We start from the raw sequence: 143,823 nt of genomic DNA on the forward strand, positions 1-143,823 counted from the left end.
GAACCAATCATTTGATCGATTTAGCAGGGTTCTGTTTGTCGTAAAATCCTTCTGAATCGATCAATTGATTGATTTAACATACCGAATCAATCAATTGATCGATTCGGCAAGGTTCTATTTGTCGTAGAATCCTACTGAATTGATCAGTTGATCGATTCGGCAGGATTCTGCGATAAATCAGAATCCTTAAACTAATAAGGCATAGCATACCAAATAGAAATACCGAAATATTAATACTGAAATACATAATTTGATCCTAATAGATAAATGGAAATAGAAATATCGAAATAGTAAAAATATATAAACTAAAAGACCAAAGTACAAACTACAAATTGAAAGTTTAAAACTCACAAGACATACAAAATAGTAAAAGATTTTTACAAGTCACAAAATAACTCATAATCTCCTATATCTTAATTCTTCTTTTAGTTCATCTCCATATATATTTCTCCAACACTTTCTCTGTATCAGATTCAAACTCAAAATTTATAACATCTTCCTTTTCTTCATCTGATACAAATTCTTCTTCGTGAAATTCTCTGACATCTTCAATATTTGTTTCAACATCTTCATCTTCACCATCAATAATCCATCCTTGTGCCATAGTTATTTCACTAGCAAGTAGCACATCTACTCCTTTTTTTCTTCTTATCTTCTCTCTTTGTTTATGATCTTGGCATTGAATTGAACATACACTAAATTGTTCAACCTTCTAGTATCTAGTCTATTTCTTTTCATTGTATGAATCCATATTAAATAAATATATTAATTATTAAGTCAATAAGCAATTACAAATTAAGTACTTATCCCCTCAAAAGTATTCTAATTTCTCTCACAACCAGAAGAACTTATAGTTAAAGAAAAGATTCTTTAAATAAAGAAAGGATTCTTGTGATGTGAATAAATAAAGATTGTCAAGTTCTTTGCCTTCTCAATCACCCCTTTGAAATTTGGTTGGTTCTTGATTCTTTGAAGCATAAGATTCACGGTGTGATTTGCACATGAATTCCAAAATATATGTGGCCTCTTCTCCTCTAACAAATCTTTTGCCACCATATTATTCGAAGCATTGTCCGTTACCACTTGAACTACACTTTGGGGCTCAACTTCTTCAATGCACTTGTCCACATATTCAAATATATAATTCCCGGTGTGTGCTTCATCTAATGCTTCCCTAGAAGAAAGAAAAGTTGTGTCTTCTTTACAATTGACACACAAATTCATGATACTTCTTCTTTTCTGGTTAGTCCAAGCATCAGTCAAAATTGAGCAAACATTCAAAGCTCATTTTTCTTATTGCTTCTTTAATAGACTTTAAGTTCTATCTATCTCTTCCCTTAATAAGGGCTCCCTTAATAAGTATTGAGTTGGAGAATGATAACCCAAGGCCAACTGCTTCCACAAACCTCTTGAAGCTATCATTGTCAATGACATGAAAAGGAATACTAGACTCATACACCCATCGAGCTAAATATTGGTGTACACTATGTATCCTTTACTTCCAAAGTGCATCAATAATATTTTATTGTTGTTTTATCTTCTTACTTCTACTCAATGAAGATTCGAGATAAATAACAGATGCAAATATATCCATAGGGCCAAGAGTAAGCGGGTTCCTTCTTGTCCCTAGAGTCCCTTCGTTTTCCTCATATTTTTTAAGAACAACTTGTTCTCTCACCTCCATTTCATTGATATTCTTTTATTTTTTTTATTCTTGCTTCTTCAATTATATTCTTACACTTCAATTTATTCTCATTCAAGGACTTCTTACATGAGGTTACATTTCCCTTAATATTGGCAACATGTTATTTGAGCCTATAAATTCCATCACTAGTATTTTTTTTTTTTTTTGACAAAACTTACATTTCAACTTATCCAAATTTATAGAATTCATCATCCCTATAAATTCCCATCCAATATCATTTAAATTACACTTCAAAGAGGTACCAATCGACGACAATGAATTAGATGCTTGAGAATATATAGTACCTGACATTTTACTACACGTCAAGCATTTAAAAAATTATTGATAAAGAACATATAAGCAATGATTATCAAGCATAGATGACAATTCTCAATTCAAGGCAAGCAAAAACATACAAGATTTAAATAATAACATACAGTTGAATTTTATTAAATATTAACCAATGACTAGAAATGAAGAGCATACAAGCAATGGTTATCATTTATCAAACATACAATTTTCCTAACTTGGTAGAAGAAATAGTTGTCTATGATTACAGCTTGAAATGAAGGAACAAGGGTTGCTTTCCTTTTGTTGTTGGTACTTGGCAGCCTCAATGATAGTAAGCTCCTTGATGAAGACTAAAGGAGGAAGAAGCTAGGCAGCAAGCTCCTTGCCGCTCGTTGATGTTTTAGAAGGGGAGGGAGAAGAGGCAACAACTAGGGCAAGTTAGAGAAGAAAATGGGATGAAGAAGAAGAAGGGGAGGGAGAAGACAATGAGGTTTAGGGTTTAGGGTGGCTGAAAATCCTAATTGAAAGTTTAAAATAGAACCCTATAATTTATAAATTTGTGTTTTATGCTTTTTTTCTTCCCCTTCAATCGATCAGCTGATCGATTGATAATATTAAATCGATTCAAAGAGAAGAAGTTTATTGTAAAAAACTAGCCAAATTGATCAACTAATCGATCTGATAGGGTTTTTGTGACAAATAAAACCGTGTTGAATCAATCAGTTGATCGATTCAACACGCCGAATCGATCAACTGATCAATTTGGCAGGGTTTTGTTTATTGTGAAAATCATGTCAAATCAATTAGTTGATCGATTCGGCCAGTTTTTCATGACAATAAAAATTGGGCGTCGTTGAGAAGGTGGCATCCAACAGCATCCTAGGCAGCCCCCAGCTGCCTAGGCAACCAATTAATGCCTCACTACCTACTATTGCTACCTTGGCAAAAGGCGGGGCAGTGGGCTGCCACAAACGACCTAGGTTGTGCCTAGGCGATCCTAGGTGGGGATTTTTTAAACACTGATTTTATGTGGAGTTGAGTCGGTCACCTCCATAACTTAATTGATTGGAAGAATTGTATACCTAAATATTTTTTAAAGCATACAAGTTAATATGTTGACAAGATTGGTTATCGATCCTATATGGAAATGCCGACGAACGAACCACCGGTAACTTAGCGTGGATGTCAACTTGTCGCCAATAGCCTAGTGATAATGAAGATCAACGAGGAGATCTATTGGAGCTTGAATAGAAGAAAATTGAAGAAAAATGATTAGGATGACAATCAAAGGGTTCCCTAACATAGCTACTTCGATGCTCAAGTTAGTTTTCAACAATGGTTGTGGAAAAAGAATAGAGGAGAGTATTAGGGTTTTAATGCATATCTACGTGTACCTACAGTAGTTAGAGAGACTACCTTTTATAAGGCAAGGGGCAATTCCCATGTCCTCCACGTGTCATATCCTCCTATGAGATTATTATTTGCTTCCTTAAATATTCTGAAATTCACATGAGCATTATCTTCTTCTTGTAATAGTCCTAAATCTCAAAATCCACATGAGTATTATCTACTTTCTGAAATAGCCCTGAACCTTGAAATCTATGTGGTCATTATCTTCTTCCTGAAATAGTCCTGAATTCTGAGTCAAGTCACCAAGGAGACAAGATGCCAAGGAGATGAGGGCACCTTAGAGTCGGGGTGCCATGGAGATGGGGGCAACTTAAAGTCGAGGCGCCATGGAGACCGAGGCGTGAGTGTAAGACCGTTGGATTCGATAGAGGGGGGGTGAATATCGATTCGATAAAGATGAGTATAAACGCAGCGGAAAACTAAAATAGACACAGGTGTTTTTTACTTCGTTCGGAGCCTGTGACGACTCCTACTCGAAGGCCCGTACTCCGTGAGTACTTTCGTTGGGCAATCACTATCAATTCGAATGAAGATTACAAATACGTACAAGAATTGACAGAAATAAAATACCGACAAGAGAAGAAGAGTTAGACTTTAAGAAAGCGCTTTGTCGGAATAGCCTCGTGGCGTCGCAGGAGCGTAGAGCAGCAGAGCAAGCAGTAAGTTTTCAGTGCAGACTTGATCTTTTTGAAGCTCCTACCTGGGGCTTCTTTTATATGCTGTCCCGGGCGCCTGGATCCCTTCCGGGCGCCTGGAACGTGACGTAGCTGCACAAACCATGATGCTCCACGTGGCGACGACTCGGCTGGATGAAATTTGCCTTCCGGGCGCCCGGACCACCTTGTTTCAGAAAGCTCCTTTTTCCTGCAAAACAGGGTTAGTCCGAGGCAAATATGTATCCTGTAAAACAGATTGTTAGCACAGTTAAAGTTCAATAGATGGATAAGAAAGAGTATGACTTAGATTCCGTCTTTCCGAGACCGGAATCTAGTCACGATCTCGACTTAGATATCCGAAATGGATCTAAGCCGGATCGACGCCTAATGTTCCCTTCCCGGGAACGCGTCCTTTCAGTCACTCCCTTCCAGTGACTTACCTTACTTACCTGCCAGACGTCCGGTCAGCCCTTCGACCCAGCTATCAGGTCAGCCCGTCGACCCGCTGGACTTCGCCAGACTATCCGGTCAGCCCGTCGACCAGTCTGGACTTTTCCTGACACTTGATAAAAGTGTGACAACAAACCTAACTTAACCTAATTTGTCATTCATCAAAACTGAGTTAGACCGTTAGTGCTAACCGCACCAACAATCTCCCCTTTTGATGGAATGACAACCTGGTTAAGTTAGTAAAAAATATGCAAGAATCAAGCATGATAAGGTTTAAGTTAGTTTTCAAGTTTGCATTAAGTTGCTTTACTAACTTAACCACTAACCCTCCCCCTTTGGCATACATCAAAAAACGAGGGTAACCAAACATAGTGAGAATTACTGAAAACAATAAGACTTTGAAAAATAACTGAGTTTTTAAATCCAAGAAAAGATCAAATTGACTTGGGGGAGTCTAAAGTTTGAAAACTTGTTTAAAGCATTAGCTTTTAGTTTTTAGAAAAAATGCTAAGTGTAGATAGGTTAATTTTCAAACATAAGTGTATAAGGATTAAATTTCAAAAAAATTTTCAAAACAAGTTTCAACATAAGTTTGAAATGCTATATAAACATAAGTTTTCAACACCAAAATTCCAAAACTAAGTTTGAAAAAATCTATTTTTTTTTTCAAAATCAAGAAAAATAATTTTGAGAAGCTTAGTTTGTAAACTAAATTTTGTAAGATTTTTCCTTCAAATCAAATTGTCAAAATTGAGTAAAATCAAATTTTTAAGAACTAGACTCAGGACAATTTTCAAAGTGAAATTAAGTTTAAATCTTTACTTTTAGTTTTCAAAGGAGTTTGGTAAAAGTGAGAACATATTTTTAGAATGTGTTTATAAAATTTGTTCTCCAAAATCAAATTTTCAAAAAGGTATTAGATTCAAGAGCGGTTTAAAATACTTGAAGAAGTCAGTTTTTAAACAAGTTGTTTTTAAACTTTGATTTTCAAAATTAAGTTTAAAATTCAATTTGGCAAACTAAATAGTTATATTTCTCCCCCTGAATTTGATACCTATCTCTAACCAGCTGTCTAACCAATTAGGTACTAACTAACTATCAGAAGATAGTAGCGTTCACTAGGTTAGTCAGATTAAGTTAATTATAATCAGTCAGTGTTTGACTTGACTGATGAACTTTAATCTGATTAATATCTGATTTGTATTTAACGGCCAGACTTATGCTGATGCACTGAAATAAGCATCTTAGGTCTAGACAGTTGGCCTATGCATCTCACCCCTTTCTATGTTTGTCAAACACAAGCAAGGTAACCCTAGGGTGTTGGTGAGATGCTTAAAAACTAGTCCTATGGGTACATGCTTTCTAAGGAGGTAAACTTAGTCTAAGGCAAAAACTGTTTTTGAAAGTCTAAGAATGGAAATTTTGAAAATAAACAAGTTTAGCCTATAAGTTGATAAAATCATTTTTGAAAGGATTTTTGAAATTTTCTAGGCTATTGAGATAGAACATATTCAATGTAAGTTTGAAATGTCACTAGATAAATCCAAAATATTTTACAAATAGTGTAGCTACAGAAGTAGGTCATCACTAAAGCTACTGAGATGATGAAGGGGGTGGTCCAGATCCTAAGGATCGAAGAAGTGCCATCAGCTCAGTGTGGCGGGTGTCCCCGGCAGCTCGTAACTCGGTAACCTCTCGCCGTATGTCCCGATGAAAATCGGAGTTCTCCTGCTGGAGACTCGCCATGGCTCTCTCTAGTCCAGTCATACGGTCGGCTAGAGTGCGAGGAGCGTGTCGTGGTGCTCGAGCTGGGGGTGGTGGTGGAGCCGGTGCGGCTTCCTCCGGAAATAGTGCGAGCATGAACTCGTCCATCTGTGCGTCTGGATCGGGCTGGTGCTGTGCCCCCCTCCGCCAAGTCATAGTCCCGTCATCTCTATCTACCTGGATGCCGGCTAGGGAAAAGTTCCGAGAGGATATAACATCGAACTCGGTCATATGGGCAACGTCTCCTCTAGTGACATCAATGTGCAGTGAGGACATATAGGCTGTCAGAATGTGACCAAATGGCATATGGACTCGACTGTCAGTCACGTATCCGGCTGCGTAAATGATGGTGGAGAAGATATGTAGGCTAATGTCAATCTCCAACCTATGAATCAGGGCATAAAGTAGGAATGAATGGAATGGGCGCATCACAGCGATGTCCCGAGTGGTCAGTGGTAAAATGCAAAGAACTACAACCCTATAAAGAGCGTAGTCCTGGACTCTAAGTTCTACTGACCTAAACTGTGTCACAGTGGGATCTCTCTCTCCCCCAAAAAAATATGAATACATCGTATCGAGAGTAATATGTGAGTAGGGATCGTCGAATGGTAGATCCCTCGGAGGATAGCACAAAAAGGGGCAAGTAGAAGGACGCAACTCTAAAAACTCTCGGATAGTCGTAGGGGAAAATACGATATCAGTGCCTGCTGCCCTAGTGGTATAGGTGAAGTCATCTACTTTTACTAAGTTATTGCAAAATTCGGCACATAGACTTATGTTTATAGGACTGGTACATTCTACAAGGTTCCTTAAATTGTAGTGGCCTATAACCTCTAAGGCAGAGGGACATGACCTTAGGAAGAACGCTCTGTCTATGCAGGTAGTCCTAATGGCTTTATAGATGGTGGACTCAAATTTAATCCTAAGTTCGTCTGTGGGAAACCTAGGGTCTGTACTAGCATTGGAGGGTCCAGCACCAGCATTTGTTCGTTTCTTACTGTATATAAATAAAAAAAATTTTGAAGACAACAACAAAAAAATTATTTTAGAGAGGGGAAGAATATTTTACCGAGGAGCCATCGAAAAAATATAGATTTGACGACCTCGGTTGAATCGCAACAGCGTCTTCACCGCACGAAAATTTTAATTTAGAGTACTTTCGCACTGAGGTTCAAAGTGAACCTTGGCAAAAGTGAGAATGAGTGGGGCAGAGGTTGGGGGCGCCTGCTGCCCCTTATTTATAGGGCACTCCGGGCGCCCGGACCCTTTCCGGGCGCCCGGGGTTGCTGGGGCGGGGCGCCTGGAACCCCTTCCGGGCGCCCCCGACGAGAATACCAGGGGCGCCCGCCCCTGGTTTTTGACCTCCCCTTTTTTTTTTTTTTTTTTTTTAAATTGAGATTAAAGTTTTGAAAATAGTTTTTAAGTTTACAATTAAAATTTTGAAAAAAAATTTTAAGTTTAAAATTAAAATTTTGAAATTAATTTTTAAGTTTAAAATTTTGAAAATAATTTTTAAATTAAAGTTAGAGTTTTGAAATTAATTTTTTAAGTTTAAAATTAAATTTTGAAAAGTTTAAAATTAAAATTTTTGAAATTAGTTTTTAAGTTTAAAATTTTGAAAATAATTTTTAAGTTTAAAATTAAAGTTTTGAAATTAATTTTTAAGTTTAAAATTAAAGTTTTGAAATTAATTTTTAAGTTTAAAATTGAAATTTTGAAATTAATTTTTAAGTTTAAAATTAAAGTTTTGAAATTAATTTTTAAGTTTAAAATTAAAGTTTTGAAATTAATTTTTAAGTTTAAAATTGAAATTTTTAAGTTAAAAATTGAAATTTTTAAGTTAAAATTTTGAAAATGATTTTTAAGTTTAAAGTTTTGAAAATAATTTTTAAGTTTAAAATTAAAGTTTTGAAATTAATTTTTAAGTTTAAAATTAAAGTTTTGAAATTAATTTTTAAGTTTAAAATTTTGAAATTAATTTTTAAGTTTAAAATTTTGAAAATAATTTTTAAGTTTAAAATTAAAGTTTTGAAATTAATTTTTTAAGTTTAAAATTTTGAAAATAATTTTTAAGTTTAAAATTAAAGTTTTGAAATTAATTTTTAAGTTTAAGATTAAAATTTTGAAATTAATTTTTAAGTTTAAAATTGAAATTTTTAAGTTAAAATTTTGAAAATGATTTTTAAGTTTACAATTTTGAAAATAATTTTTAAGTTTAAAATTTTTGAAACTAATTTTAAAGCCTTATTCATCTCACCCGAACTATATTATCAATCAGGGAAACCTATGGTTTTGTGAGATGAAATTGGTTTGATTATAGAGTTTTGGTTTAACTAGTGTTATATTCAGACTTAGCTTTGGTTTCCACAAATAGGCATTCTTCGGATAAACTTCTAAGCTTGGTGAGTCTCATGGACATCATTAGAAGTAACCAACCTTTCGAAGTTTTCCGAATAGTCCTATCCACGGAACTTAGTACTAAATCTTGGTCTAACTGGTTAGGATTCGTTTAAGGGTAGCTTTGGTCAGTTCCACTTGGCCAAATGCACCAGATCGAAGCCATATCTTTCTAGACATGCGATGCCCAAGCTTCCCTAACGTATCATCCAAAAACTTCACCAGTACCATGAGTCAAGTTAAACTTGGTCTCTTTTTACTAATCCTAATTACCCTGTCGGGTTAGTTTGTTTTGGGTTACCCTGTCAGGTATGTTAGTTTTGGAGGTGCCAGCTATTCTGGAGCCTCCCCCTGAATTATTGGCCCTTAATTTAGATTTTGGGTTTGTGTCGATTCTTTTTATAGTTATAATCAACTTGGTGATAATCTAAATTTTGTTGAGTTTTGAATTTTGATTTTAAGTTAAATTTATATTTTAGTTTTTGATCTGATTTATTCAAGTTTATATAATGTATTTTATCTTTAGGTATATAGAATTGATTAAGTCCTACTTGCGTGGTTAAGCACGCTTTTGGGACCCAAGCTTGTTTAGTTGCTTTGTGTTGGGTTAATAATGATTTAAAGGTTTTGTTTGAGTTTGACTTATATCCAAGTCCGGTTTTATTATAGCATGCCTTTTGGTTATTTAGAATTAAATCTAAATTTTTAGATCTTGTTGTGAATTTTTCCAACAATTCTTTTAACTTATTAATTTCATTTTTTAATGATAAATTCTCCTCCTCAAGTGTTCGATCTTGAGTTGGATTCGAATTTTTTAATTGTTCCTTGAGGTTTTGATTTTCCTCAAGAAGCGATTTATTTTCATTTTCCAACTTAACTACTTTTTTATTTAAACATGAGATAATTCTAAAGAATTTACGATTTAAGTTTAGGTATACCTCTTCGGAACCTTCGGAAACGAGTGCGGACTCGTGGCTTGATTCGGGTTCTGACCCGTCTTCCGATTCGTCTTCCGTTTCAGCTTCGCGAGCCATCAGCGCGAGGTGACTTTGGTGCTTTTGCCTTTCTCCTTCCGATTCGTCCGAGGAGGAATCGTCCCATGTTGCTTTGAGGGCTTTCTTCTTTGTTGACTTTGGTTTGTCAAGTTTCAATCTTGGGCATTCATTCTTGTAGTGCCCTTTTGTTACATCCGAAACATGTGACATTTCTTGAGTCGGCTGGTGAACTGATCTTCTGAAGATCCTGTTTTGGTGAACATTTTCCTTACCAGTTCACCGGTGTTCTTCGTCTTGAGTCTTGATCGAATCTTCTTCGATTCGGGTTTGTTCTTCTTTTCTTTAGAGGAACCTGCAAATAAAGCTACATCTTTCTCGACCCGGCGTTAGTTTGCTCATGAAGTTCTAATTCACGAAGAGTTCATCCAATTTTAATTTAGATAAATTTTTGAAATTTTGTAGGCATCTACAATTGATGCCTACAAATTATTTCTCGGAAAAGCATTTAACGCGTACCTTATTAAGTCTCGGTTCTCCATTTGGTGGCCTATCGCGTGGAGACCGTTGAGGATATCTTTGACCCTCGCGTGGAGTGACTTGCCGTTTCTCCTTCTTGCATTTTATATTAAAAATTTTGTTTAACAGCAAATCTCTTTTTGTTACCTTGGCGTTGTTCCTTCGTTTGATCGGTTTATCCCAAAGCTCCTTAGCGTTTTCATGCGGTCCGACCAGTTCAGTTCTTCTCGTGTTAGTCCGCAGTAGAGTATTGATGGCTTTGTTTTCAATTGATGCCTTTTCTTTAAATCATTTGTCCATTCTTCAGGGTCTACTATTTTCCGGAGTTGTCTACTGGAATTTTGTAAGTCTTTGTAACGCTCATCCATTGGTCGTAGTCTGTCTCATGTAGACCTCCATTCTCCTCTTCCAGTACGAAAAATCATCCCGTTGAATAGGGAGGACGTACTGTCTGAAGCCTTCTTGTTGAGACATCTTATCCTGCATACACTAAATTAACTGGAAAGAAAATCCCAAGACTTCGTCTTGGATTAGCAGTGAGGGAAAATAGAAACTCTAAGTTGGTGTTGTACCAATTTAGATTTTAAGTGCAACGGAAAAAATCTTCCAAAAGATAATAATATTAGTTTGGAATTAAAAAAATTTTCCACCCCTCGATTGGTGGTTGCACCAAATCGAGGCGACCGCTCCGATACCACTTGTAAGACCGTTGGATTCGATAGAGGGGTGAATATCGATTCGATAAAGATGAGTATAAACGCAGGAAAACTAAAATAGACACAGTGTTTTTACTTCGTTCGAGCCTGTGACGACTCTACTCGAAGGCCCGTACTCGTGAGTACTTTTGTTGGCAATCACTATCAATTCGAATGAAGATTACAAATACGTACAAGAATTAGAAATAAAATACCGACAAGAGAAGAAGAGTTAGACTTTAAGAAAGCGCTTTGTCGGAATAGCCTCGTGGCGTCGCGAGCGTAGAGCAAGCGAAAGTTTCGAGACTTGATCTTTTGAAGCTCCTACAGGGCTTCTTTTATATCGTCGGCGCTGGATCCCTTCCGGCGCACGGAAAGTGACGAGCTGCACGAACCATGATGCTCCACGTGGCGACGACTCTGGATGAAATTTGCCTTCCGGCGCCGGATCCTCCGCCGGACCACCTGTTTGAGCTCCTTTTCCCGCAAAAGGGTTAGTCCGAGGCAAATATGTATCCTGTAAAACAGTTAGCACGGTTAAAGTTCAATAGATGGATAAGAAAGAGTATGACTTAGATTCCGTCTTTCGAGACCGAAATCTAGTCACGATCTCGACTTAGATATCCGAAATGGATCTAAGCCGGATCGACGCTAACCTTCCCGGAACGCGTCCTCACACTCCCTAAGTTCCCTTCCCGGGAACGCGTCCTCGCAGTCACTCCCCTCCAGTGACTTACCTGCCAGACGTCCGGTCAGCCCGTCGACCTAGCTGGACTTTTCGCCAAGCGTCCGGTCAGCCCGTCGACCCGCTTGGACTTCTCGCCAGCTATCCGGTCAGCCCGTCGACCTAGCTGGACTTTTCCTGCACACTTGATAAAAGTGTCAGACAACAACAAACCTAACTTAACCTGATTTGTCATTCATCAAAACCTGAGTTAGACCGTTAGTGCTAACCGCACCAACAGTGAGGACACTAGGCGTCAAAGAGTTGAGGGTGCCAAGGAGATGAGGGCACCTCAGAGTCAGGGCGCCATAGAACTGGGGTGCATGAGGATGCCCGGGGATCAAGGTTAACTTCGCTTTTTTCCTGGCCACTTCAGCTAGATTAATAATCTCCCTTATCCATGAGGCCCTCTTATATTACTGTTAGAGTGTATACTAAAAGCCTAGCTTTTGTAAATATTTATTTGTTGAAATAAAAGAATCACATTGGTCAATATCTGCATTTATTTGTTAAATGTAATTGTTCAATTAATTTATATAGTATATAACATGGAGTGTGCTGTCACACTCAGAAGATCATGTTGTCGGTTCTCTATAAATTATAAACAAGTTGCTCACGACTAAGATGGAAAGGAACAAACCATCAGAATAGTCGTAGTGTAATTAAGTATTAGTTTATCTTGACTAATAAATTACACTGATACACTTTAAGTGTATTGAGTAGGACCATTTAGGTAAGTTCTTTTTGTACTGACTTAGTAAAAGAACTAGACCTTAGTTATTATGGAAGTGTGTGCTCTTAATCCTAATATAATAACAAGCACATATATTTAATATTTATTTCTTTGACTTATCAAAGGGTGAGGTTTAGCTCGATAAATCAATATGCCCGATAAGTTGAGAAATAATATTACTTATAGTGTGTGTGGTTGATTATAAAAGGAATCTGTGTCTTAGTTATCTAGGTTGAGAATATCTCCAAGAGGAGTTCATAAGGATTGTCATGTTAAACCCTGCAAGTGGACTTAGTCCGACATGACAATAAAGTTGAGTGGTATTACTCTTAGAGCTAGATATTAATTAAGTGAGCTGTCAGTAACTTACTTAATTAATGGGCATTCATAATCTTAAACACAGGAAGACAAACACACTCATAATAAAAAGGAGCCCATAATGTAATTTGGGATTGGTGCGATAGTGCGGTAATAACACTCTAGTGGAATGAGTTATTATCGATGAACTTGAGCTGTGTGTTCGGGGCGAGCACGGGATACTCAAGCTCATCTGAAGGCCAAAATCGATTCCTGATCGGTCGCCAGACCGATCAGGTGTCCAAGGTTTCACTGGATCGGTCTGCCGACCGATCCAGCTTCTTGACTCAGTCTGGGTCGAGCCCTCTCTGACCTAGTCCGGAGAAACGAGCTCCCTAGCCCTCTCCGACTTCATCTGGTCCTAGAGAACGAGCTACCGAGCCCTCTTTGACTTCGCATGCCAAGTTTCCTTCTTGGACTTTTCAACACCAGATGTCCGATCACCCTTGATCCATCTGGATTTTCCCTTGCCTGGCTTCACTCACCAGGACTTGCACCTAGCTTCACTCACTAGGGTTTTCACCTGGCTTCACTCACCAAGATTTCCAATCTGCCTGGCTTCACTCACCAGGACTTTCCAACTGCCTAACATCCCAGTTAGGACTTTCTCAATCAGGTCAACCAAGTCAACCTAGATTAGTAATCAATCTGAGTTAAATATCTGATACAAACTTAAATCAGTGTCAACAGCAAAACAACATCCAAGTCAGACTGTATCAACAATCTCCCCCTTTTTGTTGTTTGACAACACGATTTAAGTTTAGATCAGAAATGCTCATATACCCATAATTTTTAGGGAAATCAGGATCCTCCCCCTAAGACGGATATACCTTAGTTATCTTCTCCCCCCTTTTTCATATCGACTCGATGAAGTCAATTCATCACTTAACTTAACTTAGTCGAATAGGTGCGAATTAGGTAAGAGGATTCAAAAAGACTCAAAGTCATCCTCTCCCCTAACATCAACCTTTCATTCATTTCTAAACTTAGTTATCTTCTCCCCCTTTGTCAAACACCGAAAAGGAGCGAACAAGGTAAGATAACTTAAAGAGCTCCCCCTTAATCCATACTGTCTTCTGCTTAATCCCCCTAGAATTCCTTCTAAGTGTATTTTAGGATAGTGAATGAATAAAGAAATAAAAGACATATGAAGAGTATAGTAACAACCAAGAAAAGAACAGCAAATATATAAGGAAGAATGAGTAGCATAACAGTAAGTAGCATACAACCAGGTCAGGCATAAGTATCTAGCAACCATCATCCAAAACATACAATCAATATGATCATCAAAAAGTATCAGTCATCTTCCTCAAGACGAGGAACATCTCCAGTGTCGGCTGGAGGAATATCTTCCGGAGGCGGGATGCTGCTGCTCGAAAGTGTATGGTCCGAGTGGTGCTGCGGAGGTGGGTATCTGGCCATCAACCCTCGAAGCAGTTGCTGAGTCACCAACTGCTGGCTGCGCAGATCGTCGTAGCGCTGGTCAATCCGTATGCGTAGTCCATCGAACTTAGCAGCCATCATCTCCTCGTGGCGATCAAAGCGACTCTCCAGCTCGGCGATCTGCCAGCGCAGATCAGAATCGGCCTCTCCATCATCAGCAGCAGGAGGAGCAGCAACAGGAGCAACCTGTCGTCGAGGTAACTCACCTAATGCCCTCCCATCCTTCCACCTAACTGCCCCAGCCTGTCCTAAGATTCCAGACTTGGAAAATGCACGTTTCCCAAGTCGACAATCCTGCCTAAACATCTTTACCATCCTCCCCCTAGAGACGTCAACACCCAGGGACTCAAGCCAATCAGTAATTACATGCCCATAAGGCATATAGATGGTGTAACCGCTTGGCTCGCTATGGGATATGATAGAAGTATAGACACTCAACATGATATCAAAGTCAAGACGCATACGCAACCCATAAAGCATCAGACAATGATACGGTCGAATCTCTGCCAATGGTTTAGAAGTAATAGGTAGTAGACAGTTTGTGACAATTTTGAAAAGAATGTAATCAGGAGCAGAAAGGCCAAGGGCTGCAAATGTAGGAAAGTCGACATCTAACTCATCTAATCCATCCGGTCTCGGATGTCCAAAGAAGTACTCATAAATCGAGTCAGATGAGACATCAAGAGGATGAGGCACGGGTTCAGGCAAAGCAAGATGAATGAGAACACCGTCCCCGAACACAAACGACAGCCTAAATAATCAAAGAAGGCAATTAAGCTGAAATCAACGGTTTGCTTAGCCACTCTTGATCTATAACTACCATCAATAGTCTGATGAAGGTTGTTATAAAATTCAGAAACTAGGTCAAGGTTGATATCCCTCTCTAAATATACCAAGGAATCAAGTTTATAGTAGGTTATGGTCTCCGTAATCGCTGGACAAAACTCATTCATGTATTTTTTATCGACTGATCTACATGGGAGCAACTTGAAGGTCCTTTCCTTAAAGGATTGTTCAAACTGTTGGTTGGGAAATCTTCCCGAACTGGATGGTTGAGGTCGGGAGGTTTCTTTGGATTTGGATTTATCTTTGGACTTGGAAGTACCCTCACCTACTGGTTTCTTCCTAAGGGGTTAGGAACATGACACAGATGAAGCAAAGGAGCACAACCCGAGCACCACCCCAAATCACTGAATCAGTGAGAAATGGAACAAATGAAGTACTAACGAGAAATAGAGCTGATGAAGTTACCTTGGAGCCATTTCTCTGGTTTTCGGAGAAAGAAAGAAATGCTGAGGCAGGAGGGAGTCGTCTAGGGTTCGGCGATCAAGGGGAAGAAGAAACGGGGGAAAAGAGAGTCGGCTAGGGCTTCGTAGGTAATGGGAAAGGAGGGAGTCGGGAGGAGTTAAAGCCAAGGATCGATCTATTCCCTGATCGGACGGCTGTTCGATCAGGAGAAATCCTGAATGATCAGGTTCACCCGAGTGAATCGGCGACACCTGATCGGTCAATGGACCGATCAGGGATCATCCTGATCGGTGCCCGGACCGATCAGGGGGCTTTCTTCGTGCGTTGATCGGTCACTGGACCAATCAGATACCAAACAGAGAGTTTGGCTTCGTTCTGGATCGGTCTGTCGACCGATCCAGACTTTCCTGATCGGTCTGTGGACCGATCAGTGTCTGATAACCCGATTTCAGTAATTTTAGTAATTGAAATACTGAGCCATGAAGTCTGAAGAATCCGGAACTCAAGAATTCATAACTTCCCTAAGACATACCCTAGAACTTAGGAATCACCAAACACTAATATATTCGAAATATGATTTCTTATGGCCTGAACTTGTTCATAATCCAAAAGTTTCAGACTCTTATCAAACAAAACCTCACACTAACTCCAACCATATGGAGTTCTGTCTTCTTGGTCCTTAGAAGTTCAAAACATATTTTTGCTAAACTCATCTCTATGATCAGGTTCAAATTTGTCAAAATATAAACAACTTGTCCTAATTTTTCAATCAAGGCATGAAAGCTGAAATTTTTTATCCTTGTTATGTTTAGTTTCAAGTTTGTCAAAATATACCCAAGTTGCTATTCTTTCCTTTAACAACCTATCGTTTTATCAATCAAAGTCATGAAATGAACCAAACAACAATACCAATCAACACATCAACCATCAACCATAATTAGATAATTTCTAGGCAAAAGTCCAACCAAGATTCCTTGGTTGGAATATATGAGTAAGATCTAGGAGCCAAATACACATGAATTATGTAATGACCTTCCCCATACTCAATTAATGTCTCTTCAACCTAATTATTCAAGGGATGCATGATATATTTTGAATAATTTGGTTGATCCTAGCATCTCACCCCATATTTAGCAAACAAAAACAATTTGTTAAACCTTATAGTTTGTGTGAGATGTCCCCAATTTGCCCAAATTAATTTCCCAATTTTTCTTGTCATTTTAATGGTCCTTATTGATCATGATGTGGTCAACATGACTTATTGAGCCAAACGCATTCCCAATTCCCTCCTTAAATGACTAAATTCATTTTCCGGAAGGGGTTTTGTGAAAATGTCGGCTAAGTTTGACTTTGACTCAACATATGTGAGTGCAATGTCTCCCCTAGCTACGTGATCTCTAATGAAGTGATGACGCACTTCAATGTGTTTGGTCCTTGAATGATGGACTGGATTTTTCGTTAGGTTTATTGTGCTAATGTTGTCACACAACACTTGCACTCCCTTATACGAAAGTCCATAATCTTCTAGAGTGTGAATCATCCACAACAATTGTGATACACTCTCTCCCATGGCAATGTATTCAGCCTCGGTCATGGAGAGAGCAACACAATGTTGCTTCCGACTTGACCAACTAACTAATGATGAACCTAAGAATTGGCAACCCCCACTAGTGCTTTTCCGATCCAATTTGCACCCAGCATAATCGGAATCGGTATAGCCTATCAAGTCAAAAGACTCTGTACGAGGGTACCATAGACCTACTCGAATTGTGCCCTTAAGGTATCTCAATATTCTCTTAACTGCAATTAAATGAGATTCCTTGGCACAGACTTGATATCTAGCGCACATGCCCACAGCAAAAAGTATGTCTGGTCGACTAGCTGTGAGATATAGAAGACTACCAATCATGCTTCTATATTGCGTTAGATCAATTGGTTTTCCACTCATCATTGTCAAGGCGAGTGTTTGTCGCCATTGGAGTGGACACTTCCTTAGAGTCACTCATATTGAATTTTCTAAGCATCTCTTGAGTGTATTTTGTCTGATGGACATAAATTTCATCTCGAGTTTGTTTGATTTCAAGTCCGAGGAAGAATGCCAACTCTCCTACTAGACTCATCTCAAACTCACTTTCCATGTGAGAAATGAATTCATTCAAATAGCCCTTGTTATTTGAGCCACAAATTATGTCATCGACATACACTTGGGCTACAAAAATGTTTTCACCATCTCTACGCAGAATAGTGTTGGGTCTATTTGGCCTCTTACAAAGCCCTTTTCTAATAGGTAAGTTGACAACCTTTCGTACCATGCTCGAGGTGCTTGTTTAAGCCCATAAAGAGCTTTCTTGAGCTTGTACACGTGGTTTGAAACTTCGGTATTCACAAACCCCGGTGGTTGTTCAACATAGACCTCTTCTTTGATGAATCCGTTTAAGAAGGCTGATTTAACGTCCATTTGATAGAGCTTGAAACCTCTATGTGCAGCAAAAGCTAGCATCAAACGAATGGACTCTAATCGGGCCACGGGAGCATAAGTCTCATCATAATCGAGACCTTCGACTTGACTATAGCCCTTGGCTACAAGTCTTGTCTTGTTTCTTACAACTTCTCCCTTTTGATTTAACTTATTTTTGAAGATCCATTTAGTTCCAATAATGGTGGTCTTCTTAGGTCTAGGAACTAAGTCCCACACTTGGCTCCTTTCAAATTGACCTAACTCATCTTGCATAGCTAAGATCCAATCAGGATCGTGCAATGCCTCATCAACTATTTTTGGTTCAATCTCTGAAATCAATGCGACTTCATTAGACTCATTTCTAAAGAATGACCTAGTCCTAACCCCTTGTTGGATGTCTCCCACAATTTGGTCTTGGGGATGACTAGTGGCTAACCTAGACTGCCTTGGTGTTGGCGGTGCCTCATGAGTGGTCTCACTCGGCACAGGCAAGGACTCAATATCAGGCAAAGGATCAGATTGAGTTCTTTGTTGCCTTTGCTCATCAACATCAGAGTCAACTTCGACTCGTTCTTCATTTTGATCATTCAAACTTAGATTTCTAAGTTCAAATTGAATTTCTCCTACATCCCTTGGTTGATCATTTAAGTTAGGGATTTCTTCAAAAGCTACATCAGATGACTCTTCAATCAATTTAGTCCTATTGTTGTAGACTCGATAGGCTTTGCTGGTAAGAGAGTACCCGACCAGTATCCCTTGATCAGCCTTAGCCGTGAACTTCCCAAGATGATCCTTGGTGTTCAAGATAAACACCTTACAACTAAACACCCTAAGATGTTTAATTGTAGGCGGTTTCCCAAACCAAAGTTCATGGGGAGTCTTTCCTAAAAACCTATGTATTAAAACTCGATTTTGCACATAGCAAGCTGTATTCACAGCTTCAGCCCATAAGTAGCTCGGTAGTGAGTACTCATTGAGCATGCTTCGTGCAGCCTCTTGTAGGACTCAGTTCTTTCTCTCCACAACCCCATTTTGCTGTGGGGTCCTTGGAGTAGAGAACTCATGCCTATATCCCTTTTCTTGACAAAACTCTAAAAACCTATGATTTTGAAATTCCCCACCATGATCACTTCTAATGGTTTTAATTGTTGTCGATTTTTCATTTTCAGTTCTTCTACAAAAGGAAATAAAAATATCTATAGTTTGGTCCTTATGTTTCAAAAAGAAAGTCCATGTGTATCTAGTAAAATCATCAACGATTATCAAGCAATATCTACTTCCATTCAATGATATTACACTACTGCAATCAAATAGGTCCATGTGCAATAAATCTAAAGCAGTAGATGTACTTACAGTGCTTTTACCTTTATGAACAACTTTTGTTTGCTTACCCTTTTGACATGCATCACATAGTTTGGTCTTGTGGTACTTGATGCTGGGTAAGTCTCGCACTAATCCTTGGTTGGCCAACTTCCGGATGTTCTTCATGTTTACATGTGCCAACGTTCTATGCCATAGCCAAGACTCTTCTTCTTTCGACATGAAACACTTAATCAAAGCATTAGTAGCACTTTTAAACGATACTTGATAAATATTATCAACCCTTGTGCCTACTAGTACTGTGTCAAGTGTGTCAATGTGTTTAACCAAACATTGACTTGAATGAAATTCAATTGTGTAACCCGTATCACACAATTGACTGACACTTAGGAGATTAAAAGTCATCCCCTTGACTAGAAGGACATTCTTGATATGGAAACATTCAGATATATGAATGTCTCCAACTCCTACAACCTTAAGGCTACCATTATTACCAAAAGACACATTACCTCTACTTTTGTTTTGAATGGTTGTAAACAGTGATTTGTCCCCGGTTATGTGCTTGGAGCATCCACTATCAACAAACCAAGTTGATAGATGCTCCCCCTCGACCAATGCCTACAAGACACGGAAGATAGAGGTTTTAGGTACCCAAATCTTGGGACCTAATGCTTCTACAACGAAAGACCTAGGAATTCATGCCTTGGTCATACCTTTCCTAGTTCCATGAGCCCTAGAAACATGTGATCTACTATTTTGAGTTCTAGACATTAGAGAAATGAAACTCGACTCCTTGGGTTGATACCCTAGCCCGGCCTTGTTGTAGACTGCCCTTTGGCCATTTAGAATCATGTCTAGAGTCTTAGAGCTAGTTGAGAACTTCTCAAGCATTTTCTTGAGTTTCTCAACCTCACCCTTTAAAGTCTTGTTCTCATCCTCAAGGACTTCTAGATGTAGGTCATCGACCTCATCTTCCCTAAGGGTCCTTAAGGTTTTTACTTCTTCTTTTAACAATTTATTTTCTGTTTTTGACTTTTTAAGCAATGTAGATAAGTGAGTGATAGTCTTATAACACTTTTCTATATGAGAAGAGGTTACCTCTTCATCATCCGACGATGATGAAGCCGCGGTTGAAGCGTCGCTCGAGTCTCCCTCACTTCCGGAGTCCGAAACCTCCCTTGCCATAAGTGCTAATTGTCGTGTGCTCTTTTCCATCTTCTCTTCTTCCTCCGATGAGCTTGATGAGGACTCATCCCAAGTGGCCTTGAGAGTCTTCTTCTTCTTGACTCTTTCCTCCTTCTTTTTGGCTCGTTCCTCCTTCCTCTTTAATTTCGGACACTCGCTCCGAATGTGTCCTTTCTTGCTACACTCATAACATATAACATTAGATTTATCAAAATTTTGATCATTAGTTTTACCTTTTCCTTTGTATCTTCGGCTTCTTCTCATAATCCTTCTTACGAAGTTCGCCATCTCACTTGATGATGATCCACTTTCATCATCGGATTCGGAGGAAGAGGTGGATGAGGAAATCTCCTTTTCCTTCTTCCTTCTTCCATCCTTGCTCTTTGGTCCTGCAAATAAAGCAATACCCTTCTCTTTTTGACCTTTGTTAGCAAGCTCATGAAGTTCCATCTCACAGAAAAATTCATCTAGTTTAACAATGGAAAGATCCTTGGATACCTTGTAGGCATCTACCATAGATGACCACAAGGCATTCCTCGGAAAAGATTTAAGAGCGTACCTTACTAGATCGCGATTCTCCACTCGTTCGTCCACAGAGTGTAGACCGTTGATGATCTCCTTGAATCTCCCATGAAGTTCACTTATCGTTTCATTGTCCTTCATGGTTAGATTTTGGAGCTGATTCAAGAATAGGTCCCTCTTGGCAATCCGAGAATCTCGAGTTCCTTCTTGGAGCTCGATGAGTTTGTTCCATAGGTCTCTTGCACTCGAGAACGGACCTACCTTGACGAGTTGGTCCTTGGCGATTCCACATTGCAAGGTGACCATAGCCTTAGCATCGGCTTGTGCTTTGCGGAGTTGTTCGGTAGACCACCTTGACGAATCGAGTTCCTTACCTTCTTCATCCTTTGGTGGTGTGAAACCTTCCTTGACTGAGAACCACATGGAAATGTCGGTCTTGAGGTAATACTCCATGCGACCCTTCCAATATTGAAAATCTGCTCCTTCGAAGTAGGGTGGTCGATTTGTGCTAAAGCCTTCCTTCATAGCCATCCTTGTTTGCTCTTTTGGGTGTTAATCCGAATCAAAGAGCCCCTTGCTCTGATACCACTTGTTGGGATCTTAGATGGCTAGAGGGGGGGTGAATAGCCTCTTTGAAAACTTAAACACAATCTTTCTTAAAGAAAAACTTGTTAGCACAGCGGAAGTAGAAAACTAAAACGGAGGAAGAAAGACACACACAGCAGACACACGGATATACAAGGTTCGGGGATAACTTGCCCCTACTCCTTGGCGTGTCCGTAAGGAGGACGACTCCTTGATTTTTCGGTAGATCACACCCTGGACAAAATCCGGCTAAAAATGTCTCCTTCTCGGTGGAGCAACCTCTCAATATAGTCTCAGTTGATTATAGAATTAAGCACAAGACTTACAGTGGCTGAGAAGAATAATCAGATGAGCTTACAGCCACGCGGAGAAGAAACAGAGCAGAGAGCACACGACAACCTTCTTAGCAAGGAGCTCACAGCTTCACCAACTTGCTTTCTCAAAGGATTGATCGATTGAAAAGAGAATCAGCTTCTTTTCTGAACCTCTCTTCTTCCTTCTTATGTCTCTCTGCTCGAATCATCGCCGCCTGCAGAATCGCTGCTGCCAACAAGGCGTAGCCAATCACCTCTCCTCCTCATCTGGTTCTCTGAACCCATGCCAATGGAAATCACTGGCGTCTCTGGATACGAACCAATAAGTAGAGGTCAAACTGAGCGCAGCCCAATCGCAATCAGATTCGTCAGTGAACGTTGATGCCTCAAATGCATCTGTTGCAGCAAATCACAGTGTAAAGAGCACTTGTCTTCTTCTCTTAATGAAGCTTAATTTGAATTCAACCATGAGAGTGTGACCTGCAACCTGCAAGCTAAAAAGACTCACAGCAGATGGTTAAAAACAGATGGGTGAAAACAAATACGGCAATCAGAAAAAGTACATGCAAAACAAACAATACCGTGGGTCGGTCTGTAGACCGATCCACGCTTTCTGGATCATCGCTGATCGGTCTATAGACCGATCAGGAACTAATCTGATCGGTCTCCAGACCGATCAGATGTCGCTGCGCACAGCTTCTGATCGGTCTGCGGACCGATCAGGCACTAATCTGATCGGTCCCGAGACCGATCAGATGTCGCTCTTCCCAAGCGCTGTAAGCCCTCCTGATCGGTCTCCAGACCGATCAGTAAAATCACAGTAGGCTACTGATCGATTTCTGATCGGTCTGCAGACCGATCAGTAATCGATCAGTAGCCACTGATCGATTCCTGATCGGTCGCCAGACCGATCAGGTGTCCAAGGTTTCACTGGATCGGTCTGCCGACCGATCCAGCTTCTTGACTCAGTCTGGGTCGAGCCCTCTCTGACCTAGTCCGAAGAAACGAGCTCCCTAGCCCTCTCCGACTTCATCTGGTCCTAGAGAACGAGCTACCGAGCCCTCTCTGACTTCGCATGCCAAGTTTCCTTCTTGGACTTTTCAACACCAGATGTCCGATCACCCTTGATCCATCTGGATTTTCCCTTGCCTGGCTTCACTCACCAGGACTTGCACCTAGCTTCACTCACTAGGGTTTTCACCTGGCTTCACTCACCAAGATTTCCAATCTGCCTGGTTTCACTCACCAGGACTTTCCAACTGCCTAACATCCCAGTTAGGACTTTCTCAATCAGGTCAACCAAGTCAACCTAGATTAGTAATCAATCTGAGTTAAATATCTGATACAAACTTAAATCAGTGTCAACAGCAAAACAACATCCAGGTCAGACTGTATCAACAAGTCTGACTGACTGGACTTAATTGTGTTTAAATGGACTAATCCCAACCATCTTAATCGTCCAAGTCATATGGTAGATCCTTTGCATATTTTTGAAAAGATTATGCATTAAATTCAGCATGCTTCAGATATTGAACCTTTAAATATAGTTATTCCTTTTAAATGCATCGCCTATATCATCTACCTCAATTCTCTAGCTCAGAATGTCATAATGTCTCAGAGGTTGCATCATACTAATGTGATGTGATCTGCAGAAAAAAAGACTATGTAAAATACTACAACCAAATAATAATTAAATAATAAGATTTATATAGAGTTAAATTTTTAAAAGCCTAAGTTATAAAAGCTGGATTTCCCTTGAGCCCTCGGCGCCAAACCCTTGCCTCGCCCTTGCCCTTACCCTTGCCCGTGCCCTAGATCCCCACACGGCGCCGGGCTTCTTCTTCCCCGAGCCTCTCCCTCTCGCGATTTTTCTCCTCAAAGCCATCGCCGACTCCAACCCTCATGCCCTCTCTCGAGTTCTCGGATGCCGCCGGCGTCTCCTCTTCACACTAGCACCCGAGACGCCACACCACCGTCGGTCACGACGAGCCGCAGAGTCGCCGCCTCTTCTCATCGCGGATGTCAAGCACTCGCCGGAAGTCGAAGCCACCCTCGCCGTCCCTCCTCTGCCTTTGGTCGTGCCCTAGTGTCGGGTGACGATGTTGTCGCCTATGAGGGAGCCTTCCCAAAGAATCCTCTTCACTGATCAAGATAGGGCTTTGGGCAAAAATCTTGGTGCTGGCTGGAATACTCGCAGCTACAGAACCTAAAGACCAAGTGAAGGTAAGATTTTAGTTTGGGGATAATCTTGAAGATGTTTTGCTCTCCCCTATTTTTCTTGGGAAGGTTTTGATCGGTTGGCTGGTGGTTGCTATATTTCTCTTTAGGTTTTGGTCCGATTGTTGGAGTTTTAATTTTGGATTGTAGGTACCTTGTTTTGCTTTGTCGATTGATTGTAGAGTTTGTGTGGATATTGTTCGATAGTGTTTTGTCTCTGCGGTTATCTGTGGGATTTTGAGCATGGATTTCGATAGAATTCTATAGTGATTTTCTGGTGGTTTTATATACAGCTGCTGTGTGATTGAATTTAGGGTAGAGTGGGTTGAACTAGAGGTCGTTTCCATGCGAATTTGATTTCCTTTAATGATAATTATGAACCTGTGAGATAGATTTATGCACCTTGTGATGTTTTCCAAATTTTTAATAGATTGGGTTTGGTTTGAATGGGATTGTATTGTGGTGAATGATTCTCTCGGATGACCTTAAGTTTCAGAATAGAATTGGGAAAACCGTACATTTTTCTAGAGGGTTAATGATTTCCTTATCGTGACCCGATACTTGTTTCTTCTTGTTGTAATGGAGGATAGGGTAACAGATTTGAGTGGATTGGGGATTTGTCTCCGTGGTTGCTTTATTTTCATGATGGTTCTGGGCTTCTAGTAGCGGATTCGATTATTGACAAATTGATTTCGAGGTTGTGATGGTTCCGCATAGGGGAATTTGGTGATGTGAACGCTTTCTTGTGTTAGCTAAATTTCGTGGATAGATTTAGTAGGTGGGTAGCAAGATTTCAATGTGGGTTTGGTTTATGTGATGGCTTCGGGCTATTTGAATGGATTGGAAGATGAAACAATCGGTTGATTCAGGATTGTTGGATTATCATTAATTAGGGTTAATTAATGATCACTTCGATTAGGATTTTTCCCTAATTAAGTTGGGTTTAGGTTTGATTAGTTGTTGCTTATGACATTAGCTAAATTGTACAGTATACAATTTGCAGGACGTTGTTTCGAGATGAGCACTTCAACGCAAGGGATTGTTTAGCTCGATCTACATTTAAGGCGGGTACTTTTTGCTTTGTTTTCTTTTAATACTTTGACCTTGGTGCATGAATTATTTTGATTAAGGACTGTTTACCTTGACTCCACTCTTATTTTTCCTGCGCTTGATACTTCCACGTGATCTTTGAGATATTCGTTTCCATATCTATACAGTCTCTTGTTGTTGTCCATGATTAGAAGCAGATACTAGATACTATGTTTGTATGCTTTGACTGTTGTTTATTACGTACTATAATGGGCAGGCTGGCTTCATGTAGCATACCTAATTTTTGTTTATATTTGTATGATGATTGTTGCGTTTGGCGCATCATGTCATGACATGCATGTCAACGACCAATTCTCCCTTACGGTCGAGAGAGTCGTTAAAAAGGGGCCGCATCCTCGACCACTCGAGAGAGTGGTAGCTGGAGTTGATGCCGCTTGTCATGTCGTGCTGCACTCGGCCACTCATGGAGAGTGGTAGCTGGAGTTACGAGCAGCAAGGACCCCGTCGCAGATGTAGCTAGTTAGCTACTATGCAACTGTCCCCTCGGCCATTCGTGTGAGTGGTAGCTGGAGTGGTGTACAGTCTGTCACTGACCCGACCTCTCGACCATACAGGGGTCATAGTGCAGAGAGGTGGGCGGGAGTGACCATCCGTGCATACGCTGTTGTTATTATATTTGTTTTGGCTGCTACTGTCTATGTATGCTGTTATTGCTTACTTACTGCTGTTGTTCACATATGCTGATATGCTTACTTGTGTTGAGACATATTCTCATTGTAGATGTTTAATCATTGGAATTTGTATATACCTTGCTTATTACCGCTGTAGTATAAGCAGTACTGTAGTAGATTAGTACCAGTTCTGACCTACTATACCTAGCCTAGGATATGGTTTCAGGTATGAGCATTTATTTGGTTCTATTATAGTATCTGTTATTTCCCTTATGAGACTGTATACTGTTGACACTATCTACTCATATGTTATTTTCATGCACTATTTCTTTCCTTACCCGCTGAGTTCCAATACTCACCACCCCATAAAATGGTTTTCTTTCGCCAGGTAACAGATATATGAGTCATGGATGCTTGGAGAGATGCCGGCTGCTAGTCCTGGGTCCTATGTCACACTCGAGGATAGTTTTCGTTTTGGTTTTGTTATCGTTTGGGGTGGTATATTGATTCTGTGTATTTTGTTCTTCAACAAGTCGATGTAAATTTTGGGTCAAGTCTGTGATGACAGGTATTTTTTGTTAGTGTCGTTGTTGGTTTTACGTTCGTATCGTTTTATGTCTTCTGCTGCTGTGTGTTTACGTTCAGCCGTGTAGGCTTATTAAACTGCGTGGTTGTATTTATTTTGTTCCAGCCGAGTGGGCTGATGATATAAACTGCGTGGTTGTATTTATTTCATTTTTGTCCAGCCGGGTAGGCTGAGTATATTAAACTGTGTGTTCTGTTGTTTATATTTTATATACATATATTCCAGCCGAGTGTGGCTGAGGTATATTTTGTATGTAGTAATGCTTCAGATTGTCACCCGTACAGAGGAGATGCTGTCGAAATTTCTTCGGACAAGGACTCCTTTCGGGCGTGACATTTTAGTGGTATCAAAGCATGGTTCGAGTCAAATGCTGTGTTTTGTGTTTTGAAATTTCAATCTTGTTTCGATTTATGATTTTCGGTGTTTCGATTGTTTTGTTTTTCCTTTGTAAGTTGATCCTTCGATGTTACTCTCGAGTTGTGGGACCAGGCAGTGACAGGAATTTCCAAGCTATAGGAGGTATGTTTGTCTAATGTCATCGTACATATTTATTATTACTTGACTAGTTGTTTATACCATGTATGATTTGTGCTGTGTCAGACATTGGTTAGATCAGATATGGTGATATATTGTCTTTTAATGATCTATTAGTGGATATTAGACTTGATGGTTTATTATTTAGCCTTTGATGTTGATAATAACTTAAAGAGTATAATGCCTTGATATTTATGGAGTTGGTGATTTTAGTTGAAGGTTAGATTACAGACTTTGTGCCAGTGTTATTATTTTTAGGTATGTTTGTTGTACGGACATGAGGAGTCCTTGATATTGCTATTTAGGTTTACAGTGCCCTAGATATTTTTATGGACCCGATGTATAGAGTATCGATTTACTCGCGTTGGTTTGGTTAGTAGAGGACTGATTTACTCTTATTAGCTTGATCAGTAGGAGACCGACTTACTCTTTCATAGGCCTAAGGCTCCCCGTATAGATAGCAATTATGGAAAGGGAAAATGCAGAGGATGATATTGTGAACTTTGAAGTCTGATTTTATGTGTGTCAACAAATGAAGGGAAAATATCAAAGTGGCGCAGTGGAAGCAAGATGAGTCCATAACCCACAGAAGAATCCTTTTCGGTTAAGGATTTGATCATGACACTATGATGGACTAGTATATGGATGTGTTATTTGGTTGCTATCTTTAGGTGAGGATTCCTGAGTTAGAAGTAAATTTGGGGATCAAATTTTTGTTAGTAGGGGAGAATGTAAAATACTGTAACCAAATAATAATTAAATAATAAGTTTTAATGGAAAAAAAATCTTTATGGAATTTTTTAGAAATTTTTAGAAATTTTCTGGAATTTAATCGAACCTCGGGTGACGTATTTAGAGGGGATGCATTTATGGGCGAGAAAAAATCGGTTTGGAATACCCGGAAGTGGGAATTGATTGAGAGATTTATCTAGGGTTAAATTTTTAAAAGCCTAAGTTATAAAAGCTGGATTTCCCTTGAGCCCTCGGCGCCAAACCCTTGCCTCGCCCTCGCCCTTACCCTTGCCCGTGCCCTAGCTCCCCACACGGCGCCGGGCTTCTTCTTCCCCGAGCCTCTCCCTCTCGTGATTTTTCTCCTCAAAGCCATCGCCAACTCCATCCCTCATGCCCTCTCTCGAGTTCTTGGACGCCGTCAGCGTCTCCTCCTCACACTAGCACCCGAGACGCCACACCACCGTCGGTCACGACGAGCCGCAGAGCCGCCGCCTCTTCTCATCGCGGATGTCAAGCACTCGCCGGAAGTCGAAGCCACCCTCGCCGTCCCTCCTCTGCCTTTGGTCGTGCCCTAGTGTTGGGCGACGATGTTGTCGCCTATGAGGGAGCCTTCCCAAAGAATCCTCTTCACTGATCTAGATAGGGCTTTGGGCAAAAATCTTGGTGATGGCTGGAATACTCGCAGGTACAGAACCTAAAGACCAAGTGAAGGTAAGATTTTAGTTTGGGGATAATCTTGAAGATGTTTTGCTCTCCCCTATTTTTCCTGGAAGGTTTTGATCGGTTGGCTGGTGGTTGCTATATTTCTCTTTAGGTTTTGGTCAGATTGTTGGAGTTTTAATTTTGGATTGTAGGTACCTTGTTTTGCTTTGTCGATTGATTGTAGAGTTTGTGTGGATACTGTTCGATAGTGTTTTGTCTCTGCGATTATCTGTGGGATTTTGAGCATGGATTTCGATAGAATTCTAACGTGATTTTCTGGTGGTTTTATATACAACTGCTGTGTGATTGAATTTAGGGTAGAGTGGGTTGAACTAGAGGTTGTTTCCATGCGAATTTGATTTCCTTTAATGATAATTATGAACCTGTGAGATAGATTTATGCACCTTGTGATGTTTTCCAAATTTTTAATAGATTGGGTTTGGTTTGAATGGGATTGTATTGTGGAGAATGATTCTCTCGGATGACCTTAAGTTTCAGAATAGAATTGGGAAAACCGTACATTTTTCTAGAGGGTTAATGATTTCCTTATCGTGACCCGATACTTGTTTCTTCTTGTTGTAATGGAGGATAGGGTAACAGATTTGAGTGGATTGGGGATTTGTCTCCGTGGTTGCTTTATTTTCATGATGGTTCTGGGCTTCTAGTAGCGGATTCGATTGTTGACAAATTGATTTCGAGGTTGTGATGGTTCCGCATGAATGCTTTCTTGTGTTAGCTAAATTTCGTGGACAGATTTAGTAGGTGGGTAGCAAGATTTCAATGTGGGTTTGGTTTATATGATGGCTTCGGGTTATTTGAATGGATTGGAAGATGAAACAATCGGTTGATTGATGATTGTTGGATTATCATTAATTAGAGTTAATTAATGATCACTTCGATTAGGATTTTCCCCTAATTAAGTTGGGTTTAGGTTTGATTAGTTGTTGCTTATGACATTAGCTAAATTGTACATTATACGATTTGCAGGACGTTGTTTCGAGACGAGCACTTCAACGCGGGGGATTGTTTAGCTCGATCTACATTTAAGACGGGTACTTTTTGCTTTGTTTTCTTTTAATACTTTGACCTTGGTGCATGAATTATTTTGATTAAGGACTGTTTACCTTGACTCCACTCTTATTTTTCCTGCGCTTGATACTTCCACGTGATCTTTGAGATATTCGTTTCCATATCTATACAGTCTCTTGTTGTTGTCCATGATTAGAAGCAGATACTAGATACTATGTTTGTATGCTTTGACTGTTGTTTATTACGTACTATAATGGGCAGGCTGTTTTCATGTAGCATACCTAATTTTTGTTTATATTTGTATGATGATTGTTGCGTTTGGCGCATCATGTCATGACATGCATGTCAACGACCAATTCTCCCTTACGGTCGAGTGAGTCGTTAAAAAGGGGTTGCATCCTCGACCACTCGAGAGAGTGGTAGCTGGAGTTGATGCCGCTTGTCCTGTCGTGCTGCACTCGGCCACTCATGGAGAGTGGTAGCTGGAGTTACGAGCAGCAAGAACCCCGTCGCAGATGTAGCTAGTTAGCTACTATGCAACTGTCCCCTCGGCCATTCGTGTGAGTGGTAGCTGGAGTGGTGTACAGTCTGTCACTGACCCGGCCTCTCGACCATACAGGGGTCATGGTGCAGAGAGGTAGGCGGGAGTGATCATCCGTGCATATGTTGTTGTTATTATATTTGTTTTGGCTGCTGCTGTCTATGTATGCTGTTATTGCTTACTTATTGTTGTTGTTCACATATGCTGATATGCTTACTTGTGTTGAGACATATTCTCATTGTAGATGTTTAGTCATTGGAATTTGTATATACCTTGCTTATTACCTCTGTAGTATAAGCAGTACTGTAGTAGATTAGTACCAGTTCTGACCTACTATACCTAGCCTAGGATATGGTTTCAGGTATGAGCATTTATTTTGGTTCTATTATAGTATCTGCTATTTCCCTTATGAGACTGTATACTGTTGACACTCTCTACTCATATGTTATGTTCATGCACTATTTCTTTCCTTACCTGCTGAGTTCCAATACTCACCATCCCACAAAATGATTTTCTTTCGCCAGGTAACAGATAGATGAGTCATGGATGTTTGGAGAGATGTCGGCTGCCAGTCCTGGGTCCTACGTCACACTCGAGGATAGTTTTCGTTTTGGTTTTGTTATCGTTTGGGGTGGTATATTGATTCTGTGTATTTTGTTCTTCAACAAGTCGATGTGAATTTTGGGTCAAGTCTGTGATGACAGGTTTTTTTTGTTAGTGTCGTTGTTGGTTTTACGTTCGTATCGTTTTATGCCTTCCGCTGTTGTGTGTTTACGTTCAGCCGTGTAGGCTTATTAAACTGCGTGGTTGTATTTATTTTGTTCCAGCCGAGTGGGCTGATGATATAAACTGCGTGGTTGTGTTTATTTCATTTTTGTCCAACCGGGTAGGTTGAGTATATTAAACTGTGTGTTCTGTTGTTTATATTTTGTATACATATATTCCAGCCGAGTGTGGCTGAGGTATATTTTGTATGTAGTAATGCTTCAGATTGTCACCCGTACAGGGAAGATGTTGTCGAAATTTCTTCGGACAGGGACTCCTTTGGGGCGTGACAGATTAAGCGTCCTTCGCCAAGAAATGATTATTTGGACTTGATTTGTCCCGTGCACTAGATTTAGTGATTGAAAGTTCATCTTGCTCATGTAACCGCAAAGATCTGACGACCTTAATTAACCAAGCCAGAATATATTAGGACAAATAAGGACGCCCTTTCCCTTACACAATCATTCATTTTGTGTCAGTCACTCTTCGTCTTCCTCATCTTCGAGCTTTCCATGTTTATTTGCTTAGTAAGTCATCCCATTCTTGTAACTTTTCATTTCAATCAGCTTTCAACCAGGTGTTCTCTGTAGCTGGGTGGTATCCTTAATGGCTGGGGAATCGTCTTCTACCCTTAGTATAGGTCAGTTTAATCTAGATTCACTGGCAAAGCCTTAGATCAATTAAAAACCACAAACGGGATCCTGACCGACTATCTGATAAGGCTCTGTAATGATAACGACCGGTCAGACCGTCTCCCTCTTGGATTTGTGACCTTCTTTAGAAGCCATTTTCTAAGTGGGTTACGTTTTCTCATTCTAGTATTTTTCATCGAAGTGTCCAACTATTTTTGGATTCCCCTATCACAGCTAGGTCCTAATTCATTTCAAATTTTGACCGGAGCGGCCATCCTATTCCGATTGTATCGAGTTCCCTTATCCCCCAAGTTCTTTCACTACTTTTACCCTTAGAGGATGGAAGACAGTGTCTTCTTTTTCTCCTCCAGGGCCCCCCTCCCAAGTCTAGTGTCCAGGCCAACCCAGTGGCAACACGAATTACCGATGCCTCCTTCCTTGAAAGATTGCCACATGGAGTGAGGTCATTTTAGTGCTTCATAGATGCTACGAGGTTTGAAGTTCAACAACGCTTCTTTACTCGAACATATGCATATGTTTGGACTAAATCCTCTTTTGACTCCTCTAAAGGCTTCTTTCGGTAAGATTTTCCATCTTCGCAAGTTTTGATTTCTAACTAAAGATGGTTCATCTCACGTAGCTACCAGCATGTTGAAGTCATCCATAAACAAAGAAGTGAAACTCACTTAAGCAGAATTTGAGGCACGCGGGGCAGCAATTGTTAATCTTACCTCGGACCAGGTAGGCTATTAAGGAAAGGACACCCCTAACTCCAACCACAACTCCAATGGAGGCTACCCCCTCAAGTAGTGATGAGAGAACCAACACCAAGGGAGTCAGGACTACCTCTAACTGACCTATTGGAGGTGGTGGAACCAGCTTTATACCCAGAGTCGGGCATAATCCTTAGGGTGCGTTTGGTTCAAGTCATCATGTATAACCTTGGTTATGTGATTACCTGGTAATCACATAACCAAGGTTATGGGGAATAAAACATAACCAATGTTGTTTGGTTCAACGTAGGTAATGCAACAAAAACTTGTTTGTTTGAAGATTTTAATGAATACCCTAGTTTAATATTTTACCGTATTACCCTCAGTTACAAAACCAACTATACATAATAATAATAATAATAATATTATTATTATTATTATTATTATTATTATTATTATTATTTATTTTTTAATATTTTTTTACTTTTCTTTTTTCTGTATATTTTTTTTACTTTTTTATGTGTTTTTTTATTTTTTAACGTTTTTATATTTTTTATATTATTTATATTTATATTTATTTTATTTTTTTACATTTTTAAATTTTAATATTTATTTATTTATTTTATTTTTAAACTTTTTTAAATTTTTTATTTTTTTAAAAAAATAAAATTTTTATTTATTTTTTAAATTTTTTATTTTTAAAATTTATATTTTTAAATTTTTTTATTTTTTTAATTATTTATTTAAAAAAAATAAATTTTTAAATTTTATTTTTTTAAACATTTTCTTTTATTTTTTTACATTTTTTAATATTTTTTTTTTACTTTTTTTTTCTCTTTTTTCATGTTTTTTCTTATTGGAGGGTATTTTTGGTAAAAAAATTCATTAACCCCGGAATCAAGAAAAATCTTAGTTTTCTGAGGTTTTCCGATTCCGGGCTGCATGACCCTTTTGCTGATGTGTCGGGCATGAAACATTACTTGAGAATCATCGAATACCTAAACCAAACAAGATTTTTGCTGATAACCTTGGATGGATAACCAAGGTTATCAAGAATAACCCCGAACCAAACGCACCCTTAGATTTACCAGGAAAAGGAGACACTCGTTGGGAACTTCCATTGGCTACTTGGAATCATCTCAAAATTAAGATCGACTCGACTTTTTCCATGACCGCTTCGGCTAGATTACTGATCTCTTTTATTCACATGGCTCTTTTATATTACCTCGCGATTAGTTATGAAAATTCAATTTAGTACACGTAGCAAATCAAGTTGATTGAAATATATGGCCATGTGGGTGCATGAGCTTAGATTATCGATCCTCACTACATCGTCCTTAAACATTAATAAAATGGGACAATCATCTCCGTCTTTCTTTCTCTTTAAATAAATATATATTGTCTTCGAACCTTTGTCCCACTTGGTTGGACACATTAATATATGGCCTTTAATTTTAATCCAAACCTCGTGGAACACATTTCTATTGCCTTTTTCATTTTAAATGTTTTACCTTGTCACCATCTCAATTTTCTCTTCCAACAACGGCATCTCACGATTTATGAAAGGTTTATAAAATTTAAAAAAAAAACTTTTATAATTATATAAAAAAGATTTGGAGTTTTTAATAAGTGCATATTTGAATTTTCAAACTTACTTTTTTTTTTCTTACAGGTGGAGCTTTCAAATAAATTATTTGATAAAATATTTAATTATAATATTTTATTTTATAAATAGTTAGTAATAATTAAAATGGTACTTTTTTTAAAAAAAATAAATATATTTGAGATAAGTTTTAAAAATATACAAATAACTATAATTAAATTAAATTTATAAGTATATTAAATATTAAATAAAAATTATAAATTAAATTAAATTAAAAATCATAAATTTATTAATTTATTAATTATAAATAAATTAAATTAAAGATCATAATTAATTAAAATATTAAATGAAAATTATATAGAGAAATTAAATGTAAAAATAATAAATAAAGATATGTGATTTATAATGTAAGATGTAAAAAGAAATTATATGAAGGTTTTTTAATTGTTGAGAGAATAGTAAATTTTTATATTTATGATGTGACATTGATGTGACATATTGAAAATTATAAAAAAAATTAGAAGTATAATTATTGGAGATGCCCTAATAGATTTTTATACTTACGCATTAATATGGTATATTAAAATTTACAAACAAAAAATTATTGAGAGATTTAATAATTGAAGATGTCCTCAATCGTTAATAATCATCCATCTCCCTTGTTATAATCAATGGCGGAGCCAGCCCGGATGATCTACTCGAGCCGTGGGCCACGCCGACGTCGATGCCTGGGCTAGTCTCCGCTTTCCCTTCCATTTGCTTTTTTTTTTTACAGTAAAACTGACATTTTTCTCTTCTCGTCGTCATTGGACATCCGGACTATAACCCGGATAGGGTTGTACCTGGCTTCGCCCTTGGTTATAATTATGAGATCTCCTTTGATATCATTAGTGTTCAGTCCCTACTACGCTCTTAAATGATCCACCTTGAGTGGGTGGTGCGGTTATTCAGACTGTGGGCTATGAGTACCAATGTCATCGTTGATGTCCGAGCTAGCATCTTCTATTTTTTTTTTCTACAGTAAATTTAAAATTTTCTTTTCTCATCACCGTTGTTCCTGGGCTACCGTCCGAGTAGATCTATACATGGTGGTAAAAGATAGATATGTTCATCTCCAATGTTCTCGTTAATCTGTCTCAGAATCAACATGGAAGAGATTGAATAGGCTTGTACATGACTCTACCATTAGGTGTGGCCGAGTGTCTAAGTGCCCGAGCAAATAACATTCTCAAGTGCTCAAATGTTCGGGTCCGAGTTGATTACAAGTGTCGAACGATTATCCAAACTCGAATGGGAGCTCAAGTCATTTGGTCTTGAAGTAGGAGGAGATGGCATTGGGGTCGTGCTGACGAAGACAGCATGATTAAATTCTCCCACCTCATGCGGGCTGATCGATTGATGAACCGGATTAGTTAGGAAGACCGGTTTCACGGTAACAAAAGATAAATATGCTCATCTCTAATATTTCTATCAATTCATCTCAGATTAACAAAAAAAACAAAAAAAAACAAAAACAAAATTACGGATGAATACTAAAAACTCTATTATATCATTCATTAAAAATAGGACCACTTCTTTCCCACGCACCCAAGGAAATATGTAATGGTCCTACCGTAAGGAAGAGGTGGGACCCACTCTAGGTTTGGAGCCCCCTTACCAAAAAAGTGGGACCCACTTTTCTAAAAAGAAACAAAAGGATGGGTTGTCTGTTAGGGCATCCAGTCGGAGCTCTAATTACAGACGTGACGCTAAGCGCGCTCCCTCTACCCTTAGTACCAAGCCTTTAAATTTTATTAATATTAAATGATTTTTTTTATTTTTTAGAAAAAATATTAAAATATTTTAAAAAATTACGTAGCAGTTGAATAACAACTAATTTATAGTCATTATTCAACCATTAATTTTTATTTTTTACTTAAAATTTTTTTCTGTGAGTAATTCTTAATATTTTATTTTTAATATCATTTTCTTAACTCTCTACTCCTTTCGATCACTAAAATATTTTTTATTTATTCTAAATGATTAAAAATCCAAATCAAACTATGCTTCATTAATTCTGAAAAAAATGAATTGACAAAAGATACAGAAAATAATGTTAGACCCCGTGGTTGGTTTTGATATGATCAACCAAGTTAGTTAGGTTCTGCTTTGTGTTTAATCCCTGTGTCTGAGTGTGCAAGAGCTTAGGAGCGCAGGAAGTCGAGCGGAAGACGCATCTAGCGAGAAGGACGGCACGGGAAGGGAGCTGACGGGTTCGGTGCGTCCGAAGGACAAGAGAGCCGCGGAAGAATACACCGGTGGGCGAGAAGAACGTGCGCGGCATTCGAGGGACGTTAAGCGGGGTCGAAAGACTGCTCGAGGAGAAGACCGGAAATTGGATTCGGGTGAGCCCTATTTCGGTTGGCCAGAATCACCCAAAAAAACGAAACTTCGGAAGCTGAAGTTGAGAAGCGAGTATGCTGGAAAACCTGCTCAAGGCGCCTTCATATGGTCAAAATGACCGTTTGCGCTGCGGATAGAGTTCTATCTGCACACTCCCTTGGAGGCGCCTTGGACCTCTGTTGGAGGCGCCTTGGACCTCCGAGATAGAATTTCCAGAGGCTATATAAAGGCCCCTGGAACTAGGAATTATTGATCAATTGTTCTTTCAACTCTGTAGTCATTCCTAACAACTTGTCTGAGCTTTCCATTGTGTAAAAGGCTTCTCCGCTTCAAAGAAGGAGATCTTTTCAGAGCGCTTTTCTTCTGCCTTGGATTAACAACCGTCTTGGTTGTAACCAAGTAAATTGCTGAGTTCTTTTTCTTTATTTCTATTAAGTTTAATTTTTTAATTATTGCTATCTTTTTGAGTTGAAAGACGAGGAGGGTATACTTTATTTTTTCAGGTAATTCACCCCCTCTTGCCGGCCTCCGCTGCACCTATAATTGGTATCAGAGTCAGACCCCCTCAGAAGGACTAACCGTCGACTGAAGCACAACGATCAAGACGATGGTCGGAGCGAATATTCATCCCCCAAAGTTCGACGAAGACTTCGCGACGTGGAAACACCGGATGGATGTATTTTTCAAGACAGAATTCGATATTTGTTTAATTATGAAATATGGCTATGCAGTTCCAAAAGATAAGGAAGAAAACACCTGGACGAAAAAGGAGCAAGCCGATTTCGTCACCAACGGAAAAGCAAAGTTCCACCTGCTTAGCGTGCTGCCACCACAAGAAGTAAGTCGGATCGGAAGCTACGACTCCACGAAAGACCTCTGGGAAAAATTCCTGGAGCTTCACGAAGGTACATCCGAAGCGAAGCTTGCAAGACGTGATATCCTCCGGACTCAACTTACAAACATCCGGATGAACCAAGGCGAGAAGGTAGTGTTGGAGCAATCTGGGTACCCTAGGTTTTGATGTTTGGGCAAAAGTTTAAGTTAGGTTTATTGTTGTATTTGATATGCATTGTGAGTGTGCAGGATACAGGTACAACAAGGAAAGTCCAAGGGTGAGTCTTGGCGGTGTAAGTCCAAGCATGTAGTCTTGGCAACGTAAGTCCAAGTGTGATCTTGGCAAAGGAGGAAAGTCCAAGGATGAGTTTTGGCGGTGTAAATCCAAGCATGTAGTCTTGGCAATGTAAGTCCAAGTGTGACTTGGCAATGGATGAAGTCCCGGAGGCGCAACCTCTTAGCAAAGGAAGACCCGACAACAATGACAACGCCGATGGAAGCTCTAGAAGGCAAGACGTGAAGGATGGAGAGGCATCCGAGGGACGCAAGGCTGATGAAGGAGGCTAGAAGGCTAGGTCTAGGTTGGCCGGGCGAGAACGAGTGTTGAGTGAATGTACTCAGGGTAAAATCCTAGATTAGGGGTTACTGTAGCAGTACTGTAGCGTTACAGTAGCGTTACTGTAGCAGTACTGTAGCAGTCGACTGCATGTTTTAGCAGTCGACTGGGGCAGTCGACTGGCAGCGAACAGAATGTGTGGAATCGAGCCGTTGGGATGTAACGGTCGAATTTCCACAGAGGACAGTCGACTGCATGTTTTAGTAGTCGACTGGTAGGCGGGATTTTCTAACCCGTGGCCTATATAACCAAACATTGGAAGCTTGGTTGAAGTTGACGAAATTAGTGGTGGGTAACCTCTAATTAGTAGTCAACTAGTGCCCTAGTAATCCAAGTGCTCTTGATCGAGTTGTGGCGAGGTTTCTCCACTGACAAGGAGGATTGTGCTAGCCGGAGTTTCCGGGGATTAATCCACCGACGGATTGAGGGATTTTCCACCTTACGGACACGCCGTGGAGTAGGAGCAAGCTATCTCCGAACCACGTAAACGAATGTGTTAGCGGTTTGTATTTCCTTTCTTAGTTTTAGTCTTTCTACTTGTTTGTTTGTATTTCCGCTTGCGCACTAACATTGTAGAAAGAAGCGAGGATTTGGGTGAGACGCTATTCACCCCCCTCTAGCGAACGTCAAGGTCCCAACAGGTAGCGCAACTCCAAGCAAGGATTAAGGAGCTAATAACTCAACTAAGCAACCTTGGAGAAGAAGTAACGAACCAGGACTCGATCCGATATGCGCTCGACGTCTTCCCCAAAACTCCAGAGTGGGCCTCCTTAGTAGATGCGTACTACATCTCTAAGGACTTCGAGGTAAGTACTTTAGAAAATTTATTTTCAACTTTTGAACTTCACGAATCTCGGATTACATAGCCCAATGAAGTGGAGAAAACAAGTCAGAACATTGTCTTAAAGGCAAGAACAAACGATTCTGATTCCGAAGCCTCAATCGACCAATCGGAAGCAACACTATTGGTAAAGCGTTTCAATAAGTTTTTTAATTCTAATAAATTTAGATCACAGACAAAGAGGCATGAGCGACAGAGAAGAACAGTTCGTTACTACAACTGTAACAAAGAAGGGCACATCAAAGATGACTGCCCAAAATTGAAGAAAAAGGGAAGAGTAAAGGAAAAGCGACAATCTTCCTCCAAACAGAAGAACCTGAAGGTCACTTGGTCAGATTCGTCTTCTTCCGAATCAGACGTCGAAGCCTTCTCGGAGTTAGCGCTAATGGCTAATCATCAGCTGGAAGAAGAGTCAAGCTCAGAGATGAGCATAGATGAAGGGAGAGGAACATCAGAGGAAGAAAGCTGTAGTGAAGGGGGAGCATCACCAAGTCAGGTGTGTAATCTAACCTCCACTCAGTTGTTTCAGTTTATCAAGTTTCTTTCTAAAGATATATTTAAATTAGAAAAAGAGAATGCTGACTTAAATAGAATCTTAGATAAATTGAAATCAGAAAATGATAACTTAAAATTAGAAATTGAAAAATTGAAATATGATGCATGTTTAAAAACAAATGTTTTCCAAAAATCAAAACTTAAAATTTATGAAAAATTAAACTAGTATGTTAAAAATCACCAAGGTCAACTTAGGAAAATTCCCAAAAATCATATACCTCCTAAATTTCTGATTAATCTAGAAGGAAGGAACCTCTATTGGGTCCCAAAATTTGTACTAAATTAATTTTTTTTTAATTAAGGCTTTCAGAAGAAAAATTAAACGTTAAAATTTCTTTATGAAGCTTTGTCTAAGGAAGTGGTTGTTGCTCCAATAACCAAGAAGGCCTAGTGCCTCGTCACGACCTGGAAGCTGAAATATTGAAATAAAATATTTAATTAACTTTCTGAAAAAGCATTAAACTAGAATTAAATAATGCTTTGAAAGTTTTTCAAATATTTTTGAAAAATTCTAAAAATTTATTTTTACTTAGAAATTATTTTGAAAAATTCTAAAAATTTAGTCTACTTAGAAAAAATTTTTCTGGAAAACTCTAAAAATTCATTTTTACTTAGAAATTTTTGAAAAAATTCATCTTGCTCAGAAATTTTTCTAACTTAAAAATTTTCTAAATATTTTTTAAATATCATATTCTTATCCTGTTTTTGCTGTGATCAAAGGAGGAGAGAAAGGTACAAGTTTAAGGGGAGAGAATTTTAAATTTTTTTTATTTGTTTTCAAAACTCTGAGTTTAAAAAAAAATTAAAAAAAATTCTGTTTAAACTCTTAATTAAATAGTTACAATTTTATTTATTGCAGATTTATGCTTAACATGTTAGTTTAGTAATTTTCCTTAAAATTACTGTTTGTTTACTTTTATCCTAACTTGAACTTGGGTTGATGCACATCAAAAAGGAGGAGATTGTTAGACCCCATGGTTGGTTTTGATGTGATCAACCAAGTTGGTTAGATCCTGCTTTGTATTTGATCCCTGTGTCTGAGTGCAGGAGGTTAGGAGCGCAGGAAGTCGAGCGGAAGATGCAACTAGGGAGAAGGACGACACGGGAATGGAGCCGACAGGCTAGGTGCGTCCGAAGGACGAAAGAGCTGTGGAAGAGTATACCGGTGGGCGAGAAGAACGTGCGCGGCGTTCGAGGGACGTTAAGCCGGGTCGGAAGACTGCTCGAGGAGAAGGTCAGAAATTGGGTTCGAGTGAGCCCTATTTCAGTTGGCCGGAATCACCCAAAAGAACGGAACTCCGGAAGCTGAAGCTGAGAAGCGAGTATGCTGGAAAACCTGCTCAAGACGCCTTCATCATGGTTTGAAGGCGCCTTCACCTTGAAGGCGCCTTCAAGACTTGATAAAGGCATCTTCATTTGGTCAAAATGACCGTTTGCGCTGCGGATAGATTTCTATCCGCACACTCCCTTAGAGGCGCCTTGGACCTCTATTGGAGGCGCCTTGGACCTCCGAGATAGAATTTCCAGAGGCTATATAAAGGCCCCTGAAACTAGGAATTATTGATCAATTGTTCTTTCAACTCTGTAGTCATTCCTAGCAACTTGTCTGAGCTTTCCATTGTGTAAAAGGCTTCTCCGCCTTCAGAGAAGGAGATCTTTTCAGAGCGCTTTTCTTTTGCCTTGGATTAACAACCGTCTTGGTTGTAACCAAGTAAATTACTGAGTTCTTTTTCTTTATTTCTGTTAAGTTTAATTTTTAATTATTGCTATCTTTTTGAGTTGAAAGACTAGGAGGGTATACTTTATTTTTTTCAGGCAATTCACCCCCCTCTTGTCGGCCTCCGCTGCACCTACAAATACAAAGGAGAAAGTATTTGAATTAAGATCGTGACATTAGGTATTCTTATCTTTTTAATGATTACTTCTCTATTGAGCTGGTATATTCTGATGACATATTCTGACGTCAATTCCAAATGTAAAGAAAGTTATTCCTTTCTGTGGTTGATGCATTGAACAATCATTTAAAATATTTTCAATGGAAGATCGATGCAACAGTAAAAAAAGATTTATCGTCACTTCAGAAATACACGGTGACTATTCATTAATTGGCGTATGGAGTCATTGGTGATCATTATAATGAGTACCTACGGATTGCTGAAACAACACTACAATTTCTGTCGATGTGTAATTGAAGTGTTTGAGGCCCAATATTTGAGAAAACCTAATGTTGTTGATATCCAATACTTGCTTGAAATGCATGAGTAATACTTGCTTGAAATGCATGAGTAGAAATATGACTTCCTTGGTATGTTAGGTAGTATTGATTGTATACATTGGTAATGAAAAAATTACTTCGTCACTTAGAAAGACTAATTTACTCAGGGAGATCATGACATCCCAATAATTATGCTTGAAGTAGTCAAATATGCAGCCTTTTTTGGGATTGCAAGGTCGTGTAATAATATCAATGTGTTTAACGAATCATCTTTATTTAACAATGTCTTACAAGTAAATGCACCATAGGTTAATTTTACGGTTAACAATATACAAAGGATACTATATGACCGATGGGATCTATCTAGGATGAGCTACTTTCATGAAGAGTTTTCCGCATCCCAGGATCCCAAGAGAAAAATATTTTAAGGAACGACAGAGGCCACGAGAAAGGATGTCGAATGGCCATTTGTAGTGCTCCAAGATGATTTTGGTACAAGGATAATTTGAAGGACATCATGTATCCAAGCATTATTTTGTACAATATGCTTATTAAGAATGAGGGAGATGTAGTAGTAATTGCTCGGATGATGAATGAGATCCTCCATCACAAATATTTCAAGGTTCAACGCAAGAATTTCAATAATATCTTCAAAGAAATTGCGAACAACGTGTTAATCAATTGCATTATCAACTTCTAATCGACTTGGTTGAGTATACCTGTATTTTATTAATTGTGATATATGTACGGTAATATTTATATAATTTTTTAATTATTAATGTTATTCCAGTTAACAATTTAAGAATTTAAATTTTAATATGAAAAAGAGATTATATATATATATATAATGAAAAAGTAGGACCTATGAAGTATTTGTTGATAGTAGAGAGGTATGTGCAAATTTTTTTACTTTTAATTTGGTACAGATACGGCAACCAGGAAGCTCTCAGGGGCTCCCATGACTATGGATGCCCTTAAACACCATTTCATTCACAAGGAAGGCCATCGTTCAGCACCGTAAGATCTTGAGTAATAATATGGCATCTTCAGCACTGTAGTATCACGAGTATTACAGCATCTGGAGTAGCTAGTGTAGCCATAAGTTATTTTGTCTGTCCAATACACTTGACAAGAGGCTTTAAGAGTTTGGATCTGAGCATGACGGCGACTATTATAAGGAGATACACTTTTGATACGGAGGTGCGTTTTTGGGAAAGAGAATTAGAGGAATGACGATGGTACATCCGTGCGAGTTGAGATCCTCTGTCTTTAAAATCATGTGTCCCCGTGTACCCCTGTCGATCGGATGGTTATGATGGCCTCGTGATGTGCACTACATCCTTGAGATATGATTTAATCCGTCCAATTGACGAGGGGACATGGGGACACATGATTTTAGGGACAGAGAATCTCAACTCATACAAGAGAGGTATTGGTATTCTTACAAGGGAGATTATTTTTCTCTACTCTCTCCTTTAATAGTTCGGATCCTCTGTCCCGAATCTTCTCTATCCTCATGTCCCACTGCCGATCGGACGGTTCAGATTGTATCTCAAGGTATCATGGTATCTTTAAGATGTGTGTAATATCCTTGTGATGTGCAAGATATCCTTGAGATGCAATCTGGACCGTCCGATCGACAGTGGAACATAGAGACAGAGAAAGTTCGGGACAGAGGATCCGAACTACTCCTTTAAACGTTACCCGGCACGAGGCCATGAGTATGCAGGAATCTCTTGCTTTAATTTAAACCCATAATTTGATATTAAATTTGTCGGCCCACTTCGCAACGAGTTAACTCAGTGGAGGCCCGGCATGCATTTCACAACCCACAGTCGGGGAATTGGGCCAATCAAGAGTCCATTGCAGCCCGCGATACGGGTCGGTTGGACCGAAGTTTCTACGACCCTCCTCCGATCGATCTCCGGCACTATCCTCAAACGCGCCGTCGGAAACCAATGCACTCCGGCCGCTTCCCTGCCTTCTCCCTGCCGACTGCAGCCGCGCGGAGCGGCAGAAAAGGTGTGGTCGCCATGTCGTCCACCTCCACGCCCAGCAACCGTCAGGGGTTGAGGGAGGAGGCAGAGACGGACTCCTCCTCCTTGTCTTCTTCCTTCGCCACCGCCGCTGTGTACTACCATAACCGGACGAAGCACTCGCTGACGGAGGGGTACGCCCGCGGCCCGCGCGGCCTCGACTGGGCCAACCAGCCCAATCCTTTTCTCCGATTCCTCGGTTCCCCGGTCCTCCCCCTTCTCCACCTTCCCCCTCAGCCCGGCGACTCTCCTCTCTACCGTTCGCTCTTCTCCTCCTTCCCCTCGCCGCATCCCTTCGCCCATGATTCCGTCTCTCGCCTCCTCTACGACTCCCTTTCCCTCTCCGCCTGGAAGTCCACCGGCCTTTCCACTTGGTCCCTCCGCGTCAATCCCTCCAGCGGCAACCTCCATCCCACCGAATCCCACCTTCTCTCCCCTCCGATTCCCTTTCCGGAGAGTCAAAAAGGTGCCTCATTTCCTTTTTCCTCCTCCCCTTTCCTCGCCCACTACTCCCCCAAAGACCACTCCCTCCAGCTCCGCGCCTCCGTGGAGCTGCCGGGCCTCCCATTGGACGATCGCTTCCTCATCCTCACCTTCTCCTCCATCATCTGGCGCGAGGCTTGGAAGTATGGCGAACGCGCGTTCCGCTACTGCAACCACGACGTCGGACATGCCCTCGCGGCCGCCGCCATCTCCGCCGCTTGCCTCGGTTGGGACGCCCGCCTCCTCGATGGCCTCGGCCACGACGACCTCGGCCGCTTCCTCGGCCTCGACCGCTCCGATTCCCTGCCGCCCGACCCACTCCCTGACTGCCCCACCCGCGGCCGTCTCCCCTGGGTCGAGGCGCAGCACCCCGACTGTGCCCTCTTGATATTCCCCTTCGCTGAGACGCCGCCTTCTGTCGATTACGCTGCGCTGGCGTCGGCTTTATCCCGTTTCCCATCGCTTTCTTGGCTCGGGAAACCTAATTCTCTCAGCAAGGATCACGTTTGCTGGGACGTGATCTACAAGACGGCCGAGGCCGTCAAGAAACCGCCGACGTACGCTGCAGGATTCTCCGTGAACCCATTTCATAAGAGTGCTCTCATATCGCCGGACATCTACAAGGATCTTACTGTACGAGAGGTGGTGAGGAGGCGGCGCAGTGCGGTCGATATGGACGGCGTTCATGTGATGGAGAGGGACACCTTCTATCAAATCTTGCTGCACTGCCTTCCTTCCGGAGCATCGGAGCCAGGGGAGAAGCAAGGGAAGCAATTGGCACTTCCGTTCAGAGTCCTCACCTGGGACGCAGAGGTCCATGCAGCTCTGTTTGTCCACCGGGTACGGGACTTGCCAAAGGGATTGTACTTCTTGGTGCGGAATGAGGAGCATCTTGATCGTCTCAAGAAGGCAATGAGGTCGGAGTTTGAATGGGACAAGCCAGAGGGTTGCCCTGCGATGCTTCCGCTGTACCGGCTGGCACGAGGAGATTGCGGAGAGCTATCCAAACAGCTTTCTTGCCACCAGGTATCGTCTTATTTCATAATTTATACTCTTCATACATGAACATTATAGAGAAAATATGATTGTACACATGTTTGAGATAGTATAGATATGTATTTAGATGATCAATAAATGTTTCAATTAAACTATGTGAAAGTATAATAAATATACACATCAAACGAAGAAGAGTTCAATGATCAATAGCGTAGAAGGATCCATATATCTAGTGGGATAAGAGTTGATTGCCATTGTTATTGTTCGCATTCGCTAAGGTTGGGAATCAAATTTTATTATGATACCACCAATACAAGGCCACTGAAAGGTAATCCTCTGTTATTCATGTATCGTACTAAGTTATGTTATTGGAAAGTGTTGTTCTACCTAGAGAAATTGTAAGAGAAATACTTGGTTATTTAATCAATGTTTTTTTATTTAGCAAATTGTGCAGATCGATTGATCTGAGCTTTGTTAGTGTAGGACATTGCCTCAGATGGGTGTTTTAGTCTTGGCATGGTTGCTCGTTTTGAGCCAATTTTGCACGAAAAGGGTGCTTGGATGTATCCTCGTCTGTTCTGGGAGACTGGAGTTCTGGGTCAAGTATTGTACCTCGAAGCACATGCAGTTGGTATATCGGCTACTGGAATTGGTTGCTACTTTGACGATGGAGGTATGTTCTTGTTAGATGTATATTAATTTTTGTATACCTGAGTGTTTTGTATTCCATGGCATTTAGTTGTCTCTTCAATCTATTTGAATTTAGTTCATGGATTATTGAAGATATCACAAAAATGGTTAGAGTGACTACGGAATTAGATACTGAAACCAATTTGATTTAGTTCTAGAAAAATCATTATGCTGAGTTTTAAACAAGTAATGAGGTATCTTAATCACTCTTCGGCTAAAGTTATAATTCTGGATGGAATTTTGGTGAATATTTTTGAACTCTAGAAATATATTTTGAGCTACTCAAGCCATGTTTATGCTATCACTCACTAAAATTACCTGGGATCTTGCATTTTGCAGTTCACGAGGTTCTTGGACTGGAAGGCTTGGAGTTTCAAAGCCTTTACCACTTCACCATCGGCAAGCCAGTGGTCGATAAGCGAATTATGAGTCTCCCTGCATATCCTGGCCCTGGAATAGATGCATAAACTTATCTCAAAGCTTCTGTAGCACAACCTGGAGTACTTGGGGCAAGGACTGCTAGTGACCCCATTGATGATCTTGTATAGTGACGGATGTAATGTTAAACAAAGGATCATGAGATTTTGTTTTTCTTTACCATTACAAATTATGAAAAGAAAGATTCAGATGATTGACCTTCAAGTGTTGAGTTTGATAAATGTAGAAAAATAACAACAAAATTCTTTACAAGAAAATACTGGGTAATTAGAACAAGTCTGCCTGAAGCAGCAGAATTGGCATTGTCACTTCATTTGGCAGTCTATTTGCATGTCAATGTGATTAGGAAAATGAGACCCTTCTCAAACTGCTGATGTTAGATGGAGACGATATGGTGGAAGATGAACCTTTGATGGAGACCTTGAGTTGACTCGGTAGAAACATTAGGGAAGCATCGTTAAACAGGTTCTCCAGAAGAACCGTCTGTTTCTGAGGATTCTGGAAATACATTGCACAATGTGAGATTGCCTGTAGTAATTTTTTCTGAAGTAAAAAAATCACATTACCTGTCTGTAAAAAGAATGAACTATTAATTGAAAGAGAAGAAGAAGACTTAGGCTTGGTTTAAGGGACGAATAAGAAAGATATGATTTCACTTTCCAATTAATTTTCTTGTTCTAAATACTCCATATGTATATTCGAAAGAAAAATTATTTTCCCTGCATTCTGTTCCTAAGGATTAATTGCTCCCATCAAATCTAATTCTTGAACATTTTGATCAAAGTATAGGAATTGCTAAGGTACAATATAGAAACTCATATTGTCTGACAGACGCTAGCATATGTAGGAAAAAGATAGTCTCTATCATTTACAATTATCTTCTAGGTAAAAATACTATGACAAATTGGACAGCTAATTAAACAGTGCCTATGAGGCAAAAGGAGACATCCAAATGATCGAGTGTGTCATTTCTACACTAGCAATTTTGTAATGTAATATCACAAAACAAATTCAACGATTTTTTGGGTATAATTTTCTCACAAAACTAGTTAAACTTGAAATAGGTACTACCTCCTAATATATATAATGGGGCATACAATACAGAGAAATAAATTAAGAGCATGGACACTGTAAGACCATTGTTTCTAAGAATATAAGTGACATTTTTTATTAAAAAAAAATCCATATGCTCAAGAGAGAAGCGACATACCAAAAAGTGACTTCACACTTGGCTTCTTAGATTTGCTCTTCTTCTTTAACTCAGCTGAAAAAAACAAGACTGACTAGTCAACACAATAGTCTCTTCTGAAAATTCAAAGGAAATAAATACTCTTCTACAAGACTACAACTATATAATAAGAAAAGGAATATATCTCAAAGAAGTAACTAGAATATGACAGTTTCATAAATAACTTTCACGATTCATAAATGAAAAAAAAAACAAAGCAATGCAAGTAGAAAACCAGGAAGTGAAACTAACTCATATAAATATTATAAAAATTTTACCAAAGAATAAGAAAGAGCATATTTGAGTAGTGTGGCAGGCAATACAGAAAGTGACTCACACACCTAAAATCAAGATTTATAATAATGCTCGTTACCTATTTTGACGACTTGTTTGCCAATTAATACCAAAATATGAAATAAAACACCCACTGCTCCAGTTCATGTCACTTATCGTGTAAACTGCATTAATATACTCATGGGTACTCGAAAAACTAGTCCCATGTCTATCCCTATAAGTGAAAAGGGAGATGCACGAAAGAAACCTTTTTGTTGCTACAAAAAAGTAGTATTTTGAAATTTCAATAGGGTCTGTTGTATTTCACAAGGGACTACAAATAATTTTTTGATAGTTACATTGTTCAAAATCTTGAGTCGTACCAAACAACAATTTTGGTACTAGATCGGCATGGCAACATATGGCATCAATGGCAAATCAGAGATTGAAGGAGGAAGAAAATGCAACTATATACATAAGAGAGGGCAACTATAGCATTTCATGTCCAACTTTTTGTCCCATCTGAAATGATACAGTTTTGATATTATATCTTGCACACAAAAGCTATAAAAGAAACAAACATTTTTTAAATTCTTCTAACATGTGTTGTGGTATGTCAAGAGTGTCAAGTTTCTGCAACAACACGATATTCATCAACATGATCAACATGCAACGAAAAAGAGATGATCATGTTGATTAGAATCAACTTTCAATAATTTACTGGAATAATACACGTTTTGACTGTGCTAGCCAGTACGATACAAGTTTTCAAACCATGTTTATCCCATGAAATTCAGTAAAAATGAAAAGCTAAATTCATGATCATTAACTAAATTCAGATCATTAACTCTCCTGTTGTGGAAAAAAAGGCCTAAATTCTGTAAAAAGAAAAGGCTATAAAATAAACATCACCTATTCCAGGCACTTCATGATCATTAACTATTTCAAAGTTCTTATATGTGTATCCCATGAAATTCAGATCCTTGGACGAAAGCATCTGTAGAGGTTCAAACACAAAGCCATTAAAAGAATACTGATATTATATTAAAAAAAAAATGTAGAGTTGTCATACTATGCGCACAAATTTACAACTGCAATAAAAATGATCTTGAGTTTTAATGCACTGCATAAAATTTTTGAGTTTTAATGCACTGCGTAAATTTTTTGATATGTTGGTCATGCTATAAATTACTGTTGATCACAATCAGACATAGTACTGTCAATTAAAGGGGGGCATTAGGCCATTACCTAGACTTAAGCTACAAAAATGAACAAGATAAGAGAAGGTCGATATAATGGACAGCAACATTTACATTCTGATGCTAATGCAATTTTGAAGCTTGTATATATCTTCATATGGTTTGCAGTTACACTCTTTGCCTATGGTGGTTAGCAATTTAAGATAAAGTCATAAAATATGTAGCATTTAACAATGCTTCCATAAAAGTTTTGCCATGACCTTGAAATTGTGAAAAACACAATTTATATTAGGTTTTGTACTCAATTGTTTGTGCAATAACTCTTCTAGCTCATAAATTAACAACCATTTCACATGCCAATATCATGGTCAAACTTTTCTAGGCTATAGCTAGCAGTACAGCCGTTTTAGGAATACAAATGATTGGTGAAAATAGCCTCAACCCATGTGCACTAGTTATAGTTTAACCCTCCTAAAAACCATAACTTGTCTCATATGAAGAATTACAGACTTTGCTTTAAAATGCTTCAAGTTCATCCAAATTTGTTACCTCATTAACTCACGTATTGTTCTTGCTATAAAATTCAAGTTTATGGTTGCTGCATTTGGTGTATCTTCCAATATTTATATGTAACATTAATTTGTTTTTAACTCTTCGCCTTTCTCCTTTTACAAACTATCAGTATTGCATTCACCTATCCATGTCAAAGAACAAAGTCCCATCCATCAAAGTTTGTTGTTCTGACTACTGTCTTCGTCGTCTCTCCATCTTTCCCCCAATGGAACATGTCATCTCCTCTTCCTTTGCTTTCACTTCTTCTAGATCTTATCTTCCTCCTCTAGGATGTGAACCTGTGGGTGTCTTCTATATATGCAAACCACTATCTCTTGTAAGGAAAACGGCATAGAAGATTCCCTAGCAGTGGAATCCATTGAGTGCAATCAGCGGCAAAACTTCATTCCCCCTGCATGTTTTTTGCTCCTTTTCTTCTCCCTTCTCATTGATTCGAAACAAGATCTTGACTGAGAAATCAACCAATTTTAAATTCATCCAACTCTCACCCAATTCGATCAATGTATGATCTCTACAAAAACCAACCATATCTTTAAATTGTTGGTGATCCCTGAAATGATTAGCTAAAATTGGAATGGCTCTTGAAGATCTGAATCCAATTTGGAGAATCTGTATTGGGGTCCCCAAGTTTGACAACTATATTCTTAACTATCTGGAAATCAAGTTGGATTTCTTTGACGACCTACCATGGTCATGGTTGAACAGGTTTGTGTGGCATAACTAGTATTACTCTTAAAATCACCTAGTCCAACTTTTGCCACTTCCAGAGAGCCTAGGATATGTTAAACCAAAAACCATAAGCTAACAATTTACCTAAAAGCAAAACTTTTGAGACTAGTGGTTCTCAACACAACAAATCTGAGAAGCACAGAAAATGCATATAAGCATGCATGTAGAAAAACATAAATTACATGTATTTAAAGAGATGCATACGCAAGTTATGTGACTTGAGTAAGTATATATACATAAACACAAAATACGTATTTCATGAATTTTTTGTTTTAAATCAGAATGAAAGTATTATAGGAAGACTTAAATCAGGGATAAACAGGTGAAAATAAGGATATATATATATATATATATAACTAAACTTACTTTTCTCCAAGGGCCTGACTTAGATGAAGTATGAACATGGTTGTCACACTGCAAGGCATTGTGTAAGAACGACTAACAATATAGCTATATATAAACCAAAAAAAATGAAACCATGTCAACAAAAATTTCAACCTCTTCAAACTTCTCAAAGTTTTGAGTGTCCAACTCATCCTTAACCGTTGGTATAAATGCTGCATCAATATGATAAAGTTTGTCCCATTCAACTCCAGAAAACCAAGGGTGAGCCTGATGTAGATAGAATCATAGAAGTACATAATGAATTCATCATTCTTGGTATGGAGTCTCTTACATTTGTTAGGAGATAAGGATATAGAGGGAACCTTTATTTCACTAGCACCTTTTGTGCCAAGCCGTTCTTCAACATTACACAATAGTTTACATATCAGATCTCTTGCTTCTGACGATAGTTTTGTTTCATCAGGAAACTTTAGGTGTTTTCGCCAATTAACTATCTGTATGAATATCAAACTTTAGGTGTTTACATAATCGTGAAATATTATGAATAACTAGAAAAGAGTTTTCGGTGAAAAGCTTTTATCAAATTGGTTTTTGCAAGTTCTAACTTCTTATTGAAAGATGTAAGCTTCCAGCTTTAGAAAACGAGAAAAACAAGTATAAATGTCTGACACTATTTATCCAGCATTATAGCACTTATTCTCCTGGAATGTGAGATGGCTACCTGGAGGAAAGAAAAAGAATTATGTTGTTGGTCTGCTGAACACAAATGGGATCTGTGGGACTTAAAGTAAAGCAAACTGGGACTTTGCAGGTGTAAAACTCAGGCACCTTTACTGGAGTAGTTTTTGTCAGTGGTAGGGACATGAGTCTATCTAGTATCAATATGACCAAAGCTTATGGACTTACCAAAAGGTGCACCGCCATAGTTTCATTGAGCAATTCACATGCGTCAATGTCCCTCTGAGTTGTTACTGATTTCACATCTTGTTTGATTCAGAGAGGTTAAGCTGTACATGAAATGGAAGTGAGTTTCAACTCTTAGAACTATCAATTTCACTGATTGACCAATCCACCTCTAGCAGGGCAGGGAGTACACATAGAACAATAGACAAACTCAAGTGGCACTTTCTATATTAGGCAGAACTTGATGCAGGCCGTATGATTGACCCAAAAATTAGCCACCTGGGTGGGGCTCCCTTACATATGGGTTTCAAGGACCAGACTTAAACTACTCCCTCTTAATTGGGTACATTTTATGATTAAGACATGAATTTAATGGGTCGGCTGGTGGTATGCTCTATGAGCTTGCAACGAATTCTTTCATGTCATAAGATAGTCAACTGGAAGAACATACTTTCACTTGTCTTCTCAAACACCTTAGTTCAAATACTGATACTATTGAGATACAAGAGGCAAAATCCACCCAATCAACATTCTTCCATGCCAAAATGAAATTGAGGTTTGAGATAATATGACATGGAAATAAAGCAAAGACAATTAACTAGTCAATTTGCAAGCAAAGATAAAATCGAAAACACAATCGATCCTTTCACAGTCAGCATGGAGGAACAATGGAACACTAGTTAGAATATAAAACAAATTACCTTCCTGCATGTTGCCATAAGTTCATCAGAGTAAAATGGAGGATAACCAACAAGCATTTCATACATGATGGCCCCTAGCGACCACCTTTACAACAATAAAAACACAATTACAACACAAGAACTTATGCAAGTAATGTAATTTGTAACAGGTTTGTTAAGTACCAATCACACTCCATTCCATAACCCTTCTTAAGTAGAACCTCTGGAGCAATATAGTCTGGTGTACCAACAGTAGAATATGCCTGAAGTTATCCGACAGTATAATTGAAGAGAAGTTAGAACCAGTTATTCAACATAGTAAATTCGTTACTTGCAGCATTGAGTAGTAAATTAATTATCAAAAATATGCAAAATGTAAGTCTTGACCAAATTAGAACTGTTGTTTCGCTGCTATAAAGGGGAAAACTCAGCACTATACTTGTGTCATTTTCTAGCAATTGCAGTTCAATATCGCATTAGATCATTCCTGACCGAAAATCAATAAGATGAAATCCTTTAAAACAAGTTAGCTTATAAACTTGAACATGAATTTCTAAATAAAATCCTCAGTGGGCAGTCATGGATGCTAGAAATAATAAGCGAATCACATTGTTGTTTGCTATTTTAATGTTGGATTTGGTTCCATATGCACTGAGCAGATCAAGACATTGCAGAGTTGTAACTTTGCTGCATTTTCCTATCGCCTTGTATTTCTAAGTTCTTTTATCTTCATTTTCATTCATCATTTTCTCATTTATTGAATTAAGGATTTACTGAAGATTGTTTTTCTTTTTTTTTTTCAGCATCTTCTCTCTTCTTTGTTGAAGTCAAAATTTTGCAAACTCTTTCTTTGCATCTCCCTCTTAGTAGTGTAAAATGTCAGATGTTTACTCTTTTCCTAGGTACTTATCCTTTAATCTCTTAGGGATATCTTAGGGAGTAGATGTTGGAAACCTAATTTCACTTTTTATCTGCTACACTTTTTTTTTTAATTCTCTTTGTTGATTGAACCTTTAAGAGATAGATATGTTCCTTTCTGATTTCCAATGTCTTCTCCTTTATCTTTTGTCTTATGCTACAATAGATGTCAGAACTTTAAAGATGCTCTTTTTTATTGTCTTCTCTTGTTCTCAAAATAATGCTGAAATTTACTGATTCCCCTAATTAATAGTAATAGAGATAATAACGGAATCCTAGGTTACCTCTCCTGGGTAATCCATTAAAATTTTCTATGTAAACCTAATATTGTAGCAGTATCTGTAGCTTAATTTAGTTTGTGAGAGCAAATAAAGAAAGGAGATTATACTTCTTTTGAAAATGGATTGAGTCAACTTTGACAACACTTAAAAATTCTCAATTGTTGCTCCATTTTTATATCTTCGATAAACATAACATGATCCAAAATGTTTTTATCCTTATTGGTGGGAGTATCTTTTTTTAGTGATCAATTGCCCATAGATTGCTATCTATGCTCCAGCAGAGGGAGTATTATATATCCAATGTAGTCCCAGATATTAACTTAGAAGTTATATTAGAATAGTCTATACATGGATCTAAGTTTGCTTCTCTAATACAATTGTGTCTTTCAATTGGCTTTTCCTATGACAAAGATTACCAACAAGAAACTACTTGATAAGAGAAGAGTTCCAAGAACCCATTTTTTCTGTCCTGTGGCAAATTGTTGAAATCCATTCATCATTATTTGAAGAATGCAACAGCTGCCCAAGTTTAAAATGGGTTGTGTGCATGATCAGATTTGATAAAGGTTTTTTTATCTTTAAATTAGTGCCCAAATTCGAAAAAAAAATTTGGGCCAACGTGGCTGCAATCTTTCTGTGATGTCCCAAAGTTTTGCACCAGTGAAAGTGTGAAGCCAACTGGTTTTGTAAAATGAAGTTTCCAGCAGATACGCATGATAAAGTCCTATAGTCAACAACCACATCTATCTTTCCCTATAGTATTTTCCTTCCTGTAACTTCTCAAAGTTATAGATTCATCTTCTCTTCTTTTGATCTTTCTAAGAAAACTAAAGTTTGTAAGTTCTTCACCTTGTACATCATTTCTCCCACCGAAATCAAATTTTGGACCTAAGCCCTTTTTTCAAAGAATAAAAACAAAACAGATAATGAAATAAAAATCCAGGACAAGAAACTTGTAAGGAATCACATGTAATGCACAGAAAGGCATCCAACTTAAACTAGTATCCCTCCAATTTGAACTACAGTATAGGCCAACCAAACAACAATCAACAGTCCATAAGGATACTACTGTATAGTCAACCATAACTTGATATATAATTGGGTGGATGTGATAAGATATAAAAGGTGTTGTAAGCAACCTCCTCGATACCATTTTATTGTTTAACAGAAAACCTGTCCATCAAGATTCTGCCCAAGAAGCACCATGTGATATAGTGAACAGTTTAGGTAAATTATATCATCAATCTAGAACTAGATACCATGATGAATGTAAATGCAGGAGAGACTGTATATGTGCCTTGATGATACTAATCTAGAAAAGATTGCACCTCAGTGTAACTAAAATGACAAGAAACTAGTAGCTAAACCTCTGGAGTTGAACCATTAGGCAGATCCTCTTGTCTCATAGACTAATTTTTATCATATGATTTTCATGGAACATAATGACTAACATGAGCAATATGTTTACTGCATCAGTTTGACTTCTATGACAAATATGATTAAGATGAATTTAGCTGGCATGTTTTCCTAGATTTGAATAGAGTGTATACCTATAAGTTATTAGCTTTGTCCTGTTAGTAAAGGCGTTATCAAATCATTTCCCATAGTAACCAAATTCAAGTATTTGGACAAACAATGCATGGATTTCCATAAACAAGCATGCCGCATGCACCTCAATTACAACACAGATAATGGAAAATAACTAGTTAACGAAGATTACCAATTTTCTCCTATTTCTTTGCCAATGCTCTAATTGTTCCTGTTGTGTACCTTTCGGTATGGAAGGCCATTCATTATTCTGTGAAGACCCAGTGATGTCTCTTTCACTAGAAATATCCTTTTCTTGCAAATCTGGAAAATTACTGCAGTGCAATGGTTTGCATAATCCAAAATCTGACAGCTTTAGGTGCCCATATCTATCAAGCAATAGATTGTCAGGCTTGAGATCCCTGATAAGAGAATTTACAGCTTTTAAATGTTATGACAAATTAGGTCAGCAAAACATTTTTTTGAGTTCTTCCACAAACCTGTGAATGTAATCATGTTTATGGATAGATTCGATTGCTAAAACTAATTCACCAATATAAAATCTAGCCTCGGTCTCAGTCAGTGTATCCTTACGCATAAGCAATGTCATTACATCCCCACCAGGTAGGTATTCCATGATGAGATACAAGTACTCATCATCTTGAAAGGAACAATATAACTTCACTATACAATTGCTATCAACCTCAGCAAGTAGGTTCCTTTCAGCTTTAACATGCTCAACCTGGCCCCGACGAAGCATCTCTGATTTCTTAAGCTTCTTCATTGCATATATATTACCAGTTACTTTCTCTCGGCAGATCCTAACCTGCACACCTCATACATGGTAAAATACAAATAATATGATAAAAGAAATGAATGAAATTGTAATGACACATCACTTAATTCTTATAACTTCGAATTACATAATATTATGAATATTGGTAAAATAAGAAACATAACCTAGCCTCATGCCTATTTTTTAGATAAAAATAGTTAAAACCTAGAGGTTATATATACACATAAATTGTAGTTCTCTTGTCACACAATACAAAGTACAAAAACTTACAGCCTTGTGAATTTAGCTTTATAGGGTTGGAAAGGATAGCTACTTGATGAGTTGCAAACAATATGATACAGTTAAACAATTAACTTATAGAACAAAAACTGAATAAAGAGAAATTTATTTTATTTTAACACGCTACAAAAAAAAACAAAATTTTAATTTGACATATGATTGGGAACCTGTATATCTAACTGTTCAAAATACTAAGTTTCTTTCAGCATGAGTGTAAACTTTTGTGCCGGAAAATTTTAAAGCTAAAAATACCTCTCCAAAAGCACCTTTTCCTATTATTGTAAGTAAGTCAAAATCAACAGCTCCCATTCTATGCCTTTGCAGGCGCATGTACAAGGTCTCCTTCTGCTCCAAATACTTTAAAATATTGTACTGATCTTCTTCTGAAACATCAGCTTCAGCTAGTTTCTTCTCCAATTTACAACGCCTGCAAAGGAATAGCAGATAAATATTTAGCTGATTATATGTTACTAAGTGAACATCTTCAAACCACTAATCTATAATTTGGGAAACCTTTATCACTTAAAGTTTTTGATATACTAATCGCTCAATCTTTTTTTTTTTTTATAAATGCTAAACCAGATTCTCAACCCTCATGGACATCACCAACACCTAGACCGCCTTTAACAAAAATGAATTGCCTCTAGGCTTGTACTTTCAATATAATATTTTTTAAAAAATAAAAATTGCTCAAGCACAATCAGCTACGCCTTGGTGTTATCAACGAGCATAATTAGTTACTACCAACTTGTTGGCCTGAAGGAACCATCAACAAGTCTTGAGGCGAAGGTAGAGAAGGCTTATCTGTCATTCATGTTGAAATACATAATAGAGGGGGATGAGTAACACGGCCAGCAGCCAAATAGGTTTCATACAAACAAACAAATATTTCTAACTTCAGAGGAAAATTTGTAATTTTTCTGCTTGAAATGCTTTTTAGTATAATATCCCAAAATTATGAAATTATCTCAAAGAAACAAAACCGTAATCAATATGATATGGAAATTAAGCGGTAAGAAGGTTGAAGACAGGAATTGGAGTTTTGTACAATACCAGGCAGTACTTACCAATTAGAGCAAAGATCAAGACAAAGAACACCAATTTCTTTTTGATTGAACTGTCCAATACCATACACCTACTGCAGACTACAGACAAAATAATTCTATGAAGTATGTGAATCATAACTGCCAGAAATGTCTAGCAAGTGTTTATAGTTGGTTTCATCCCCATTCAATTATCCCTCAAGTTTTCAAATTTCCCAAATTTCTCTCAAACTCAGAAATCTCCCTTGGTGAATTACCCATATCATCCAGTATGAGAAGTGTACTGCCTGCACTGCTCAGTGCAGAGTGGTAACTGGGTAATATATGCTGTTCATGACAGAAAAAAGTAATTAGCAGTTGCTCAAGTGTGGTTTCATACTATGAACACTCACTTTAAACCCTATTTCATCTCCCACTCAATTCTATCCTAAGTTTTCTGAAACCTTTATAAACTTTCAAATCTATCAAACTCTCAAATTTTATTCTATAGTACCAAAACATGTCATTCCCAGATGCCAACACACAGAATGATTGGATAAACACCACCAAAGGAAGTGCAACAACTATGGATAGGAATTTTCATGATGGTGGCAACAATACAAGAAAACTTTTATCATTTATGTTAAAATTATTATGAAATTCAATAAAATGTTAGTACACGCCATATTGATAATTAATATGTATGAGAGAATCTCCACAAAGTATTTTTGAAAAATGTAATCGTAGCTCAGAAAGTATCAAAATTGGTTCCTGAAACTGGTAAACATAGTTGTACGTTAGTCCTGACTGAGGCAGCCATGCACTTTTTTCATCCTGGCTATGTTTCTCAAAATTAGCCGTAAGAATAAGGACAAAGATACGTCATCCAATTCCATGATATTCAAACAAGAGAAGGAAGGCAGAAGTCAATAGGAAAAACATTTTACGGAAGCTATACCTTTCCTTGCGCTCTTGCAAGTCTTTCATCTGTTTTCTGTAATGATTTTCTATGTACTGCTTGGCAGCAGCTGCCTTTTGCCTCGTAGCCTTTGAAAGGTTTTCTTCAGTTTCATCCTGCGCATCTGATGCAAGTTCGTTCTTCTTGGACGTATCCTTTTCCCTAGGCTGAAATTTTTCTAACCAACTCCTATCCGGATCCATCAGCGATCACAAGATAATCTACTCAAATTCACCTCAATGTCCAACTATGAACTCTATCTCAGGAAGTAAGAATAAGGGGTAGAAATGAGGACCTGTCTGCTGAAAATTGTAGGACAAAAGCATATAAATTTATTTAATAACAATGCAGTTCTTTCTACTCGTTACAAGATGTTCAATTAGAAAGAAACCTTAAATCAACACAACCCCAAGTCCTAAGAAACAACGCATAATTCATAAGGAACCAAGCGAACAACCAACTCCATTAGCGAAAATCCATCCACCGACCTTCCTAATAGCAACAAAAGCAAATCCGCAACATCCGAAGGCGACGAGCGGCGGGAGAAGAGGGTGGAGGGAATCCCCCAGAGGGCGGAGGCAGAGAACTCGAGATATCACCTGATCGCATGGGATTGCTATAATTGGAGCCCTGAAATTAATCGGGAGGAGAGAGGGGAGAAAGCCAGAAAGGGAGTAGCAAAGGCGTGGCGAAGGACGCTGCTCGCGCTTCATTTGCTTCCAATTGCCTCGACCGCTCAGTGCCATCCCTTGAAGCTTTATGTGCATTTTAAAATATGATACATCAAGTAAATTTATTATAAAAAATATATTTTACTGATTATGTTAATAATGAATAGGTTAAGAAAAGTTTGGCAAATGTGATGATCCAAAACATCTTATTTGAATTCAAAAATATTTTATTTAAATATAATGATGTTTAAAATTTACACTAGTTTTTTTTTAAAAAAAAAGTGAAAATGACTCATCAAGTAATTTTGATTAAAAAAATAGCCAGCAATTGAAAACATTTTATGTTGACATAATTTTTCATATAAAATTTACTTTATAAATGTAATATTCCAAAACGATAAATTTCATCTTTTAAAAAAAAATCGTAAGTTAATCGTATTTTTAGTACATATAAAAAAAATAAATGGTAAAAAAACACTTTTTGAAAAATCCTAGAATAGGAAGTGCATTATTTCAAGAATCTCTTAGAACATATTTTTGCAATTTTTTTTACAAAAAAAAAAAAATGTGCGCTCGGTACAGAAAAATACCACACATATAAAACTTATTAACACTAATTTAAACTTGAACATAATTTACTATTTTAATAATTGACAGCATGTTCAGAACCCCAATATCCACTGCCCACAGCACCACCAATATCACTTATTGTTTTGCGCCCAACATTTAAACCAAAATATTACTCAGTATAACTCCAAATGCTTGACATACAGAACATGATAAATATCAGTTATTTGTTCACAAACGGCATGATAACTCTGATTGACTGCTTAACACAATTCACAGCGTAGGATCCTTCAAACAGCATAGAGCCTTACAACCTGGTCAATCTGGGCACGGCAAACAGGGCATCCCCATTGCTTTGATTCAATCTCCCTTAAGCATGACATGCATCCGGCCATATGCCCACAAGGAATGCATGCCCCTTCCACTGGAGCATCCAAGCAGATAACGCAACAGCCAGATGTGCCACTACTGCCTGGTTTTTCTCCACTGGATTCTGTTTTGGAGGGTGCACCGGCAACTTTAGTTTCAGGGATACCAGGAACAGTCTCCATGGTTGTCATGCTCATATTGATGGGGCTGCTATCGATGGACGGGTAGTGGATAGGGGAATCAAACAATGTGTCCTCAGATATAGGAGGTGCAGAAGGAGCTTCATGAGATGGTTGAATAACTGGTGGTTCAAGGTTCTGGACAGGAGGTGGCAAAGCATCTGATTGAACCACAGGCACAGCCCATCCATTCGTTGAATTTGGTTGATTTACAGGCACTCTACTATTCATTTTTGAAGTAGTATTAACATTTGAGGTGCCTGACGTGCCCCAACCATTGTAAGCTGTATTTTCTGAAATGGTTCCCCAACCCAAACCATTGTAAGCTGTATTTTCTGAAATGGTTCCCCAACCCAAACCATTGTAAGCTGTATTTTCTGAAATGGTTCCCCAACCCCAACCATTTGTCTCGCTAGTTTGTGGATTAGATTGAACAGGAGCCATTCCCTCTGCCATAGCCGTCTGTATGGAGGCATTTATAGCCATCTCCATTTCTATATCTTCCTTAGTACGTTTAGTTGCAGCTGCTGTTTGTGTCGAAACGTTCGAGACTGTTTGGGGTGGATTGGGAATTGAAACACCTATCTGCATTTCTGGAAGAGTAGAGGTGACCTGTACAATAGAGGTGATCTGCAAAACATTAAAGAAGATGCAACTAAATGAAGGTGAAGAACATGGACATGCAGAGTTCCGAATACTAATGCTATGTAATGATAAGACAAATTGTGAGTGAAGCAAACAGCTTTAATTTTTGTATGTTATCTTTTTTGCTCAGTAGTTATATGTTGAATTGCAACAAAATATCAGAGCATAATTGGGAGGAATCTTCTCAATTCTCATGTGCCAAGTACCTGGGGAATTCCTCGGCATGCACTCAAGAACCACTGTAATTGTTGTTTGTCACCTTCATTTGCAGCGAAAAGCTTATACCGTGTTCCTGGGTGAAAGGAATAACTAAGAACAGAATGCCATTGTATCTAAGCTGAAAGATGCATTCTATTCTGATGAAATAACACTTTTGGTACAAGTGCCGCTTAGTCAAGAGAGAGAATTAAAATGCTGGTAAGAACAGAATCCTTTGTGAGATACATCTGTGTACTACAATGATAACACTCCAAACACTGACTTTCTATATTAAAAAACCAAAGAGGTCAAAAACTGGTCAAAAGATGTGAAACCAGTAAATATCAGCCACCATAACTGTTTGACCTTCTATTTCCTTCAATATACACAAAAAAAAGCAATAAATGTATTCTGGAGACTGCATAAAAACTTGAATTGAAGCTAGCGAATGAAGAAACGTACATTAAACTACAACATAGAAGTATCAAATAAAGCTAAAGTATCCATTATCAAATGACAACAAAGACAGCTAAAACCCATCATTTAACATGGATTAGGAAAATATCCAAATGGAGAACATGATTCAAAACATATGAACTAAAACCATTTCAATAATTTTCGTAAACCACTTGCTGGTTCACAGTATAGATTAAAGAGAATATAATAAACCAACCACTACCAAGCAAGTCCCAATATTGATGCTTGGCTAAATGAGTAAATACTGATTGGATTAAACTTGTATGACTATTAGGTTATTAACAGCTTTTGTCACAAGCATCAATAGTTAACCATGCAAAAAAAAAAAAGGAAAAAGATGCAAAATGAACACAAACTTCTGATGCTGAAACAGAAGAGATGGTGGTCCAGGTGGAGGTGGAGGTGGAGGTGGAGAAATAGACAGGAAAATCTCAAAATACCAAATACAATAAATTGCTCAGTTGTAGCCATTATGTAGCATGGGCATTGTTACCCCTTGCCGTAACAATTCATCATTAAATAACTAAATCGCTCAGGTACATCAACTATTTATATTTTATATCAATGAATGCAAGCACAGAATAGGAAGAAACTAGGATTGCCTTTTTCTAACAAAACCATACAAGTAATTCAAATCATGATTAATTTTAATTTTTTTTGGAAAGTAATAATGCACAATTTAATAATTTAGAAGATGATCAAATAAGCATACTTGTAGCTTTTTCAACAATGACAATAGCAGGATCTACTTGGTTGAACTTGGGTTCTTCAATGTGAGCTTTCCAGAGTGAAACAACAGAGCGTGGCCTAGCAGTCTATTTTTTCAACAGATTGAATAAGAATCAATGATCTACCAAGTAAAACAAGTATTTGCATACCAATAACTGAGCCTTGACATGATGAAAGAAAAAAAGGAACAAATGTATTATAAATAAGTAATATTATATTATACTCTCATAATGATGTGATTTTTAATCATATTTCAATTTTGGATTTTTAAAATCACAATTTATATATAGAAACCAAATACATTATTCTCTGTGAGACAAACAAACTAATAAACTGATTAGGGAGTTGAGATCCTCTATCCCAAAAATGATATTTCCCCATGTCCCCTCGCCGATTGGACGGGGATACATCATTTTTGGGACAGAGGATCTCAACTACTGATTAAGGCCAATGAAAAATGGCATTGTTCAGCTTACAGTATTTAACAAGTGTTTAAGGACAGGTGATTTACATGTCGGAATTAGTGCCATGTCTGACTGTGTTGCAAAGAGTGGTATACAAAATCATTCTACAGCAAAATGCATGCTGTAGTAGAACATACAGGGTCATCATCTTCTGCTTTTCCTCAAACTACATTATATAAAAATCCATTTTTATATTAAGCACATTTATAAATTCTCTAGTTACTCGAATTATATACACTTGCGTACAAGTAGAGGTACTTCCATGCACAGAAGTATTCAATTATATAGCGGCTGTGACTAACAACAAACTTTAGGGGCCCTACTAGCTTTCCAAATTCATTATGCAAAAAAGGTATCGAACTAGTAAATATGCACCGAAGGAGCACACTATGTTAATGTAAAGATCTCAAAGAGTACTCGAATTAATTGGTTGGAGTATAGAAAAACCACTGTTTTATAATGAGCTAGTCTTCATAGATACATCAAAGGAAGAAAGACCACAAATATGATAACAACAGTGTACTGTGAGGAAGCAAGACCACTAATATGATATCAAAGAAATATATTTTGGAAATTTATTCCTAGGCAATACTTTTCATAGAAATTTTGAATAACAACTGAGTAGAAAACTCTGGACACTTTCCAGTTCCAAGTGCATGTGTCAGGTAACATAAAATTTCTTACTCCACATTCTCTATCTAAAAGTCACTCTATCAGTAAAAAACTAGTAAATCTTGCAAGCCAAGGGAAATACTGAATGCATCTTGCTAACAAGTCATCATTATTTGTGTTCACTACAAAAAGATGATGTATTAGCCACAACTAGCATTAGATAGTTGCCGCTAAAGTATTTTTGATGACAAATTGAGAATAATAATTATATACGTGATAAAAAAAAAAATTGTAGCTATTATATTTTGTGATAATACTATAAAATACATTGTATAACAAAAGAAGTAGTTGCTAATGCCAATTTTAATGATGAGATCAATAAATGTTGTTATTAATAGTTTTAACTACAGCACTTAAACAATCTAGTAACAAAATTTTTGTTACCAAAACTATTGACAAATTATTTAGTGACGAAATATTTTGTTATCAAATCACTCATTTTTTACAATGGTTGATTAGAAGTTGAAAGCAATATCATAGGTTATCTGAGCTAATCTAGGGGCAAGCAAAAAATTAAAAGAAACAGAATCCTACGAGTCAATATTTGACAAGCATGCTAAACATATGGAGTGGAAAAATAACACTAATTGTTCTTCTATCATACTAATTGTTTATGGATGTGAATTTGTGGAACATTTTGAAAGAGTATTTGATAATATAGTCAAATCAGTAAAGGGTACATTAATTATCGAAAAATATGAAGAAAAAAACAAAAATTAATTAAAAGTACCTGCAAATCAGGATAGATAACTAACTCAAACTTGCTAGGATTTTTTGGATTGCGAGGGTCACATGGCAAAACCACAGCCCAACTGAAGAATAAACAAAATGATGATTAGCATTTGCAAAATTCTTTGAATATGAAAGTAAGTTAATATATCCTCATTTACATAGGCATCACGCATTGATCAACAAAAAACAGTAAAGGTGACCTAGGAAATGGCTAAAATCATATACAAACATTTTACGAATCAGTAGTTGTGGAGCAAATGTTTCTAAGAAACCAGGTCCAAAGGCCTCCCTCAGCCATCCAGAGAAAAGAGAAATTCGGCTCTGAGCATAGAAAATTAGTTACAAATCACACACAATAAACCAGGTACCAAATGAAGAGGAGTTATAGTATTTAACAGCAGCAAGCATACCTCAATGGCCCTGACAACTCTTAAATGACCTTTTTCTCTCGCCAAATCAAGAGCAGTATGACAATCATCATTCAGGACACAAGGATTTGCTGTGATATTTATAGAGGAATTCTAATCACCATGCTAGCATTGACTAAAAAAAAGAAAAAGAAAAACATAAAATAGCAGCAATGCAACTGACCTCCATGGGAAAGGAGGAGGTGGACCATTTGTTCACAGCCCTTTTTTGCAGCATGGTGCAAGGGAGTTCCCGCATAGCTTCCTATTTTGAAAAAGAAAAGGCATATATATTCACATGCAACTTCAGATGTTCAGTAATTTAATGAAAAGAATACCAAGATATTCAAATATAGCTGCAAGTGATTAAATATTGTGTCGGTAGAATTATATTAGAAAACACATAAAATTCCAAAGAAATTAGCTTTGAACCTTATATAAAGATAGAAAGTAACAAACACTTTTTGATAGCATGTTAACTTGAATAGGGTATAACAAACACCTTTCATGGTAAAGTCTAGGAAAATATTTAATCATCTTCAGACTCTCAGTTCCCAACCTACTACAACAGTATATTTCCATTTTCAGGCTCCCAACTTTTATTCTTTAACTAACAAAAAAAGTATTGGCATAAATCATCTGTATAAATGAGGATTTCACCTATGACTACAACCAGTATATGGAAAGTATGAAAGAGAATAAGTTGTGGGAAATTTAAATTTGTTCCCCTTGTTTGGTAAATTGAGATTGAATCAAATGCCCATTCAAAATGGCACTTTTTTCTTCATTTGTCCTCACAAATACTGCCAGAAGAACAATTGAGCTTTTTTCTCTTCATTTAATAAAAAAGTGTGCATACATTAACTTTTCTTTTCTGTCTAGTTAACCTTTTAAGTAGGGTTTATGCTTGTCGAACAACAATTCAAATGACCTAAAATCAACATTAGTTCTAGGTTAAATTCCATGTCAAGAAGTTAAAGAATCTAAAATCAACTACTAGGTTAACAAATCAAATTCTGCAAAAGTAGCAGACAGAACTGCCAACGCAGCATTCACGATAAATATATATATTATTGTTTAAATGACTTCCTCTGCTAATAAGCATCCTCATAGAGAACACGACACCTCACAGAAAACACAACAGCACATTCATCATGCAAATTTTACGTTTTGCCATCTTAGACAGAGAGACATGGTATCTCGACCTGTTTAACTCCCAATACCTGTTAAATAAAACCCATCGCATTATCCATCGACACGAACTTGACACTGAACATGTGGAAACGGAATTTTCATATGCGGCATTTCTCAATACAATACACCGAGAGACAAACCCATGAACTTTGAACTTGAAGGTCTCACCAGGCCTATAAGCGTTGACATTGGCACCCAAGTCAATCAGAGCTTCGGCAACAGGGAGGAGATCATGCCTCAAGCATGCGACGATCAAAGGGGTCTTCCCTTCTTTATCTATCCACTGCACACGTTCATCCCGAGGTTGGACATAATTGGAATACCACACCAACTCAATCATTCGACTTGGGTCTTCATAGCGCTTACCTCAAGCCCAGCACCTTGGCTGCGAAGCGCCCTAATCCCCTCGACGTTGCCATAGCCGACCTGCTGGTAGACCAATTCTTCCTTGGATGGTGACACTCCCATGGAATCGCAAGTAAAACGGAGAGAACCCGATTGAAGCCTTCAATTGAGTACCTCCAACCGAGGCTTCGCTTCGAGAGCCAAAACTCGAAGCCTGCCGGTTCCTCTCCCTCTTTCGCCCAAAATAATCGGCGTCGTCTGGCTCCGTGGGAGGGCAAGTGTCCGCGTAGAGAAGAAATTGACGGGATTAATCGCAAGCCGCTGGTTTTTCTTCCTTTGCCACCAAGCATTTTAATCGGTCAAACAACACAAGCGCGTGCCAATGGGTACACTTCCATCTCAATTCATTGTCATATATTCTAAATTAATTAATCAAATTAAATATATTAAAAACTCAATTCATCCTCACTTCCATCTCAATTCATTGTTATATTAATTAATCAAATTAATTAAGGATCGGGAAAATAAGATGAATATGATTTTTTTCAAAAACTCTTTTTTCTTTTTAAGTGTTTAAATTAAAATAGTATACATTGAAAAATAAAGAACACGATCCAGTTATTTGGTTCAGAGTCTAGGTCGATTCTTATTTCAAAATTCGCGATCTTTGATCACACTGTTGACCAATTCACTAAATTTCTTCTTTCCGAAATCTTCGGTAGAAACAATTCGTATAATGAAATGTATAAGTAGTAATAGCCTACTATCTTACTTGAAATTAAAGTACAAAACAAGCTAAGTAAAAATATACCGACACTAGATGTAGGATGAAGCTCGGTCGGTACTTCTTGGATGGAGCAACAGTTTGCTTGGAGATGAGTACTAGACTTGTCGCACGAACAACAACTTTGCACTGAGATGAACTCAGAATTGATGCATAGCCTCAAACCTCGAGCACCACTTTTATAAGAATCGTCAACATTTGATCGACCGATCCTTAGGTTCGGTAGACCGAACTCGCTCCCTTCCTTCTTTTCTAAGATCCAATCTTCGGGCATTGATGACATTTAATGGTTCGGTTGACCGATCACCTTGTTCGGTCAACTGAACGGTGCACTTTCGTTGTTCGTCGAAATTCTTCATTAATGCGCCTTTAGGCTACGTTTGGTAGGATGTAATTTGTCTTGTAATGTAATCAGGATTACATTACAAGGTTGATTATTTTGTTTGGTTTAATTTTAAACTTGTAATGTAATGTAATCTGGATTACAAAGCAAATACTATGTAATCGGATTACATTACAAGGTCACCGTTTAACCAAAATTTAAATGTCGAATATACCCCTAGTCCACTGTGGCCGCCATCCACTGTCGTCGGCTGCCACTGCCCACCGCCGTCAACCCCGCCTGCCGGTTGTCGCCGGCCGCCGGCGCCCGCCGCCCGCCGCCGTCGCTCGCCGCCCGCCGCCGCCGCCGCCGACAACCACCGCCCACCGCCGACGATCGTCGCCATCGCCGGTTGCCGGTGGCGGCTGCCGGCGGAGGAGGCGACGACCGTTGGTTGTCGCAAGCTCCGGCAGAGGTGCGCCGGCCATCGATAGAGGTCGCAGGATATTTTTGTCATTTTATAATAATACGAATTACATTCTTTATAAAAAATAATAGACACCAAATAAAAGAATGTAATCATCCTTGTAATCAAAGATTACATACATTACATTACCAAACGTAGTAATGTAATCAAGATTACATTACATTACAAATTTGATTACATTACAAGCAAGATTACATTACACTCAACCAAACGTAGCCTTAATGCGATGATCGTTCGGTCGACCGGTCCTCTGGTTCGGTCGACCGATCAGTCTGACTTCCTTCTTTGCCTCAGCTCGATCTGATCTGTGCCACATCTGCTTGGTTCGGTCGATCGATCCATATGTTCGGTCGATCGACCAATCACTTTACCAACTCTGCTTCGACTGATCTCTAGTCTGAATCAACTTGGTTCGGTCGACCGATCCTGATGTATGGTCGACCGATAAACTTCGGTTCCTGTAACATAGAGTTAGAACGAAAACTCCTACAAAACATAGTTTGCACAGTAATATTTGAATAATAGTAAGATGCATGAGTAGTAATAGACAGTAACATTGTCTTGATCTCAACTTAGAAACCTTCCCGATTTCTTCAGTTGGATCAACGACCTAGGGTTTGTTCCTTTATGGAACACGACCTCACTGTCGCTCCTCCAGTTACTTACCTCAACCTACCTGCCAAACCTTGGTCCTCCAAGCATGTTTGGACTTTGCCGCCTAGCATTGGATCGACCACCCAAGACTTTCCCTCTATCTTCAGTCCTCTAAACCTATCGAGCTTACCCACCAAGTGTTGAATCCTCTCGACCCACTTGGTCTTTCTGCCTGGCTTCCACGATCTGCTAAGTCTTTCCTGTCTAGTCGTAACTAGGGCTTTTCCAATTGAGTAAATAGTCTACACACTCAGTTAACTTGTTAGATCATAACAAAATTTAACTTGAACATTTGACAACATCAAAACTTAAGTTTGATTATGGTGCACCCTGTACCAATAAGCGGGTTTCCATATGTCCTTCAACCATCCGATCGGAGGTTCAATTCCTTACTCGCATGCTTTAGCGCTGAGTTATAAGGGAGTTTTCCCATGCCCTTAAACCATCTGGTTGAAGGTTCAATTCCAGACTCTTAAGCCTTAGCATTGAATTATAAGAGGATTTTCCTTTGCCCTTCGACCAATCAATCGGAGGTTCAATTCCCAACTCTTGCAACATAGCAACGAGTCATAGGTGGGGTCCTCCATACATTTACAAAGAAACCATTTAGCCACTCGCTCGGCACCATTCAATTGTTCACTCATCACGATTAGTCGCTCACTCGCACCACCTTCGCTTGACAACACTCAGTCATTCGCTCTGCACCACTCAACGTCGATTGGTGATAAACTAAGGTCAAAATCCTCGATGACTATGTATTTATTGTTCACTTGGTCAATATTTGATCAATAAGCCTCTATAAGGCCATGAAGAGTGTTGATCTTTTGGCGGTCTGCTAGAGAAGGGTAAATAACCCTGTAATCACAATTCAAATACCTTTCTCTCTTTTTTTTTTGACGTTAAGTTATAAAAACACTTTAATAAACAAAATTAAACAACATAAAAGAAAGTACAAGACAAAAAGGATTTACTTAATTTATAACCGGGGAAGTTGTTAATCCAAGGCAAATGAAGCTAGTTTACTAGACTTCTTCTTTGACACAAGTCAGAGGCGGAGAAGCCTCGTACAAGATGTTGACAACTCAAACAATAAAGAACAGGATGAGTATTTCGAGTACAGAGAAAGTCTTGTACTGAAACTAGGCGAACCAGGGCTCTATTTATAGTACTCTAGTAAAGTTTATATGTTATTGACGTAGCGGACTCGGGGTGCCTAGATGGGACTCCGAGCGCTTACAGTGCGGCAAGTTCTATCTCTACACAACAGCTTCTCAACATCACTAGGATAAGATTTTTGTTGGTTGCTACTCGGAATATCGTACCGGTTCTCCTGTACAAAAATTTTGTACAAGTCCTGAACCATTCCTAACAACCTATTGTGTTCTTTAGAAATTAAATTAGGAATTGCAAACAGAACTTAACATTATTGATTCCAAATGTAACTTATCTGTCCTCAGAGGTTTAGACTTGGATCACAAACGATACTTAACATTATTGATCCAAATCCACCCATGTTACAAATTCAATTAAATATTAATTTCAGAGATTGACTTCCAGGTTAAACATGGCGAAACATTAGGCCTTCTTGGGTATGGGAGCATCCACCATTTCCTAGACAAAGTCTTTTAACGAAATTTAATATTTAATTTCCTTACAATAACCCTAGGTTTAACCAAAAGGAACAATCGAATCACAAGATCGAAAAAAAAACAAAAGAATACAAACTCGAATCACAAATTCAAAACCTAGAATCATATGTCTCTTGTGTTTGGTATTTCAAAATCTATACAAAGAAAACTAGTATGATGCGAAATAGAATTATTAGTTATATCTTTCTTTGTAAGCAACAACCTCTTGATCTTCTATTGTATTCCTCTACTTATCTCGGACGTCGTGTGGGCGACGATCTATCGAGATGAGAACCACCCAAGCTTCCTTCTTCTCCAAGTAAGTTTCGGCCACCACCACCAAGCTCCAAGGGATGCTAGAAACAAAGCCTCCTATCTCTCCTTCTTCCTCTAACAAAATCCGGCCACCAATCAAAACCCTTGAGATGAAGATGTCGCCGGCCAAGGAAGAAGAATGGGAGATGGAGAGGAAGAGAGGGACCGGCCACCAACCAAGGAAGAAAGGAACCAAACAAGATAAATTGTTATTAGGTGAGGCACCTCTACCCTCTCTTTTATATTCCTTGGTCTTGGCAAATAAGGAAAGTTTTATTAAAACTTCCTTATTCTCTTTGCCAATGAAAGAAAAGTTTAATAAAATTTCCCTTTCAAACTATATATGGTCGCCCACCTTAATTTCCCCAAACAAGGAAAGTTTTAATCACAAAATTAAAACTTCTTAATTTGTTTCCGAAAATTTTTAAAATAAAAATTTCTCTTTTAAAAATCCCCTTCATGGTTGGTTATAAAAGGAAACTTTTATAAATTAAAATCTCTCTATTAAAACATGTAGATGATTTATAAAAAAAAAAATTTTCTCTAAAATTAAAATCTTCCTTTTAACTACAATCAAGGAAAGATATCAAATTTTTCTCTTAATCTTTTGTAGAAAGCTATAAAAGGAAAGATTTAATTTTAAAACTCTTTTTTAAAATCATGAGGATGGTTTCATAAAAGGAAAGTTTTATCAAAAATTAAAACCTTCCTTTTAACTACAAATAAGGAAAGATATCAAACCTTTCTCTTAATCTTTTGTAGAAAGCTACAAAAGGAAAGATTTATAATTTTAAAACTCTCTTTTAAAACCATGATGATGGTTACAAAAAATGAAAGTTTCATCAAAAATTAAAATCTTCCTTTTAACTACAAATAAGAAAAGATATCAAACATTTCTCTTAATCCTTTGTAGAAAGCTATAAAAGGAAAGATTTAAATTTTAAACACTCTTTTAAAATCATGGCTTTCACATAAGAAAGATTTTTAAAAAATAAAATCCTTTTAATTTATTGTGGTCGGCCACACCAAGCTTGGGTTCAATCTAGGGCCGACCACCCTTGGATCCAACTCACCTTGGTTTGGCCGACCCTAGCTTAGGCTTCAAGCTAGGCTTGGCCAACCACCTTAAGGTGGGTATAATACTTTATAAATAAGAGATTATGATAGGGACCGAGAGGAGAAATTAGTTTTTGTCTGCCAATGAACTTGAGCTTCCCGTGTTCGCCCCGAACACACAACTCGAGTTTATCAATAATAACTCATATCACTAAAGAGTGTGTTAGTCTCCCTGTGTTTAACATATAGAATGTCCACTAATTAAATGAGTTACTGACAACTCACTTAATTAATATCTAGATCCAAAAGTAGTATCACTCAACCTTATCGTCATGTCGGACTAAGTCCACCTGCAGGGTTTACATGACAATCCTTATGAGCTCCTCTTGGGGACATCATCAATCTAGATTACTAGGATACAGTTTCCTTCTATAATTAACAACACACACTATAAATAATATCATTTCTCAACTTATCAGGCCTATTGATTTATCGAACTAAATCGCACCCTTTGATAAGTCAAAGAAATAAATACTAAATATATGTACTTGTTATTATATCAGGATTAAGAGTACACACTTCCATAATAACAAAGGTCTTGTTCTTTTATTCAGTCAGTATAAAAAGAACTTACCTTAAATGGTCCAGCTCAATACACTCTGAGTGTACTAGTGTAATTTTATAGTTAAGATAAACTAATATCACATTATACTACGACTATTCCAATGGTTTGTTCCTTTCCATCTTAGTCATGAGCTACTGTTTATAATTTATAAGGAATTGCTAACATGATCTTCTGTGTGTGACACCATACACCATATTATCTACAATATAAATTAATTGAACAACTACACTTAGCATATAAATGTAGACATTTGACTAATGTGATTCTTATTTTTAAGTAAATGTTTATACAAAAGCTAGACTTTTAGTATACATTCCAACAGTTTTATCCATGTCTGGGCGCTTGGACCGATCTGGGTGCCTGAACCATTGCTGATGTGGACCTGAAAGTGATCTACAGTAATGGGTTGTCGACGAGGCACCTGTTCGGTACCTTGGTGGTCTGGGCGCCCGAACTAGATGGTCTGGGCTCCTAGACTAGATGGTCTGAGCACCCGAACCAGTCAACCAAGTGCTAACTCGTCTGTCACCTTCTTTGGTCACTGGCTTCATCTTCGATCGCCTGGGTGATCCTTCGACATTCCAAAGTTTAGATCACCCGAACCCAACTCTAGCCTTCTCCTCGAGTAGTCTTCCACTCTAGCTTCTCTTCTCTCAGAAACTCCATGCACATCCTTCTTGCTCCACTGACGTACTCTTTTGTTGCTTCTCGTCCCTCGAATGTACCAAGCCTGTTGACTCAATTTTCGTGTCATTCTTCTCGTTTGTTACGTCTTTCGCTCGACTTTTTGTGTTCCTAAGTCCCTGCACACTTAGACACAAGACATCAAATATGCAGAATCTAACTTAACTTGGTTGACCACATCAAAATTAACATGGACACTTACAAAGAGAAGGTCAATAGATAGCCGCCTAGCCAAGGATTGCACGTACCCGCTAAAGCAAATGTTTTCTGATTAGTCGAGGTGATGCTTAGTCGTGCGGCATTTGTTTAACCGCTACTTGCATAAATTCATGTATATAGCTCGACACAATATAAGCAAAAGAATATGAGAGTCCAAGGGCAATAAAAAATATTTACAACAAAACAATATAAGTTTTTATAGTACTCCTGGAATACAACATCAAAAGGAAAAGTTTTTCTAAGAGCACTAAACATAGTCTAAGCAAAGCCTAGGAAAGCATCATCTGGAACGTCCTTTAAGATCTTCTAGCGACTGATAAAATTCGGGGGAAGGTCCACTGTGAGATGATCATTTTCTCTGAGTTGCTTCATAGCCCCCTCCACCTAGTAGCCAAACATTTTTGAAGTACGTTAATCGAGGAGAAGGTTGAATTCCCAAGAGCACAAATAAATCCCTTATGGGCCTCAAGTCGCTCGACTTCTCCCGTCTTGTAATTAGCCAGCTCAGCCTTTAGTGCCTCTAACTCGACATCTTTATTATCTAGCGCTTATTGCTTTTCTCCAAGCTATAAGTCCTTCACGGTTAGCTCGACTGCTTTGGTGGTCATCTCGGAGGCATGGGTTGTCTCTGCCTCTTTTAACTTTGAAAAGAGGGCTCTAGCTTTAGCATTTTTCTAGTCCAAGTCCTATATGACCCTTACTTTCCAAGCATTCTCAAACTAGAGGTGGGACTTGACAATTTGGAGTCGGTTTTGAAGTTTGTTCATCGAGGCCGCCTGAGCAAGTCTTCTTTCCTTCTCTTCAGTAAGGACATTCTCAGACCTTAGCAGCAATTCATTTTGACCCTCCAATTCTTTCTTTAGATGAGCCACTTCTTCTTGGAGCCACTTGGAGGGGGCTCGGGAAGTCATTGCTTCTCTCGTAGAACCCTTCAAAGTTTGATAAGCATAACTTACCTTTGCCATCTTTTGGCATATGGACAAGCCCATCACCCAAAAATGACGAAAGGAAGAAGTTGAAATGAGGTGCAAAGAATGGAAAAATCTATGTGATATCCATGTGATAGAGAAAAGCTCACCTTTATGATGTCTTGAGAGAAGTGATCAGCCACTTCCTTTGGTGTGCACTTAGTTGTGTCTACCTCACAATCTGCCCAGATCTGAGCTAGCTGGCCCTTTATCTTGATCATATGTTGAGACGAGTGGGGCTCAGAGGGATGAGTCCATAGCCATCTCTGAGAGAACAACCTCAGCGTGCACTTACTGTATGAGGTTCGGGCCCCTTCAAGGTTGACTTGGTTATTGGTGTGGACTTGGAGGTAATTTTGGATGTGAGGTCATCCTTGAGAGGGCATAGAGAAGAGATCGATGACACCGCGAGGGTACCTATAGGGTGGAGGGATCCACTAGTGTCCGTTCACTGCCACAACGATGGCCGAGGGGGGGAGCTTAAAAGTTGGTCTCGTGTCTAGTGGGAGCAGGAGTCAAGCTCTCCCCTCGCTCGAAGAGTGGACAAGGTGTTGGTCCGTTGGCGACCGACTAGAGGGGGGTAAATAGCCTGCACAATAAAATAAACAAACCCTTTCTCGATATTTATAGCTTGATAAAATTTGATACTTGCATAAAAGGAATTAAGAAATAAACTAAAGATAGAGACACACAAGGAATTACTAGGTTTGCAATTAGGGGATTGCTAATCCAAGGAAGTTGAAAACTCACTAATGTCTCCTTCGGGTGGAGAAGCCTCTTACAACAGTCAAAGCTCACAGTTACAAAACTAAACTCAAATGAAATTGATTTCAAGTGTTCTCTATAGCTTGTTAGATTAAGAATGTATTTATAGCCTTGATCGAGGCGCCTGGAAGGTTCCAGGTGTCTGGAAGGAGATAAAATTTTATCTCCATCGTAACGAATCACGCTACATTGTGTTTCGATAAATTTTTTTATCCGGGCTCTCAGAAGGGCTCTGGGCACCCGGATCGAGTCAACACATCCATTCGCAACTCCACAGAGCCGAGGCACCCTCCCAGGGTTCGAGTGCCTGGACCAAGTCCGGGTGCCTAGACCAGGTCCGGCCGTCTGGACCAAAAAATCAACATTTTTTTTACTTTCGGTCCCAGTCTTCCGCTCCGATTCCACTTGCTTGGGTGATATCGGTCATCCGGAATAGGGCTCACTCGAATCCATTTTTCGACCTTCTCGAGCAACCTTCCGCTCCGACTTCTTGTCCCTCAGAAATGTCGCGCGCCTCCTTCTCGTCCGCCCGTGTACTCTTCCGTAGCACCTCGTTCCTCGCCCGTCGGCTTTCTCCCGTGTCGTTCTTCTCGCTAGCTGCGTCTTTTGCTCGATTTCCTGTGCTCCTAAGTTCCTGCACACTTAGACACAGAGGTTAAACCATAACAAGACCTAACTTAACTTGGTTGATCACATCAAAATTACCTCAGGGTACTTATAATCTGTCCCTTTTTGATATAAGCAACCTAAGTTAGATTAGGATAAACAAACAAACAAATAATAGAGATATTTTACATTTAAGAAAAATATGTAAAAAAATCTAATTCTCCTCCTTTGATCACATTAAAAAATAGAGTACTATAAAATGACTTGGAAATAAAACTAAAACAAAGTATAAGGGAAATAAAGTCTAAAATGAGTATTATCCATAAACTTAGGAAAATATAAATTTTGAAAAATCTAGTTTCTTACCATGAATTTTGAAAAATATTTTTTAAATTGAACTATTCTTTCGTCGAAAAATTAAGATCAAATTAATTTCAATCAAAAATTTTACAAAACAATTTATTTGAAAGTATTAGATAATTTTATAATAGTTAAATACTTAACAGTTAGTCAATTAAACATTCATTTCAGTAATTGACTTTCAGGTTGTGGCAAGACATTAAGCCTTCTTGGTTATTAGAACAATAATTACTTTTAGATAAAGTCTTTTAAAGAAATTAAATATTTACTTTTTTTTTTGAAAGTCATAGGTCTAACTTTCAAAAATAAAAAAAACATGCAAAAAATAAAATTTAATTAAACATGATTTTGGAACCCAAAATAGATTCCTTCCTACCGAATTAATCAAAAACTTTCTAGGAATATACTTCTGTGATATTATTCTAATTTGACCCTTATGGTATCTAAACTGCCAATTCAGTCCATTATATTTTCTAACTTGTTGAATTTGTGAGCATGCATGATTTTTCAAATCTTCTATTTCTACTTTCAATTTTTTCATTTTTCATTTTTATCTTATCGAAATCTTCTAATCGACGAGATGTTGCTAGAATTCCTTTTAATTCATCATTTTTTTTTCTAATTTATAGGAATTTTTTGATAATATTTTTATAAACTGAATAATTTATTAGGAGGTAGAGATCGTACCTGACTTGCATTGTCGATCCCATAATCTGAAACTCCCCCTAAAGTGCTACTTCTTTCTGATGTCGCTCCCCTTTCATTGATGCTCTCGATGTTCATTTCAAACGAACATGCTTCATCTTCATCTTCATCTTCTTGGTGACTTGCCACTAGTACAAGTCCGGTGAGGGCTTCGATCTCTAATTTGAACGACGTTTCGTCTCATGTTGCCTTTAGATTTCTATACTTGGTCTGGGCTGGTTTCTTGTTCTTTTCCTTGTCCTTGCTCTTTAATTTTGGGTAGCTATCTTTCACGTGCCCTTCTTCATTGCAGTGGTAGTATTTTACCTTTCTTTTTCTTCTTTTACCTTGCACTTGATTAAATATATTAGTTTTAAATAACTTTATAAATTTTCTCACCATAAACGTCGTTTCGTCATCATCGAAAGAAGATTCAGAATCTGGTTCATCCATTTTTGCCTTTAAGGCAATGTTGTGCTTTAGCTCATTCTTCAGATTTGCACATCTCATTCCATAAACTTCAAATATTGAAAATAATTCTTCTAAAGTACTTACTTCTAGATCCTTAGAGATATAATTAGCATATACTAATGATATCCATTCAGTAGTCCTAGGAAATACGTTAAGTGCATACCTTAGCAAATCTCGATTGGTTACTTTTCTCTGAGATTCATGAGTCCAGTGATGAATTCCTTGATCCTTGAATGGAGATGTGCGATAGTTTCTCCTTCTTTTAATCAAAAGTTCCTGATCTGGTTATGAAGTAGGTCTTGTTTCATGAGTTTGGCTTCGGATGTACCTTCATGTAGCTCAAGGGATTTCTCCCAAAGCTCCTTTGTGTTGGTGCAACCTTAGGTCAAGGTTGACCTGGTTGACCTGACTCGAGTTGACTTGACTCGAGTTGTATTTTGATGTTTGACGAAAATAGAAAAGTTCTATTCTGATGTTTGACGAAAATAGAAGAGTTGTATCTTGATGATTGACAAGAATATTGGAAAACTTAGGAGGTTGTGGGTGCAACCCTTGGTCAAGGTTGACCTGGTTGACCCGACTTGAGTTGATCTATTTCAAGAAGTCCAAGCAGGGAGCTTGGCACGGGAAAAGTCCAAGTATGGAGACTTAGCACGGAAAAGTCCAAGCAGGGAGCTTGGCATGGGAAAAGTCCAAGCAGGGACTTGGCACGGAGAAGTCCAAGTATGGAAGCTTGGCATGTGGAAGTCGGAGAGGGCTTGGTAGCTCGTTCTCCGGACTGTGGTCAGAGAGGGCTCGGTAGCTCGTTCTCTGGACCTGATGGAGTCGGAGAGGGCTTGGTAGCTCGTTCTCCGGACTATGGTCAGAGAGGGCTCGGTAGCTCGTTCTCTGGACCGGATGTGGAAGTCGGAGAGGGCTCGGTAGCTCGTTCTCCGGACTAGGTCAGAGAGGGCTTGGTAGCTCGTTCTCTGGACCGAACGAATTCGGAGATGGCTCGGTAGCTCGTTCTCCGGACTAAGTCAGAGAGGGCTCGGTAGCTCGTTCTCTAGACCAGGAAGGCAGATAGAAAATCCTGGTAAGTGAAGCCAGGTAAAAGTCCTAGTGAGTGAAGCTAGGCAGTTTGGAAGTCCTGGTAAGTGAAGCCAGGCAGATTGGAAATCCTGGTGAGTGAAGCCAGGTGAAAACCCTAGTGAGTGAAGCTAGGTGAAAGTCCTGGTGAGTGAAGCCGGGCAAGGAAAAATCCAGATGGATCAAGGATGATCGGACATCTGGTGTTGAGAAGGTCAAGTAGGTCAAGGGAGTGACCGGATACTTGGCACGAAGAGAAAAGTCCAAGTGGATCAAAGGGATTGACCGGACACTTGGTGGGGAGTCTTAGCAGGTCAAGGGAGTGACCGGATGCTAAGCATGATGTACCAACAGGTCAAGGTTGACCGGATGTTGGTGTGGGAGACTTGGGACTTGGTATTGAAAAAAAACCAAGCTTTGGATCGATCTGGGGACCGATCCAGTGATACGGCTTACGGCTGATCGGTCTGGTGACCTATCAGTAACCAAACAGAATGCTTCTGTGGATTATCTGATCGGTCTGAAGACCGATCAGGAAGCAAACAGAAGAGAAGAAGGAGAAAGGCTGATCGGTCCAGGGACCGATCAGACTCTTCCTGGATCGATCAAGACATAGCTTGATCGGTCCAGGCTTAGCCTGATCGGTCCCAAGACCGATCAGGGACAGTGTGGACCGATCAGGTTGGAGCCTGATCTGTCCAGGCCTAGCCGTTGTGAGTGACAACGGCTAGATCTCAGTCTTCTGTGTCTTCTTCTGCCTTCACAGGTTTGCAGGTTCAGATAGATAAAGAGTCGAGCGACTCTACAGGACCTTCTTCTTGCTTCTGCAAGTTCTTCCAGGTTCCTTCTGCGAGCTTTGCTGAGCTCATACTTCTTGAAGCTTCGCGTGAGCTTCCCTGCTGCTGGCATCCGTGAAGCTGCTGCTTCATCAACGGACTCCAGACGAGAAGGCAAGCTTGTTTGTTTTACATTCATATTGTCTTGTGCTTCTTTGTATTTTGTGTACTTCTATCTTGCTGTTGCAAGAGTTATTGTGGTAAGGTTTCTCCACCCAGAAGGAGTTCATATTAGCCGATTTTTCGGGGTCTCATCCACCGACGGATTGATAGGCTTCGTCCACCTTACGGACACGCCGAGGAGTAGGAGTTTCATCTCCGAACCTCGTTACATCACTGTGCTTGAGGTTTGATTTCTCCATTTACGTTTCTGTTGTTATTTTTCCGCTGCGCTAACTTGATTTGTAGAAAGAAACGCGAATTTGGGATCAGCTATTCACACCCCCCCTCTCTAGCCACTATCCGAAGATCCTAACACTTTGCTGATTCATAGGCATTAATTCTGTTGACTTCTTGTGGAAGTAGCACACTCAGCAGATAGAATTTGGCTTGTCCATTTGCTATGAAATCTACTTGCTCCTTCTTGGTCCATTGATACTCTTCTTTGTCCTTTGGTGCTATAAAATCATATTTCAATATTAGTAATAAATCAAAGTCCATTTTGAAGAATACCTCCATCTTTCTTTTCCAAATCGTGAATTCCTTCTCGAACTTAGGTGGGTAGATGCTCGGTCCGGCCATTTCTTATTCTTCGGTCGACGATTAGTCCTCTTGAAGCGTCCTGGCTCTAATATCACTTATTGGTCCTTTGGCGGCCGACTAGAGGGGGTGAATAGCCTGCATAATAAAATAAACAAAACCTTTCTCAATCTTTATAGCTTGATAAAATTAAACACTTGCATAAAAGGAATTAAGAAGTAAACTAAAGACAGAGACACACAAGGAATTACTTGGTTTGCAATCAAGGGATTGCTAATCCAAGGAAGTTGAAAGCTCACTAATATCTCCTTCGGATGGAGATGTCTCTTATAACAGTCAAAGCTCACAGTCACAAAGCTAAACTCAAATGAAATTGATTTCAAGTGTTTTGTATAGCTTGTTGGATCAAGGTTGTATTTATAGCCCTAATCGAGGTGTTTGGAAGGGTTCCAGGCATTTAGAGGGGGATAAAATTTTATCCCTGTCATAATGGATCGCACCATGTTGCATTTCGATAATGTTTCTAGTCCGGGAGCTTGGAAGGATTTCGGGCGTGCAGACTGTGTCGACACAGCCATCCGTGACTCTGTAGAGCTGAGGCACCCCCGGGTTGTCCCGGGGGTCTGAGCGCCCGAATCAAAAAGTCAATATTGACTTTCAATCTCGATTTTCCGCTCCGGTTTCGTTCGCATTATTCTGGATCTTTCGCTCTGATTCCACTTACTTGGGTGATTTCGGCCATCTGGAATAGGGTTCACCTGAATCCATTTTTTAGCCTTCTCGAGCAACCTTTCGCTCCGGCTTCTCGTCCCTCGGAAACGTCGTGTGCCTCTTTCTCGCTAGCTGCGTCTTTCATTCGACTTCCTGTGTTTCTTAGTTCCTACATACTTAGACATAGGCGTTAAACCATAAAAGGACCTAACTTAACTTGGTTGATCACATCAAAATTATCTAAGGGTACTTACACGAGGTGGAGGTGCGACAGTTGAAGTTGGAGATATAAGTGTATTCGATCAGCGTCTCTTGTGATGAAACACATAGGCACGTTAGATGTGCTGGACTCGAAAGGGAGTTGTTCAAGAACCATAGAAGGCCGGTGGCAGTTCTTCAATATTAGTCACTGCATCACTGCTCGCAATCCTACTGGCCCCCTTCATCGTCGGTCAGCTCCTCGGTTGAGCCGATTAACAAGGCGTCGCAACAAGCTAACTTGGCTTCTGGGCGCTGATTCATCTCTTCATCGTCCAACTTTGTGGACTCGATCGTACACACTTTCCACATGGTTCTGGTTACAAAACAAAAAAATAAAATTAGTTAGATATAACATCAAAGGAGAGTTGAATTTCTTACCAAAGCTATAGGATAGTTCGTCTCGAATGGGACTAAGCCTGGAACTGTACAAGATGCCAACTAGAAGCAACTTGTGGATGTTGAATTTCAAACCAAATAGAGTCTCTGAGGCGGTGGCATACATGGGATCCCAGCGATATTCACCCAAACTCGAGCATGGGGGGTAGTTCTATCTGCCAGCTGATTGAAAAGGATATAGGAGGGACGAGTCGAAGATAGAAGTAATGAGACTTCTAACCTTTGTTGGAAGAGGACATTTTATCAAAAAAGACGGAACCCATTTGAGCTTGGAGAAGAAAGACATCCAGTTCAGATTTCTTTGAATAATAAAAATAATTAAAGACGTGAGGGTATAAAGGGATACGGTATAAGTAGAAGAGAATGATGACCCCACATAATAACCTAATGGGGTTGGGAGCTAATTATTGGAGAGGGATGTGAATGTAGTGAGAAATTTTGAAAAAGAATGGGTGCAGCGGAAAGCGAAGACCAGTCAGAAAATGGTCTTTAAAAAGGTAATGTAGCCGGTGGGAGAAAGATTGGGACGATTGTGCCCTGAGGGTATAATAATGTGGTGGTTATCGGGGTGTTGATAGATAAGGCGAATTTGGTCCACCTCTTCGCCGTTGAAGTCTAAGGTGGTCAAAGTATATCAAAGGCCAGGGATGGCAGAAGGGGGGTAGCGGCCATGAAAAGCAAAAGAAGGAAACAGAGGAGGTGTGAACAATAAACTTACGAGGGAGAGAGGAAACCCTAAGTAATCGCAAGCAACAATAAGAAGGGTTGAAGAAGAAGTCACGGAGGAGAATGAAAAATAGATAGGGTTGAAGGGAATGCTCAAAACTTTAAAACCCCTAGTAATGCTCCACTAGGGCTATCCGATCATAAGAGGCAAGACAGAGAAGAAGAATCAGAGTCGTTGAATTCGAATGATCACTTGTCGCATCAAACCCTAATAGCAACCTGTCACTTCAGATATTTTTTCCGTAAGCGCTCACCACATGGTGGAGAGATACTATCCGCATCTATTAAGGATGAGAAACGATAATTATTATTATCGTTAAAAGACGTGCTTGCAGCACTAAGCATTAATTATGAGTGACGTATCCTATTTTTAAGGTACAAGTATGGTGGTGGTTGAATCACGTCAACTCGAGCCGAGTGACTAATCAGGGATTGAGTGTCCGATCGAAAAGCGAGAAACATAAAAAGACACAAGTGTCTAGTCAGTCAAGCTTACAACATTCTTCAACTAAACTTAAAGGGGAGACTTGTGATATGATGAATAAGGTAGGGTCCCCAAAGTTGGGGCTGACTGATGTGATAGTCAAAGTTAAGGAGGGATCAACACTCGGGCCTAGCACAGTCACGTGGCTTGGCCAAATAGCATGGTCGATCGAACCTTTTGTCCGATGGAATGCCGAGTCCCCTCGGCTTGATGGAATCCCGAGTCGTCTTCGTTCAATTCAGAACTGAATCCTCTCGGTCTGAGTGAATATATTAGATGTATGATTCGACCGGACTCCTTGTCTGAGAGGATGCTGAGTCCTCAAAGATGTCGAGTCCTTAAGATGGTCAATATTCTTTAGCCGATCCGGACTCCTTGTCCGAGCAAATACTGAGTCCTCAAAGAGGCCAATCCTCAAGATGGTCAACCTTTCTTAGATGACCCACACTCCTTGTCCAAGCAGATGTTGAGTCCTCAAAGAGGCCGAGTCCTTAAGATGGTCAACAGTCCTTAGCCGACTCGACCCCATCGAAGAACGAGATTCGATCGGATGTTAGAGGAGAATCAGTAGACCTACCACCAAAGGGTATTAATGGTCCATTAGCCCAACGACCTAATATTCTCTTATGGCATTTTGTTTAACCGTTGTCAAATAATCAAAGGATTATGTCCTGGGCAGTTTGTACGACGAAAACTTCTACTATGTAAAACAAAGAAATAGTGAGTATATTTTAGAAAAGATTGTGGTGTGTCAGATTGATTGATCATATTTTGGAAATACATTTATATTCATGCAGAGAGAAAATAACAGTATATAAGGAGTCTCCATCTATAAGTGCAGGTAAGTTTCACTATCAGAGTTCATTGTTAATCATTTATATTTTTCATTTCTTCCTCTGCCCATTTGTCTAATTTGAACGTCAAAGTATCTATGCTGAGGACCCCTCTCTAGTCCGATCACTCATGTTTTCCTCTTTTAATTCTTTTCTTTAACACATAGGGTTGATCGTGGCACCAAGTCTCTTGCAAAGTCTTCTTACCGTCAAGATTGACGCCATCTAATTGGCGCGCTAGCTTTTCCTATTTTAGATAGTGATTAATGTGGGGAAATACATTATTACGTCCCTATTGTTTTTGAGTTTTCCCACTTATGTCCCTAAAATGTTTTCGTTCCCATTTATATCCCTCATAAATCATTTTCGTTCTCACTTATGTCCCTGCCGTTAACTGGTCCGTGAACATGAGACGGAATCGACACGTGATCTGCACGTGCTTGTAAAAATCCCCTAAAAATCTCGATTCCTCGTTCATTTGATGCAACGGGGATTTCGAGACTATGCCAGCGCCCTCGGGCGGGACCGCCAGCGGTCACCTGGGTGAAGGAATTACCTCCCTTCCCGGTTGGACCGTCGAGCTCGTGGAGTCAGGCCAAAAGCAAGGCGGCATGATTCTTATCGTTCTTGAAGGTAATTTCTTACATAAATTTGTTGAGTTGATGATTGATGGCTACTGTTTACGAAGTTTTGCTTTGATTTCTACTTGACTGTAATCTTTGGCGATGTAGGATCGCATGCGTTGCGGCTCGGCAACGAGGTGCAGACATCGCAGGGTCTGCAGCTGGAGAAAGGGGCATCATACGCAGTTACGTTTAGCGCCGCACGGACATGTGCGCAACTGGAGTCGCTTAACGTGTCGGTGTTTCTGGCAGCATCGACGGTGGACCTGCAGACGCTGTACAGCGTCGAGGGGTGGGACGCCTATGCTTGGGCTTTCTAGGCCGAGGCCGACGACGACACCGAGTCACTGCTAAGCTTTAAGAATCCGGGAATGGAAGACGATCCCACTTGCAGCCCTATCATCGACAGCATCGCCATTAAGAAGCTCTTCACTCCCAAAAGACCCAAAGGTGTCGATTTTCCCTGTTCAATTGTCCTTGTGTTGCCTTGGATCAGTGTGGCCATTAATTGTTCTGTTTCTCAGACAACGCCGTTGTGAACGGGGACTTTGAGGAAGGTCCGTGGATGTTCCAAAACGCCAGGCTCGACGTTCTTCTTCCCACCAACCTCGAGGAGGCCATGTCAGCTCTCCTGGGCTAGTTGGTGGAGTCCAATCGTGCGGTGCGGTACATTGACTCTAACCACTTCATCGTTCCTCAAGGAAAGCGTGCCGTCGAGCTTCTGTCTGTAATCCCCTAAAAGTCCCGATCCCCGTTGCGTCGAAATCCCCTAAAGGTCACCGCCAGCGGTCCCGCACGAGGGCGTTGGCGTAGTCTTGAAATCCCCGTTGCGTCGAATGAACGAGGAATCAGGATTTTTACGGGATTTTTACAAGCACGTGCAAATCACGTGCCGATTCCATCTCATATTCACGGACCAGTTAACGGCAAGAACATAAGTGGGAACGAAAATGATTTATGAGCGATATAAATGAGAATGAAAATATTTTAAGAATATAAGTGAGAAAATTCAGAAACAATAGGGACGTAATAATATATTTCCCTGATTAATGTGATAGATATTATAATACCCCTATATTAATACCAACGATGTTTTAATAGTCAGCGCGGTTTAACTCATTAGCTGCTCTATTCGTATGGTCGGATTATATTTTACATTAGTCAATTTAAATTTTAAATTAAAAATATTAGTATATTTAAAATTTATTTTTACATATGAAATATTGAAATGGCACGATATAGCGTCGAGCAAGACCAGATTTACCAGCCCTAGTGTGTCATCCTGGTGCTGCCCTGTTTCTCTGTCGCTCTCTCTCGCTCGTTCGTTCTTCCGATAGCCTGACTCCTTCGCATGGCGAGCCATCAGCAGCCGATCCCGCGGCCGTGGATCCTCGATTTGCTCCTCCCTGCCTTAGTCGTTCTCCTCATCGCCGCCCATGTCTTTGCGTTGGTATATCCTCCATTTGCTCCTCCTGTCTTCTGTTACTCTCTTTCTATCTTCCTTTGATGTTGTAGCTTCCCGTGTTCTTCTAGGTCTATTGGATCTACAGGTTAGCCACCGACAAGCAACCGCAGGTTGGCCCGCAGAGGAGTAAGGCCCATTGATCACCGTGAGTTTGTTCGTTCCATACCCGACGATCCCAAATATTTGATTTTTTACGCCTTTTTTTTTCTACTCTTTCTAGTGTGATACTTTAATCTGTTAATTTGTGCATACATGTAAGTTTTTTTGTGTGTGTGTGTGTTCCATTTTTATTCCAGAGATGAGCTGATCATTTGTGTACATGTTTTGCGTTTCAAGAACTGTTTTCGCACGAGAATGCCGGTATTCCTACAGGTGAAATTTGTTGCTTACTTTGCTAATACTTAGAGGAAATGTTGGAGGTTTTTGAAATTTTAGCTGCTCCAAATAGTCATGTCAAATCTTGATGCATCTTTAGTTATTGTTCACCCATGTGGCTAAGAGAGAGTTTAACCTTAGATCTGACTGCTGAGTGATGTGTTTCCTTTTATTTATCACCTAACAAAAATTGTCAAAAGCCTGCTTGGGTCCTTTAGTAACTGCTGATCCATCCAGTTCTTCACTCTTTTAAGTGTCTAACTGGTAGAATAGGTATGTTATGGTCCTATTGTTCTGCTACTCCCTACTAAGTTTACAATACTTTAGTTGTTGTAAGGATATTGTGAAAACAACAAAAAGGACAGCATTAAAACGCTATAGAATGAACTTTTCTACTCTTTTCAAATGCAGAATGCTTGGATAGATTTTGTGGCCGACTGTTTTTTTAAGGTTAAACACGACAGAAACATTATATTAAAAAGAAACATTATTGTTCTCATAAGTAGATAAATCTCAAGGATTTTATGATATTCACCTTTTATGAGCCTGCATGCCTTTATCAAGAATGAATCATGTCATGTTTTGATATAAGGTCTAAGCATTTGGTACTATGATTTTGTCTGTATGATATTTGAGGGAGAAACTAATACCAGTTTCTTACAAAATGTTAGCCGATGAAACTTTATATCAGTTCATGTCCGACACAACCAACATCAGTCCTAAACTTTGGAGTTCATTTTTTATAGATTATTGGACCTCCAAGGACAATGCATATCCTAATAATAAAGGAACAATAAAATGATATTAGGCAACAATCATAGTGATCCCTTAAGTGCAAAAAATAACCACTGAAAATGATAAATTAAATGCTGCCGTATGTATATTGTTTGATAATGGAACTTCCGTGCACTGACTTCCATTAGTGCAGTATGCCAACCTGCTATTGGCATTTGAAATTTGGATGGTTGTTCTACTTTGCGTGAACATGCCAGAATTGAGGATTGGGCTTCTAGCAGTGCTGCAATTTTAGGTACACTTGTTGGGAGGATACCCCAATTTCTCCGGTGCATTTTCTGTCCTTACTGACTTTGAACTGGTAAATCTAGTGTGCTAAGTTGACATGTTGGGATAATCATTATACTGAAGGGATTAACCTTGAAGACACCTGTTCTTTTTCCGTCTTCTTGCTACCATTCATGGTAGCATTAGTAACGTTGAACTAGTTAGTTATCAAGTTTCTGCCTAAATCATCACAACCGGACCATGCAAGGGTCATTAGACCATGTGGATATTGTATCTTCTTATGCTAAATTATGGTTTCAGATGATATCACAAAGAATAAGCACCTTTTAATTGTTATCAAATTCAAACTTGCTAGTATTTTATTCACATTTTCATCTTCAATTTTGGCTTTTCCCCTTCGTTGATTTCCTCTATCCTTCTTGGCTTAGATGTCAAAAACTGTGAGCTAAAGATTCAACTGAATTAAGTTTGATCTATGAATCTTGAAACAGCGAGAATCATCTCTCTCTCTCAATTAAATGATCTGAATTATACTCCTCGTTATAGCGAGATCTTTTTGGCAAGGTAAGTTATCTATGATATATGATGTATTATGCATAACTGGAGCTTGTTTTTGTGATATATGATGATGCTCATTAATATCCCTTCGTGTCTGTTGACATTCCAATTGAAATTTGTACCAAATGCTGTCTTATTTGGTATAGTATGCCTTGAAGATATTAAATGATAAAAGAACAGATCTACAAGCGATATGAGATCTAAGGATGTTGTTCTTGGGTCGATTGAATCAATTGACTTTTGCCTTGGCCCTATGAGATAAAATGATTATTTTCTATTGGAATAGAAGGTGATATCACTCACTTCATCGGTCCAGTATTGCTAGTCTCACGATGAAACACGGACAAATAAATCACCGAGGATATTTTATCCTAGTATAACGGCTTTTATACGAAGAATTAGACACTTAATAAGATATTTTATATGTTTTAAAAATTACCCTAAAATATATTAATGTAAATATTTATATAGATATCAAGTGTGTCAATCTGTCACTATTTTCTGTGTGACTATACAAAATGATGACAATATGATCGACCCAACAAAAAGCTATAAGGCAACCTCAAATTGGTTCACCCTAGACCATCCCATAATATAAAAAAATTTGATAAATTTAATTAGCTTTATTGACTATTTTTTTGGGGTGATTAACTCGGTCTTAGAAATTTTTCATCAGTTATTAGGATAAATCAGGAAATACACGTGGTGAGCAGTTCAACAACCTATTATTTTTTGTTTGTGTGGTTTATTTGGAGGAAAAATTTCTATAAATACGTTATAGCTGGGATCAAATCACGGTGCCTGAGTGACAGCTTAGATGTCCTATCGTGACATCATAGCCCCGGGGACAATTAAATGATAAACACAATTAGTCTCATTGATTATTCTTGGATGATCGTCCCGATCCGATGAAAGTTTTCCATTGGTCATCAGAATAAATCGGGAAACACGTGCGACGGTTGCGCTCCCCATTTGGAGAAAAAATTTCTGCAAATTCGTCATAGTTGGGGATTGAATTGTGGGTGTCTGGGTGACAATCTGGATGTCCTATTGCAGCACCATAGCTCCGGGGACAAAAAAATATAGTAGGATGAGAAAGAGGAGAGAGGATTCTCTGTTCCACTTTTTTGGGTAGGGGGATGCTTCATAATGTAATTGCGGCTGGATCGCGGTTGCGATCTAACCGTAATGGCTTGTGATTCCTCTCTGAGTTTACATTCCCATCCAGGTTATAGTTTAGGTTGGGGTGGACGGTCGGAAGCTGTCGGTGGTGGACGGATGGCCGGGTTACCGGGCGCCGAGCGAAAGGCGGTCATCGGCCGCCCACTCCGATTCAAATTATAATCTAGGTAAGAAGATGAATTCAAGGAAGGAATATAAATAATTACGATTGAATTAAGGTCATGATCTAAGGATCGTAAATAATTACTATTGAATTGAGGTCATGATCTCACTGTAATTATATTATGAATTATTCCTAGATTATTTTTATGAATAAGAGGATCCGGTCTCGAGAAGCAGATGCATAACATTGTATTTTGTTTTGTTTCATTTGCTCTGCATTGAAATATGAGTAAAATATATAGCTTATATTATATAAATATGGTACACGTTAAAGGAATGGGAATATAAATGGGTCCTTTTGCCTCTCCATTGCCATCCAAACGTTCAGGCCATACCAAAATAACGAAGCTAATGAATAGCCGGCATCTGTCTCACCGGATGTTCCTTGATCCAAACATCCACCCTGGGCTCGGTACGATGATGAGCGATAAGTTTCCCAAAGTCTGTTTTTCACACTGCGTAAATAAATATTTGTGGCTCTTGAATCACTCGTAGTGACCCATTTGTGCTTTTTAAATTTATTCGGTGATTGGTGTGAAATTTTTATTGAACCGGATAGAATAGGAGTGTAAACGAATTAAGTCGTCTCGTGAGCTTTTTAAGTCGATTTAAAAAATATTTGATTCGTATTTGAATTTATCGAATTCGGATCGAATTTGAACATGTTCAAATTTTTTTTTAGTCGAATTCAAGTTTAAATTATATTGTTTGATAGTTCGTGAGTCGTTCGTGAGCTTTAATATTTTATTAATATAAGTTAAATATATATTAAATAAATAAATTTTGAGTCTTTTGATAGTTATTTTCGAACAATAATTTAAATAGTTCGTGAATATATTCGAATCTTTCGAGCTGAATTTAAATCCAAGTTCTAATTCGAACCGAACTTGAATTAAAAATTTTAAATTTTTCGAACTTTGAACCGAGTTTGAACTTGAATATATCTATTTCGTGCTAAATTTGAACTTTATATTTAGCTCGATTTGATTCGTTTACTCTCCTAGGATAGAACATGGAATCATGCGAATGAAGAATAGAAATATTTGAACATTGGTCCATTTAGCGCTCATGTTACTGCTGTTTTATTATTGTTACATAGCAAACCCTGGGACTTCAATTTCCGGCACGAGCGCGCCCTTGCAACCACCCCTTTTATCTCACCGACTATGCAGGAAACGCCAAAGAGTCAGCAGCCACAGCAGAAAGCCTGTCAAGTAAAATGTGAAAGGAAGCTATCAGAGTGGGACATCAGAACCGACATCCGACGCTGATGCACAAAATGTTCGTTACGTTTTTCAAATGTTTCACATACCTTCTGAAAGAAAGATATGTTGTTATTCCATTTCTAAATGATTGTGAAATTGAGTATATCTAGTTGTTACGCGAGGTAGGGCTTTTTGTTTTTTTTCTCTTCTTAAAGGAACAAAAGCTAGAGAATTCAGATCTACCCTTATTGAATGAATGAATGACCCACACAGACATTCATTGAGTTCGACACCGGTCCATCAGTTGAAATGAATTAATTGAGTCCTAACACAAGCACGGTTATTAGGAAACACTGCTTGGGTTGGCCGGCCCCCCTCGCCCTCCCCCATCGTTCCCCCCATGCATGACCACAAACAGCCTGTCCAGCTACCCATCATCTGTCCTCCATTGCCCTCCTCTTTCTAATTCCCCCCCTTCCTACCATTACCCCACCCACAAAGAAGAGAGGAACAAGAGGAGAAGAGCAGCAGCAGCTCCTCCAGATCTGCTGCTGCTGCTGCTGTTGTTACGACTTGTTGCCATGGGCTCCCTCCTGGAGAACCTCCCAAAGAAGCGGCTCCTCCCCACCGTGTCATACAAGGATGACCTGCCGACCTTCCAACCCCAGAAGAAGCCGCCGCCGACGCTGATGGACGCTCGCCCCATCGGCCTCCGCAAGCGGATCTCCTCCTTCTCCGTCAAGATCCAGCCCCTCTCCGCCGACTGGGCCGCCTTCCGCCGCTGCAAGTCCGCGCCCTCCTTCGGCGAGCTCGCCGGCGCCGTCGGCCCGCTCCGCCGCTGGTGGGGCCAGTGCTGGGGTTGGATCCTATCGCGGAAGCCGGTGTTCGCGGAGGACATCGAGATGAACGAGGAGGAGACCGCGATGCTGGGCTTCCAGCTCAAGGGCAGCTGGCGCCACCTCTTCTACCGGGTCCGCTCCGAGATCCGGAAGCTGGTCCGCTCCGACTGTCTCCCCACCTCGCTCCCGCAAGGCTTCAGGTACGATTCCTTCAGCTACGCCCAAAATTTCGACGACTCCACCGACCGAACACCACGCTGAACTCCACCCATCCGATCGATCCCAATTCCAAGACCTATACGCGTTGTTATCGTTTGATTATTAATCCTATTCATGTCCGTAAGCTTTCATTCTTTGTTGCTCATTTAAGTTCTTTACATATGGCTCTCTCTCACACACACACGGACACACACCACCACCACCAACACCAAAATGAGAGAGCAAGTCAATTAAATCAGTTCCTTGTGCAATTGTGACTATATAATTTGTGGATGCTCGTTTTATTTAGTTTTTTCTCTGAAGCTATTAAGCCAATTATTATACCGCTAAAATAACGACTTGATCGTGAGAACACGTAACGTAACATGCCACCGACACGTTATGAAACGTGGACTGATTAATTCAAACCGTGGGATTGCATTAAATTTAAACGGATCATCATGTTTGTATTCGTCATATTTTTGGGTCATAATTTAATTCATAAACTCATAGGTGATGTGCTCGTCGAGCAGTCCTTGTTTTGTTTATAAAATGTGCGGAGATTCTCCTGGCTGTCGTAGGGTTGCTGGTTCGGAGCTGTCTCGCCAGCTGATGTTCCAGCCATAAAACTGTCACTTCGTTTGAATATAGAGCTGGCAATTTAAAAATATTTTCTTTTTAAGTTATTCTCAATTAACATGTTCTAATATTAAATATGTTAGCTAGTGATATGATCATTTTGCTTAATTAGAACTTGACCTCAACTCATGTTCAACTTAAAACATGCATACTCCATTGCTCCATATATACTACACATTATACCAACAAGCACCGCTTCGAAGAATTATGATATAGCCATATATAACTCTTTAATTAACTAAAGAACCACTTATTACGATCACACTTCATGTGCCTGAAAAGGATCAAACAAGGAAAGCTCACCAGCACAAAAAAGCTCATGCAGCGTTAGGGTCCAAAGGGAAGAGAGAAGCTAAAAGCTCGCCCGCTTGAAAGATCCGTGGCCAATCGACTTCCGTTGGAGCAGAGGAACCAAAGCAGAAACAGAGTCAGAGTATCTACCAAAGTTAAGTCAAGAGGAGACAGGGAAAAGCATGCAGTTGGCATTGAGCAGTAATTAATTAAATCGAGGTTAAGGATACTGAAGAGGAGACGCTCCCACCAGTCGAGCATGTAGAGCCCCACTGTTACGTTGTAGAGGTGCAGCTTTCTGCTCGCCCAGTTCATGCTTCGGAGCTAACGGCCGGCGATGTTGCAAGAGGAGAAGATGAAGAGAAGGGGGGAGCTGGATGGGCGTGTGTATATAGTGCAGCGCAGTGAGGGGAGGAGGGGCGGAGGTCAAATTTGAGTGCGGAGTTAGGAGGAAGATGGCCGGCGGAGGTTGCTGATGGAGAGGAAACCGATGCCGTGAGAGAGAGAGGTTGCGAGGCTTCCAAGGTTTGACGATTACTAGGGATTAGTTTATTAGAATTTGGATTTTATCGAGGGTGATTTATCGAAAATATTTAAATCCGAACTGATTGTTCTAGATCTTTAATATAATATATAAAAAAAACAAAAGGATGGAACAAATGGTGATTAAATTCCTGAGCTAATTAAATTCAAAGTACGCCCACATTTCTTCTTAATTTTGACATCTGATAATTATTTTTTAAAATAGACATAGACGGTTAATCTAAAAATATTTAACTGGCAAACGATTTAACTGATAAAAAAATTATCATAGATTCAGATTAATTATTCTATAATTAATTAACATAAATTAGATATCTAATACTAATTAAAAACTAAAGAATAAAATAAGTACGCCACATTTGATGAGAGTACTCCATTTTTTATTTTAAAATATTTTTATTCTTAGTACGGGCATAGCAGCTACAATTAATAATCGGATTAAATACTATGTTTCATTTTGATCAAATTTATATATTAAAATATTTTTAATTAACTTAATTAAAATTATTTAAACTTTATTAAAATTATTTTAACGGATCAAAATCACTTAAAATTTTTTTTTTAAACAGCTACTTAATATGTAATATTACACTGTTACTGTGTTACACTAGTATATTAGTGTAATAGCTACTTAAAAAATGATAAACTCTTGCTTAGAAGTCAACCTTCTTCATTTTTTATTTGAAAACAAATTCTATAAATACGTTAATTTTGAAGATAACCGATCTAGTCTTATAGAAATTTTCTACCTACTACTAAGAAAAAACAAAAAGTTTTCACAGCGGATGACTTGACATTCAATATTTTTAGATCAACTATTCATTCAAAAAAAATTATTTATTAACTTATCATTTTTAATTAATACATAATATCTAACTATTTAAACGGACTAATTCACTCTGCCCCTCTACGGAAACTTTTCATCATCCATTGAACTAAATTGGAAAGTACTTATTTGATCGTGGGACCACCTTTTAAATTTTGTTTTAAATTCTTCCTTAGAGGCGTTGCTTAATTTGAATGCGGGTAACGTGCTATTTTTTTCTACGAGCGGCAATTTTTCCTTCTTTGTTGTTATCCTACTCACGGCTTTTCACAGGTAGTTGTAAGGCCGCAGACATCGACCGAGGAACATCGTTTCATACACGATAGCTTGATATGTGATTTCTTAATTTTCTCGTCTATCTATTTTTTTTATTCAGCGACAAACTCGTGGATCTTGCTTTATTTTATTTTTTTTAGTTCTTTTTATTTTTTTTAATTTTCTCTATGTTCTTTTCTAGTAAACATCTACTCTCATTTTTTTTACTTTTATTCTCCTTTAACAAAAATTAAACACCGGTGAAATTCAAAATCCAAATGATCATTCATAATTTAAAATAAGACTTGAGCAATGTGATCACATCCACCTCAATGTAGTCGACGGTGACCATCCACTATATTATTCAAATGATATGACACATGGCACATGGATGATTGGCCATGTGTTTCCACAAAAATATGTCATTTATTTGAATGTGATATACAATATTCTAAATTAAGCTACTTTTAAAAATGACTTTTAATATTTTATTGATGTTAAATTATTATTGCAATCTTTTACTTGAAATAAAACCAAAATCAATCTTTTCTTTTCTGGATTATGATTTTTTTAATTATTTTAAAAAGATATAATTAATTCAAAGATATAGGAATATTTTTTTTCAAATAGATTTCATTATTAATTTGTTAATCCTCCGGCGGACTCTTCCCTGCCCAGCTGGCATATATGTAGGAGTTTGTTCGAGTTCGAACGCGATTGCTCCTCTTCACATCTCTTTCTCCGCCGGATCGATGCAGTTAGCTGTCGCCGGCGATGGGGCTGGTGAGCACTCTCTTGGGCGTCCTCGGGTTTGGAATCGGCACTTCCGTCGGCCTTCTGGTCGGATATTTCTTCTACATTTACTTCCAGCCCAGCGACGTCAAGGTGAGCAATCCCTTGTTTTTCGCCGATTTTGCTTTTACTTTTTCGTTGACTGATTAGATGGTTCGATCGGGAATTTTGTCTGATGGTATCATGTTGGATTATCGGGTTGGGAGGTATGAGTCGTGGGGGATGCTTGCTTCTTGACGGTTTCGGATGGATGGGATTGACACTCTCCGGATGTTGGTTTGGGAGGATTTGTTGATTTCAGCTCTTGCTTAGTTGGTTGATTCTCTTGGATCACTTTGTACCTTGGGGAAACAGTCCTGATGGGGAAAGGCGACCTTTTCATCTGTGTTTTTTTTTTCAAACAAGTTATGGGTTTGATCAATTTGCCGGGCATATTTAGGTGTTCGTGGAAAGCATCAAGTTTGTGATGCTCAAGCGTTTTTTTGTCTTCATCTTCTTCTTCTTGTGATGTTAATTACCTAAGCGTAATCTCTTAGTTCTGTTTCGTGGAAGGTTTTTGACAGTGATGGAATTGCTCGTTTCTTTCTAAGATTTTCCTATCAGACTAACTATTTTCCATGTGAATTGCTTGGTCAAGAATTGACTTTTATGTGGACTCTGTACACGTAAAATGTAGCTCTTCAGCATATTGACTGTTTTTTCTTCTCTTTTATTCGTTTATCATGCATGCATGATTCTTGTAGGTTTATCACATGGCATGAGCAGGATGATCAATTGAATTCTAAATGAGTTTTCAGCAAAGTAAAATATCTTGATGTAATTATGTCGTTCTAGTCAAAGGCATAAATCATAGTTATGGATGTTCTTTGCAGGATCCAATTGTCAGACCCTTGCATGAGCTAGACTCAAAGACCTTGCAATCACTTATACCTGAGATTCCATATTGGATGAAGAATCCAGACTATGAACGAGTGAGTTTCCTACTATCCCTTGCAAATTGTTGACATGCATATATTGTCTGTCATTGGATGATTATCCCATCTATAATAATTCTTTTGGATGTAGCAATTGTTAGATCCTTCCTTGTGAAGAATCTTTGTCAACTATAAAGCTACCCTATCTATTTTCTTTCACCAGATGATTATCTTATTGCTTGTAGTTTTTTAGCTATTATATATTTGGGTATATAGCTAACAGGGGAATTCTCTTCCATCAGATGATCATGTGTATTTATAATGTTATTAGCTTGTATTAATAGTAATTTTATATGTGAAGAATCACCATTAACTACAAACTAAGGATCAATTTTCATATTTAAAATGGAAACATATATGATGTTGCTTAAAAAAATTAGTTTGACATTTTTTGAGTCTATGATAGGCATGTGTAAATTGTGAACTAGATAATTGTTGATCTAATTCTGTGGAGAACTAAACACATTTCATTATAGTGTATACTGCTTGTTTGTAGTTGAATTTAAAATCCTTGCCTAATCCAAAAATCACAATAATGCAATGGTCTTCAAATAAATCTTACCATTGCCTTATGAGAGCAAACCACCGAACTTTCTATTGCTAGTATTATTTAAAATTCATAATATCTCAAAGTACGGTTTGAAATCTCGAGTGGAGCTAGGGTTTGGTTTAGCCGGCTAGAGAGGGCTGCTTGTGTTGAGTACCGGTGCCAGAGGGTGTGCTGAACACTACAAGTGGAGGAGAAAAGGGAAGGAGAGGATGAAGAAAAATTAGGCTTCTGTGAATCATGAAAGCATGTGAAAGAGCAGAGTTGCCTTTTAAAGTAAGAGGTAGGAAGTTGCTCGACTTTAAGAAGCTTCAATAACCCCCACCTTGGTGAAAGGCTTTTTTGACATCCATTGCAAGTCTTCCATGACTTCAAGCCTTCTGTGACCTTTGGCATGTCGCTGAATAATGAAAGACTTACACTCAAGCCTAGGAAGAATGGATCAAGCTCGTGAAAGATTTACAGTGCATTACAAAAAATAACTAGAGAATCACAGAATGATGGAAACTCCCTTACTATATTGTGGAACAAATGTGAAATGGTGAAAGACACTTGGTGGAAGACACACTTTGGTGACTCACATGCCTTAGGTATCACTCCTCACGCTTGTGAACTCACACTAGTTCACCAAGGTGTTTCGTCGATCTCGCTCAAAGATTATATTTAATTTTTCTTTATTTTGGTGAAATCAATCTTTAATTTTTTTAATTATATAAGTGATTTTCTCATATTAAAATTTTCAAATATCTTATATAAGGCATTCTAGTCAATTCAACTAATTCCAGCATACTTTTTCTTTGTAAGACTTGTGCATTTTTTGTCTAATGTTCAAGGTAAATTGTCAACATTGAAATCATCTTTGTCTAAATACAGTTGTCAAACATCATTGCTGCAAAATACATCATTTATGCAGTGATAGACCTTATTGCATCCAAATATGGTACATACACTAGTATATAGACAGCAAAACATATCCATCCATAATTTACATGATAAAGCTAAATAAAAACCAAATTATTGAAACATATAACCTGAATAAAAAAAACGTCTTTCATTTCCTAATAGTTTGAGGGGCTCTTAGTGTATATTGAACAACCATAGAGTCTTGGCTAGCTGATTATTTTCATATTGGATAAAGTTCAGCTGTCACATAAAGTGTTGTTTTTCCTCCAAAGACTTCAGTAGATTTAGTTTCATCTTCCATGTCCTAACTTCCCCATGTATGCATGATTGCTTTAAATTTTTCCTTGGAGAATGACCCATGAGAATTCAATCATCATAATTCTTTTTAGAAGCTGAAACCGAATTTAAGATTCATGGATAAGGTTAAATTTCTTTTATATCTATTTCTTAATATGAATTAGTCGGGTACAAAATTTTCTTCTTGGAACCTGTGTTCCTTAAATAAAACCCCCATAGTTGTACTTGAAATCAAATATTGAAGATTTTTAAACTTCATGTTATTGATATTTAGCCTGTTTGCAGGTCGACTGGTTGAATAAATTCATACTCGACATGTGGCCTTGCTTGGATAAGGTTCTATTTCTGTATGTTGGATATGATAGTATAAACAAAATAACAACTTTGAAATTGCAGTATGTTACTATGAATTTGTTATGTACTTATTATTCATTTTCCTATTGATGCAGGCAATATGCAATACAATTCAGAGTACAGTGAAGCCGATATTTGATCAGTACATTGGAAAGTACTGGATCGAGTCAATTGAATTTGATCATCTAACTCTTGGTTCATTTCCACCTACAATTCATGGTTTGTATCTCAAGTTCTCCACATAGAGATAACTGCTAATTATAAGCTTTGAACATGTAGGTAAAAGGCCAATGAAGAGTTTATTGGAACTCTTGTTTAGGTACTGATAGTTTACGCATAAATGATGCATGCCAGACTAGTCAAATGGATTTTAGCTTTTCCTAGTTCTGACTGACTAGTATTCAGATCTAAATTCATCAAGCATTTGGTTGTCTTACTGACCATAAACTATCATGTACTTACTAAATATTTTGTCAAGAATGTTTTACAATCTTTGTTCACTTTATGTGAACACAAGAGAATAAGGCCATAAGGAAGCATCTGCAAAAACATACAGTTGGGACATTGAGTTTAGTTATAGCCTGTGACAACTTTTTCAACTGGTTGTGAAAGGGAAAAAAAAAATGGCCTTACACCCAGAAACACATCCTTGTTTTACCTCGCCAAGCTAGTACCCTATATTCTTTAAATTTTAGGATTTACCATAGAGATGTTTTTTAGGATTCTTTGTTGAGTTTTAATAAGCTAGATTTAGATTAAAAGTTTATTATGTGCTTGCCCACTTGTTTAGTTGGATTGTGGATTCCACAAGGGAGAAAGATGTATCATTTTGCAAATTTGCTATGTCCATACTTTCTATCATCCTATTTAGAAAAAGAAACTATTAAAACATTACAACTTTATATATTCATTTTACAAGGATAGAACTAAAGCTAAATTGTATTTTATTTTCCTCTATATAGGTGTAAAAGTTTATGAATCACAAGAGAAAGAATTAGTTGTTGAACCAGCAATGAGATGGGCTGGTAATACAAATGTGGTTTTAGTGCTTAAACTGTCCATCTTCAAAGTAACAATACAGGTCAGAAGTTTTTGACAAATACTATGTAAAAGTAGCCTCCATTTAATGATACCAATATGACAATTTTTTTATTTTAGCTGTTGGATTTACAAATATCTTTGGTGCCACGGGTTACTTTGAAACCACTAGTTCCAAGTTTTCCATGCTTTGCCAACTTGTCTGTATCTTTGATGGAAAAGGTAACAATATTCTTCACTTTGGACTGATTAAGTGTTTTCAGGAAACGTTTACTTCTGATATTTATTTGTTTCTTATACAAAACTGCAGCCAAACGTTGACTTTGGACTCAAAATTTTTGGTGGAGATATAATGGCAATACCTGGCTTGTATAGGTTTATTCAGGTTGTAAATTTGTTTCTGGATAGCTAAGTGAACTTGTTATTTACAGACAGCTACTAGATTATCTGCCTTAATGTCATTTGGCAAATGAAATCATATTGATTTGACTGTTAGAAATTTACAATTAGTTTTATTTCCCGCTGACTATTTATTGTAACTCTTTTTGGCCACAGGATACAATTGCAACACAAGTCTCAAATATTTATCATTGGCCAAATCTTTTAGAGATACCTATTCTAGAGGGTTCAAGGTAACTTCTTGTTGGAGCTGCTCATATGGGTGATAATACTTCCATTATATAATTGTCTCCCAGTTTTCCTACTTCACCAACTACTGTTATCAAGTTATTTTCATTCTGCATGTGTGATTGTTTGTCTATTCTTTTTCTTTTGATGTTATTCATGTTATTCCTAGAATGTTGTATGCCTATACACTATCCAACAACAGGAAACAAAGATAAATGTGTGCTAGATTTCCTAATTCCACAATGGAAATGGGTTTATTGTTCATTTAGCATTCCCAAAAGTAGAGCTTCATGACAAGATAGTGCATTAATAAACTGAGTCTTGATTTTCTTGACAAATAATGTTGAAAGTTCTTTTAATCAACCTAGCCTATTGTAGATTACCTAATCTGTGAATCATTTCTGCTATCAAGGTACTGTTGCTAAGATTTAGTTGGAAGGATTGGCTAAGTACATTTTATCTTGTCCTTGCAGTGCTGCAGTAAAGAAGCCTGTGGGAATATTGAATGTAAATGTTGTTCGTGCATATAATCTTCGCAAGATGGATATTCTTGGTAAATCAGATCCCTATGTTAAACTCAGTTTGAGTGGAGAGGGGCTGCCATCAAAGAAGACCTCAATCAAGATGCGTAACCTAAATCCTGAATGGAATGAGCAATTCAAACTTATAGTAAAAGATCCAGAGACTCAAGTTCTTCAGCTTCATGTTTATGACTGGGAAAAGGTTAAAGTCCAGTATGCTTTGTCTTCTTTGGTCTTTGTCCTAAACTGGTTCATTAATTCATCATTTAGAGTTCTCTCGAGTCAATGAAGAATATGAATAACAAAATTTATTTAATCTCTAACTTTCATAATTCTTGCATAACATCTTATTATCCCTTTTATTCAATGCGATGATAAACTCTTTTAATATTGTTTTTCTGTTATTATGCAGGTGAAAATGCATGATAAGTTGGGCATGCAAGTCATTCCACTGAATGTGCTTATTCCTCATGAAACAAAAGAGTTCACTCTTGATCTTCAAAAGAACATGAACCCTAATGACCTACAAAATCAGCGAAACAGAGGGAAAATTGTAGTACAATTGACATTTGATCCTTTCAAAGAAGACACTGGTAGTTTCAGTAAGGTTTTAGATGAGAAGCTTAGTGGCATTGACAGAGGGATTCAGGATGTATCTGATAATGGTGGGCTGTTGTTGGTCACTATTGAAGCTGCAGAAGATATTGAAGGAAAGCATCATACTAATGCTTATGCAGTGGTTCTTTTCAGAGGAGAAAAGAAGAAAACTAAAGTAAGTCCAAGTTACTATATGATGATATCTATTTTCATGTCTATGGCTCGTGTCATCTTTTCCCTAGCATATTCAGTGTCTATGTGGACTGATTCAATCATCACTATTTAATATCCATGACCTACCATTCTTTTTACTTATCTCTTTAGCCCATGTTACAGTATCTTTTCTCCTACAAGTAAACTTCAATTCGTTCCTAATTCTTGCACAGTTCATTAGAAAGTGACCATCATTTCCCTTTCATTTTCAAATATCCAAAATTACGACAAGTTGAGCTGACTATGTTGTGTTTATTTTGGTGAAGGAAGGATGGAAAAGAAATACAATAATTAAATTCTTTCATTTACTTGGAAGTATAAAGGTGAAAAACACATGATTAACCCCATTGCACTCTATTTATTGCCGGCCAAATCAGTGTTTATCTTTTTTCTTTCAGTTCCATCCTAATTAAATAAGATTAGTGGAATAGAATTGACGTAAGAATATATTTGTTCATTTTCTTTGCCCTTCACTTAATCATTTATTCCCTTTCTATTTCTTTACTTCCAAGTTAAAGTAGCCCTGAGTTCAAAGGTGTAACTAGTAGAGGGAGACCAAAAGAAAACTAAAATTAACATAGTTAACTTTGAGTTAGGAGATATAAATATTGCTAGTGATATAGGCTTCCATTTAGTTAAGCGAAAGAATAAAAAGTAGCTAACCTCAAATAGTAGTGACTAACATGGTCAAATGATGATGACAAGAATTTAAGACATGCCTGTCTTAGATATTCAAAATGAATACTTAGACTTCTAAGATTCTGTTTCCTTGCATAACATATAAATCATATTTTTCAATTCAACTGTCACTCTGATCTGAATTCACTTCTTGATGTGAATTCTGTTAGCATAAAATTCCTTGTTTGTTTCCTCTTAGAAGTGACAAACATGATAACACGTATGCTTTTCTCTTTTAATCACATTGGCCAAGCTAAGTTTCATTTTTCTGTATTAAACTTCCATTTCATTTCACACCCCCAACATTGTCTATGCAACACCTTTCATCTTTAGTCTAGGCATGCCCCTTTAAGGGATTTTTTCCTTAATAGAAATGAGAAGTTGAGAACAGGTGACCATCCATATTCACTTCATAGAGAAATTGAAACAATATGAAAAAAGTAAGAGACATACTATTGCATGATATACTATCCAAATAAATATTCAAGCTAAACACTAAATTCAAGCTACTATTTGTTAAAGTTGCTTGACTGACCATTTATCTAAAGCTTAAGCTACTAGGAATAGGTCCAATTTTAAGGTGACATTTGATTTTCTATTAGCATTATTAGTTTGGTTTCTAAAGATCTCAGGTTATTGTCATTGGCAAGCAACTTGAGAATGCTACAAGATCTCAAGAATTCTGGAAGCAAGTTTTTTTTTTAATTTTTTATTTTAGGATTGAGGTCAACTTCAGATTGTAGGATACACTTATGTTGATTGGGTAGGTTCCTCTACAAATACACAATTCACGTCAAGTTATTGTCTTCCTTTAAGTGGTAACCTAATTTTCAAAAATAGAAAGAAGCAAACTATTATAGTTAAGTCCAGTGCAAAGGCAGAGCATAGTGTCTGACCAAACAATTGTTTATTGAGTTGGGACATACAGCCATGGAGCCAACAAAGCTTTATTACAACGACCAATTTGCCATAAGCATCGCTTCTAATCTAGGGTTTTGTTGGAGAGCAAATCACATAGAAATTTATTTATCAAAGAAAAAGTATAGTCGAATGCAATTGTCACCTTATTTATCAACATTGATGCTCAGCTAGTAAACTTAGTAACTCACCTTGAGCTAACTTAAAATATATCTGCAATAAGCTAAATTTGTTTTTAATATATTTGAACTAGCTCTCGGAGGAGTGTTATGGACCAAAATGTAAATAGTCATATGTTAGGGATTTGTTTATATTATTTTTTATTAATTAATAACATAAATAGATAGTGGGAACTGCCTAAATAATTAATCTAATCTTCTGCCCTGTAATGAAGATTGAGAGAACTAAACCAAGGATGGTATAAGAGACTTTAGCCTTGGCACTGGACCTTATAAGTTTTAGTCGCCATTTTGTTATCTTTAATTTATAATGATGAATACTGATCAGTGTAAAATAGATCTTAATATTTTTAAATTTATTTCTACATTTCTGATTGCATAAATCCCTTTTCCTTGTTTTTCTTCCATAGTTTAATATTACATTAGATTTAATATCCATGTTTCTGAATCACTGTTTGTTTTATGTTTAGATTGTTTCGCTCCATAAACATTATATTAGCTTAGCTTGCTCATTCACTGTTCTCCTCAGGTTATCAGGAGGAGCAGGGACCCAAGATGGAACGAGGACTTCCAGTTTATGCTAGAAGAGGCACCAAAAGATGAGAAACTTCACATTGAAGTACTGAGCAAGGGAAGGTTTTTTAGCTTCCACTCCAAGGTTTGGCACTTGCGATGAAGCTTCTTTCTCTCTCTCTTTCATGTTCTCATTCATTATTCCAACTGTTAGGAATCTCTTGGGTACGTTGACATCAATATTTCAGATGTTGTGAACAACGGGCGCATAAACCAAAGGTATCATCTCATAAACTCGCGAAGTGGAGTGATTCATATTGAGATGGAATGGAACACCACTTAACGGGACGTCATCAGGGGTTGTACATACGAGTTAAAATGTTGTATAGCTCTGCAATCATGCATTTTTTATTTTTTGGTATAATTAAAAGATAGATGAATTTATAGCCTCATCACAAGATTGTTTATGGTGTATCTGAATGAGAAAAATGATTACAGCATAAATTCAAACTAAGAAATGGAACCAAATTTAATATAATATATCACATCCTACTTTATAGTTGATGTTTCTGTTTCAGAAATAGGTACCATTGTTCTTATTTTTCCATCTTTTTTTTCAAGTTTCTCAAGTTGTCTTTCCACAATTTTCTCATTTTCTTCTTTTAATGATTTAGTGATAATCTTGACTCGATTATGTTGTGAGCTGACTGCACAAAATGATAAAAAAGAAAAAGAAAAAAGGCAGCAGTCGGTGAACTTTGCTACTATTTGTTCCATGATCTTAGTGAACTAAGATTGTTTCTTTCCTCATTGCGATTTTTTATACAGATCTCTTCTAAATTATCCTCTTTCTGAGATTTCCTTGGAATTTTTTTGCATTCAGTTGACCTGAGATTTGTTTAGAATTTCCAACTCATAGATGATCATTAAACTTGAAGGATGAACTCGAAGATTCGGGTTGTTTATGGTGTTGTAATCCTTTTTTAAGTTGTATTTCACAAGACAAATTAACAACTACGATGAGTCATCTATTCATCCTTTTGGAGCTATTTGATCCTATAACAACGACACATTTATCATGGATTGAGTGACTCTACTGGTATAATTGAGTTGGTATTTTGAAAATCTCTTCCATTTTAAGATGGTCGTTCAGTCATCATGATCTACTTTCATCTAGTTAAGAGTGCAACTTCTGCCTTAGAGATGATAATGAGACGGGCCAAGGCGGATTTATCATCCTCATCTCTGTCCTATTTTCATTTTTTTAGATTCAAAGATTCCCTGAACTCGAACCCACGGGGATCAAATCCTCATCCCCGTCTCATCCCCACCCATCCCCAAATTTAATTTATATTATTATTAATGATCCTGTCCGAACCAGGGGTCAACGAACGCTGGGGATGTGGCGCTCCCTGCTAGATTCTCGAGTGCTCCGGCGAACCTGCAACAAAACCGAGCCGGGAGGGGTGTCCCGGCGACGGTCCTCCGACGCTCAAGTCAGGCGAGGAATAACAAAGAGGTGGCTTAGAAACAGAAGACTCGTGTACCTCCGGTGAAGAAATGGAGACCTTATATAGACCTCTCGAAGGAGCCTGGGCACGCCAATCAAAGCAATCACCTGCTTTCGACCATGCCCAGGTATGAGTCTGTCAGAAGGGCATCCATAAGGCCATACCGCTACTGTATCAACCTCTCCATGAAGTGACGGCTAGATCCTCTATCGTAAAATCTTGTGTACGGCATAATCATTAGGCATGCCTTTGCTGACATCCCATATCCCGAGCCGAACGAATAGACCATTCGGCTAACCTTTGTATCCTCGCCCTTATCCTGGCCGAACGGACCACCCGCTCGGCCCTTCGGTTCCAGCCGGGCAGACACCCGCTCGGCCCTTCGGTTCCGGCCGGGCAGACACCCGCCTTGGCGTCGGAAACCCTAGCCTATGGCTGGGTTATATCTGGCTCCGCTCGGACCTGCTCAACTGCTCGACGCGGCCCTTACCCGCTTAATCAGCCCTCCATCTGTCCTTAGGCTGGGACCCTTCAGGAAGTGGGTCCCCCATTCTCACTGCCGGATCACTTGCCTCCCCTTCAAGTCTAGTCGAAGGAGGAAGTGAGTCCGACTGACTAGACTATGTGTCCGAGCGGGCGGTCGTCGCCTTATAATATCCCTTGAGCCGTTCGGCCCTTATGCCAAATTCAGCCGCTCGGCTCTTCGTTTTGAATGTCTTGGCGCTCCACGTAGATGTTTGCTTGTCTAAATCTTCTCGAAAATCACGCAAATCCTTTTCATTAAGTCGAAGCACGCGCGGTATGGGCGCATTAATTGCGCCTGGTGACAGAGCGCCACGTGGCTCTTCTCGCGTGGCGGTGATGATCCGTACGATGGGACGCCGATTGTTTTGAAATGGACGGCCCGATGACGTCCTTGTTTCTCGTGACCTGGATCGGACGATGGAGGCCAATCGACTTCGGCCGTATAAAGCCTTAGCCCTCCTCCTCTGCCGCATCTTTGCTCGTGCTTTGTCCTTCTGCCTCCTCTGTTGCTGCGGCCTCTGGCGATCCGGTTCCCGTTTTTCGGCGGCTATCCTCTCACCGGCGATCTTCTCCGCCCATCTCCTTCTTAGTGAGCCTTCTTTCCTCGCTTACCAGGTCTTTCCTAATCGTTTCACCTCTCTTTCGTTGCTATCCTTTTGTCTCTTCGAAATGGCGAGCTCTTCCGAACCCGCTACCTATGTTCACGGTCCATGGTATATGAGTATGGAAAGTAAATTTGACGAGGAGGGCGCTCGGCGTCTTGTTCGGACGTACGGGATCCCGGACGACCATGAAATAGTTATAGCCGACCCGACCGATCGGCCCCATAACCCGCCGATCGGTGCCATTTGCTTTTTTCTAGACCAATTCCAGGGCGGCCTTAGATTTCCTACCCATCCATTTATTTTGGAAGTCTGTAATTATTTCCGGATCCCGCTCGGCCAACTTGTGCCGAATTCCTTTAGGCTGCTGAGTGGGGTGGTCGTCCTCTTTAGGCTGCATAGTATTCCACTTGACCCCAAAATATTCCACTTCTTCTTCTACCCCAAACAATCCGAGTTGGGCACCTTTATTTTCCAAAGTAGAATAGGCTTCAAATTTTTTGATAATATGCCGACCTCCAACAAGCACTGGAAGGAGTTTTTCTTCTATATACGACTTCCCGAGCGGCCAGCATTCCGAACTAAATGGCAGACCGCTGTGCCGACCCAGCCGGAGCTCGGCAAATTCAGAAGCAATCCAGCCTACCTTCATGCGGCAAACTGGTTGTCCGGTCAGCGGTACAAAATCGACCAGTTGCTTCTCAAGGGGGTGTTGTACATTTTTGGATTATCTCCCGTTCGGGCCAATCTTCCCTACCGCATGAGTAAGGACTCTTTACTCACTTCGCCTTTTTTTGTCTAACTGATTTTAATTTTTTCTACTGCAGCTGAAGTCATGTGGCGCTCCAAGGCTACTGATCATCTGAAATTGAAAGCCGTGGAGATTGAGGCGGCTACCAAAAAAGAACTCGCCGAGCGGGGTCTAATCCCCAGCCGCCCGGCAGCTACAGGAGAGGGGGGGACGCAGTCCGCCCCTGAAACAGAAGTTACTCCATCCGCTTCAACAGAGGTTGAGGCGGATCCTGTTTCCTCTGCCCCAGCCGAGCTGGGAGTCCCCCAGGCCGGGGATTCACCACGGGAAGTTCGGCGGAAACGTCGAAGAGACCCCAGCCTTCCGCCGACCCAAGAGGGCGAACCACAGGCGCCGATCGAGGTCGCTTCGCCAGATCGCACGCCGTCGCAGATCGGGACCTCAGTGGCCTCGCCCACCGCACAGCCCTCTGGCTCTCCTCCTCGGACTCGTCGTCGCTTACGACGGTTGGGCGAAACATCAACCATAGGGGAGTCCTCGGGCCAGGCGACTGCGGCTGAGGAAGTGCCGGCCGGCCACCCGACCGTCAAGACTACCCTTCGATTCCCATCGGAGGAATATTTATTGTCTGCCGATCGGCCTTCAAGCCCCGTTCATGAGATAACCTTGAGGGGTCCGCTCGCCAAGCTTTTTGAGGACGCTCAGATTAGGGTGGCCCTCATGACGCCCAAGCAGCTTGGTGATAACCACATGCAGCAGGCCACTCAGGTAGGTTCATTTTTCTTCTTGTGTCCTGCTACTGTTTGGTTTCTGATTTTATTGTTTCCCTTACAGCATTGGGCCGAGCAAATCGCCACTAGCCATCGGCTGGCCGAGCTGGAGGATCTCATGGAAAAACTCCAAGTCTCGGGGGGTCCATCGGCCGAGCGGGAGAAACAAGCCCGTGAGGCCGAACAGAAGAAGGCCGCCGACCTGGCTACAGAGGTGGCTCGACTTGAAGGCCTGGTGAAGAAACGCGACACAGACGTGAAGCGCGCCAGTAGCCGGAAGAAGCGGGCGATTGCTGATCTGGACAAGATGAAAGTTGAAGTCCGAGCCCTAGATCAGCAATCTAAGAATCTGGAAGCCCAGCTAGCTGCCGAACGGGATGGGCGCTCCGCTGAACGCACTAAAGCGGAGGTGGACCAGAAAGTTCTCCAGGACTCGCTAATTGCCTCCCGAGCGGCTTTTAGAAAGTACAAGGAAGGGGAGCCGAGTCGCCTAGCAGCAGCGCGCCAAGAATACCTCCGCTCGGAGCGGTTTGGTGAAAAGTTCGGTGGCAACGTCTCCTCAACTTTCGCCGAGGCGGTCAAGGTCACCATGGCGTATTTGAAGAAGGGAGGGCACCTTCCTGCTGACCTGAGCATTCCCTCTTCAGATCTGGCGGCTATGATTGACGATATCCCAGACGCCTTTTTTAATTTTGAGGACCCGGAGTGAAGCGAGTTCTTCCCAGTGCTTTCTGTATTTTATCTGCTGATATAAAATTTTTGCATGTGTCGATCGGCGTAATTGTCTTCTTTTGTCTATTTTTACTTGCCCTTCATCGTCGTTTTTTGTCTGTTTGGTGCTTATTCGTAGAATCAGTTAAGCTCCACGTGTTCCACACTAGACGACCGATTGGGTTAATCATTTGACTTGTTTTCCTCGAAATCGTTCAGTGCTTGGCTATGCTGTTTGCATTCAGTGAATGCGAAGTATTGGCAAATTGATGGCCGATCGGACTTAATTAATTTAGTACTTGCGAACGCTCGTTATTTGGCGTCCTTAGTTTCGTCCAGTAAGCTCACAGTCGCGGGTTTGACTCTCGATCTTTAACGTCGGATCTCGACGGCGAGGTTATTTATAGCCGGTCGGCGCGGCTCTCGATTTTTAACGACGGAGCTCGTCGGTCTTCCGCTTGGACGTTTATAGACGCCGGCTCGTCTCTCGATCTTTAACGTCGGTGCTCGACGGCACGGTTATTTATAGCCGGTCGGCGCGGCTCTCGATTTTTAACGACGGGGCTCGTCGGTCTTCCGCTCGGACGTTTATAGACGCTGGCTCGAATCTCGATCTTTAACGTCGGTACTCGACGACGCGGTTATTTATAGCCGGTCGGCGCGGCTCTCGATTTTTAACGACGGGGCTCGTCGGTCTTCCGCTCGGACGTTTATAGATGCCGGCTCGTCTCTCGATCTTTAACGTCGGTGCTCGACGGCGCGGTTATTTATAGCCGGTCGGCGCGGCTCTCGATTTTTAACGACGGGGCTCGTCGGTCTTCCGCTCGGACGTTTATAGACGCCGGCTCGTCTCTCGATCTTTAACGTCGGTGCTCGACGGCGCGGTTATTTATAGCCGGTCGGCGCAGCTCTCGATTTTTAACGACGGGGCTCGTCGGTCTTCCGCTCGGACGTTTATAGACGCCGGCTCGTCTCTCGATCTTTAACGTCGGTGCTCGACGGTGCGGTTATTTATAGCCGGTCGGCGCGGCTCTCGATTTTTAACGACGGGGCTCGTCGGTCTTCCGCTCGGACGTTTATAGACGCCGGCTCGTCTCTCGATCTTTAACGTCGATACTCGACGGCGCGGTTATTTATAGCCGGTCGGCGTGACTCTCGATTTTTAACGACGGGGCTCGTCGGTCTTCCGCTCGGATGTTTATAGACGCCGGCTCGTCTCTCGATCTTTAACGTCGGTGCTCGACGGCGCGGTTATTTATAGCCGGTCGGCGCGGCTCTACGGTTTAACGTCTGGGCTAGACGGCCGTTAAGGCTAATTTTAACGCTCCCGTTAGGCGCAGCTTTAAAATATACAATTAGCGCCATATTACACCACTTTGCTTCCCGCACGTGGCCTTCGGTTTTTGTGTCGATGCTTGGGTATCGTACGCCCGGCCGAACGGCACGGGGTCTTCCGCATTGAGCATTTTGGCTCGGATAATTTACCTCCGTCCGAATGGTACGGGGCCTTCGATTGTTGACAATGCCTTATAATTGTCCTCTTGATTCTTCATTTCTGCATTTCCAGTATTCAGTCGAAAAAAGTACACAGGATGATTTACAGTGGTACACCTTTCATCCCGCTCGGTAAGGCTGGAGGTGGTTCGCGCTCCACGGCCTATCTAACTGCCGACCGTCCTCATCCTCCAAATAATACGCACCCGAGCGGAGCATTTCGATGATTTTAAAGGGACCTGCCCACGGAGCTTCAAGCTTGCCGACGTTGCCGACCGGTTTGACTTTCTTCCAGACAAGGTCGCCGACCTGGAATGATCGGGGAATGACGCGGCGGTTGTAGTTTTGCTTCATTCGTTGACGGTATGCCATCAGCCGAACGGATGCCTTGGCCCGCTCCTCATCAACCAAATCCAGCTCCATGTTCCTCCGCTCGGCGTTGCTTCCATCGTAACCTTGGACCCGGACGGACTCTACGCCGACTTCAACCGGAATGACTGCTTCGCCGCCGTACACCAGATGAAAAGGTGTGACGCCCGTTGCTTCCTTAGGAGTCGTCCGGATGGCCCATAAAATGCCCGACACTTCATCCGGCCAACTTCCTCCCACGTGGTCGAGCCGAGCGCGCAGAATACGGAGAATTTCCCGGTTGGCTACTTCGGCTTGACCGTTGCTTTGGGGGTAAGCCACGGATGTGAAGTGTTGCTCGATGCCGTAGCTTTTGCACCAATCTTCTAGCACCTTCCCTATGAATTGTCGCCCATTGTCGGAAACCAATCGGCGAGGGATACCGAACCTACAGATGATGTGTTGCCAGATGAATTTTTTGACCATCTGCTCGGTGATCCTGGCTAGTGGCTCGGCCTCCACCCACATGGAAAAATAATCGACCGCCACCAGCAAAAATTTCCTCTGCCCGGTCGCCATCGGAAATGGACCCACAATATCCATTCCCCATTGATCGAAAGGACATGAAACGACTGATGTCTTCATCTCCTCTGCCGGTCGGTGCGAGAAGTTGTGATACTTCTGGCATGAAAGGCACGCAGATACTGTCCGAGCGGCGTCCATTTGTAGGGTCGGCCAAAACTATCCAGCTAGTAAAATCTTCTTGGCTAGTGATCATCCGCCCGGATGTCCTTCGCACGATCCTTGATGTACCTCTTGGAGGATGTAAGCCGAGTCTTCCGAGCTCACACACTTCAACAGCGGGCGAGAGAAAGCCTTCTTGTAGAGCTGATCGCCGATGAGTGTGAACCGACCGGCCCTCCTCCTGAGCAACTGGGCTTCATCTCGATCGGCAGGAGTGATGCCCGAGCGCAAAAACTCCATGATGGGTGTCCTCCAGTCGTCCGGAAACATGAGGCCTTCCATCCGGTCAACATGTGCCACCAAAGATACTTGTTCAATTGGCTTCGGGATAATGACCGGCGTTATAGAACTTGCTAGTTTGGCCAACTCATCGGCTGCCTGGTTCTCCGTTCGGGGAATCTTCTGAATAAAAACCTCGCGGAAATTAGCTTTGAGTTTTTCAAAGGCCTCAGCGTAGAGTTTAAGCCGAGCGCTGTTGATTTCAAAGGTGCCAGACAGTTGCTGAGCGGCCAACTGTGAATCTGAATAAAGTGTCACCCGACCGGCTCCCACATGCCGTGCTGCCTGCAATCCGGCTATGAGGGCCTCATACTCTGCTTCATTGTTGGTAGCTTTGTAATCCAGCCGGACGGATAAGTGCATCTTTTCTTCTTGGGGTGAGAGCAGCAATATTCCAATCCCACTTCCGAGTCGAGTGGAAGACCCATCCACATATATTTTCCACATAGCTTCCGGCTCTGGCCTTTGCACTTCGGTCACAAAATCAGCCAAGGATTGCGCTTTGATCGCCGAGCGGGGTTGGTATTGGATGTCAAATTCACTTAGTTCTGTCGTCCATTTGATGAGCCGTCCGGACGCTTCTGGATTCAACAGCACTCTTCCTAGTGGGTTGTTCGTCCGGACAATGATGGTGTGAGCCAAGAAATATGGTCGAAGGCGCCGAGCGGCTAGAACCAAAGCAAAGGCCAACTTCTCGAGCCCGGTGTAACGAGATTCAGCATCTTTTAAAATGTGGCTCAGAAAATACACCGGCTGCTCTTCGCCGCTCGCCCTCACAAGTGCTGAGCCTACAGCATGCTCAGTTGACGACAGATAAATATAAAGTGACTCACCCCCGATCGGCTTGGCAAGTATAGGCAGAGAATTGAGATATGTTTTCAATTCTCCGAACGCTCGGTCACATTCTTCATCCCACTGGAACTTAGTAGCCTTGCGCAGGATCTTGAAGAATGGTAGGCTCCGGTCGGCAGTTTTGGAGATGAATCTGGACAAAGCAGTTATCCGACCGGTCAACCGCTGCACTTCCCTTGTATTTCTGGGAGGCGGCATGTCTTGTAGAGCTTTCACTTTGCTGGGATTTGCTTCAATACCCCGTTCGGTCACTATGTATCCCAAGAAACGCCCTCCTTTTGCTCCGAACAGGCACTTCTGGGGATTTAGCCTGACTCCATATTTGCGTAGCGTTCGGAAGGTTTCTTCCATGTCCTTGAAGAGATCGGCCGCTCGGACTGATTTGATAAGAATGTCGTCCACATAGACTTCCAGATTCCGCCCGATCTGCTCCCTGAACACTTTGTTCATCAAGCGTTGATAGGTGGCCCCGGCATTCTTCAATCCGAACGGCATCACGTTGTAGCAATATGTGCCGTCAGCAGTCACGAAGCTAACTTTTTCTTGATCTTCACGGGCGAGCGGCACTTGATGATAGCCTTGGTAGGCGTCGAGCATACATATTAACTCGCAGCCGGCCGTAGAGTCCACCAGCTGATCTATCCGGGGCAGGGGATAAAAATCTTTGGGGCATGCTTTGTTTAAGTCCCGAAAGTCGATGCAGACTCTCCACTTGCCGCCCGGCTTGGAGACTAATACTACGTTAGCCAGCCAGCTCGGGAACTGCACCTCGCGTATGTGGCCGGCTTCCAGAAGTTTCTCTACTTCCGCCCGGATGATGGCATTCTGCTCGACACTGAAATCTCTTTTTCTCTGCTTCACTGGCCGAGCGTCCGGTCGGACATGCAACTCATGCTGCGCTATGCTCGGCGAAATTCCGGGCAACTCATGTGTCGACCAGACGAAGACATCATGATTTCGTTGTAGGCATTGGATCAGCTCCTCCTTCTGCTCCTCCTCCAGATCAGAGGCGATAAAAGTCGTGGCCTCCGATCGGGTCGGATGGATCTGAACCTCCTCCTTTTCATCATAAATTAAAGCAAGAGGTTTTTCGGTTATGGCGTGTACTTCGATCCGGGGCGCCTTCCGAGCGGAACAGGCTTCTGCTCGGATCATCTCTATATAGCACCGCCGAGCTGCTAGCTGATCTCCACGTACTTCTCCTACTTTGTCCTTCACGGGGAACTTGATCTTCTGATGGAAGGTTGAGACGACTGCTCGGAATTCGCTGAGCGCCGGTCGTCCCAAAATGATGTTGTAGGACGAAGGAGAGTCGACCACCACGAAGTTTATTGTCCTGGTCCTCCTGAGCGGCTCTTCTCCCAGTGAGGTAGCCAACCGGATCTGTCCGACCGGCTGTACTTCGTTACCCGTGAACCCGTAGAGCGGCGTTGTCATGGGTAGCAGCTCGGCTTGATCGATTTGCAACTGATCGAACGCCTTCTTGAATATAATGTTGACCGAGCTCCCTGTGTCAACAAATATGCGGTGAATAGTGTAATTTGCTATTACCGCTTTAATGAGCAGAGCGTCGTCGTGGGGCACTTCTACTCCTTCTAAGTCTCCGGGCCCCCGACTGCGTGGATCTGTAGCTGTCGGACGCCCGCCTTTCTGGCTCGGTTGGAGTCTCCTCCGGTCGGCCCACCAGCAATAACGTTGATCTCGCCTCGAGAAGTATTGCTTCTATTTTCCTCTTCCCGAGCAGACGGCCGGGATCGTTCTCTTGACGCTCGGCGATTCTCTTGCCTTGGAGATCGATGCCGATCGGGCATCTGTTGATGTCGCCTCTCGGTGCGGGTCCGGTCGACTTCATGGGTCCTTTGCCTCCTGTCGATGGAAGGAGACCGTCGCTCGGTCTTCCTGGGAACAGGATTAGCCACGAAGGGAAGACTTCGACAATCCCTTGTGTTGTGCGTATCCGTCCGGTGGAAGGAGCATAACATAGGGGTCCATTTCTTCTTTGGCTTGCTTTGAGTGGCAGCTACTTCTTGTACTTGGGACCTTACACGAGGGGAGCGGATTACTTCGGCCCTTGGTCCCCTCGGCGGTTGATGAGCGGCGTGCTGTTTCCGTTCGGCCTGAATAGGTGCCCGCTCGGTTGGAGTTTCCTTTTTCCGAGCGGCTTGCGCTTCTTCCACGTTAATGTACTCGTTGGCCCGATATAGCATGTGATCATAATCCCGGGGCGGCTTTCGGATGAGCGATCGGAAGAAATCTCCATCCACCAGGCCTTGTGTGAAGGCATTCATCATGATTTCCGAAGTGGCCGTTGGAATGTCCATCGCCACTTGGTTGAATCGCTGGATGTAAGCTCGAAGCGATTCCCGGGCCTCTTGCTTGATGGCGAACAGACTTACGCTTGTTTTTTGATAACGCCGACTGCTGGCGAAGTGGTGGAGGAAGGCCGTTCGGAAGTCCTTGAAGCTGGTGATGGATCCGTCCGGCAGCCTCCGAAACCACCGTTGAGCCGATCCCGAGAGAGTGGTAAGAAAGACTCGGCACTTTACTCCATCGGTGTATTGATGGAGCGTGGCTGTGTTATCAAACTTACCCAGATGATCATCCGGGTCAGTTGTTCCATTGTACTCGCCGATCGTCGGAGGCACGTAGTGCTTGGGCAGAGGGTCTTGCAGAATAGCCTCCGAAAATTGGCGATTGATCCGCTCGGGAGATGAGTCCGCTCGGGGAGCTTTCCCCTTTCTGTCATCTCGCCTAGGCATCTCGTCTGAAGAAGATCCTCTATCTCTCCGAGCTGGTACGGCTTCAGGGGTGCGGAATAAGGCCCGATGGAATGCGACGTTGGCTTGAGGTGCTTCCGCTCGGCCACCCGACGCAGACGTTGCTTGTTGCTCCGGCCGCTCAGCTGATGCTTTTTGTTTTTGCTTCACAAGTTTGGCGGCCCTTATCTCGACCAGAGCGTCCAACTCTTCTTGTGAGAGTGTCACGGTATGTATTCTTCCAGCCTCGTCCATCGTTCCCGTTCGGATGCAGGAGCGTTCCCACAGACGGCGCCAAATTGATCCTGTCCGAACCAGGGGTCAATGAACGCTGGGGATGTGGCGCTCCCTGCTAGATTCTCGAGTGCTCCGGCGAACCTGCAACAAAACCGAGCCGGGAGGGGTGTCCCGGCGACGGCCCTCCGACGCTCAAGTCAGGCGAGGAATAACAAAGAGGTGGCTTAGAAACAGAAGACTCGTGTACCTCCGGTGAAGAAATGGAGACCTTATATAAACCTCTCGAAGGAGCCTGGGCACGCCAATCAAAACAATCACCTGCTTTCGACCATGCCCAGGTATGGGTCTGTCAGAAGGGCATCCATGAGGCCATACCGCTACTGTATCAACCTCTCCATGATGTGACGGCTAGATCCTCTATCGTGAAATCTTGTGTACGGCATAATCATTAGGCATGCCTTTGCTGACATCCCATATCCCGAGCCGAACGAATAGGCCGTTCGGCTAACCTTTGTATCCTCGCCCTTATCCTGGCCGAACGGACCACCCGCTCGGCCCTTCGGTTCCAGCCGGGCAGACACCCGCCTTGGCGTCGGAAACCCCAGCCTATGGCTGGGTTATATCTGGCTCCGCTCGGACCTGCTCAACTGCTCGACGCGGCCCTTACCCGCTTAATCAGCCCTCCATCTGTCCTCAGGCTGGGACCATTCAGGAAGTGGGTCCCCCATTCTCACCGCCGGATCAATTAATATTTTCAAAAAAATTAATATTAATATTAACACTATTATTAATATTTTTTAAAAAATATTATTATTATTTATTAATAATAATAATAATAATAATATTCAGGGCGGATTCGGAGATAAAGATAGTATTCCCATACCCATCCTAAACCCGTCCCATTCTCAAAAAAATTGAGGATCCTCATCTTCGTTTCAAATTTTTCTCATGAGACATCGAATCCGTGGGGAAAATTATCATCCTTATTTTGACTAGTAAATTAAAGAATATCTAAAGGTATATACATTAGTAAGGTTATACACTTGGAAATGTAATGATATTTCTCGCTAATAAAATATTCATAATAAGTATGATATTTATATATATAAAAAAAAGGATAAAGAACATTTTCCCCTAAGACTGAACGTGATTAATTAAAAAGGAAAAAAAAAAATTCTTTGCAGTGATAGAGAGATAGAATATTTTTTTTTAAAAAAAATAAATTTTACTTTTGTGAAACAAATAAAATTAATTCTTTTATATATATATATATATAGAGAGAGAGAGAGAAATGTTATGCTACGGTGCAATTCTTGCGGTTTGGTGCGGTAGAGATGAGTTGGCATTCCACGTCAAAGCCAAAAAAAAAAAAAAAAAAAAAAACGCGGCATCATCTCTCTTCTCGTCTTCTTCGCCGACCTCGCCAAACCACCGACAGCCGACCTTCCACTGGACGCCCGGCCACCGTCGGCCGGATCGCGGCCGGATTCCGGCCGGATTCCGGCCGGATCGCGGCCGGATTCCGGCCGGATCGCGACCGGATTCCGGCCAGATGGCAGCCGGAATCCGACCGTTTCGTGGCCAAAATCTGCCGAAAACGCTAGCAGACACAGCACTGCCGATTCTGGCCGCGATCCGGCCGGAATCCAGTCGCGATCCTGCCGGAATCCGGTCGCGACCGGATTCCGGCCAGATCGCGGCTAGAATCGGCAGCGCTGTGTCTGCTAGCGTTTTCGGCAGATTTTGCTTGGTTGATCGGTCTGGGGACCGATCAGACTAGGGCCTGATCGATCCACAGACCGATCAGGAGACTCCCAGACCGATCAGGTTGGAGTCTGATCGGTCCAGGCTGTTGTTCTTTATCTTCTTCTTCGCAGGTGCAGATATAAAAACTCGCTGACGTGGCAAGTACCGCAGCAAAACCGCACATAAGGCACCGCAGCATAACATTTCTGTATATATAAATCTCTCTCCTTTACTAACTAACTTTAGTGAAGCCTAAAATGAATTTACGTTAATATCCTTTTTTCTATTCATATTAAAAATAATTCCAAGGTTTATTAGTAATTCCACAAGCGAAACAATCAGTGATATAGAGTTTGAGACTCAGTTACGACATATTATTATGACCAACAATATTAAAAAATATACTTTTCTTAGTTTTTTTTACTAAGTAAGTATAATATTAAATTAATCTTTTTCATAGGAAAGTCGTAAGAGTGACACTCGAAAATCCAAATAATTCGGATTTTCAAAAATCCAAATAATTCAGATTTTCAAAAGTCATAATTTCATTATAAAGGATCAATGTTGATCCTGTCCGAACCAGAAGTCAACAGACGCTGGGCACGTGGCGCTCCAAGGCTCGCTGATGTAGATCTCCAACTAGTGTCGAAATGCTCCGGCTATCCTGCACAGAAGTCGAGCCGGGAAGGGGATTCCCAGCGACGACCCTCCGACGCTCAAGTCAGGTAAATCACGATGAACAAGGTGGCTCCAGAAGTCTCAGAGTACGCACCCGAATCCTTTGTCGATGAAACCTGAGGTTCTTTATATAGAGCTGTGAAAGGTTTGGGCACGCGTACCAAGGTGCATAAGTGTCCTCTGTTCTATCCTAGGTATGCGGCTGTCAGAAAGCTTACCTGTCCTTTCCTAGGTACGCGGCTGTCAGAAAATTTACCTGACCCATATCGCTACAGTCAAAGCATGCCCTCGATGGGACAGCAGAATCCCCTGTCACAAGATTTGGAGCATGGCACACACGTGAAACCTACAGGTTGTCAAAGAAAGAAATCCTCTGGCCTTTTCCTTTGCTCCAAACTTGTAGTCCGAGCGGACGGATACCTAAACATCCGACCGGACATCCGCAATGGTTTACTTGTGCTTTGTGGAGACTAACAAACAGGGGTGCTTTATGACTGCGGTCGGTCAAAAGGTCAGCTCGGTCCATGACCTTTTTAACTGAGCGTCGGAACCCCGATTTGACAGGGTGCCTCCCAACTATAAGTGCGAGCCGGCCGGACCCCTCCAGGTACTCGATTCCATCGACCGGCCGACAGTCCAATCGGACCGGCCGTCTACGGCCGTCCGTCCGGTCGGACCACACTCTCCTCTGGGTGGGCGGCTGTTCCGGTGACTTCCCCTTGGCGTTGACTTTGCAAGAAAAGGGGGGGGCCCACTCTTACTACCGGATCACTTGCCTTCCCTTCAAGTCTAGTCGAAGGAGGCGCATAGTCCGACTGACTGGACTGTGAGTCTAGCCGAACGGCTCATTCATGATGGTATTCTCCGCCCGGTCAGCCGTAGAGATGTCCTTGAATGAGTCAGTGATGGCCTTCACCGGATCTCCTCGCGTTCTGCACCAATCTTCGCCATCAAGGTTGATCATACCTTCATTAAATGCTCCGAACGATTGACTGCCACGTGGAGCGATGCCATCGGAATACGGAGGCGGCAGCGTGATATTTTGATGTGACCGAAGCAATTCGAAATATACGGCTAGATGTATGCTTTGATTCCCGTGACCTGGATCCGACGGTGGAGGCCGCCCGGCCCTCACCCTATAAATTCTTCATTTCCTCCTCACCTTCACACGCCTCCGTCACCTCTACTGTTGCTTTCTGCGCTCTGGAGCTCCGGCGATCTCGCTTCTGCCCTTTGACGCTATCCGGCGCCTTTCTTCGATCCCTCTTCCCCCAGTAAGGTTTTAGATCTTTCCTTTTTCCTTTCCGATATCTAATTCGCACTTCTGCTCTAGTTTTTGAAACTCCATTTCCTCGTCTTTGAAACTTCCTTTTTGATTTCTTCTGTCCCGATCATGGCCAGTTCTTCTCATCCCGAAGAACAATCCTTAGGCCCATGGTATACTACCATGCGATCTCGTTTCGAACAACGGGATTTTGATATTTTGGCTGACAATTTCGAAATCCCCGAGGATTTCGAAGTTCGCCCAGCTGGTCCCGCCGCTCGGCCACACAGACCGCCGCGTGGCGGTTTCTGTGTCTTTCGCGACCAATTTACCGCCGGTCTGCGGTTCCCCGTACATCCTTTTATAGTAGACGTCTGTAATTATTTTGGCGTGCCGCTCGGAAGTTTAGTACCAAATACCTTCCGTCTCCTCTGCGGTGTTGTCGTTTTGTTTAAGATTCACAACATTCCCCTCCGACCGGAGGTCTTCTTTTATTTCTATTACCCTAAGCAAGCCGAGCCGGGCACCTTTATGTTCCAAGCTCGGCCCGGTCTGGTCTTCTTCAATAAACTACCCACTTCCAATAAACATTGGAAGGACTATTATTTCTACCTCCGCATGCCCAGTCAGCCAAACTTTCCGACCCAATGGCAAGTCGGCCTACCCCCATGAAGAAATTCAAGACCCGACCGGATTATCTTCACGCAGCAAATCTACCGGTCTACGGCTTGACATCAACAAGCTTCTTCACGAGGGAGTGATGTACATTTTTGAGTCCTATACGGACTCCACTTCCGACCGGCTTGTAAGAACTTTGCTTTGGCACTTGCTTTAATTGCTAACCGATTTCTTTTTCTCTTCCTGCACTGACATCGTCATGGACTTGATGGCGCTCTAAAGAGAAAGGCGGTCGGAGGTCGTGGACCAAGGAAATGAAGGCGGGTATTCACCGGTTGGTTCTCACGAAGGAGAAAGCGGCACCAGCCGAATCGGCCTCGAGCCTCTCAACAGCAGTGGACAATGAGCTACCCTCCAGGAACCAACGGCCCCGAGGAAGGGTCCGCTCGGAAGGAGGCAGCCACCGCAAAAGAGACGCCGAGTGGAGACTCGCCTGCGGTACCTCCGCGGTCCAACCCTCCGACCGGGCCGCCTCGACTGCGAAAGGAAGGCGCCTGTGCGAGACCATTTCGTCCGACCGACGCCTTCGACTGGACGTGACCGCTCCGGTCGAGGCCACTCCGGTCGACACTCTCCCCCCTGCTCACCGTTCACCCAACGTTCGACCATCCATTCGCGATCTTCTGCGCCACTTCCGATCCCGGGCGATCCTCGGTCATGGCCGCACAGTACGGGCTACTCTTCATCTCCCTATCAAGAGTCGAAGCTGACCGGACAACCGTGCCCGAGCACACTATTACTTTGAAAGGGCCCTCGCCGAGATGTGGGCCGACGCCAGAGCATAGGCATCGAACTTAGCCAGCAGACACATGCAAGCGGCTACGGGGGTAAGTTCTTCGTTGTTTTTTGTTTTGCCTAAAATATTTCCGCTCGGCTTCTAACAACTGCGCCTTCTCGTTTCAGAGGTGGGTGGAAGAGATAGCAGTTTCCAGCCGTCTGGCTATGGCGGACGAGGAGATAAGGCAACTGCGGGCGGCAGGTGGTCCGAGCGGCTCTCAAGGACCTTCCTACTCCGAGCTGCAAAAAGAGCTGAAGAAAGCTCAAACTCTGCTGGCTGCTGAGCAGAAGAAAACAGCTGACCAGGCCCACGCCCTAGCCGAGTCCGAGCGACAGGTCAAGTCGCTTGACACAAAGATAACTCTTGCCACCACTCGGAAGAACACAGCCATCTCCGATCTGGAGAAGAAAAACGTGGAGGCCCGGGGCCTGGAGTCAAAGATAAAAGAGCTGACGGAGCAGCTCGATCGGGAGAAGGCAGGCCGCTCGGCTGATGCGGAGAAGATCGAACGTCTGAATGAGGCCCTCACAAGCTCCCAGGCAACCTTCAAAGAATACCAGGATGCCGAGCCGAGCCGAGTCGCCGCTCTCCGACAAAGCCACATCCGATCGCCCGAGTTCTCGGAGAAAATTTGCGAGCGGATGTACTCGGCTTTCGACTTGGCCATTACGGCTACTATGACCTATCTGAAGTCGAAGGGCCTTCTTCCGGAGTCCACCAATATTCCGGCCGGCGATCAGGTGGAGCTTCTGAGCAATATTCCGAGGGACCTCTACGACTACATCGAGTAATTCTTGTAATTTAGCCGCTCGGCTGATCATGAACCTTTTTGTATTTAGGCCACTCGGCCTAAGGTTTTAATTTTAATGAAATGCTTTCCTTTCGTGTATTTTATCTTCTTGCACTGTCCCCTTGCTAACACTTGTGCTGTCCGCTCATCTCCTGTCACATCACACCTTTGGAGAATCGCTGGAGTATTTTCTCCAGCTCTTCCGTTCGGCCGCACATAATTCTGTGTTGCTACCAAGAATCGCTGGTTATGAGACGATCCGAACCTCTCGATGTTCAACCTCGGAGCTCGACGGTTGGCCTGCTCGGATTATTTATAGACGCCGACTCGTCTCTCGATTTTTAACGACGGAGCTCGTCGGCGCGGTTATTTATAGCCGGACGGCGCGGCTCTCGATCTTTAACGACGGTGCTCGTCGGTCTTCCGCCGGGAGGGTTTATAGACGCCGGCTCGTCTCTTGATCTTTAACGACGGTGCTCGTCGGCGCGGATATTTATAGCCGGTCGGCGCGGCTCTCGATCTTTAACGACGGTGCTCGTCGGTCTTCCGCTCGGAGGGTTTATAGACGCCGGCTCGTCTCTTGATCTTTAACGACGGTGCTCGTCGGCGCGGATATTTATAGCCGGTCGGCGCGGCTCTCGATCTTTAACGACGGTGCTCGTCGGTCTTCCGCTCGGAGGGTTTATAGACGCCGGCTCGTCTCTTGATCTTTAACGACGGTGCTCGTCGGCGCGGATATTTATAGCCGGTCGGCGCGGCTCTCGATCTTTAACGACGGTGCTCGTCGGTCTTCCGCTCGGAGGGTTTATAGACGCCGGCTCGTCTCTTGATCTTTAACGACGGTGCTCGTCGGCGCGGATATTTATAGCCGGTCGGCGCGGCTCTACGGTTTAACGTCTGGGCTAGACGGCCGTTAAAGGCTAATTTTGACACTTCCGTTCGGCGTAGCTCTTTGCCTTTCCCCTAGCTTGGATAATGCCCTCCTGGCCGCACGGCTCAGGATCTACTTCATCGAGTATTTTGGCTCGGATAATATACCTCCGTCCGAATGGCACGGGGCCTTCGATCTTCGAGCGTTTGGCTCGACCAATTTACTTCCGGCCGAACGGCACGGGTTATTTGCTTACAAGTCTTAACCACATAAACCTCCCGGCCGATCGGCTCGGGGGCCTTCGCGCTACGATGATAATGCCTTATATTCGCTCCTTTGACTTTTCATCTCTGCATTTCAAGTATTTAGTCGAAAAATGAAATACACAGGGTGATTTACAGTGATACACCTTTCACCCCGCCCGGTAAGGCTGGAGGTGGTTCGCGCTCCACGGCCTATCTAGCTGCCGTCCGTCCTCATCCTCCAGATAATACGCGCCCGAGCGGAGCTTTTCGATGATTTTGAAAGGGCCTGCCCATGGCGCTTCAAGCTTGCCGACGTCGCCGACCGGCTTGACTTTCTTCCAGACAAGATCGCCGACTTGGAACGATCTGGGAATTACGCGCCGGTTGTAGTTTTGCTTCATCCGCTGACGGTACGCCATCAGTCGAACGAACGCCTTTGCCCTCTCCTCTTCTACCAAGTCCAGCTCCATGTTTCTTCGTTCGGTGTTGTCATCATCATAGTTCTGGATCCGGCCGACTCAACGCCGACTTCGACCAGTATGACACCTCACCGCCATATACCAAATGGAACGGTGTGACCCGTCCCTTCTTTTGGCGTCGTTCGGATAGCCCACAAGACGCACTTCATCCGGCCAACTCCTCCCAAATGGTCGAGCCGAGCGCGAAGAATTCGAAGAATTTCGCTTGACCGTTGCTCCGAGGATAGGCCACGGACGTGAAATGTTGCTCAATGCCGTAGCTTGGCACCAATCCTCCAACATCTTCCCTGTGAATTGCCCTGAGACAAACCGGCGAGGGATGCCGAACCGACAAATGATGTCTTTGCCGGATGAATTTTTAACCATTTGCTCATGAGCGGCTCGGCCTCCACCCACTTGGAGAAATAGTCTACCGCCACTAGTAAAAATTTCCTCTGCCCGGTCGCCATCGGAAATGGACCCACAATATCTATTCCCCACTGATCGAACGGACATGAGATGGTTGATGCCTTCATCTCCTCTGCAGGTCTGTGGGAGAAGTTGTGATACTTCTGGCATGAAAGGCATGTAGATACTGTTCGAGCGGCATCTGCTTGTAAAGTTGGCCAAAAGTATCCGGCCAAGAGGATCTTCTTGGCTAACGAGCGTCCGCCTGGATGACCTCCACATGATCCTTGATGTACTTCCTGGAGGATGTAAGCTGAGTCCTCCGAGCTTACACATTTTAGCAGAGGACGCGAGAAAGCTTTCTTGTAAAGCTTATCTCCGATGAGTGTAAACCGACCGGCTCTTCTTCTGAGGAGCCGGGCTGCATATTCATCGGATGGTGTGGTGCCCGAACGGAGGAATTCTATAATAGGTGTCCTCCAGTCACTTGGAAACGCGAGGCCTTGCATCCGGTCGACATGCGCCACCATCAGCGTTTTTTCAATTGGCTGCTGAATGGCGACCGGCGTTATTGAGCTCGCGAGTTTGGCCAACTCATCGGCCGCCTGGTTCTCCGTTCGGGGAATCTTCTGAATAAGCACTTCTCGGAAAGTAGCTTTGAGTTTTTCAAAGGCCTCAGCGTAGAGTTTAAGCCGAACACAGTTGATTTCAAAGGTGCCGGAAAGTTGCTGAGCGGCCAACTGTGAATCCGAATAGAGAGTCACCCGACCAGCTCCCACATGCCGTGCTGCCTGTAATCCGGCTATAAGGGCCTCATACTCTGCCTCATTGTTGGTGGCCTTGTAGTCCAGCCGGACGGATAGGTGCATCTTTTCTTCTTGCGGTGAGATAAGCAATATCCCAATCCCGCTTCCGAGTCGAGTGGAAGACCCATCCACATATATCCTCCACAGAGCTTCCGGCTCTGGCCTCTGCACTTCGGTCACAAAATCAGCCAAGGATTGGGCTTTAATCGCCGAGCGGGGCTGATACTGGATGTCAAATTCACTTAATTCTGTCGTCCACTTTATGAGCCGTCCGGACGCTTCTGGATTTAACAGTACTCTTCCGAGTGGACTGTTCGTTCGGACAATGACGGTGTGAGCCAAGAAATACGGTCGAAGGCGCCGAGCGGCTAGAACCAAAGCAAAGGCCAACTTCTCGAGCCCGGTGTAACGAGATTCAGCATCTTTTAAAATGTGACTTAGAAAATACACCGGCTGCTCTTCGCCGCTTGCCCTCACAAGTGCCGAGCCTACAGCATGCTCAGTTGACGACAAATAAATATAAAGTGACTCACCCCCGATCGGCTTGGCTAACACTGGCAGAGAATTAAGATATGTCTTCAATTCTCCGAACGCTCGATCACATTCTTCATCCCACTGGAACTTAGTAGCCTTGCGCAGAATCTTGAAGAATGGAAGGCTCCGGTCGGCGGTTTTGGAGATGAATCTGGACAAAGCAGTTATCCGACCGGTCAACCTTTGCACTTCCCTTGTGTTTCTGGGAGGAAGCATGTCTTGCAGAGCTTTCACCTTGCCGGGGTTGGCTTCGATTCCCCGCTCGGTCACTACGTATCCCAAGAAACGTCCTCCCTTTGCTCCGAACAGGCACTTCTGGGGATTCAGCTTGACTCCGTATTTGCGCAGCGTTCGGAATGTCTCTTCCATGTCTTTAAAGAGATCTGCCGCTAGGACGGATTTAATAAGAATGTCGTCTACATAAACTTCCAGATTCCGCCCTATCTGCTCCCTGAACACTTTGTTCATCAAGCGTTGATAGGTGGCCCCGGCATTCTTCAATCCGAACGGCATCACGTTGTAACAGTAAGTGCCGTCGGCAGTCACAAAGCTAACCTTTTCCTGATCTTCGCGGGCGAGCGGTACCTGGTGATAGCCCTGGTAGGCGTCGAGCATGCAAATTAATTCACAGCCGGCCGTAGAGTCCACCAGCTGATCTATCCGGGGCAGAGGATAAAAATCTTTGGGACATGCTTTGTTTAAGTCCCGAAAGTCAATGCAAACTCTCCACTTGCCGCCCGGCTTGGAGACCAATACCACGTTGGCTAGCCAGCTCGGGAACTGCACCTCGCGTATGTGGCCGGCCTCCAGAAGTTTCTCTACTTCCGCCCGGATTATGGCATTCTGCTCGGCGCTAAAATCTCTTTTTTTCTGCTTCACTGGCCGAGCGTCAGGTCGGACATGCAACTCATGCTGCGCTAGGCTCGGCGAAATTCCGGGCAACTCGTGTGTCGACCAAACAAAGACATCATGATTTTGCTGGAGGCATTGGATCAGCTTCTTCTTCTGTTTTTCCTCTAGATCCGAGGCGATGAAAGTGGTGGCCTCCGATCGGGTCGGATGGATCTGAACTTCCTCCTTTTCATCATAAATTAAAGCAGGAGGTTTCTCGGTTATGGCGTGTACCTCGGAGCGGAAGATGCTTCTGCTCGGATCATCTCTATATAGCATCGCCGAGCTGCTAGTTGATCTCCACGCACTTCTCCTACTTTGTCTTCCACGGGGAACTTTATCTTCTGGTGGAAGGTTGAAACAACCGCTCGGAATTCGCCGAGCGTCGGTCGTCCCAGAATGACATTGTAGGATGATGGAGAGTCGACCACCACGAAGTTTATTGTCCTGGTCCTCCTGAGCGGCTCTTCCCCCAGTGAGGTGGCCAGCCGGATCTGTCCGTTGCCCGTAAACCCGTAGAGCGGGGTAGTCATGGGCAGCAGCTCGGCTCGATCAATTTGCAGCTGATCGAACGCCTTCTTGAATATGATGTTGACCGAGCTCCCTGTGTCAACGAATATGCGATGAATAGTGTAATTTGCTATTACCGCTTTAATGAGCAACGCGTCGTCATGGGGCACTTCTACTCCTTCCAAGTCTCCAGGCCCGAAAGTGATTTCCGGTCCACTTGCCCGCTCTTGGCTACAGCCGACCGCGTGGATCTGCAGCCTCGGTTGGAATCTCCTCCGGTCGGTCCGCCAGCAATAACGTTGATCTCACCCCGGGAAGTATTGCTCCTATTTTCCTCCTCCCGAGTGGGCGGTCGGGACCGTTCTCTGGACGTCCGGCGACTCTCCTGTCTTGGGGATCTATGCCGATCGGACGTCTGGTGATGTCGCCTCTCTATGCGGGTCCGGTCGGCTTCCTGGGTCCTTTGCCTCCTGTCGAGGGGAGGAGACCGTCGTTCGGCTCTCCTGGGAACAGGATTGGACACAAAGGGAAGGCTTCGGCAATCCCTCGTGTTGTGCGTATCCGTTTGGTGGAATTTGCAGAACATAGGGGTCCACCTCTTCTTTGGCTTGGGCCGAGCGGCAGCCACTTCTTGTACGTGCGATCTGACGTGAGGGGATCGAATTGCTTCGGCCCTCGGTCCTCTGGGTGGCTGCTGAGCGGTGTGCTGTTTCCGCTCGGCATGAACAGGTGCGCGCTCGGCCGGAGTTTCCTTTTTCCGAGCGGCTTGCGCTTCTTCCACATTTATATATTCGTTGGCCCGATGTAGCATGTGATCATAATCTCGGGGCGGCTTTCGGATGAGCGACCGGAAGAAGTCCCCATCCACAAGGCCTTGCGTGAAGGCATTCATCATCGTCTCCGATGTGGCCGTTGGGATATCCATCGCCACTTGGTTGAATCGCTGAATATAGCCTCGAAGCGATTCTTTCGGCTCTTGCTTGATGGCAAACAAGCTGACACTTGTCTTTTGATAGCGCCGACTACTGGCGAAGTGGTGGAGGAAGGCCGTTCGGAAGTCCTTGAAGCTTGTGATGGATCCGTCCGGCAGCCTACGAAACCACCGTTGAGCCGATCCCGAGAGAGTGGTAAGAAAGACGCGGCACTTCACTCCATCGGTGTATTGATGGAGCGTGGCTGTATTATCAAACTTACCCAGATGATCATCCGGGTCCGTTGTTCCATTGTATTCGCCGATCGTCGGAGGCACGTAGTGCTTGGGCAGAGGGTCTCGTAAAATATCTTCCGAGAATTGGCGATTGGTCCGCTCGGGAGATGAGTCTGCCCGGGGGGCTTTCCCTTTTCTGTCATCCCGCCTTGGCATTTCATCTGAAGAGGAGCCTCTATCTCTTCGAGCTGGTGCGGCTTCAGGAGTGCGAAACAAGGCTCGGTGGAATGCGACGGTGGCTTGAGGTGCTTCCGCTCGGCTACCAGACGCAGATGTCGCTTGTTGCTCCCTCCGCTCGGCGGATGCTTTTTGTTTTTGCTCCATGAGTTTGGCGGCCCTTATCTCGACCAGGGCGTCGAGTTCCTCTGTTGAAAGCGTCACCGTGTGTTGTCGTCCAGCCTCGTCCATTGTCCCCGATCGGATGCAGGAGCGTTCCCACAGACGGCGCCAATTTGATCCTGTCCGAACCAGAAGTCAACAGACGCTGGACACGTGGCACTCCAAGGCTCGCTGATGTAGATCTCCAACTAGTGTCGAAATGCTCCGGCTATCCTGCACAGAAGTCGAGCCGGGAAGGGGATTCCCAGCGACGACCCTCCGACGCTCAAGTCAGGTAAATCACGATGAACAAGGTGGCTCCAGAAGTCTCAGAGTACGCACCCGAATCCTTTGTCGATGAAACCTGAGGTTCTTTATATAGAGCTGTGAAAGGTTTGGGCACGCGTACCAAGGTGCATAAGTGTCCTCTGTTCTATCCTAGGTATGCGGTTGTCAGAAAGCTTACCTGTCCTTTCCTAGGTACGCGGCTGTCAGAAAGTTTACCTGACCCATATCGCTACAGTCAAAGCATGCCCTCGATGGGACAGCAGAATCCCCTGTCACAAGATTTGGAGCATGGCACACACGTGAAACCTACAGGTTGTCAAAGAAAGAAATCCTCTGGCCTTTTCCTTTGCTCCAAACTTGTAGTCCGAGCGGACAAATACCTAAACATCCGACCGGACATCCGCAATGGTTTACTTGTGCTTTGTGGAGACTAACAAACAGGGGTGCTTTATGACTGCGGTCGGTCAAAAGGTCAGCTCGGTCCATGACCTTTTTAACTGAGCGTCGGAACCCCGATTTGACAGGGTGCCTCCCAACTATAAGTGCGAGCCGGCCGGACCCCTCCAGGTACTCGATTCCATCGACCGGCCGACAGTCCAATCGGACCGGCCGTCTACGGCCGTTCGTCCGGTCGGACCACACTCTCCTCTGGGTGGGCGGCTGTTCCGGTGACTTCCCCTTGGCGTTGACTTTGCAAGAAAAAAGGGGGGGGAGGCCCACTCTTACTACCGGATCAAATGTGATTTCAATGTATTATATTACACGTGACGCGTGTGCACAATCACTAGTATATATAAACTAACTTAGTGGAAGGATGATCTAAATGGGCCGGACCTTTTCGTGGCCCAATAGCAGAGAGGATCATTACATGGGCTTGAAGGAATTGTCCCAGCTATTGCCCTTCATGAGATATTCTCGAACCTTCTTCCTTCCCTGTACTGCGTTCCCTTCGTTTCCAGGAATCCTTCTTTACCGCCTCTAGGCCCTCTATCGTGTAGCTCCACTTCCAGACGAAATCCAATTGCTCACCTCTCGGAAATCGTCGCTGATTGAATCAAGCCTTCGTGGCACGCGTCTTTATGGTCAGCAATTGATTTTGTCATCGATTTGTATGTTTATTTATTTATTTATTTTTCCTTCTTGTGTCTCTCCTGTGATTAACGATCCTATTTCCGTAAATATTATGGTGCTCCATGGAATATAAGTTGTTTTGTGTATAAATTTTTTTGTTTCGGGATCAGCGTCTGTTCATCGTTCTTAGCTGCGTAACCCTGTTGGTTTCATTACCAAATCGGAGATGAAACCCTAACGATCTCAAATTTTGGAATAATCTGTGTTACACTCACCTGCCGTAAATTTAGGTTTTGGAAGATGATTAGTCTTTGATTAAATCCTAAGCGAGTCTGATTTTGCATGTGGGGCATTTGACCTAATATTTTCAACTTCTCTCTGGATTTATTCAATCTACCTTCTTAGCGTTTCACAATTCATGCATTAGTTCATATTGTTTCCATGATATTCTACTTTAAACTGGTCAACGCTGTCATTTGTATTGTTTGGGATTTTTCCTTCTCTTAAAAAAAAACTTGCCACTATGTTGGCCAATTCTACTTTAGTCATGCAATAACTCAAAATTAATATCCAATACTACAGGTTAGTTTGACATCAAAAAATGATCTCAAGTTTGTATCTAATTTGTTGGTTGGAGAATGTGGAATTTTCAAAGGTGATTTTAGGCAGTAGACAATCAACCCTATATATATCACCTATACAGACACCCTATATATATCACCTATACACACACGCACACATGTCAAAGTGTATTGATCAATCAAAATAAGTTTACAATCATAAGTGGAAAGTGATAAGTAAATGCATAAATAAAATACATCATATTCGTGACGGTCAGCTGATGGAATGAAATTTTTTGCCTATGGCAACTAACATGCAATGAAATTTGAGACCATGGAGATAACTATTAATATGGCAATTAGAGACACTCTTACCAGGAAGGTATATTATAAATTGAAATGTTTTCTACAAAATTCTAATTGTATTGACTATATAGTGGTTGTGATCTTGTTTTTGGAAGCATGCAAAATAGGATGGTACAAACAGGTGGAGCTAGTCAAAAATTATGCTGACACTGTTCTGTTTTGAGTGTCAACACAGTTGAACCCTGAGATGATCAGATCAATACTTATACTGAAATTTACACCTTGCACTTGAATGCAAAGTATCACAATAAGGTTAATGTTGTTAGATAATTGTTTTGAAAGTTTGTTAGGATTTTTTAAATTGGATGACAAGGGGCAAATATATCGTCTCGAGTGTACAAAGTGCAAGAACTTTTGGTTTATTAGGATGCCCTCTCAATTTTTTTTTACAGAGCACTTATGTTTCTCTCAGAAGAAGTTGGATCTTTTCTTAGTTTGTGTGGAAATCCAAAACCAACATGAAACTTGATGTGATTGTTTATAGAAACCCATTATCTACCTTGTATATGTCAAGTTTTACATTTTCTACCGTTCTTAGTTTTTCTTTTTCAATATCTTAAGTTAAGATCAAATTCATTCATTGAGTTTAAACTGAAATTTTTTACTACTGTTGCTCTTGTGAGTATTCTCACTTCTGTACTGACTCTATTGCTGGATACAGGCTGCAAAACTTATTGCAAACTTAATTATAATGGGTTCTGGCATATTGGGTAGGGCTGTGTTGCAAGCCTACCGTAAAGCATTGGAAAGTAAGGCTTTCACCTTCTTTTTCTTCTTTCTTCAGCATTATTTCTATGAATATAACAATGGTTCTTTGTTGTCTAAGTGTTATGCAACTACTATGCATTTCTTTGTTCTTACAGAAATCATTTCTTTGGTGGAAATATCTTTGCTAATGATATTTCAAATATTTCCTTCACATCTCACTATTATTCTAGATTTCCAGCTAAAGTTTTTTTAATCATAATTGGAGCACTCTTTCACAAAAAGTTTATTAAATTAAGGACTTGGACACTGACCCTCTTGCTTTGATATTATATTAAATTTGATCAAGCGATTATCTATCACAAAAGCTTAAACTTTTTAGTTTAGTGAAGAATGGTTCACTTTACATATTCTTAATAATTGTTAAGAAATCTTTTTTAGATACATAAACAATCTCCTAGAACTTCAGATGGTGATTAAAAAATTTACAAAATGTTGATATAGATGGATTTAGTTTTTCTGATCATCATTCTTGTTACAACACATTATTTTAGTTGTAAGGGATAAACTTGTGCTCTCTTTTGCACATTCCACAAAACTACTACTACAGGTTAATATAGTTTGCACAGTGAAAGCGATAATTAAGCGCTTGGTTCGTCACTGAAGCTCGAGATGAGAGCTTAAAATGCAAATCTTGTGCTTTTAGCAGAGATGTTGCAAGGGTGTTTAAGCTTTCGAAGTTGAAATACTCTTCCTCTCTTCCATTGATCAATATTTAATTTTCTGCGATGAAGATGTGAATTTAGGTCTGTTTTGCATTCTGATTAGTCGACGTGTAATCTTCTCTGAAATAATTGAGTTGTACTTTTCAACCTATTCCTTCCATTTGAAATTCCTGGGATGCATCCATAACAAAGAGCACTATGTTCTTTTGAGTGGATACCCTGCATTGTAGTGCATTTAAGCATAGAATTGATTGGCTGACTTCAACTTAGATTTTGGTCTCAACATATGCCTAACTTCTAATGTACTGGAGCTCATAGATCAAAAACTAATTGTGCAAAGGTCACTATTTTGCACCGTCAATTTTTAGTAAGATATGTGTTCATTTCCCATCATGTAAATGGCATAGATTTATAATCATTTTGCGCCCTTTTCTTTCTGAAACTGCTGTAGATGCCAATAAAAATGGCGTAGCTCATGAAGCATTTAATAATATCCGTCGAGCAAGTAAAACAATGACTGAACAGGAAGCTAGGCAGATATTGGGTATCTCCGAGAATTCCACATGGGAAGAAATCATGCAGGTTTGCTCTCTCTTTATCTCGCACACACACACTCATATGCACATTTGAAGATGTTTGATTTGTCATGCAGCGATACGATGTTTTATTTGAGAACAATGCTAAAAACGGTAGCTTCTACCTTCAATCCAAGGTTCATCGAGCAAAAGAATGCTTAGAGAGTGTTTACCAGAAGCAAAATCAAGGAACTAGCTGAATGCCTTATTTTTCTGACATGGCAACTCTAGTTGTATTTTATTTTATTATTTTTTTTTGTCTTTTTTGTATATCAAAACTATTTCACTAAGTAATGGGTTCAAAGTCCCATGTTTAATATTTGAGTGATCCTTTGTCTGGTTGAATGTCCACTTTTCTGCAAAAGACAAAAGTAATGTTCAAGTCTTTGCCGTATTGTTTAAATTTGAATTCATTCATGGTTGGATAGTTTTTTTTTTCATGGAACGGAACGGGATAAATAGCGAGATGTTTTTAGAAAGTTAATTCGATAGTTCATAGAACAAAAGTAATTTATTTTAACTGGATTATTTTTATATATAATCTGACTTTATCAATTTTATAATACTTTCTATCATTATTAATAAAATTTTAACTATAACAAATTTTTAGAACTTAAATAAATTTCGTGAAGCTAGAAATATTTCAGGTGTATATAAAAAAGGTGAGTGAATGATTATTTTCTGAAAATTTTTAAAGGAGGGCTGTGTTTAGGAATAATGTAAATTTGTGAGATTTTTTTGGAAAATTAAAATAAAATGAGGGTTGTATTTGAATGATTTTTATAGAATTTAAAAATCTAGGTGTATTCAAAATAAATTTTTATAAACTTTATAGAAATCTAATGGTATTCTTATATTTTTATAGAGTTTTAAAAAATTATGTAGTTTCAAATTTGACTTTTTAAAATTTTATGAAAATCTTTCGTATCCAAAGTTTCAATAGATTTTCATAGATTCTTTTAGAATTCCTTGGATATAAATTTTAACCTTCTCCAAAACAGTTGGTACAACTTTAAAAATAAAATAAAAAATCTTCTTCCCACCTTTGATATTTCTATAGATTTTAAATCACAATTTTTTTAATGAATAAGTCCTTTCTTTTACCTTTCCTGAATTTTGATTATTTTTTTATCTTAAAGGCTTTGTCCTTGTTCAACTTCTCGACAACTTGCATCAACCTCTCAGCATACATTTCATACGAAGCTAAGAGTCCTCTAAAGCATTTTGTCGAGTGCTCTCGCCATGGTTTATTAGAATGGAAGTGCAACGGTCGGAACGGGAATGCCTCATTCAATTCCAAAGTTCTGATAAATAATGTGGCTTGTTTTGAAATACCGTTCTCTGACGTTATAACGACAAATGAATGGATCGAAACGGTTGAAACGAAACGACAACCGCTTGCCGCCTTTTCTCCAACGACGACTCATGGTGGGAGGCTATCAGCGGAGATTTTTCTCCTATTGCTCGTGTCATCCGGTGAAGCCTGCGGTTCAACAAAAAAGAGGAAAGCAAACAAAAAAATTATTTTGAGGCTGCCGATGATGCTTTTGTCAGCTACTCAGAAGTTAGTCAAAGTCGAAGTTGATTTGGATGACAGTACAGGGAAGTGAAACTTGAGATATTAGATTTTAATATAAAATATATATTAATAAATCAAATTATTTCTCAACTTAAATAATAGATAATTTAATAAAGTATAATGAAATTGGACTCTAAAAATATTCTATAAAATTTATTTAAAATTTAAAAACTCCTAAATAAATTTTATATATTTATATATATTTATTTTAATAATATGATTACTAATCAAATTAATAATAATATTATTAATTTTATTATTAATCAAATTCATCAATTCAATATTTTATTAAAAATTTGACTAAATTAAAGAATTGACCAATATTTCATAATAATTTGGATTAAATTTGTAAATAAAAATATTTAAAATTATATATTAAAATTTAATTTTTTAAATTATAAAGTGAGACGTTATCCTATTTTTAGTCAAAGATAAAAATATAAAAGTTGAAAAAAAAAATTATAAAGCGATGTTTATTGTATTGACAAATAACAAAATTAGAATTGTTTTTTACCGTAAATCTATATGATTCCATATAATTTATAAATATCTATAAAAATCTTGCTAAAAAAATCTACCGACTTTAAAATTCTTTTCCCAACTAATTCTATAAAATTCAATAAAAATCTATAACTCTATAAAACTACAAAAGGCTATCCCTAGATAAATTTCCTCCGTAGTCTCATCGGCGAACAGCGACAAGGGAAGCGAAGAAGGCGAGCGAGGAGGCGAGGCGAAGATGATCGAGGTAGTTCTCAACGATCGGCTGGGGAAGAAGGTCAGGGTGAAGTGCAACGAGGATGATACCATCGGCGACCTCAAGAAGCTGGTGGCGGCGCAGACCGGCACCCGTGCCGATAAGATCCGTATCCAGAAATGGTACAACATCTACAAGGATCACATCACTCTCAAGGACTACGAGATCCACGACGGCATGGGCCTTGAGCTCTACTACAACTAAACTACGGTAAAAAGGTCCGCCCTTCCTTTCTTTTGTTTAAGATCGCTAGTAATTCTAACCTGTTGGCTCACCATAGCAAAGACACCATGATTTCATCATCGATCAAAGAAATCATCTGATTCCTCTACAGATTGATTGATGGATTTATACTATTAGGGCTTTGTTTTAGATACCGTATAATTTCAGATTTAGGGTTGTCTAGGGCATAGAGATTGACATTATTAAAAATTTAGGAATTGAAATTTTATAATTTTTATCTTATTATTCTATTTGGTATTTTTGTATTAGATACTGTTTCTTATCTTCGTGCTATGTTGGCTGTCTGATGCTATGCGTTTCATGGTTCATCTCCATGTGCTTCATACAGTAGTTATGTATCATATTCTTCCCCCTGTTATACTTTATGAAATTATGATAGGAAGGGAAAACAATAAAGTACCTCCGGCTTGGATATGTGAACTTCTTAGGCAAGCCCCTTTCTTCTTTTGCTGATTACCATCCTTAGACTAACATGATATTCTCAACAGAGTGAATTGTACGTTTTGTGAGGATTAGATCTTCTCCAAGCATCTCTTTTTCTGGTGTCAAAGTGCCTCAGTAACTATTAACTTTGTTTTAAGCAGCCATCTTCTTTTCCGTCATTGAAACAACCTAATTCCTGTTGTTCCCTTTCTCAACTTTGCCACCAACTCGAAGGTTTGCTGATCCTTGTCTAGCTAGGTCTTTATGTTTTATTGGTCCAATTAACTTATTTATCCTTATAGACACAGGAACTGAGCTGTATCTGTGTCATTTCCTTCTCCATCCATATGTTGATTGAGTCTTTTTATTTTATTAGATCTAATCACACAACAAGTATGCTGACTTTCTACTTGTTGCTTGATCTTCTAAATTGACTGTCATGGCTGTTCTTTTGACTAGATATCTCTTTCATTTGCAACCCATACTATTGTTGGCTGTCTAGTTGTCATCTGACTCATCTGTAAAGATTAACTTCTGCATCTCGTGCCCTTTGTAGGCCGAGAAGCAAGATGTGTCATTTGGCAAAATCTTATCTTACCATTCAATCCTATTTTAGACTATAACATGTCTTTATCCCTACAACAATGCTGAAATCCTTTGTTCTTTTGCGTAATGTATGGGCACTGATGTGATGGACTACTTATGAGCAATCTCTAAGTCCATCCTATGCTTATTGAAGTATCTGTCTTGAAGGTCGTTATCAACCTCATGATTTTAAAACTGTCTTGAAGATTGTAATCAATTATAGTCTAACCTTAAATATCTTTTCGTTCTTTGTTTTGTATTTTTTATGCCATGTTGGACAAAGATAATATCTATCCCCAGCCTAAAGGGAGTGTTAGAATTATTGGAGTTATTATTAACAATTATTAGAGTTACAATTATGGATTAAGTCCATGCCTCCATGGTTTAGTGAGTGTGTATTGTATATAGGTTCTTTATATGGTTTCAAGTATTAATTAGCATCAGTTGGCATGGAAATCTCTATTATTTTTGTTTTGACCAATATCAATACTTGGCTTCAAGTGTTAATTTGTATCAGTTGGCATGGTCAAAATGGATTCCGATTGCTAACCAATATGTTACTTTGTCACAGTGGTAAATGCATGTTGCCCATGATAACACAAATTTAGAGGTACAACCAGGACAAGACCTATCTTGGTTGTCAGAATTGTTCTAAAAGGACAGATAAGAAGATTCTAGGTACAGGGAGGAATTGAGATCCTAAAAAGAGAGAGGTGGGAAAGAGAAGAAGCACTAATGGACGTTGAAACACTAAAAAGAGAGGAGAGAGGAAGAGAGGCACCAATAGTAGCAAAGAGGAGTACCACTAAAGTTGGAGAAACTGGATGAATATGTATCTTTTACCTATAGTTGTTTTAGATTTGTTTGTACTAGTCCAAATCTTAACACATTGGTTAATAGAGTCCAAGTCTAACTCATTGGTTAATTGAGATATATTTATGGTCAGGTATTGAATTTAATTTCAACACTAGATGTCGACATTATTTAGTTAGTATTGAATTTGACAAATTATAGGCTTATTTGCTTATTTTAGGATGCTCAATTGATGACACAGTTTTGGTATAACGAGAATATAATTAGCAGGTGAGATGGTTGTTATATTTTCATATTTTTTGTTCTAAAATTACTCAATTGACTTTGTAATTGGTATAGGTAAACAAACTAAGTAGATGAAAATTATGGGTTTCAGACTCATATAAGTTATTCTCACATTGCTCTAAAGTATGCCGAAGTGTGTTGAGTGATAGTATGACAGCACTGAAATCGTTTCATTTTGGCTGGCAATTAGAACCCCACACAGAATGATATTTTAAATCTTGATCCTATATATATATATATATATATATATGGTGTAATAATTATCTTTGAGTAACAATTGGTAAATAATAAAATATTGGATGGATGGATGGATATCCTCACTTGCCCATTCTAATTGCCATGACTGGTTCAACCAACTAGATCGGGTGCTTGAACCTATTCATCTTGTCCATTTTGCTCGACCTGACTAGCTCACTTGGTTCAACCTACCTACTAAAGTGACTAGCCTAGCCTGGCAAACTCGATTGGCCAGTCTATCCAGCCCAATGTAGTGACAACTTGGGCTGCCGAACTTGCCTGGATAGATCAATCTAGATGGTGGGTGAAGAGTGAAGGGTGAAGACAAGAAGGTTATTGATAGAGTGAATGACTTGCAAATGAATGAGAAGATGACTTTTCTCTTTCTCAAAGAAAGTCATCTTCCTATAAAAAAAATGTGCATGTTTTTCAATTTCTAAAATAAAATTTTTCATTAACCGTAATGTTTCATTGCATTAAACAATGAAAAATTCATAAAATATTTTTTATTGAAAAAAAAGAAGCAAAGCCTAAACAAATAAAGAGGGATGAGATAGAAAAGAACAATTCTCAACATGTGACAGAGAGAAAAGAAAAGGATTGAAGAATGGTCCATTAGTCTTTTTTTTTTTGGAAAAATGATATGTTCAAGGAAAGAATCTCAATGAAATACTTAAGAATAGACACATAAAATGATGGGGCCCACAAAAAGTGAGATGGTGGGCCATGAATTTATGTGTCTATCCTTGAGCATTTCATTGAGATTTTTCTTTTGAGTGTATCATAGCTCTTTTTTTTGTTTGTTTGTCTTTTTAACTATATTTTTGTTATTGCAACCTTCCCATCTTGCTACTGCTTTTAGTCATTCTTATTTTCTTAATCATTTTATTTTTACATAGAAACCTTGGACTAAGTCCACAAGTCTCCTTACCCTGCTTGCAACTAAATCTCTTGCTTTGTCCTGTGTATCACCCAAAGTACTCTACTAAATAATATTAACTCTTGATTTTGCCTCTAGCCAGCCCCAAATAGTTGGGTCACATATAGATTCATGATGATGATAATGTGATGATGATGATGATGAAGATCATGCGTCATATTAGGAGAAGTGATAGAGAAGGGTGCGAGTTTTCTAGCTGTTAGGCTCACGCTGGCAGCAGCTGTCTGTGAGCTTCTTAGTAAGCTTGCCTGAGCCTCTTAATCTGTTGGAACCCCTACAGCGGCAGCAAACAATCAGTTGCCATGCTGATTTCCAGTTTTTTGAATTTTCGGCTTGTTCATACTTTATCTAGAGTGTCTGATTTTTGTTTTTGTTTTTATTTTCTCACTTTACGTGGTAAACACAACTGAAGGTCGATTTATGTCATTTTAGATTTCAAATAAAAGTACTTTTGTAGGAACTATTTAACAAGTTCTTTTAATGCAGGTGGTTGCTATATAGATCTGAACCATTCGCTGGATGAATGATTTGAGTAAGAGAACAACTATCTAATGCTAGTACTTTCCATGACAAGTGGCTATAGTGCAATACTATCTATCTGCTATCGTGCAAAAATATCATCCTGAATGGAATCTAATAAACATTGAAACTTATGCTTGATTTTTGGATTGCTTTTGTGACCTTTTACTGCAAGTTGCTGTGGGTTTATGCTGCATTCTGCTTGGCAACTTGTACATCTCTCTTAACAGTGGCTAAAACAAAAAAGTTCCCATGACAAACACCTCACACATGAAAAGCGTTCCGTTCCTCTCATAAGTTTTGTGACTCTGAACATATCAAGTCTGTGTGTATTTTGTTGGAGCTTTATCTTCTACCCAGTCACATGTTTTACTTTCGACTGGAGTGTTTATTGCATAGATTTTGTTCTATATCATTACCTATATTATTGAGGTATAGTATTCTACATCATTGATAATTATCCTTGATACATAGCGCTGCTGGTGTGTTTTCGGCTTTTCGCTACAATTTATATATATATATATATATATATATATATATATATATAAATGGTATATGTAAGCTAATCATTCAGATGCTGGCTCAGCGATCGGCCGAGCCGGTCCGGTTCGGCGCAGCAGGTCCGAGACATTGACTTGCGGTGCATTATGAACCCCAGTTCCCGAAGAGTCGGCAATTGGATGATTTCACGGGCCGAACCGGACCCGGTCGACGGGGAACGGAGCCCGAATCGGACATCCTGACGTCACCCCTCCTTGGATCTTTAAACGGCAGGCACCCACTTGCGTTAGCTGTCTTCGCCTGTTCACGGTCCAAATGTCCATGATTAATTAATTAAGGCCCTGAAAGCAAGGCAAGCAACGTTGGCTTCTCGGTCACTAATAAGTGCCATCTCGTTTGACCGGTTGAGCTGACCCAACAATAGAACATGCTCATTCAGACATGTTTTGACTTGTAATTTGGAGTTCTTATATACATCTCTGCTTTTTAAATTATAAAATCATCAAGCAGGGTAAAAATATTTTTTCATTATCGTCGCAAAGATATTCTCATATTGTAGAAATTATGAGATAAGATTCATAAGGGTAAGGTGATTGGAGAATTTTACAATGTAAATTCAGATTGACATAGTTGCTATCTATATTGATAGCTATTATGTCGGTGTTTAATTCGGATTAATTTTTAATAGATATAAATTATTTTATTGGATGTCTAATTTTTTTCCATGCAAAAGTTCACTGTAATAGGATAAAATTATATCTTATTCTATGATCGATAATACTAAATCGTTAGAAATAAAAAAAGATAAAAAAAGGGTAAAATTTAAATACTCCTAGTCTATGAATTGAATGTACGTGTCAATGTAATTTTCTTAATTGCAATTTGACGTTAAACTAATAATATACAACACGCCCCGAAAAAATGGTGCAATGATTAAGCCTTTTAAGTGAATAATCAAAGGATTTTGGTTTGACTCTTTTAGACAAATTTAAAATAAAAATAAAAAATAATATACAACAAGACTCGTATTTACATTTTGATTTGCATCTTTTGGATTTCTTGCTGCATCGGTGCATCCTGTCTCATGGCGTAATGGCAACGTCGATCTGGATTGCCCGATACCGAGGACGGGCCACACGAGACGGCGCCAATGTTGCCCGGTGCCAAACCTGCCCCTCACGTGCACCGCCATTATTTAAATCCTCCCGACCGGGTTTCCAGAAACAGCAAGAGACTTCAACAACACTCTTAGGAACAAGAAGGTAAAATTATTCCAGTGAAAACAATTTAAGTAGGGGTCCGATTCAAAACAATTGAACTTGTTTCTTATGGTCTGTTCCCTGCCAAAATCATTGGAGTTATTGGTGTACAGAACAGTCAACCACAAAGATGCCAGTAGCAGTAATATGATGAAGGTGCGGATATTCAAGCTACGGAATTGTCACATGAGCAAGGAGTATCCTGGAAACAATCGCGGTTTAGAGAATACAACAGAGTAGAGGAGAAGAAGGTTTCTGACTACAAATCTATTCGGACGGGCAAAGATTCGACGACGGGATCTCATTCGTCCAGCTCCTAGAGGGTTTCCGCGAATCAACTGCAGCACTGCACATTTGCATTGAGTAGTCCAGGTACTACCAATCTGAAAGAGACAAGCAAAATGGAAAACTTCAATGAATCGGATATAAAAACTTTTCCATGAACTAATTTTACTTTCCACTGAATCATTTAGCAACTTAGTTTTGGTTAGTGTGTAGTTTTTGTAACAGCCCTGATGTCATCAGCATTCAAATTGAATGTGTTTCGAGCATTCATTATACTGAAAGGTACAAAAATCTAGAGTGGCCTGGTTTCAATGACAAATGCATTATGAAAATTACTATGAAGTATCATGTTTTTGAGCAAATGTGACAGATTTCTCGTTATGGAATTGAAATGATGGAGAAGAAAGCCTTCATTGAACTTTAAGTTTACTGAAATAGAAAAGGACTCCACAAAGGAAATTTACTGCGATAAAAAAAGATTTGACATAGGAAAAGTAAACATATACTGTTGGCATGAACTTCCCTACCTTCCGATGTTATTACGGCCTGAATCTGTCAATATTGTGAGCCTTCTTGCTGCTTTCATGAAGTCACTGCAATAAAGTGATAAGAAGCATAAAACCAGCTTATCGGAAACACATGCACATAATCCTAGGAAACAAGCATAGTCTGTCACATATAAGCAGATTAAAAGTAACACATATCTCCAACAAATTAGGAAGATCGTAATGACAAATTAACAAGTATGTAATTGTCAGATCTATGACAGTAATGGAAATGGCACTACACAAATACACATTCAAAGTGGAGAATTAGGAGATGTGAGCTAAATCTAGAAAAAGTTTATTAAAATTGATAATAAGCATTAATCTTTAAGCCAAGGTCTAACAATGTTAAGTGATCACTATACTGAAGTAGTATAAAAGGACAGCCCATGCACCAAGCTCCCGCTAATGCGGGGTCTGGGGAAGGGTTTGTTATACAACTCAAATCCGTAATCTTTAGATCACACAGCAACAACTTTACCGTTGCGTTAAGACTCCCCTTCGCTATACTAAAATAGTATCAATTATGAAAATAAACAATATGCATAGAAGAATAATAAGCAAAAGTCTGAAATTTTTAACTTAGAAAACATTCAAGTAGAACTAACAATCAATTAGGGGAAAATATCAACAATAGATATAAAACATTAAAACTACTAAAGAAAGAAGCAATTGGAAGATATTTTCAAGAGAGACAGAGCACCCTGAAATGTCATTTGGGTTGGGACTAAGTCCATGAGTCTAACCTGAAAGGTTCGTCTCCTGTGCGTTTAACAACACCAGCAGCATCCTTGTAGATCACATGGCTCATCATCTCAGATTTTTCAATCCCAAACATATCAGCTAGCCTTCCATATAGTTCTTCATAAGAACCAAACATGGATAAATCAAGGGTACGACCGACATCGTCTGACTCAATGAAAACCTTGCAATGCCCAGTTTCCAGGCCAAGCCCTGACACATTGCGGTCCCTGCACCATTGGAATCCACCATAAGATGAAATGACAGGAGTTACATTCTTATTGGTACCACAACCATCACTATCTGATGTATTCATTGTTTTCTCCATATTGCAGCCAAAACTGTTTATGGTGGCCACAGGGGACACAGTTTCTGCTGAGTTGCTCAGAGATATCTGCTCCTCGGTCAGTATTGGCTTCCCAAAAAGCACTAGTTGTGGAGGTTTACTGTTCAAGGAGCTTTTTGTGCTCTTAGTATTACTTCCAATCGTTAGCAAACAAGATATATTGTTATCAGTGAGAGGAGTCTCAACAAGGAATCCAGAAGACATTCTAGGGAGGGAAGTGGAGCGATCAAGGTGGTGAAAGCCAGCATGGAATAGACCTGTCTGCAGTTTGTTAAGGTGGAGATCTGATAAAGATATACCAAATTGGGTATGCCTGGCTCCCTGTATGCCTGCAGGAATATTATCTGGGAAATAGCACAAAGGTTTTGTGCTGTGAGCTACAGCGTTCCCAGGGAACACTGGTGTTGGAAGTTGGCTTTCTAGAAAATCAGGATGTTGGGGAATGCGGAGTCTTTTCCTTGGAGGAGAGAAAGATGCCGGATGGATGGGAGGGATACTCGAGACCAGTTCAACCAACCATGGGTTCACACAGTTTACATTTTGTAACAAATCTGGTTCATCCCATGTCACCTGCAAGACAGTGTAAATGGTGGAGGCAATTGAAATCAAGAGCATAATAGAAAGCATGGAGAAGATGCAAAGTTATCAGACAAGTCAATTCAAATACTCCGAATTAGAAAAACACTTGGATCAGAATGGTAGGACAATACATAAGCTGCAAAGACGATGGAAAAATTCTCTATCCAGAAACAACAAGATGAAGTGAAGAAAAACTATTTTGCATAATGTATGATACACAATGAAAAATTAGGAAAGCTTAATATTAGTTAATTAGATACCAGCACATCTCAACTTTAGGAGGAATAAATCTAGAATGTGCGGAAAATGAATTATTATTTTACTTTTGAGCTTTCCTATAGTTTTGTCCAATATTTCTATTACAAAGCATAAGACAGACACTTAAGCTCAAATAGCAATAATGCATCTGCATGAGTTCATGAAAACCCTAGTGTCCTTGATAGAAGATTATGTTTCAACACAGATTAACAAATAGACAAGTTTAAAAAAAAAAGTAAATTAGGATGAAAAATATCATAAGTACTTTTCTCAAATGTGTTGAGTAGGATAGACAAGGAAAAAACTTTTAAGATCAGGAAATAAACAGATTATTGAAGGATCTTTTTTGATAATGTTATATGCCAAGTCAAAATAAATAACCAAGATACATGTTCTGGAACCCTAAATTTAATTGTCTCACCAAGTTGATATTAAAATAACATAATTTGTCTATTCTGATGTTATAAGCATTAACCTGATTGTCCAATGTCTACTACACATCAAAGGGATAAGTAACTATGAGATCACTGGGGTAACACTGATAAAAAAAGATAATAAATAAAATAGAGAAAAATAAACTTACAACTATCAATCAGTTTCTGCTACAATGCACAAGTCATTGCTCAGACTTTAATGCATCTCATAGAAAAAGAATTCCACAACATCATGAGGCTACTAATATAGTCATCACATAAGGGTAACATACAACCGTCGAGCATGAAAACAATGAAAAAAGTAGTAACATCAGATGAAAAGTTCAACAATCATATTAAAACACCAAAAGACAAACTTATAACTATACTTGCAAACAGTTCATACTTGTTGCATAAAGAGGTTACCTGCAGAAGTCTCCAAGGAGAATTAGGCCATTGTATGGGATCTACAATCTGAACAGAAGATATAGTTCCCATGAACCAACTAATCCTCGAAGAATCCTCAGTTTCAAAGGCCATCTTAAATCTCATACCAGGACACCACTTGGTCCTCATTGCTGTTTTCACTGATGCAGCTTTCACACAAAACTCTGGTGTACTTGCTCTGGGGTAGTACACAACCTCAAACGGTTGTCCACTAGCTGCAAGACTTGCTGCCTCAGTTACAGAATCTGTTCTCACCCTGCCACTCACCCTCAAACCCGCACCATTTACATTTCCCCTCAATAATTTACCTTCCTCCTCTCTCAGAAAGACAGATAAACCTCCATAGTTGGATGCCAAACTCCCATTTGGTGGATTCCATCCAGAATGGATCTCTGCACCTCCACCAATCCCACCTCTTTTAGCTCGGCGTATTCCCACACAAAGATCTCCCCCTTTCTCTGTTCTCAAGAACACAATTGAATCCCCTGCAACTAATTTCTTCTGGTTGACAAAGGTACTCCATCCAGTAGTGAGCAGATGCCGGCGAGGTGTGCCCCTGTATATATGCCTAAATTTCCAAACCACACCATGCACATCCTTTGCAAACACAGTTTGCACAGGAGGGTCAGCCGAATAGTCCAACCGCGGGAAGATTGTCTCAGCACAGTAGCGAGGAACAGAGAAGCCGCCACCATTATTAGCATCTGATTGAGTTAGCGTTTTAGCAAAAGGTTTTTCTTGCGAGTCAACACCATTGATACTAAGACCCAAACCATCATCTTCAGTACAATCTGATTCGTTGGGTCTCAGAGGAACCATGCAGATCTTAGCAAATACCTCGTCAGTGTCTGAATCGGCCATGAATTTCACAGCAGTCACACGGCAAGGTATAAGAGGTGGGATCTGCTGGGAGGTTCCAAAGTCGGGAAGCTCCTGGGCGTGCTCTGCGTGACCCTGAGGAAAATAGTAGACCTTGGCGTTCACCACCGGCATCTGAACAATTCCGCCAGCACAGGCATGCCATAGCTGGGAGTCCAGGCACTTGACTGTTTGCTTCATGGGCGATCCTTTGAACAAATTGTCAAATGTGATCATGGGAAACAACAATCCGAGCTAGTCACCAACTCTGATAGAAAAAAGAAAAAAAAAACAGAGATGAAAAACCTGCTGGCTTCAGGAGCAATTTACAGACTAAATAGTAAAAGTAGGGGGGATGGGGATTATTCTGAAGATCTTAACCTAAAGGGCCAATCGAAGTTATCCAACTTCTGTCCTGTGCACTGTCAAAGACAAAGAATCAGAGGAAAAGATTAGCCAACGAGCTAAAAGATCAAAGTAAAAAAGCAACAAAAGTGTGTTTTTGATACCTTTAAGAAAAGAAAAAAAAATCAGCAATCAACAAAACAGACCAAAGAATCAACAAAGCAAAAGTAACCTAAACGTAGATTTTGACAGAATCAATTAAAAAGAATAACTTCCTAACCTTTTTTGTACACAGAACTGCTGCGATCGAGCAATGAAGAGAACAAGACAGAGAGACGCAACCAAAAAACGAAATCGCAGCAACTCAATTCAAACACCCAGATACTACACTCCCGAACCCTACAAAACCCGCACCTTCCGCATCAAACTCTTCTCCTTCTTCTTCTTCTACACAAGAAAATAAGAAAGAAAAAAAAATCTCAAATTTCAAGAGAGAAAAAGAAGCACCATCTGTTCCCCGACGGATCCAATCGTCGAAACACGAACTGCAAATATATCACCAAAAACCCACCTAATGCATTTCCACCCGCTCCCGGATCCGCAGACAACGGAGCGAAAGGCGTCAGCTTCACCCTTCTCGCCTCCTCCCCAGACTAAGATCCGCCCTTACCCAGCGTGAACGCAGCCGGCATCGCCCTCGCCCTCGCCCTCGCCCTCGCACTCGGTGGTGATCACACGGAGAGCGCTCGCCAAAGGGCTCTCACACGCCCCTCTTAATTATCTCTCTCAGATCATGAAATTAAGATAGCTCTCCAATTAAAAAGAGCTCTGCGATGACTATTTACTAAACAACCCCTCCCTAATCATTAAACACACTTTAACCCCTTCCAAAACCCAACAATTACGGCCAACGATGGCGTTTATAAGATCGAATCAAACTCTCGGGGGGCGATAAGAAAGAATGCATCGGCCAAAAAAGGATTAAACATTTAGGTAGAGAAAACAGCGGAAGCGGAAGATAATTATTATTGACGTCACGTCGCTGTCATGGACTCTGTAGAAGTGGCTTGGCAGTGGAAGTATGTTGGGGAGGAGGATCCGCTGTTCCCTTCGCCGCATCAATCATCTTGCAATGGGCCCGTCCAGGCGACGCGTGCGGAATCTGACGGGCACACGGCCAATCTCTCGCGGATCCGCAGGACTCGGAGATCCGCAATTCCGCTGCTTCCGCACATCGATCGTCGTGGCCTCACTGGATTTTTTTCATTATTTAATTCAGAATGAAAAAAAGAAAGAAATTTAGTTTTTTTTTTAAAAAAAAATCATTATTAAATTAATTTTGTAACTTTTTGGGATGTTTATGTCGTAACTTTTCTTCAATTATTCATCGGTGACAGAACAGGAAGAACAAACGTCCAAAACGCATGAGACAATGTCTCTTGTTACTTTCATGGTTTTGTTTTTTTTTAAAAAAAATAAAATAAAATTAAAGCTGTATAATTTGTGGCCGACTTGATAACCTACTTCCTTAATATCTCCATTAAAAAAAATATTTATAAATGCTAAAATTATATTGAGTGTTCTATGCAATAAATTGATCAACAATATTTTTTAAAAAAATATTAAAATAGCCTCTCATTTATAATTCCATATCCAAAATACCCCTCGACCTCTATCATCCATTTTAAAAATAAAAGTATGATAAATCTGAAATATTGATTCAAGATATACTCTTTAGAGTAATTTCCATCAAAACTTCTTTAAGATGATGTAGATTTAGTCAAATTGTTTAAACGTGAAATACCAAAGGTATTTTTGAAAGAGTGGAGTTCTTTTTTGAAAGATTTTGAAAAACAAAAGGAGGTTCT

The 143,823-nt window shown here is 40.4% G+C and overlaps 7 protein-coding genes and 1 pseudogene across 17 annotated transcripts; 5 read left to right on the forward strand and 3 right to left on the reverse strand.

Annotated features, from left to right (window-relative positions):
* The first annotated feature begins 42,720 nt into the window (after nt 1-42,720).
* LOC121971939 lies at nt 42,721-45,796 on the forward strand. 2 transcript variants are annotated; one of them, XM_042523473.1, is made up of 3 exons: nt 42,721-44,510; nt 44,959-45,153; nt 45,510-45,767. In XM_042523473.1, exons 1-3 carry the CDS (start codon nt 42,924-42,926, stop codon nt 45,597-45,599), a joined length of 1,872 nt encoding a protein of 623 aa, XP_042379407.1. In that variant the 5' UTR covers nt 42,721-42,923; the 3' UTR covers nt 45,600-45,767. The 2 variants fall into 2 exon arrangements, with proteins under 2 accessions (XP_042379407.1, XP_042379406.1); XM_042523472.1 differs by having other exon boundaries at nt 42,726-44,510; nt 44,964-45,153; nt 45,510-45,796.
* A 5-nt stretch (nt 45,797-45,801) lies between these two features.
* On the reverse strand, nt 45,802-58,054 carry LOC121971940 (serine/threonine-protein kinase tricornered-like). Of its 6 annotated transcripts, none has more exons than XM_042523477.1 (13): nt 57,808-58,054; nt 57,320-57,618; nt 55,592-55,766; nt 54,765-55,090; nt 54,458-54,686; nt 51,722-51,801; nt 51,560-51,644; nt 50,318-50,449; nt 50,109-50,222; nt 49,977-50,024; nt 48,022-48,106; nt 46,819-46,872; nt 45,802-46,106 (listed from the first exon to the last, which is right to left on the reverse strand). In XM_042523477.1, exons 2-13 carry the CDS (start codon nt 57,520-57,522, stop codon nt 46,066-46,068), a joined length of 1,572 nt encoding a protein of 523 aa, XP_042379411.1. In that variant the 5' UTR covers nt 57,523-57,618; nt 57,808-58,054; the 3' UTR covers nt 45,802-46,065. The 6 variants fall into 6 exon arrangements, with proteins under 6 accessions (XP_042379411.1, XP_042379409.1, XP_042379410.1 ...); XM_042523475.1 differs by having other exon boundaries at nt 57,320-57,621; XM_042523476.1 differs by having other exon boundaries at nt 57,711-58,054.
* A 553-nt stretch (nt 58,055-58,607) lies between these two features.
* Nucleotides 58,608-65,311, reverse strand: LOC121971942 (probable E3 ubiquitin-protein ligase XBOS34). Of its 2 annotated transcripts, none has more exons than XM_042523482.1 (9): nt 64,990-65,311; nt 64,792-64,906; nt 63,614-63,694; nt 63,433-63,521; nt 63,252-63,343; nt 63,021-63,102; nt 61,138-61,240; nt 59,957-60,042; nt 58,608-59,717 (listed from the first exon to the last, which is right to left on the reverse strand). In XM_042523482.1, the coding sequence occupies exons 1-9, from the start codon at nt 65,089-65,091 to the stop codon at nt 58,848-58,850; spliced, it is 1,620 nt and encodes a 539-aa protein (XP_042379416.1). In that variant the 5' UTR covers nt 65,092-65,311; the 3' UTR covers nt 58,608-58,847. The 2 variants fall into 2 exon arrangements, with proteins under 2 accessions (XP_042379416.1, XP_042379415.1); XM_042523481.1 differs by having other exon boundaries at nt 58,608-59,735; nt 64,990-65,310.
* Nucleotides 65,312-82,101: 16,790 nt separating this feature from the next.
* LOC121972987 lies at nt 82,102-82,972 on the forward strand (annotated as a pseudogene).
* A 9,476-nt stretch (nt 82,973-92,448) lies between these two features.
* Nucleotides 92,449-101,487, forward strand: LOC121971943 (synaptotagmin-3-like). The gene is made up of 12 exons (XM_042523483.1): nt 92,449-92,679; nt 93,459-93,557; nt 95,593-95,643; nt 95,757-95,880; nt 96,624-96,742; nt 96,820-96,921; nt 97,010-97,084; nt 97,255-97,331; nt 97,800-98,049; nt 98,260-98,619; nt 100,962-101,090; nt 101,160-101,487. The coding sequence occupies exons 1-12, from the start codon at nt 92,569-92,571 to the stop codon at nt 101,286-101,288; spliced, it is 1,626 nt and encodes a 541-aa protein (XP_042379417.1). The 5' UTR covers nt 92,449-92,568; the 3' UTR covers nt 101,289-101,487.
* Nucleotides 101,488-125,900: 24,413 nt separating this feature from the next.
* On the forward strand, nt 125,901-129,400 carry LOC121971944 (mitochondrial import inner membrane translocase subunit PAM16 like 2-like). Its single transcript, XM_042523484.1, has 4 exons — nt 125,901-126,077; nt 127,654-127,741; nt 128,874-129,004; nt 129,075-129,400. The coding sequence occupies exons 1-4, from the start codon at nt 126,075-126,077 to the stop codon at nt 129,195-129,197; spliced, it is 345 nt and encodes a 114-aa protein (XP_042379418.1). The 5' UTR covers nt 125,901-126,074; the 3' UTR covers nt 129,198-129,400.
* Nucleotides 129,401-131,226: 1,826 nt separating this feature from the next.
* LOC121971945 (ubiquitin-like protein 5) lies at nt 131,227-135,519 on the forward strand. 2 transcript variants are annotated; one of them, XM_042523486.1, is made up of 2 exons: nt 131,227-131,551; nt 135,346-135,519. In XM_042523486.1, the coding sequence occupies exon 1, from the start codon at nt 131,316-131,318 to the stop codon at nt 131,535-131,537; it is 222 nt and encodes a 73-aa protein (XP_042379420.1). In that variant the 5' UTR covers nt 131,227-131,315; the 3' UTR covers nt 131,538-131,551; nt 135,346-135,519. The 2 variants fall into 2 exon arrangements, with proteins under 2 accessions (XP_042379420.1, XP_042379419.1); XM_042523485.1 differs by having other exon boundaries at nt 131,227-131,543.
* Nucleotides 135,520-137,182: 1,663 nt separating this feature from the next.
* On the reverse strand, nt 137,183-142,742 carry LOC121971946 (auxin response factor 18-like). 3 transcript variants are annotated; one of them, XM_042523489.1, is made up of 7 exons: nt 142,527-142,742; nt 142,236-142,399; nt 141,992-142,032; nt 140,732-141,878; nt 138,715-139,625; nt 137,951-138,016; nt 137,183-137,521 (listed from the first exon to the last, which is right to left on the reverse strand). In XM_042523489.1, the coding sequence occupies exons 4-7, from the start codon at nt 141,845-141,847 to the stop codon at nt 137,473-137,475; spliced, it is 2,142 nt and encodes a 713-aa protein (XP_042379423.1). In that variant the 5' UTR covers nt 141,848-141,878; nt 141,992-142,032; nt 142,236-142,399; nt 142,527-142,742; the 3' UTR covers nt 137,183-137,472. The 3 variants fall into 3 exon arrangements, with proteins under 3 accessions (XP_042379423.1, XP_042379421.1, XP_042379422.1); XM_042523487.1 differs by having other exon boundaries at nt 142,236-142,402; XM_042523488.1 differs by lacking the exon at nt 142,236-142,399.
* Between the last annotated feature and the right edge of the window lie 1,081 nt (nt 142,743-143,823).

Source organism: Zingiber officinale, chromosome 4A, assembly GCF_018446385.1.
Source record: "Zingiber officinale cultivar Zhangliang chromosome 4A, Zo_v1.1, whole genome shotgun sequence".
Lineage (NCBI taxonomy): Eukaryota > Viridiplantae > Streptophyta > Magnoliopsida > Zingiberales > Zingiberaceae > Zingiber > Zingiber officinale.

Bases quoted from the DNA above. Each gene is read 5' to 3' on its own strand.
- LOC121971942 (XM_042523481.1), bottom strand. From the start codon at position 65,091: ATGGGAGTGTCACCATCCAAGGAAGAATTGGTCTACCAGCAGGTCGGC. The intron at 63,695-64,791 runs GTGAGACCTTCA...TTTTCAAAATAG, and splicing joins TGTCAACGCTTATAGGCCTG to GAAGCTATGCGGGAACTCCC. The intron at 63,522-63,613 runs GTCAGTTGCATT...TAAATATCACAG, and splicing joins CCTCCTCCTTTCCCATGGAG to CAAATCCTTGTGTCCTGAAT.
- LOC121971939 (XM_042523472.1), top strand. From the start codon at position 42,924: ATGCACTCCGGCCGCTTCCCTGCCTTCTCCCTGCCGACTGCAGCCGCG. The intron at 44,511-44,963 runs GTATCGTCTTAT...TTGTTAGTGTAG, and splicing joins AACAGCTTTCTTGCCACCAG to GACATTGCCTCAGATGGGTG. The intron at 45,154-45,509 runs GTATGTTCTTGT...TGCATTTTGCAG, and splicing joins TTGCTACTTTGACGATGGAG to TTCACGAGGTTCTTGGACTG.
- LOC121971946 (XM_042523488.1), bottom strand. From the start codon at position 141,847: ATGATCACATTTGACAATTTGTTCAAAGGATCGCCCATGAAGCAAACA. The intron at 138,017-138,714 runs GTTAGACTCATG...ACTTTATTGCAG, and splicing joins ACAGGAGACGAACCTTTCAG to TGACTTCATGAAAGCAGCAA. The intron at 137,522-137,950 runs GTAGGGAAGTTC...TGTCTCTTTCAG, and splicing joins GGCCGTAATAACATCGGAAG to ATTGGTAGTACCTGGACTAC.
- LOC121971940 (XM_042523477.1), bottom strand. From the start codon at position 57,522: ATGGATCCGGATAGGAGTTGGTTAGAAAAATTTCAGCCTAGGGAAAAG. The intron at 54,687-54,764 runs GTTTGTGGAAGA...TTCTCTTATCAG, and splicing joins AAACATGATTACATTCACAG to GGATCTCAAGCCTGACAATC. The intron at 46,873-48,021 runs GTGATGTTTATT...TGTTTTTTTCAG, and splicing joins TCATGAAGTGCCTGGAATAG to CTGAGTTAAAGAAGAAGAGC.
- LOC121971945 (XM_042523486.1), top strand. From the start codon at position 131,316: ATGATCGAGGTAGTTCTCAACGATCGGCTGGGGAAGAAGGTCAGGGTG.
- LOC121971944 (XM_042523484.1), top strand. The intron at 127,742-128,873 runs GTAAGGCTTTCA...AAACTGCTGTAG, and splicing joins CTACCGTAAAGCATTGGAAA to ATGCCAATAAAAATGGCGTA. The intron at 129,005-129,074 runs GTTTGCTCTCTC...TTTGTCATGCAG, and splicing joins CATGGGAAGAAATCATGCAG to CGATACGATGTTTTATTTGA.
- LOC121971943 (XM_042523483.1), top strand. From the start codon at position 92,569: ATGGGGCTGGTGAGCACTCTCTTGGGCGTCCTCGGGTTTGGAATCGGC. The intron at 92,680-93,458 runs GTGAGCAATCCC...TGTTCTTTGCAG, and splicing joins TCCAGCCCAGCGACGTCAAG to GATCCAATTGTCAGACCCTT. The intron at 98,050-98,259 runs GTTAAAGTCCAG...GTTATTATGCAG, and splicing joins ATGTTTATGACTGGGAAAAG to GTGAAAATGCATGATAAGTT.